At 57.9% G+C, this 122807-nt stretch overlaps 3 protein-coding genes across 7 annotated transcripts; 1 reads left to right on the top strand and 2 right to left on the bottom strand.

Annotated features, from left to right (window-relative positions):
- The first annotated feature begins 21278 nt into the window (after positions 1 to 21278).
- On the top strand, positions 21279 to 39401 carry LOC127030381 (sterol 26-hydroxylase, mitochondrial). Its single transcript, XM_050916735.1, has 9 exons — positions 21279 to 21524; positions 31797 to 31987; positions 33430 to 33629; positions 33828 to 34025; positions 35736 to 35896; positions 36623 to 36789; positions 37201 to 37282; positions 37911 to 38111; positions 38452 to 39401. The coding sequence occupies exons 1-9, from the start codon at positions 21279 to 21281 to the stop codon at positions 38575 to 38577; spliced, it is 1572 nt and encodes a 523-aa protein (XP_050772692.1). The 3' UTR covers positions 38578 to 39401.
- A 5191-nt stretch (positions 39402 to 44592) lies between these two features.
- On the bottom strand, positions 44593 to 61483 carry PRKAG3 (protein kinase AMP-activated non-catalytic subunit gamma 3). Of its 3 annotated transcripts, none has more exons than XM_050917105.1 (13): positions 61432 to 61463; positions 57102 to 57141; positions 55814 to 56343; positions 55526 to 55607; positions 54851 to 54909; positions 54215 to 54260; positions 52337 to 52391; positions 51638 to 51764; positions 49887 to 50052; positions 49503 to 49540; positions 49122 to 49268; positions 46474 to 46659; positions 44593 to 44661 (listed from the first exon to the last, which is right to left on the bottom strand). In XM_050917105.1, the coding sequence occupies exons 3-12, from the start codon at positions 56312 to 56314 to the stop codon at positions 46543 to 46545; spliced, it is 1338 nt and encodes a 445-aa protein (XP_050773062.1). In that variant the 5' UTR covers positions 56315 to 56343; positions 57102 to 57141; positions 61432 to 61463; the 3' UTR covers positions 44593 to 44661; positions 46474 to 46542. The 3 variants fall into 3 exon arrangements, with proteins under 3 accessions (XP_050773062.1, XP_050773064.1, XP_050773063.1); XM_050917106.1 differs by having other exon boundaries at positions 44645 to 44716; XM_050917107.1 differs by lacking the exon at positions 55814 to 56343 and having other exon boundaries at positions 61432 to 61483.
- Positions 61484 to 73923: 12440 nt separating this feature from the next.
- TTLL4 (tubulin tyrosine ligase like 4) lies at positions 73924 to 112551 on the bottom strand. Of its 3 annotated transcripts, XM_050916999.1 has the most exons (19): positions 112491 to 112547; positions 104721 to 106170; positions 103311 to 103423; positions 100944 to 101007; positions 99793 to 99917; positions 98301 to 98411; positions 97039 to 97115; positions 95920 to 96114; positions 95753 to 95835; positions 91012 to 91140; positions 86487 to 86609; positions 84467 to 84565; positions 83561 to 83695; positions 82382 to 82519; positions 80296 to 80398; positions 78952 to 79162; positions 76625 to 76695; positions 75678 to 75760; positions 73924 to 75169 (listed from the first exon to the last, which is right to left on the bottom strand). In XM_050916999.1, exons 2-19 carry the CDS (start codon positions 106082 to 106084, stop codon positions 75007 to 75009), a joined length of 3387 nt encoding a protein of 1128 aa, XP_050772956.1. In that variant the 5' UTR covers positions 106085 to 106170; positions 112491 to 112547; the 3' UTR covers positions 73924 to 75006. The 3 variants fall into 3 exon arrangements, 2 of the variants coding, with proteins under 2 accessions (XP_050772956.1, XP_050772957.1); XM_050917000.1 differs by lacking the exon at positions 75678 to 75760 and having other exon boundaries at positions 112491 to 112548; XR_007768387.1 differs by lacking the exons at positions 73924 to 75169; positions 75678 to 75760; positions 76625 to 76695; positions 78952 to 79162 and having other exon boundaries at positions 80327 to 80398; positions 81469 to 82519; positions 112491 to 112551.
- Positions 112552 to 122807: the final 10256 nt, after the last annotated feature.

The raw sequence follows: 122807 nt of genomic DNA, 5'->3' as shown, positions 1-122807 counted from the left end.
CGACGGAAAGGGGCGGAGGCAGGGGACTACGAACTGTTCAAACAGGCCCTGCTCCGCGAGTTTGGGCTGACTCCTGAGATGTACCGGAAAAAGTTCCAGAGCCAGCGTAAAACCCGTGAGGTCACATACCTACAACTGGTCAACCGGGCGCAGGGGTATGCCCGCAAGTGGACAGCTGGGGCCCAAACTAAAGAGGACCTGCTTGACCTATTCATACTGGAGCACCTGTACGAGCAGTGCCCGTCCGACCTGAGGCTGTGGTTGATGGACCAGAAGCCGGAGAACCCACAGCACGCAGGCCAGCTGGCTGACCAATTTGTGAACAGTCGGGCAGGGGATGGCAGGGAGGAGTCTCGAAGGAGCAGGCCTGCCTCAACGCAGAGAGAGAGTCATCATGGGACCTCCCAGCGGGGTCCTATGGAGAACCCCCCTGTCATAAACAGATAAGAAAAGTTAATAGCACAGAAGTACTTTATATCTCTTTGACTGTAAAGAGCTAACAAGTTCAGTGAGCCTGGCTGTCACCTGACCAGAGGATCGATCAGGGGACAGGATACTTTCAAATCTTGAGGGAGGGAAGTTTGTGTGTGTGCTGTTAGTGTTTGGTTGTTGTTCACTCTGGGGGCTCAGAGGGATCAGACGTGCAACCAGGTTTCTCTCCAATCTCCCTGATACAGGCTCTTATCAGTTCAGACTAGTGAGTACTAGGTAGATAAGGCGAGTTAGGCTTATGTTTGTTTTCTTTATTTGCAAATGTGTATTTGGTTGGAAGGAGTTCAAATTGGTATTTTGCTGAAAGGATTTTAATTTGTATTTGTATACTTAGGCTGGGAGGGTATTCCCAGTGTCTATAGCTGAAAGACCCTGTACCTATTCCATTTTAAATTTACAAAGATAATTTTTTACTGTTTTTCTCTCTTTAATTAAAAGTTCTCCTTGTTTAAGAACCTGATTGTTTTTTTATTCTGGTGAGACTCCAGGGGACTGGGTCTGGATCCACCAGGGAATTGGTGGGGAGAAAGGAGGGAAGAAGGAGAGAGAGGCTGATTTCTCTCTGTGTTAGGATTACTGTCTCTCTCAGGAAGAGTCTGGGAGGGGGAAAGAGAAGGAGGGAGGAAGGTGAATTGTCCTCTCTGTTTTGTGATTCAAGGAGTTTGAATCACAGTGATCTTCCGGGGTAACCCAGGGAGGGGAAGCCTGGGAGAGGCAACGGTGAGGGAAAGGGTTTACTTTCCTTGTGTTAAGATCCAGAGGGTCTGGGTCCTGGGGGTCCCCGGGCAAGGTTTTGGGGGGACCAGAGTGTACCAGGCACTGGAATTCCTGGTTGGTGGCAGCGCTACAGGTTCTAAGCCGGTAATTAAGCTTAGAGGAATTCATGCTGGTACCCCATCTTTTGGACGCTAAGGTTCAGAGTGGGGAATTGTACCATGACACCCACCAAAAGGGGAACATCCAGCGTCAGATCCCTCCGACCCACTCAAGGGGACCCACGAGACATGGGCTGCTATCGCTGTGGCCAACAAGGCCACATACAGGCCCAGTGCCCCAAGCTCAGGGACAGACCAAGCAGACCCAACCCGCAGAGGGTGGACTGGGTAAAAACCCAATCGGAGGAGGGGCTACATTCCCAGGAAAGGGGGGCTGGCAACATACCACCTGTGAAGGAGGGAGGAGGTACCCAGGTCAGCTCCTCTGAGGGGCTGGATGCTCCAGGCTCCGGGTTTTTTGTTTACCGGGTGGGCGCGGGGCTGCCCCTCTGGAAAGAGTGCATTGTTTCCCTGGAGAAAGATGGGAGGGAGGTCACTGGGTACTGGGACACGGGCGCACAGGAGACACTTGCCCGGCCCGAGGTGGTGGCCTCAGATCGGATGGTGCCCGACACCTATCTGACCCTGATGGGCATGGGCGGGACCCCATTCAAGGTGCCCGTGGCGAGAGTACATCTGAAGTGGGAGGCCAAGGAGGGCCCCAAGGATGTGGGGGTACACCCGCATTTGCCAACGGACGTGTTAATGGGAGGGGACCTCAAGGACTGGCCTAGTAACACCCAGAGTGCCCTGGTCGTAACTCAAGGTCAGAGTTGGCAAAGGGCACTGCACCCCGACAACGGGGAAGGTACTCGACCCGAGGTGCAGGACCCTATCCTGGGGGGCGGGGAACGGCCAGGGGCACGGCTCAGAGAGGCTGTGGCCTCAGACCCAGCCAGCGAGAGAGAGCAGGTCCCCATCCCTGTCCCAGCTGCTGAGTTCCAGGCCGAGTTGCAGAAAGATCCCTCCTTGCGGAAGCCCAGGGACCGGGCTGACCTTAGAGCAGTACAGACCATGAGGAGAGGTTGCAAGGAGAGGTTCCTGTGGGAGAAGGGGTTTCTGTACCGAGAATGGGCTCCCCCAGGGGAAGTAGAGGCATGGGGGATCAGGAGGCAGCTGGTGGTTCCCCAGAAGTTTCGCCACAAGCTGCCATACCTGCCTGGCCCATGACTTCCTTCTCGCAGGGCACCAGGGAAACCGGCGCACCAGGCAGAGGCTGCTACAGAACTTTTACTGGCCTGGGGTCTTTACCCATGTCCGACAGTGTTGCCAATCCTGTGACCCCTGCCAGAGGGTGGGGAAGGCCCGGGACAAGGGGAAAGCGGCTTTGAGGCCTTTACCCATCATAGAAGAACCTTTCCAGAAGGTGGCCATGGACATAGTGGGACCCCTCAGCAAGACGACCCGGTCAGGGAAGAAATACATCCTCGTGGTGGTGGATTTTGCCACTCACTACCCCGAGGCGGTAGCCTTGTCCTCTATCGAAGCAGACACAGTGGCAGATGCACTGCTGACAATTTTCAGTAGGGGGGGGTTCCCCAAGGAGGTCTTAACGGAGTCCAACTTCATGTCGGCCCTGCTCCAGTCCTTATGGCAGAAATGTGGGGTCCAGCACAACTGGGCCTCAGCGTATCACCCCCAGTCCAACGGGCTGGTAGAAAGGTTCAACGGGACACTGAAGATGATGCTAAAAACATTTATGACCCAGCACCTGCAGGACTGGGACAAGTACTTACCTCACTTGCTGTTCGCGTACAGGGAGGTACCCCAGGAATCTACCGGGTTTTCACCTTTCGAACTGTTGTATGGAAGGCGGGTAAGGGGGCCTCTAGACCTGATGAGGGATGAATGGGAGGGGAAGGCCACTCCCGAGGGAGAATCAGTGGTGGAGTATGTCCTGACCTTCCGGGAAAGACTGGCCGAGCTCATGGGCCTGGCCAGGGAGAATCTGGCATGAGCCCAGAGGAGGCAGAAGGTCTGGTATGACCGCACAGCACGGGCCCGTGCCTTCGCCACCGGGGATCAGGTGATGGTTCTCCTCCCTGTGAGGAGAAACAAACTCCAGGCCGCCTGGGAAGGGCCCTTCAAGGTTATCAAGCAACTGAATGAGGTAAACTATGTGGTGGAGCTGTCAAACCGGGCACATCACTGTCGGGTGTACAATGTGAACATGATGAAACCATACTATGACAGGGAGAATGTGGTGTTGGCCGTGTGTGGACATTGGGAGGGGCAGGGAGATGACCCCTTAGTGGATCTATTCCCTGGGACAAAAGCTGGTTCCCCCCTGGAGGCGATTCCCCTCTCTGAGCAACTGACCCCGGGCCAGCACGCTGAGATCAGGGGGGTGCTGCATCTATACCGACAGCTGTTTTCCAACCAGCCTGGACGCACTAATTTGACTGTCCTCCGGGTGGAGACCGGGTCACATGCCCCTATAAGATGCTCCCCTTTTCGGGTCACTGGTAAAACTGCCCAGGATCTTGAAAGAGAGGTCAGGGACATGCTGGCTTTGGGGGTGATCCAGCCGTCTTCCAGCCCTTGGGCCTCGCCAGTGGTGCTAGTCCCCAAGAAGGATGGGTCAATCCGGTTCTGTGTGGACTATCGAAAGCTCAATGCCATCACCGTATCTGATGCCTACCCTATGCCCAGGCCTGACGAGCTCCTAGACAAGCTAGGAGGTGCTCGGTACCTCACCACTATGGATCTTACCAAAGGCTACTGGCAAGTGCCACTGGATGCAGATGCCAGGCTGAAATCGGCCTTTATCACCCCTCTGGGGCTCTATGAGTTTCTGACCCTGCCCTTCGGCCTCAAGGGAGCACCGGACACCTTCCAGCGCCTGGTGGATCAGCTACTGAGGGGGATGGAGAGTTTTGCCGTGGCGTATATTGACGACATCTGCGTCTTCAGCCGGACCTGGGAGGACCGCATGTCCCAGGTTAAACAAGTCCTGGACCGACTCCGAAAGGCTGGGTTAACAGTAAAGGCTGAGAAGTGCAAGGTGGGGATGGCTGAAGTATCTTACCTGGGCCATCGGGTGGGGAGCGGCTGCCTGAAGCCGGAACCAGCCAAGGTGGAGGTGATCAGAGACTGGCCTGCTCCCCAAACCAAAAAGCAGGTCCAGGCCTTTATTGGGATGGCGGGGTACTATCGAAGGTTCGTGCCCCACTTTAGTGCCATAGCCGGCCCCATCACTGAACTGTGCAAAAAGGGGAAGCCAGACAAGGTGATCTGGACTGAGCAGGGCCAGGAGGCTTTCCGGGCGCTGAAGGAGGCTCTGGTTAGTGGCCCAGTTCTGGCAAACCCAGATTTTGACAAACCCTTTATGGTGTTCACTGATGCCTCAGACACGGGACTAGGGGCAGTGTTAATGCAGGAGGATGAAAAGGGGGAGAGACACCCCATCGTGTACCTGAGTAAGAAGCTGCTACCCCGGGAACAAAGCTACGCGGCCATCGAGAAGGAATGCCTGGCCATGGTGTGGGCCCTTAAGAAACTAAAGCCATATCTCTTTGGGCGACACTTCACCGTGTACACCGACCACTCTCCCCTGACCTGGCTGCTCCAGATGAAAGGAGCCAACGCCAAGCTCCTGAGGTGGAGCCTGCTCCTGCAGGACTATGACATGGACGTGGTCCATGTGAAGGGAAGTGCCAACCTGACAGCGGATGCGTTGTCCCGGAGAGGGGGCCCTGAACTTCCCCAGGTCACTGGGCAGAGTGACCCCGCTCAGTTCAGTCTCGAAGGGGGGAGAGATGTGATGCAGTAGGGACTGTCTGTGTGGGGAGCGGGAGAGCAGGGGAGGACTTTAGGGGATGGAGGATGCCAGGGCCTGTAACCTGAGCTAGGTAAGGGAGGGAAAAGGTCAACACCTTTGCCCGGGAAGGGGACAAAGGAAGGGAGTGGCAGGAGGGAAGCAGTTTGAGTTTGGGCTTGGGGCTGGATGGGCGGAATTCAGGGTATCCTAGCTAGGATCCAAGCACCCTGAAAGCCCAGAAGGACTCGTTGGAGGGGTCCTGACTGTGCCTGCAAGCCCTGCTGTAACCTGTGTTCCTGTTGTCCAATAAACCTTCTGTTTTACTGGCTGGCTAAGAGTCACTGTGGGTCCCAGGAAGAGTGGCGCAGGGCTGGACTCCCCCACACTCCGTGACAGGAGGTCACCTGATCTCTTTGTCTCCAACACCTTCAGTTGGCACCTTTGCAGGGGAGGGGCCCAGGCCATCAGTTGCTAGGAGACAGAGTGTCAGGCATTTAGGTGCACTGGCCCTTTGCTCTGCCAGATACTTAAGAACTGCCATGGGGACACTGAGGCAGCAACACAGTATTCAGAGAAAACATTAAGAACATTCCCAGTTCGTCACATCTCTCCCCCCTTCGAGACCGAACTGAGCGAGGTCATTTCAGCCAGTGACCTGGGGAAGTTCGAACCCACCAAGGTTCCCATGGATGCCCCAGTGTGATGCAGTAGGGACTGTGTGTGGGGAGTGGGAGAGCAGGGGAGGACTTTAGGGGATGGACGATGCCAGGGCCTGTAACCTGAGCTAGGTAAGGGAGGGGAAAGGTCAACACCTTTGCCCGGGAAGGGGAACAAAGGAAGGGAGCTGCAGGAGGGAAGCAGTTGGAGTTTGGGCTTGGGGCTGTGTGGGTGGAATTCAGGGTATCCTAGCTAGGATCCAAGCACCCTGAAAGCCCAGAAGGACTCGGTGGAGGGGTCCTGACTGTGCCTGCAAGCTCTGCTGTAACCTGTGTTCCTGTTGTCCAATAAACCTTCTCTTTTACTGGCTGGCTAAGAGTCACTGTGGGTCCCAGGGAGAGGGGTGCAGGGCCGGACTCCCCCACATTCCGTGACAACTGGTGGCAGCGGTGGGATATACTGCACCCCGTGGACGGCGCTTCCTGCAGTAAGTGACTGGGGAGCAGTAAAACGAAGGGGTGGTTAACCCCTGGGAGTGTGTGCCCAGTGAGAAGGACTTTGCAGTAACAGGGTCCCCCGGGGGATTGCAGTGAGCGGTCCCAGGGGCGGAGGAGTCTGCAGCTCGACCCTGGCAGAGAGGTGGTGACCTCACGAAGGGCTGGTGCACTAGGGGTCCCCCTGGAAACCGTGGGGAGCGGCGAGCACCCCGGCCTGTGAGTGGCCAGCAGGAAGATGTATGCCAAGCGGCGCAAGTGTGACCTGGTGGAGCTGTGTAAGCAGAGGGGGCTGCACCCAGGGAGGCTCAGCAAGGACCAGCTGATTGCCCAGCTGGAGCAGGGAGACCGCATGAATGAACGGAGCCCTGTCTCTGAGGGAAGCAGCCGAGCAGATGCAGTGCAGGCACCAGTGACTGTCCCTGCTGGGAGTGGTCAGCCGGCAGACGAGGGCTTCCCGAGACCCCCCCTTCCTAGGCGTAGAGGAAGGGCTGGGAGGAGCCCAGTGTATACCGAGGACACCGTGACGCCCCCGGCCAGCAGGGGAGCCTCACAGCGAAGCTCACCCCCCAGCAGGGGATCCTCCCGGCAACGCTCGGCATCCGTGGAGCGGATGCGGCTGGAATATGAAAGGGAGCTGAGACGGGAAGAGCTCGAGTTAAAGAGGCGAGAGCTGGAGGAGAAGGCAAAACAGCGTGAACATGAGGAGAACCAGCGCCAGCGTCAGTGGGAGGAGAAGGAGAAACAGCATAAACATGAGCTGGACCTGGCCTGGCTGAGGAGAAGGGAGGCCCCGGCTGCGGTGAGTGAGGGGGGACCCAAGCCTACAAAGAGCTTTGATAAGCACTTGCTGCCCCCGCGTAAGGAGGGGGAGGACATAGATACCTTCCTGACGGCCTTTGAGAATGCCTGCGAGCTGCACAGGGTTGACCCTGCAGACAGGATCACAGTTCTCACCCCCTTACTGGACTCCACAGCCGTGGAGGTGTACAGCCGACTGAAAGGGGCGAAGGCAGGGGACTACGAACTGTTCAAACAGGCCCTGCTCCGCGAGTTTGGGCTGACTCCTGAGATGTACCGGAAAAAGTTCCAGAGCCAGCGTAAAACCCGTGAGGTCACATACCTACAACTGGTCAACCGGGCGCAGGGGTATGCTCGCAAGTGGACAGCTGGGGCCCAAACTAAAGAGGACCTGCTTGACCTATTCATACTGGAGCACCTGTACGAGCAGTGCCCGTCCGACCTGAGGCTGTGGTTGATGGACCAGAAGCCGGAGAACCTGCAGCATGCAGGCCAGCTGGCCGACCAATTTGTGGACAGTCGGGCAGGGGATGGCAGGGAGGAGTCTCGAAGGAGCAGGCCTGCCTCAACGCAGAGAGAGAGTCATCATGGGACCTCCCAAAGGGGGCCTATGGAGAACCCCCCCCAAAAGGGGAACATCCAGCGGCAGGTCCCTCCGACCCACTCAAGGGGACCCACGAGATATGGGCTGCTATCGCTGTGGCCAACGAGGTCACATACGGGCCCAGTGCCCCAAGCTCAGGGACAGACCAAGCAGACCCAACCCGCAGAGGGTGGACTGGGTAAAAACCCAATCGGAGGAGGGGCTACATTCCCAGGAAAGGGGGGTTGGCAACATACCACCTGTGGATGCTCCCGGTTCCGGGTTTTTGGTTTACCGGGTGGGCGCGGGGCTGCCCCTCCGGAAAGAGTGCATTGTTTCCCTGGAAGTGGATGGGAGGAAGGTCACTGGGTACTGGGACACGGGCGCAGAGGTGACGCTGGCCCGGCCCGAGGTGGTGGCCTCAGATCGGATGGTGCCCGACACCTACCTGACCCTGATGGGCGTGGGCGGGACCCCGTTCAAGGTACCCGTGGCAAGGGTACACCTGAAATGGGGGGCCAAGGAGGGCCCCAAGGATGTGGGGGTACACCAATATTTGCCCACTGATGTGTTAATGGGAGGGGACCTTGAGGACTGGCCTAGTAACACCCAGAGTGCCCTGGTCGTGACTCGTAGTCAGAGTCGGCAAAGGGCACTGCTCCCCGACAACGGGGAAGGTACTCGACCTGAGGTGCAGGACCCTAACTCAGGGAGCGGGGAACGCCCAGGGGCACGGTGCAGAGAGGCTGCGGCCTCAGACCCAGCCAGCAAGAGAGAGCCGGTCCCCATTCCTGTCCCAGCTGCTGAGTTCCAGGCCGAGTTGCAGAAAGATCCCTCCTTGCGGAAGCACAGGGACCAGGCTGACCTTAGTGCGGTACAGACCATGAGGAGAGGTTGCAAGGAGAGGTTCTTGTGGGAGAAGGGGTTCCTGTACCGAGAATGGGCTCCCCCAGGGGAAGTAGAGTCATGGGGGATCAGGAGGCAGCTGGTGGTTCCCCAGAAGTTCCGTCACAAGCTGTTGTACCTGGCCCATGATATCCCTCTCGCAGGGCACCAGGGAATCCGGCGCACCAGGCAGAGGCTGCTACAGAACTTTTACTGGCCTGGGGTCTTTACCCATGTCCGACAGTACTGCCAATCCTGTGACCCCTGCCAGAGGGTGGGGAAGGCCCGGGACAAGGGGAAAGCGGCTTTGAGGCCTTTACCCATCATAGAAGAACCTTTCCAGAAGGTGGCCATGGACATAGTGGGACCTCTCAGCAAGACGACCCGGTCAGGGAAGAAATACATCCTGGTGGTGGTGGATTTTGCCACTCGCTACCCCGAGGCGGTGGCCTTGTCCTCTATCGAAGCAGACACAGTGGCAGATGCGCTGCTGACAATTTTCAGCCGGGTGGGGTTCCCCAAGGAGGTCTTAACGGACCAGGGGTCCAACTTCATGTCGGCCCTGCTCCGGTCCTTATGGCAGAAATGTGGGGTCCAGCACAACTGGGCCTCAGCGTATCACCCCCAGTCCAACGGGCTGGTAGAAAGGTTCAACGGGACGCTGAAGATGATGCTAAAAACATTTATGAACCAGCATCCGCAAGATTGGGACAAGTACTTACCTCACCTGCTGTTTGCGTACAGGGAGGTACTCCAGGAATCTACCGGGTTTTCACCTTTCGAACTGTTGTATGGAAGGCGGGTGAGGGGGCCCCTAGACCTGATGAGGGACGAATGGGAGGGGAAGGCCGCTCCCGAGGGAGAGTCAGTGGTGGAGTATGTCCTGACCTTCCGGGAAAGACTGGCCGAGCTCATGGGCCTGGCCAGGGAGAATCTGGCCCGAGCCCAGAGGAGGCAGAAGGTCTGGTATGACCGCACAGCACGAGCCCGTACCTTCGCCACCGGGGATCAGGTGATGGTTCTTATCCCCGTGAGGAGAAACAAACTCCAGGCCGCCTGGGAAGGGCCCTTCAAGGTTATCAAGCAACTGAATGAGGTAAACTATGTGGTGGAGCTGTCAAACCGGGCACATCACCGTCAGGTGTACCATGTGAACATGATGAAACCATACTATGACAGGGGGAATGTGGTGTTGGCCGTGTGTGGACATTGGGAGGGGCAGGGAGATGACCCCTTAGTGGATCTATTCCCTGGGACAAAAGCTGGTTCCCTCCTGGAGGCGATTCCCCTCTCTGATCAACTGACCCCGGGCCAGCACGCTGAGATCGGGGGGGTGCTGCATCTGTACCGACAGCTGTTTTCCAACCAGCCTGGACGCACTAATTTGACTGTCCACCGGGTGGAGACTGGGTCACATCCCCCTATAAGATGCTCCCCTTTTCGGGTCACTGGTAAAACTGCCCAGGATCTTGAAAGAGAGGTCAGGGACATGCTGGCTTTGGGGGTGATCCAGCCGTCTTCCAGCCCTTGGGCCTCGCCAGTGGTGCTGGTCCCCAAGAAGGATGGGTCAATCCGGTTCTGTGTGGACTATCGAAAGCTCAGTGCCATCACCGTATCTGATGCCTACCCTATGCCCAGGCCTGACGAGCTCCTAGACAAGCTAGGAGGTGCTCGGTACCTCACCACTATGGATCTTACCAAAGGCTACTGGCAAGTGCCGCTGGACGCAGATGCCAGGCTGAAATCGGCCTTTATCACCCCTCTGGGGCTCTATGAGTTTCTGACCCTGCCCTTCGGCCTCAAGGGAGCGCCAGCCACCTTCCAGCGCCTGGTGGATCAGCTACTGAGGGGGATGGAGAGTTTTGCCGTGGCGTATATTGACGACATCTGCGTCTTCAGCCAGACCTGGGAGGACCACATGTCCCAGGTTAAACAAGTCCTGGACCGACTCCGAAAGGCTGGGTTAACAGTAAAGGCTGAGAAGTGCAAGGTGGGGATGGCTGAAGTATCTTACCTGGGCCATCGGGTGGGGAGCGGCTGCCTGAAGCCGGAACCAGCCAAGGTGGAGGTGATCAGAGACTGGCCTGCTCCCCAAACCAAAAAGCAGGTCCAGGCCTTTATTGGGATGGCGGGGTACTATCGAAGGTTCGTGCCCCACTTTAGTGCCATAGCCGGCCCCATCACTGAACTATGCAAAAAGGGGAAGCCAGACAAGGTGATCTGGACTGAGCAGTGCCAGGAGGCTTTCCGGGCGCTGAAGGAGGCTCTGGTTAGTGGCCCAGTTCTGGCAAACCCAAATTTTGACAAACCCTTTATGGTGTTCACTGATGCCTCAGACACGGGACTGGGGGCAGTGTTAATGCAGGAGGATGAAAAGGGGGAGAGACACCCCATCGTGTACCTGAGTAAGAAGCTGCTACCCCGGGAACAAAGCTACGCAGCCATCGAGAAGGAATGCCTGGCCATGGTGTGGGCCCTTAAGAAGCTAGAGCCATATCTCTTTGGGCGACACTTCACCGTGTACACCGACCACTCTCCCCTGACCTGGCTGCTCCAGATGAAAGGAGCCAACGCCAAGCTCCTGAGGTGGAGCCTGCTCCTGCAGGACTATGACATGGACGTGGTCCATGTGAAGGGAAGTGCCAACCTGACAGCGGATGCGTTGTCCCGGAGAGGGGGCCCTGAACTTCCCCAGGTCACTGGGCAGAGTGACCCCGCTCAGTTCAGTCTCGAAGGGGGGAGAGATGTGATGCAGTAGGGACTGTGTGTGGGGAGTGGGAGAGCAGGGGAGGACTTTAGGGGATGGACGATGCCAGGGCCTGTAACCTGAGCTAGGTAAGGGAGGGGAAAGGTCAACACCTTTGCCTGGGAAGGGGAACAAAGGAAGGGAGACGCAGGAGGGAAGCAGTTGGAGTTTGGGCTTGGGGCTGGGTGGGTGGAATTCAGGGTATCCTAGCTAGGATCCAAGCACCCTGAAAGCCCAGAAGGACTCGGTGGAGGGGTCCTGACTGTGCCTGCAAGCTCTGCTGTAACCTGTGTTCCTGTTGTCCAATAAACCTTCTCTTTTACTGGCTGGCTAAGAGTCACTGTGGGTCCCAGGGAGAGGGGTGCAGGGCCGGACTCCCCCACATTCCGTGACACCCAGCATCTCTCCCATTCCTTGGTGTGAGTTACACCAGGACAGTCCAGTCTCACGCCCTCCCTTAGGTCGGGTGTGCTTGATGGCACTTGCAGGCCGCATGTGGGAAGGTTTATGTGGCTTGAACCCTTTTGCCACCCCCAGTACCCCTGGGGTTCAAACTGAGACGGGGTCTTCTCCCAGCACTCTGGGCTGTGATTCGGGCTCTCTTGGTTAAGAGCCCCCATTTTGGCCTTTGCCAGCTCTGGGCTTGGGCAGCCGCTTCCCACTTTGTGGCCCAGACACAACACCTCTGCTGTCACCCCTTGCACTTACCAGCTTTTAATGTCAGTCCCACCTCCTTGAGGCAGCCCAGCCCCCTCTTCACCTGGGACACCTGTTCCTCCCAGGTCTGGCTAAAGATGCACATGTTATCAGTGTCGGCCAGGGCCAAGTTCTCCATCCCCCTCAGCTTGTCTGGAATCTCCCCAGGCCTAGACCTGGGGTCAGCATCGGACACTGTCATGGCTTTAAGCTTCTGATAGCCCCCACAAAACCAGATCATCCTGTCTCCCTTGGGGATCAGCCCCACGGGTGAGGCCCATGGGCTGTAAAATGGCTGGATCACATCTAAAACCAGCATATCCTTGACTTCTCTCTCCAGGTTCTGGGCTGCTTTCCCAGTGACTCTGAACAGGGAACACCTGATAGGGAGATTGGCTTCCACCTCAGGGAAGAGATCCCCCAAGGGGTCTTCCCCCTTCTTCTCCCAATCCTCCCCTTTCAGGTCCAGGGGTCCCCTCACTCTCCTCCCATCCAGCAGCTCGAATGGGAAGAACCTTGTGGATTCCTGGGGCACCACCAGCTGCCTCCCGATCCCCCCAGTTCTACTTCCCCTTGGGGAGCCCATTCCCAGTACAGGAATCCCTTCTCCTGCAGGACTCTGTCCCTGCAGCCTTCCCCAAGGGGGTTTGCAGTGCTGTGGCCAGCAAGTTCCCTCAGCTTCTCCATGGAGGGATCCCTCTGGAGCTCGGTCTGGGATTCAGCAGCTGGGGCAGGGAGTGGGACCTGCTCCCTCTCGCTGGCTAGGCCTGGGGTCACAGCCCCCATGAGCCTTGTTCCTGGTAGCTCCCTCCCTGCTGTGTAATCACTTCCTAGCAGCACGTCTGGACCAGGCAAACCGGGTTGGCAGCCGACCTGCCCTGCCTGGGTGTCCCCCCACTCAGCTGGGATCTCAGCTGCCCCCGTGCTCAGCACTGCCCTTGCTGTCCCAGTGGGGGCAGGCAGCGAGCTCTCTGCTCTGGTCACAGCATCAGAGCCAGCGTGAGCCCCCTCTCCGGTGTACAGGGGGGTGGGGAGCATCTCTCCCTCCCACTCAGTCCCAGGGGGCTGGTTACAGGTAGGCAGGTATCCTGAGCCCAGCAGCCCCTCCCCCCTGCCAACCAGGTCATTTGCATTTTCACTGACCATTTCCATCCCAGCCAATTGGTTCCCTGGATTTGAATTCAAACCCTCGGCCCTTACAGGAGCAGGGCCTGGATCCTGTCCCAAGGGGAGACAGTCACCCCTCAACAGGGCCTCCCAGCCAATATCCTGGAGAACCCCAACGACCAGCCAGCCCAACCCCTCCTGGGACTGCACAGGGATCCGGGCCATAGGCAGGGCAAGGGGCTTCACCCCAGGGACCTTCACCCAGGTCCCACAGTCCCTCAGCATCTGGGGCTGCACCACCACAGTTCTCTCTGTCCCAGGGCCTCGCCCCCGCAGGCGTGCTTTCCCACTGACCCCTGGGCAGCCCCCTATGTCTGTCTGCTCCACCATCGCCAGTCCATGCTGCTGCTGCTTCTCCTGCAGCTTTTCCTCAGCCTCTTGCTCTCTCTCACGGTCCTCTCGCTCTCTTGGGCTCTGCTCCAATCCCATCCGTCTCCAAACCCCTAATGGGGAACCCGATCATGAAGACCCTCGTCTGGTTGGGGACCAGACTCCCGGGGATGCCTGGCTGCTGCTCCAGCTGCTCCCAGATCCTCTTGTAGCCCCATCTGGGCCAGGAATCTGCTCCTCAGAGCGGTCCTCCTCCTCCAGCTGCACAATTAACTGTGCCTTGGTGAACGTCCCCATGCGTAACCCTCTCTTTGTGCACAGGATCACAATGTCCTTCTCAAGGAGATGGTGATAGGCCATCACTTCACCGTTCCCAAGTGGCTCTGGACTCACAGGCCTGTGTGCCCTTGGCTCCCCCATGGTTTCCAGGAAGAACCCCTGGTGTGCCAGCCCTTCTCGTGATCACCACCTCTTTGCCAGGGTCGAGCTGCAGACTCCTCTGCCCCTGGGACTGCTCCTGCAATCCCCCGGGGAACCCAGCTACTGCAAAATCCTTCTCTCTCCCAGGGTCGAGCGGCAAGCTCCTCCGCCCCCGAGACTGCTCGCTGCAGTCCTCAGGGGGACCCTGTTATTCCAACAGTCCTTCTCGCTGGTCACACACTCCCAGAGGTTAACCGCCCCCTGAAACCGTCCCTCTCTGAGCCTTCAGCATGCCTGGCCCTCATTATCCCTCCTTTGTTTTACTGCTCCCCAGTCACTTACTGCAAGCAGCGCCATTCACGGGGTGCAGTACATCCCGCCGCTGCCACCAGTTGTCACGGAGTCACCGGGCGATGCTCTGGAACTGCTCCCCACAAAGCCAGGCAGGACTTTGGGGAGCCTCCTCTTCCTTGCAGCAGACTTGTTCAGGGCAAGACGCTCACACGGCTTCACCTCCTGGGTCTCTCCTTGGCGCATTCAGCATCCTCTGCCCCTCAGTGCACTTCCCACAGCGAGTCCACCCCAGCGGGGTCCTGGGGAAGCCACCGGGTTCTGCACCCCCACTTTGCAGTCAGACGTGACTCTCAGCCAGCCAGTAACACAGAGGTTTATTCGATGACAGGAACAGGGTCTAAAACAGAGCTTGTAGATACAGCGAACCGGACCCCTCGGCCGGATCCATTCTGGGGGACAGTGAGCCAGACCCCCCATGTCTGTCCCCAGCCAGCTCCAGACTAACAACCCCTCCCAGCCCCTCCTCTCTGCTCAGCCCCTTTCCCGGGCCAGGAGGTCACCTGATCCCTTTGTCTCCAACACCTTCAGTTGGCACCTTTGCAGAGGAGGGGCCCAGGCCATCAGTTGCTAGGAGACAGAGTGCCAGGCATTTAGGTGCACTGGCCCTTTGCTCTGCCAGATACTTAAGAACTGCCATGGGGACACTGAGGCACCAACACAGTATTCAGAGAAAACATTAAGAACATTCCTAGTTCATCACAGGCCCGTTGCGAGTTTGCTGCACATCCTGGCCCTGTGCGTTCCTGCCTTTCCCCCTCCTTGGAGCTGACTTTGGAGCCTGATTTCTCGGTCCGCAGTCAGTGTCAGGAAAGCGGATCCCCTCTCCTTTGAGGTCCAGGCAGGCTGTGTGAAATCAGTGAGCCCAGGAAGAAATTGGGGCAGCCTGTCTGTTTAGCCAGTTGGCCCCCAGCTGCCTGCAAAAACCCAGGTAATGCCCGTCATCTACTGCACATCAGGCTCCTGCATGCGCACCTCGGAAGGGCCTTGATGGGTCCCCACGGGTCACTCCGGTTCCAGGGGCGCAGTGCGAGAGGCGGGGACAAAGGTCTGCGGCAAGCCCTTGAACTGAACTGCCTGATAAGAGGAGTTAATGATCAGCCCTTGCAGGGAGCTGGATGGCCCACACCTCAGTGTACAGCTGTCTGATTAGTGCAGGGAGCGGGGCTGGGTGCACCGGGAAAGCTGCCCAGAGAGAGACGCAAGCTGTGGGGCCCGGGCACTGTCCTCTGCCCTGGAGGGAGGGAGGGAGGCTGGGCTGTTGAGTAGGAGCAGTAGAGTCTTGCTATGGATTTGGCATAGTCTTGCAGCAAGACGCTAGCCAGGCCCTTGGGCAGCAGCCGTACCAGAGGGGACCCAGGCTGAGTGGAGGCACCTGGAAAGTCCCACGTGCTGTGAACACTCCAGCAGGGCTCCCTGCTCCTCTCTCCCATCCAGCCACGGCTCACGGCCAGCAGCATCCAGGGAACAAGCAGGGTCAGGGTGTGCTCCCAGCTTCAGTTATTGCCAAGACAAATATCTCCAGGGCGGCGCTAGCCAGCTCTGTCATCCTCTGGTCCTGGCTCCTCACCTCTTCCTCCTCCGTGGAGAAGGTTCCTTGAGGATCCTGCATCCTTTCCCAGTCACCCCTTGAACTCTCCCGGAAGGTGAGCGCTGCTCGGGGCTTAATGAGAGTCGAGGGAAGTGTCTTCCCCTGCCCGAGAGAGAGGCTTTGTCAGCAAGTTGCCTCTTCAACCACCCGTTCATCAGAAGTGCGGTCAGCGCATTCTGCAGCCCCAGTAGCCTTACGCAAGCCGGGGAAGGCAGCAGCCATGGTGTGACGAAGTGGGACTGTTCTTAATGTTTCCTCTGAATACTGTGTGGGTGCCTCAGTTTCCCCTATGCATTCCTTAAGTCTCCAGTGTGCATAAATGGGCGACACTCTGTCTCCTGGCAACAAATGACTGCCCCGCCCCCCTTGCAAGGGAATAGATAAAGATGAACAAAGAGATCAGGTGACCTCCTGGCCAGGGAAAGAGACAAAGGCCAGAGAGGAGGGGCTGGAGGGGGTTTCAGTTTGGAGCTGGCTGGGGATGGGGAGTGAGGGCAGACGGGGTTGTCTGGCTCTCTGGGCCCCAGAATGGACCCAGCTCAGGGGTCCCATTCTCTGTACCTACAAGCTCTGTTTCAGACTGTGCTCCTGTCGTCTAATAAACCTCTGTTTTACTGGCTGGCTGAGAGTCACGTCTGACTGCGAAGTGGGGGTGCAGGACCCTGTGGCTTCCCCAGGACCCCACTGAGGCGGGCTCGCTGTGGGAAGCGCCCGGAGGGGCAGAGGATGCTGAATGCTCCAAGGAGAGACCCAGGAGGTGAAGCCGTGTGAGCTTCTTTCCCTGCAGACAGTCTGCTCCAAGGGAGAGGAGGCTCCCCAAAGTCCTGCCTGGCTTTGTGGGGAGCTGTTCCAGAGCATCTCCCAGGGACTCTGTGACAACAGGAGAACAGGTTCCCTGTGCCTGACACCTTGCCAATAACAGGCTCCTGGAAGCAGGAATAACAGCAGACGATATCGCTGCAATCTGCAGATCCATTGAGAATACAGTTTGGCATGGTGTGTTTCACTGGTGTGTGCGCCAGCCCCAGCTGTGACCCCCCCAGTGCCAGGCAGTGCACACACACAGCGAGACAGTCCCACCGGCTAACCAAAGGGTGGGAGACAGGGTACAACACAGAAGCAGAAGCTTGGGAATGGAGAGATTAGGTGACTAGCCCATGGGCACACCGGGACTCAGTGGCAGAGCAGGGACTGGGCCCAGGTCTCTCAGCTCTGTTTTAACCATCCCAGTAGCCTTGCAAGACCATCTAGGCCATCAAGGGAGCAGAGATATTCCCCAGGGAGCACTGTGACGTAGCAGGCATTCCTACAGCGTGGGCAGCCCAGATACCCCACTGCGCTCTGCCACCCACCGCCTGGGAATTCGATCCCCGGGGTCACGCAGCAGGACGGTGACAGAGACAGAGACTCTACTGGTGGGACCCCAAGGCCTCCACTGAGCTAGAATAAACCATTGCCCTGCCTGCCAGGCCCTGAGCCCAGCACCCTCTGCCAGGCACCTGGTAAAGTGGGTGTTAACCCCCCACCCCGAGCGAGACCTCAGATCTGCAGGGCTACATTTGTCCCAGCCATGCGCTGGGGAGAGCTGCCCCCGCAGCACAGGGCAGGGGGCAGAGGCCCCAGTTGGGGACACCATCACAGCTCGCCCCTGGGTTAGTCAGCAGGTGATGGGTACCCTGGGCAGCAGGGCAGGCTCAGGGAGAGAGGAGGTGCTCGGTACCAGCGACCGGAGCACATTCTCAGCAGGGGGGGTCTCGTCTTGGCAGCCTGAGACCCCCATGGCCAGCATCCTCTGCCCAGGAAGGCTGGATGCCCCCCTCCAAACCCTACCAGCACCCTCCTGCTCCCTCCACTTTCTCCCAACTTCTCCCAACCCCCTCCTCCTGCCCTCTCCAAATCCCCTCCTGTCTCACCCCTTCCTCCCCCACCTACTCCCTCCATCTGCCCCTATCAACCCCCACCCTGCTGCCCCCTCCAAATCCCCTCCTGTTTCATCCCTTCCTCCCCACTTACTCCCTCCATCTGCCTCTACTCCCACCAACCCCCTCCTCCTGCCCCCCTCCTGAACAACATAAGAACGGCCAGACTGGGTCAGACGAAAGGTCCATCTAGCCCAGTGTCCGGTCTGCCGACAGTGGCCAATGCCAGGTGCCCCAGAGGGAATGAACAGAACAGGGAATCATCAAGTGATCCACTCCGTCGTCCATTCCCAGTTCTGGTAAACAGAGGCTGGAGACACCATCCCTGCCCAGCCTGGCTAATTGCCTTTGATGGACCTGTCCTCCATGAACTTATCTAGTTCTTTGTTGAACCCTGTTCTAGTCTTGGCCTTCATAACATCCTCTGGCAAGGAGTTCCACAGGTTGACTGTGCGTTGTCTGAAAAAATACTTCCTTGTCTTTGTTCCAATCCTGCTGCCTATTAATTTCATTTGGTGACCCCCCAGATCATTTGGTGACCCCCCAGTGTTATGAGAGGGAGTAAATAACACTGCCTTATTTACTTTCACCACACCTGTCATGATTTTATAGACCTCTATCATATCCCCGCCCACCCTTAGTCGTCTCTTTTCCAAGATGAAAAGTTCCAGTTTTATTAATCTCTCCTCATACGGAAGCTGTTCCATATCCCTAATAATTTTTGTTGCCCTTTTCTGAACCTTTTCCAATTCTAATATAATTTTTTTGAGATGGGGTGACCACATCTGCATGCAGGATTCAAGATGTGGATGTACCATTGAGTTATATAGAGACAATATGATATTTTCTGTCTTATTATCTATCCCTTTCCTAATCCTAGAATCAGATTAGGGTTGGAAGGGACCTCAAGAGGGATCTAGTCCCACCCCCTGCTCAAAGCAGGACCAACCCCCAACTAAATCATCCCAGCCAGGGCTTTGTCAAGCTGGGCCCTAAAAACCTCTAAGGAAGGAGATTCCACCACCTCCCTAGGGAACCCATTCCAGTGCTTCACCACCCTCCTAGGGAAATAGTGTTTCCTAATATCCAATCTAGACCTCCCCCACTGCAACTTGAGACCATTACTCCTTGTTCTGTCACCTGGTACCACTGAGAACAGTCTAGATCCATCCTCTTTGGAACCCCCTTTCAGGTAGTTGAAAGCAGCTATCAAATCCCCCCTCTCTCTTCTCTTCTACAGACTAAACAAGCCCAGTTCCCTCAGCCTCTCCTCATAAGTCATGTGCTCCAGCCCCCTAATCATTTTTGTTATTCTCCGCTGAACTCTCTCCAATTTGTCCACATCCTTTCTGTAGTGGGGGGCCCCAAACTGGACACAATACTCCAGATGTGGCCTCACCAATGCCGAATAGAGGGGAATAATCACTTCCCTCAATCTGCTGAAAACGCTCCTACTAATACGGCCCAATATGCCATTAGCCTGCTTGGCAACTGCCAACTCATATCCAGCTTCTCGTCCACTGTAACCCCTAGGTCCTTTTCTGCAGAACTGCTGCCCAGCCACTTGGTCCCTAGTCTGTAGCAGTGAATGGGATTCTTCCATCCTAAGTGCAGGGCTCTGCACTTGTCCTTGTTGAACCTCATCAGGTTTCTTTTGGCCCAAGCCTCTAATTTGTCTAGGTCCCTCTGTATCCTATCCCTGCCCTCCAGTGTATCTACCACTCCTCCCACCTTAGTGTCATCTGCAAACTTGCTGAGGGTGCAGTCCACGCCGTCCTCCAGATCATTAATGACGATACTGAACAAAAGCGGCCCCAGGACCGACCCTTGGGACACTCCGCTTGAAACCGGCTGCCAACTAGACATGGAGCCGTTGGTCACTAGCCATTGAGCCGGATGATCTAGCCAGCTTTCTATCCACCTTATAGTCCATTCACCCAATCCACCTTCTGCTGCCCACTCCAGATCCCCTCCTGCCCACCCCCCCACTACCCACTCCCCTCCTGCCCCTGTCCCCCACTGCCTGCTCCAGATCCCCTCCTGCCCGCCCCCGCCTGCTCCAGATCCCCTTCTGCCCCTGCCCCCCCCGCCTGCTCCAGATCCCCTCCTCCCGCCCCCCCGCCTGCTCCAGATCCCCTTCTGCCCCTGACCCCCCGCCTGCTACAGATCCCCTCCTGCCTGCCCCCCCACTACCCGCTCCCCTCCTGCTCCTGTCCCCCACTGCCTGCTCCAGATCCCCTTCTGCCCCTGCCCCCCCGCCTGCTCCAGATCCCCTTCTGCCCCTGCCCCCCACTGTCTGCTCCAGATCCCTCCTCCCGCCCCCCTGCCTGCTCCAGATCCCCTTCTGCCCCTGTTCCCCCCTGCCTGCTCCAGATCCCCTCCTGCCCGCCCCCCCACTACCCGCTCCCCTCCTGCTCCTGTCCCCCACTGCCTGCTCCAGATCCCCTTCTGCCCCTGCCCCTCTGCCTGCTCCAGATCCCCTTCTGCCCCTGTTCCCCCCTGCCTGCTCCAGATCTCCTCCTCCCGCCCCCCCGCCTGCTCCAGATCCCCTTCTGCCCCTGTTCCCCCCTGCCTGCTCCAGATCCCCTCCTGCCCACCCCCCCGCTACCCACTCCCCTCCTGCCCCTGTCCCCCACTGCCTGCTCCAGATCCCCTTCTGCCCCTGCCCCCCCGCCTGCTCCAGATCCCCTCCTGCCCGCCCCCCCACTACCCGCTCCCCTCCTGCTCCTGTCCCCCACTGCCTGCTCCAGATCCCCTTCTGCCCCTGCCCCCCCGCCTGCTCCAGATCCCCTCCTGCCCGCCCCCCCACTACCCGCTCCCCTCCTGCTCCTGTCCCCCACTGCCTGCTCCAGATCCCCTTCTGCCCCTGTTCCCCCCTGCCTGCTCCAGATCCCCTTCTGCCCCTGCCCCCCCGCCTGCTCCAGATCCCCTTCTGCCCCTGCCCCCCACTGCCTGCTCCAGATCCCTCCTCCCGCCCCCCTGCCTGCTCCAGATCCCCTTCTGCCCCTGTTCCCCCCTGCCTGCTCCAGATCCCCTCCTCCCGCCCCCCCGCCTGCTCCAGATCCCCTTCTGCCCCTGTTCCCCCCTGCCTGCTCCAGATCCCCTCCTCCCGCCCCCCCGCCTGCTCCAGATCCCCTTCTGCCCCTGTTCCCCCCTGCCTGCTCCAGATCCCCTCCTGCCCGCCCCCCGCTACCCGCTCCCCTCCTGCCCCTGTCCCCCACTGCCTGCTCCAGATCCCCTCCTCCCGCTCCCCTGCCTGCTCCAGATCCCCTCCTCCCGCCCCCCCCGCCTGCTCCAGATCCCCTTCTGCCCCTGTTCCCCCCCGCCTGCTCCAGATCCCCTCCTCCCGCCCCCCCAGCCTGCTCCAGATCCCCTCCTGCCCCCACCCCCCGCCTGCTCCAGATCCCCTTCTGCCCCTGTTCCCCCCAGCCTGCTCCAGATCCCCTCCTGCCCCCACCCCCAGCCTGCTCCAGATTCGCTTCTGCCCCCGCCCCCGGGGTGGGACTCGCGCCTGGGTCCCGCCCCGGGTGCCGGCTCCGGCCCGGGCCGCCGCGGTGCAGACAGTGGGGCCATGGCGGGGCCGGGTGGAGGGCGCAGCGCTGCGGGTCTCGCTCTGCGCCGCTGGCTGCAGCCGCTGGCCGGGGCGTCGCGCCCGGAGCCGGCCCGGCAGGGTCGAGCCAGCGCGGCCGGAGCAGCCGCTGCGGTGCCGGGCGAGCAGCAGCTGAAGGGCCCCGAGGAGCTACCGGGACCGGGGCTGCTCCGCTCCCTCTATTGGGGATTCGTGCGCGGCTACCTGCTGCACACGCACCAGCTGCAGGTGCGGGCCGGGCCGGGGGGAAGGCGGGGGCCGGGCACTGGGCAGGCGGGGACCGGGCCGGGCAGGCCGGGGCTGGGCACTAAGCACTTGGGCTGGGCATTGGGCACCGCCTAGGGGGGCTGGACACCGGGCAGGCCGAGAACTGGGCACCGGGCAGACAGGGGCCGAGCACTGGGCACCGGGCACTGGGCAGGCGGGGGCTGGGTACCGAGCACTTGAGGGTCTGGGCACTGGGCACTGCCTGTGGGGGCTGGACACCGGGTAGTTGGGGGTTGGGCACTGGGCACTGGCTGGGGGGGGTTGGACACCGAGCAGTTGAGGGGCTGAGAATTGGGCACCTGGCAGTCGGGGGACTGGGCACTGATCACCAGCTGGGGGGCTGGGTGCAGGAGGTGGGCACCCACAGGGGGGCGCTGGGCACTAGGAGTGGGGCAGCAGGGTGCACACTGTTAGAGGGCTGAGCATTGTGCCCTGTGGGTCTAGGCACTTGGCATTGGGGTTCTAGCGATGGACGGGGACCATGGGTGGCAGTGCCACACCACGTTCTGCCTTCAGGGTGAGGTTTGTCTGGGCAGGAGACACGGGGTCCTCACGGGCTGGATCCAGACTGTCGGATTAACTCCTACAGGCACTTAGGACCCTCCCAAACCTCTCCAGCCCCACTCCCCGTGCCCAGTGCCTTCTCCAACCAGCCTCCTGTGTGCACAGATGATCCACAGGTGCACACTGAGCAGCGAGTGTTTAGAGACCAAACCATTCCCTCCGTGCAGATGATCCACAGGTGCCAGTTGTTGTCAGTGGTGTTGTCAGATGCTACCAGTGTGGTGCTCTGCTCTCTCCTTGTTGGTATCACTCGGCTGAGTGTGTTCCCTCTTGTGCTGCCCCAGCTCTGCGCAGATCGCTGACACAGCAAACCCGAAGAGAACCCCCAATGACCACAGAGTCTAGTAAGGTACGAAGGCACGTCGCCAGGTTTATTGCTGTATTGGATACAGTAGTAGTTCTCCGCAGATTACTTAGTCTACTGAGCATACTACAAATATGTACCCACGGTCAATGGACTCCGCTCAGTCAGTGGTGGGACTTTCCACTGCCCCCTCAGCCGGACAAAGACATCGCCCCAGGGATACATTCTTATACACAGGTGCAAACAAGTTACACATCACTCCTGACGTATTGAGGTACAACCCCTCTACGTAGCAAGGTACAACCCCTCTACTAGTAAGGTGCCGCCTCTCACCTTGTACATGTTGGTTTGAACAAAACAACTCTCTCCATCATATTACCCTTTTGCCCCCGTCATTGGGATGGGTCAACCTGTTCCTTGTTATCTGTGTGGAATGTGCCAGTATGTGAATGTTCTGATCTCTAGTGTTCAGTACCTTTTAGGTACCTATCTTCCTGCAGCATGAGCCCTTTCCTTGCCAGCTTCTGCGAGCAGGGCCTGCCTCTGACTCACAGCTTCACTTTGCTTTATGTTAGCAAAGTCTTGGCCATTATTTTAGTTCAGGCCTCAGGCCTCATAGTGGGCCTTTATCAGGGCCTTCACTTACTCCACCAGTCATTCTCGGGATGTAGGTTAGAAGAGGCCCAGATATTGCAGTGATGGGTTTGGGTAAGAATCAAGTAGCAGTGAGTGCTTGGCCGTAGCAGCGGGGGGTGGCAGAGCACGTGCTATGGGAGTCAGAGGCAGGGTCTAGGAGGTTAGACTTGGTACGCTGGGCACAAGCAAACACACAGTACAGCCAAGCGGAAGTTCATACGTCTGGGGACACGCAGGCCAGGCCAGACAGACAGACAGACTGGGGGAGTCTGTCCCGGGAAAAAGATTTGGATTGGAGGTTGTGGTGAACCTGAGCCCCCCAGGGGGACACTGCGGCCACAAGGGCTGATGTGATCCAGGGCTGCATAAACGGGGGAACCCGAGGAGGAGGAGCAGGGAGGTTATTTTATCTCTGAGTTTGGCACTGGTGCGACGCTGCTGGAATCCTGTGCCTGGTTCTGGTGCTCACCGTTCGGGAAGGCTGGTGATAAATTGGAGAGGGGCAAAGAAGAGCCAGGAGAAGCGTTAGGGCTTGTCTAGACTGGCAGCGCTAAAGCACTTTAGGTGCCTTGTGTGGTCATGGCGCACGAGCGCCACGAGGGGCATGGCTCCCAGCGCTGGGGCATGCGGCGCACGAGCGCCACGAGGGGCCTGGCTCCCAGCGCAGGGGCACGCAGCGTACGAGTGCCATGAGGGGCGTGGCTCCCAGCGCTGGGGCACGCGGCGCACGAGCGCCACGAGGGGCGTGGCTCCCAGCGCTGGGCCACGCGGCGCTCGAAGCCTCCCCCAATCGCCACAAGGGGTGCGGTCCCAGTGCTGGGGCACGCGGCGCTTGAACCCCCACCACGAGGGGCGCAGCTTCCAGCGCTGGGGCACGCAGCGCTCGAACTCTCCTCCCCCAACCGCCACGAGGGGCGCGGCTCCCAGCGCTGGGGCACACGGTGCTCAAACCCCCCCCCCTCCGCCACAAGGGGCGCAGTCCCAGCGCTGGGGCACGCGGCGCTCGAACCCCCACCACCACCACAAGGGGCGCGGTCCCAGCGCTGGGGCGCATGGCGCTCTAACTCCACACCCCCCAGCTGAGTTTTGTACAGGTGGCAGCTCCCCGGCAGAGCTCTGACTGCCAGAGAGGTGCCGCTGCCAGCTGGTGCCTCTGTGGCAGGGAGTCACATTTTGTTTATAAACTGAGGCAGGGTGACTCGATAGAAAAGGCTGATGATTAAATTAAGGATGGGGAAACCATGAGATGAGCCTGTGAAACAGGAATCCCTCTGCTGGGGGTGGGGGATGTTGAGGAGAGCATACAGGAGACGCAGAAGAAATACAGCTGAGCCCTTGGAGCCAAGGTTACATTCAGGAAAGGGAGGTGTAGGTGAAAAGAAGGGGGCAAACCCCAGGGAAAGGCTAGCAGAGGTTCCCACTCTCCCTGTGGTAATTATGTGGCCTCATGACCACAGTATCCACGCATCTCACAAGGGCTAACCGATTTCTCCTCCCAGCCCCTCGATGAGGCAGAGCAGGGCTGGTGTGCCCATTGTACAGATGGGGCACTGAGGCACACATAGACTAAAGGGCAGATTCTCAGAGATATTTAGGCACCTAGTGAGACGGTTTGGTGCTTTGTAACCCCCACTAGATGCCCAGCTGCATCTTTGGGTGCCTAAAAATCGTTGAAACTCTGTCCCTAAGACCCTGGCCTGAGGTCAGACATTCCATGGGGCCAGTAGAACCCACGTCTCTAAGGGCAGCTCCCAATCCACTGCACCAGCCTCTCTCTCTGCTGCATGCTGCAAAAAGAGACCTCTGATAGATGGGAGCATAACCAAGGCGGCCAGTTCTCTGAGACTCCAGCCAACGGTCCCAGGCAGTTGACAAGGACACCCTGGTTGACAGCATGAAAAGCATCAGAGGGGTAGCCATGTTAGTCTGGGTCTGTAAAAGCAGCAAAGAATCCTGTGGCACCTTATAGACTAACAGACGTTTTGGTGCATGAGCTTTCGTGGGTGAATACCCACTTCGTCAGATGCATGTAGTGGAAATTTCCAGGGGCAGGTATATATATGCAAGCAAGTTAGAGATAATGAGGTAGTTCAGTCAGGGAGGATGAGGCCCTGTTCTAGAAGTTGAGGTGTGAAAACCAAGGGAGGAGAAACTGGTTCTGTAATTGGCAAGCCATTTCCAGTCTTTGTTTAATCCTGAGCTGATGGTGTCAAATTTGCAGATGAACTGAAGCTCGGCAGTTTCTCTTTGAAGTCTGGTCCTGAAGTTTTTTTGCTGCAGGATGGCCACCTTAAGATCTGCTATAGTGTGACCAGGGAGGTTGAAGTGCTCTCCTACAGGTTTTTGTATATTGCCATTCCTAATATCTGATTTGTGTCCGTTTATCCTTTTCCGTAGCGACTGTCCAGTTTGGCCGATGTACATAGCAGAGGGGCATTGCTGGCATATCATTGCCCACATATCTACACCAGCGACACCATCACAGGACCTAACCAGATCAGCCACACCATCACCGGTTCATTCACCTGCATGTCCACCAATGTAATGTACGCCATCGTATGCCAGCAATGCCCCTCTGCTATGTACATCGGCCAAACTGGACAGTCGCTACGGAAAAGGATAAACGGACACAAATCAGATATTAGGAGTGGCAATATACAAAAACCTGTAGGAGAACACTTGTTTCTTGGTGTTTGCTTGTAAATGTTCTCCTGTGAGAACTGCAGCTCAGTCGCTGTGGTGGTGTGTTTAGGAAGCCTTCGGGAAAGCAACTAGCTTTTAAACAGAAGTGAAAGCAGGGTTGCCAACGCTCATGATTTTGTCAGGAGTCTCATGAAAATTGTTGTTTTCCTTAAAGTCCCAGCTCATACGTGATGATTTCAGCTTTCGTTTGCAAAGAAAAATGAAGTGTCCAGCCCTCATGGCTGTGGAGAAAGCTTCAAAATATGCACCCTCAAGGCTCCAAAAGCAGAAGGCAAAGAAAAAGAACCCCAAATCTATTATTTTATGTAAGCTCACGATTTTCAAGCAAATATCATAATTTTTGGTGTGCCTGGTTCATGATTTTTTGAACATTTGGGGTTGACAGTTCTGTGACAGTGACTTGAAAGTGTCAGTTTCACTCCTGTTTCAAGTCAGTTTCTATCTAGTCTATAATTTGTAGTGGGGTAACACCCCGCGAACCCCAGGCAGGCGCAGTACAAACTCACGGGGCCTTCCCCTAGGAGGATGTTTCCAAAAGTTAAATGATCGATTCCAAGCTTGGTGAACTGCAAGAAAGTGATAGAAAGTCGGCTTGATTTTTCTACAAGTATTTCAATTGTTGTACTCAAGGATAGGAAGATACATTAACATTTTAAATCTAACCACTGTCTCTTAAGTGACTTGACACAAAGTGTGAGAAGGTGTTAGTAGTATTAGAGCTGAGTGAGTCTTTGTATAGGAATTAGATACAGGACTCCTGTCAGCTCATTTCTAAGTTATCTGCAAAAAAACCCTGGAGTCTTCAGATGCCCAAGTAGCCCCTGGAATCAGGATTGAAGTTGCCCCCTCCCCCCCACCTGGAATGGTGCCCCTGTCCTCAGTCTAGCAGCCGAAGGTCTAACGAGACCCTGTGACTGGAAGATGAAGCTAGACAAATTCAGACTGAAAATAATGAGTAACTTTTTGACAGTGACAGTAACGTACCCAGGGATGTGGTGGGGTCTTCATCACAGGCAATTTTAAAATCAGGACTGGATGTTTCTAAGACATCTGCTGTAATTCAACCAGGAATTAATTCCGAGACGTTCTGCGGCTCAGACTAGCTGATCACAACGATCCCTTCTGCCCTTGGGATCCATGAAGTGTGTCCAGGATCTCCTGGTCTCAGTTCAAAGAGGAATCGGGTTCGGGTTCTGCTCTGTGTCCAATCATCAAATAACCAGCTGGAGAGAAAGAGTCACCTCTCCTTCTCAGGGCACCCTTTAATATTTAGCAGCTGCTAAAGTCCCCCTCACTTAAATGCACACCCGGGCAGGGGGCTGTTTCTCACAGAGAGGAACTGGGGGGAAGGGGATGAAGGAGGAATGCCTTATGTCTCTTTAGCCAGTCATGGCCGTGCTCTGTGCCTCAGTTTCCCTATCTGCAGTGTGGCACAGTATGTATGGCTATTGACTGACTTCTCTTCAAAATGGAATGGCCGAGCCTGTGCTGTTATGAACTCCCGTGCTCTGCTGAATGCCAAAGCACTGACAGGCGGCCCCGCGTCTCTGCCTGGGTAATTGCAACCTATGAGCATGTGGACGAGAGCAGCTCCAGGGACACTCGCCCACAAACACAGTCTGTGACAATCCTGTGCTTCCCCAGGGGCATGTGATGCCGGGGCCAGTAGGGAGATGCCAGGGAATCCAGATGTTTGTTTGAAACAAAAAGGCCTCCTCATAAATCCAACAAAGGAAGCAGTCAGACTCCTTTGGCAGATCCAGGCAACGCTGAAAGCTAGCAGCTGGCAATGCCCTTGAAAACCGGACTGGTGTGATGAAATTGTTGGTTATCTGAGGAGCTGATTGTCTCCTGGATTGCAGCTGGCCACTCTGTGGGTAGAGACCAGGCGGCTGGGACCACCTTCACTTTGCATTTCCAGGTGTCCCCATGGGTGCTGCTTTTTTAAAGTGAAATGCTCACTTTGCATTTTGTAGCGTCCTAGACCCATAGGGTTGTCAGCTACTCCAGCGGTTTTCCAGACGATTTTCCCCCTTTCAGGGGGCTGATTTGTCTTGTGCATCCCCAATTTCACCTCACTTAAAAATTACCTGCTTCCTTTGGTATTTTTATGTCTGATTTTATATCACAGCACACACTGTTCCTGAGAAATGGCCGCCTTGCTCATTTTTATTCGTAGAATTATAAATCAATTGGAATATAAATACTGTCCTTACATTTCAGTGTATAGTATACAGAGCAGTATAAACAGGCCATTGTATGAAATGTTAGTTTGTACTGACTCAGCTAGTGTTTTTTATGTAGCCTGTCGTAAAACCAAGCAGATCTCTAGATGAGTTGATGTACTTCCTGGAAGACCTCTATGTACCCCCAGTTGAGAACCCTGCCCTAGTCTAACCCCCTGCCAAGATGCAGGATTTGGTGGTCTCTTTCCAGGCTTTACAAAAGGGAGGGGGTCTGAGTGAGTGAGAGAGAGAGAGAGAGAGAGAACTTGAAAAGGGAATGTTCTTTCCAAACACTTTCAAAACTTATTAGTGGTGGATGTGGTCAAAACTTTAACTGCAGCTTAACAAAGTTTTTTGCCTGGGAATTTCCTTGGTTGTATTTTTTTAATAAGATGGTAACAACAGCCATAGTGGGTCAGACCAATGGTCTGCCTAGCCCATTATCCTGTCTTCTGACAGTGGTTGATACCAGATGCTCCAGAGGGAATGATCAGAACAGGGTGATTGAGTGATCCTTCCGCTGTCGTCCAGTCCAAGCATCTGCCAGTCAGAGGTTTAAGGGCGCCCAGAGCGTGGGGTTGCCTCCCCAGCCACCATAGCCAGTGGTGGACCTTTCCTCTATGAACTTATCTAACTCTTGGGGGCGGGGGTTAACCCAGTTATAGTTTTGGCCTTCGCAACATCCCCTGGCAAAGCCAGGAGCCTGTAAGAGGCTGGGTGCATTTCTATGTGAGATACAGATGGAGGTGTAACTAGAGAGCAATTAGTTACTAAGTTATAAGAATCTGGCCCGAGGCCTTGACATTTCTGGCCATCCCAGTTGCTTTGTTGAGAGCACACAACATAATGAGACCATGCAAACTGTAACAAGCAGAGTCAGGCTTTATGCTGTCCGCCTCCGGTGCGGCGTTCAGCCAAGCAGCTATTCTACCCGTTCATTGTCAAAGTGAAATAATCGCTCTTCCCAGCAGGTTCCCAGCCTTTCCTCTGAATTCACTGACGTTGCTAGGTTGCTTTTCAAGTTGGAGCTTAATGGTGAAATGCCTTTGACCAGGGCTTAGCGCAGAGGGTGATTCTGCAGGTTAAACAGACTCTACTCAGTAAGCATCTGGTTCCGCAAGTCTTTGCTCAGCCAGGGAGTCATCCCTCAGGCATGAACTCCAAGAGCCCACTTGTGAGTAAGGATGGCTCCCCGCTGGAAATGCAGATGTGCCTCAGGGGCCTCGGCGTGTTTGCTGCCAGTCCTGGGACAGGGGAACGTAGTTACTAAAGCCAGCAAGCGAAAGCCCATCTGAACGCTCTCGAGGTGGGGAAGCGTAACTGATGGAGAATGGCAAACACCTACGCCTGTGTCTAGGCTGATGACCTTCTTCCTTTTGCTCCTGTGACGTAGCTCCAGGATTATTGTTCTGTGCATTTGCAAGGTGCCCATCCTGGCTTCTCCCTAGAAAAAGGAACCAGGGCTAGTATAGCCAGAGAGGGGGGAAACTTTCTGCACATGAGCCCTGAAGAGAGAGGCTGGTTTTTGGAATATGTTGCAACTTTGCTTTGTTCTGAGGAAGCAGCAATAACAGACGGTGGTGCCATAACTGCCCTTATCTGTGCCAGTGGGATCTAGGTCACAGCCTGCCGGTCACTTCACTCTCCTGCAAACTAACCAGCCGAGAGGGGAAATACCCAACACTGCAAAGCAAAGATAAAGGGCATTTTCATGCTTTTACTCAGCGTAGCCTTGATCCTGTAGTGGGCTCAGGGGGCCACATGCATAGGATTGGGGCCCTAGATAGAGAGAGCATCAGGGACTGTGGCCCAGATCCTCAAAGGTATTTAGGAACCTGACTCCCACTGAACCCATCTTTCCCTGCTTCAGTCCAACCACAATGACCTGTAGTGTGAACACGGCCGCTGCCACATTGGCTCAGACCCCAGATCCACCTAGTTACGGGCCCCATCTCCGACAGTGTTCAGAGCGAGGTGCCAGAACCCCCTAGTGACAAGTCTGGAATAACTGGCCTCAGTCAGAGGTTGGCTCAGGGCTCGATGCAGGAGAATCTCTGTCGAATCCCGCCAGGCGTCATTGGGAACGTGCTTATTGCCCGGATTGGTTCAGAAGTCCTGCAAGGCTCTCCACCTCTGTGGTGGCTAGCGGCAGTGAGTGTGCAGCCCTGATCCACCTGGTGTGGCGAGAGCTTTCCTGACTGCTCTGAGGTGGCGAATGTTCCTCGTTCTTCCGTTCGGAAGGAGTGTCTGCAGCAGCACCTGATCTGCCGCCTCTCTGCCCTTCATTATTTCATACACCTCTGTCCCCATCTCTGCTTGCTTCCCCTCCAGGTGAACTCTCCTAACTGGTCAAGTCACTCTCCGTGTGGAAATCTCTTCTTCCACTAATGGCTTTGGCTCTTTCTCTCTGTTCTCTGGGGTGGTTTTCTCTGCGATGCGATGCACGTGGTGTCTGGGTGCGGCTGCCCCACTGGCTTAGACAATGGTGCAAGAGAATTCTCCGTAATTATTCCCCTCCCGTTCCTTATGCAGCTGAACGGCTTGGTTGCTTTTTTAACCGCAGTTGTGCAGTGAGCAGAGGTCTCCAGGGCACAGTCTGCAGTGCTGCCCGGGTCCCTTTCGTGAGTCGATACAGTCCGTTTCGGCCCCGCGCAGCGTGTGAGTAGTGTGCATTTCCCCTGCAGGTGCAGGGCTTTGCATTCATTTCAGCTGCTGGCGTCTTTCCCGTTCACCCAATTTAATCTGCTCTCTCTGTCCCTGACTCACCTAAATACCTAAATGTCATCTGCAAATTGTGCTCCCTCCCTCCCCACCTCCCAGTGCAGTTTGTTAATAAATATATTAGCACGGGACATGGATAGAGCCTGATGGGTCCCTCCGGGACCCTGGCGCTGGGACGGGAATGGACCATTTCATGCTGTTCTTTGCTCTCTGACTCCTGGCCTGGTTTTGTGCCACGACAATACTTTGCCACTCGCTCCAGGACATTTTTGCTTCTCTTGTAGCTACTTGTATGAGACCTTGTCAGAGGCCTTTTGGGATCTAGATACATTGTGTCACCTGATCTCCTTTTTCTGTTCCTTATTCATCATGGCCAAAACTGTAAGAGATCAGCAAGGCGCGGTTTGGCTTTGCAGATCTGGGCCGGGCTGAGCCGCTCCAAGCAGGATCTTTCGGTGATTTGTTGAGTTGTTTTTAATTCCCCTTTCAGCCAACATGCCGGATATAAACTGGAATCCCCCAGTCGCCCCGAGAGCCTTTTTACACGGTAGCGACGGCGTTTGTAGCTTTCCAGGGCTCTGGGACCAGGGCCGTTGTTAGGGAGAGACTATGGGGTTTTGGCCCCTTGTCCTAGAGCTCCTTTAAATCTCTTGGGTGGCCCACTTGGACGTGCTGCCAGGTGACTCATGCCCGCTGCCTTCTCCTGTCACCTCCATCTCAGAGAGCGCCTAGGCGTTGTTACCAGCAAAAGGCAGACTCTGGGTAGGACCCTCTGGAATTGGAGGTTCTCGGTGGTAACATTCAGTTATGCTGCCCCACTCCCAGAACAAAATGCAGCCTCTCAGGAATGGGAGTAGCCCGGTGCCCAGGGACATTGAATTTTACCATGGGCTGCAGGGAGGTTTCTGGCTGGCGTGCTGGAGCATGGCGAGGTAAAGCCTCTTCTCCCCGACCATCACTGTGGTGTCTGGTTACTCCCGCCCTGGGGCTGGATTGGAAGGGGCAGCCCAGCAGTGCAGACTACGTGCTCCGGGGGGGCTGGCGGGCCGGTCGGGGCCAACCTGCTGTCATGAATTGCAGGTGATGTTCCGGAAGGATTACGGCCCCATGTGGAAATCCACCTTTGGGAAGTACAAGAACGTGAACATTGGGAGCCCGGAGCTCCTGGAGCAGCTGCTGAGGCAGGAGGGGAAATACCCCATGAGGAGTGACATGGCCCTGTGGAAGGAGCATCGGGATACCAGGCAGCTGCCCTACGGCCCGTTCACCGAGTGAGTCCAATGAACAAGGCTTTAGCTGTCCTGGCGGCATCCCTGAGCGGTGCTGCAGTGCAAACATCGGGTGGGCTCCCAGATCAATACTGGGCCGGAGTCCTGAGCAGCTGTGTATGATATAATGGCCTGCAGTAGGCAGGAGGTGAGACTAATTGAGCTAATGGTCCCTTCGGATCCTCTAGGCCGGCCTGTGGGCCGATGCCAGGCCCTGAGATCTCTCTGATGCAGTTGAGGAGGGCAGCAAACCTGGTATCAGACAGATTGAGAAACGCGGCTCCAGGAAGCCGAGCGATTCCCTTGTGGGGTAGCAAGAGCAGTGCCATTTGCACACCTGCCTTTGCTCCGTCGCGACGCTCACCACAGCCTGCCAAAGCCGTACAGAGAATCAAGGCCCAGTGTGCAAGGGACGGGCAGGATTAACGGGTCGAGGCTGACCTGCTTTTCCCCACGTGTGTCATTTCCCTTGTGGGGAACTCCCGCTGGGCTGGCTACAAGGCCTCTCCATCAAAAGGCAGGTGATGATTGTGATTAGAGAATCCAGATCCACTGCAAAAAACCCACACGATGGGAGCGTTTTACTGTGTCGGCCCAGATTTTCCTCCATTTTCTTTTGGAATGAAATGCTTGGAGCCAGCGTGTTAATTTGGGGGGGGTACGCGGCCCATTCTCCCACACCTCGGCCTTGCAGAGTGACAGAACGCTTTCCCTTCCAGCGGAAAGGCAGGTTTCCGAAAAACATTTTGCTTCTAAATTGTTGGTCGGCGAGCAGGAAATTGAGGCGAAGTTGAGGGTTGGGCCGAAAGGTTTTGGTGCTGGGGCAACATGGGAGTTTCTGTTGAAATTCTCATCACAGATCATTTCCGGTAATGGTGGCTGGGTCCCGCTAGTGACCGCGGCTCTGTGGCCTTGAGCTGCTGTTGGGCCCAGGGGCTGTAGCTGGGGAGGGTCAGAACCCCAGATGGGGTCAGACCGGTGTTACGGCAGCAGGGAAGTGGAGGGACAGAGGCACTGGGGTTTGCCCAGGACACCTCCCCCCCGGGGGGGCCCTTCTGGAATAACCGGTCCGCAGGATGTTTCCCTCCGTTCCCAAGAGTCTGTGGTTGGGTCATGCCCTGGAGCAGGGGGTTTAGCGCCTCCCCTGGCACTGTGGGGGCACGTGGCAGGGTCTGTCCAGGTGAGGCTAGGTGGGCCCGGTGTCACATTTGGCTGCTGCTTGAGGCAGCCGGATGAGGAGCAGGGGCCACGCAGCTGGAATTGGGGGGAGGCTCTGCCTTGGGAAGGAAAGCGACCCCCAGTGTCACAGGGGAGTTCCTGGCCTTCCCTTCATCTCTTGGCTCTTCCCTGCCAGCCCAGCATGTCCCGGGGGGCGGCTCGGTGTCCTGCTCCCAGCTGCCCCTCGGCGTGGGCGGGCGCTGAGCCATCTCCTGCCTTTCCTCCAGGGAAGGGGAACGCTGGTACCGCCTGCGCCAGGTCCTCAACCAGCGCATGCTGAAGCCGTCGGAGGCCATGCTGTACGCGGGGGCCATCAACGAGGTGGTGTCGGACCTGATGGCCCGGCTGCAGGCGGAGAGGGTGGGGAGCCCCTCGGGGGTCCTGGTAGAGGACGTGGCCAACCTGCTGTACAGATTCGCCCTGGAAGGTAGGTGGGGAGGGAGCGGCTCGGGGGGAGGGGGTGGGGGCTCGGGTCCCCATGGGCCATTGCACACTGCCCCCTAGTGCATCCAGACAGACATGCTGCTTCCCTGGAGCCCCCTTCCCCAGGGCCCCCCGGGCTTGTGCCCCTCGCCCTGTCCATGTTCGGGGCCCGCAGCAGCCGCTCTCCTCTCCATCCCACCAGGCATCTCCTACATCCTCTTTGAGACCCGCATCGGGTGCCTGGAGCGGGAGATCCCTGCAGAGACGCGGCGCTTCATCGACGCCATCGGCCTCATGCTGAAGAATTCCGTCTACGCCACCGTCATGCCGCAGTGGAGCCGGAAGCTGCTGCCCTTCTGGAGGCGCTACCTGGAGAACTGGGACACCATCTTTGCCTTCGGTCTGTGCCCAGGGCGGGGAGCCGGGGTCAGACACGTGAGCCGGGCCAGGCACCACCCTAGCATCGCTGGGACGGTACCCAGGACTGGGAGCCACATCCCCACCCTCTGCCACTCAGCTCCCTGAAACCAGGTCCTGGCTACCAGATCTCCCAGCCCCCAGCCTCTGTATGCAGGCTAGTGACAGACCCCCCCCAAGTCCGCCCCTGGCACTGGGGCAAGCTGTGTGCAGGGACAGGGTCCACACAGCTTGGTGGGCACCAGCCAGGATCGAGTCCTTGTACCCACACAGGCAGTGAAGCATATTTATAGTGGAACAACTGGACGCTGATTAGCAAAGGCTACACTGAGTGCAGATAAGAAATGGAAACAGAACCGGTTCTGGGTGTAAATCGCAGGCCTGGGTCGACACTGCTGCTTCGGGGTCTCTGCTCACCCCTCTCCCTGGGACCAAGGGGTGCAGGGATGCCGGCTGCAGCTCAGAGGTGCAGCAGAACAATTCGCACAGGGAGACCAATCTGTTCTGGGGTGCACGGGCCAGGGCCCCTGCCCCCTCACTGTCAGTCCTGGGGGGCAACAAGGATCCACTCGATCTCATCATAAGAGCGGCCAGACTGGGTCAGACCAAGGTCCATCCAGCCCAGTATCTGTCTGCCGACAGTGGCCAATGCCAGGTGCCCCAGAGGGATTGAACAGAACAGGCAATGATCAAGTGATCTCTCTCCTGCCATCCATCTCCACGCTCTGACACACAGAGGCTAGGGACACCATTCCTTACCCATCCTGGCTAATAGCCATTAATGGACTTAGCCACCATGAATTTATCCAGTTCTCTTTTAAACCCTGTTATAGTCCAGCCTTCACAACCTCCTCAGGCAAGGAGTTCCACAGGTTGACTGTGTGCTGTGTGAAGAAGAACTTCCTTTTATTTGTTTTAAACCTGCTGCCCATTAATTTCATCTGGTGGCCCCTAGTTCCTATATTATGGGAACAAGTAAATAACTTTTCCTTATTCACTTTCTCCACATCACTCATGATTTTAGAGACCTCTGTCATATCCCCCCTTAGTCTCCTCTTTTCCATCGAGTTACTGCAATCCTGCCCTGGGCTTGGTGCCGTCTCCGCCTGGCTCCACTGCACTCAGGGAGCCCCTCAAGTACCCACTGGCAGAGGTGGCAGCACGGAGCTGGGGGGAGAGTGAAATCGCCCGGCCAGCCCCTGCAGTGGATTCCTGGCCCATCCCTTTGGGGGAGGGACTCCATGATCCCCCCATGCCCCGGTCTCTGGTGCTATAGCCCTGGCCTGGCTGGCAGTTCCACTGACCCACCCTTGACAGTGGATCACCTGGCAGGGAGATGCTCTGCCCGCGAGTGCACGTCTCTTGGCACACGCGGGAGGGGCTCTCTGGGGAGCCCTGTTCCTTTGGGGGAGTGGTGGGCCCTTCCGAGTTGTGGGTCGCTGTGGGATCCAGCCAGAGACTGTGAAGGGTCTGGGGAGAGCCCAGGCAGTGAGCTCGTAGCTGGGCATCACCTGGGCTTGTGACCTCATCACTTTGTGAGCAGCCCTTGACGGTCCCAGGGCCCCTTCCCCCACCTCCATCTCTGCACAGGATCCAGCTTATCTGGACCCACAGTGATCCCCTTCCCCATGTGACGGTCCAGCACCCCCCCGCCAGGCCAGGTCTGACCCATCTCGACTCTCTGGCCCTGCAGGCAAGAAGCTGATTGACAGGAAGATGGAGGAGCTGGAGGGGCATCTGGAGCGAGGCGAGCAGGTGTCGGGCTACCTGAGTTACCTGCTGGCCAGCGGCAGGCTGACGCCAGAGGAGGTGTACGGCAGCGTGGCAGAGCTGCTGCTGGCCGGCGTGGACACGGTAAGACGGCACGGCTGTGACACCTGGATCCGTCAGGCCCAGGGGCTGTTTGAATGGGGGGATCTGAGGGGACGGACAGGGCAGGCCCCCCAAGGGCAAATGTGGTGGGTCCAAAGGGAGCACACTGGGTAACTGTGGACTCTGTGGCCGTAGAGCTAGTGGGTAGAGCAGCAGACTGGCCTTGGTTCCATTCCTAGCTTGCTACGGCCTTGCTGGGTGAGTCACAGCCCCTCTGGGCCTCAGTTTCCCCCTCTGCCTTTTTCTGGTCTATTTAGATGGTGAGCTGTTTAGGGCAGGAGCTGTTTCTGGGTGGCGCCCGACACGACGGGGCCCCCATCTCCGTAGGGGTCTGAGCAGCAGCTGGCACGACGGGGCCCCCGTCTCCGTAGGGGTCCGGGTGGCACCCAGTGCGACGGGGCCCCCATCTGTGTCCTGGTCTGGGCAACGCCTGGCAGAGTTGGCACTAACATAGCATAACCAACTGGGGGGTTTCTGGGCTCGCAGTCCCTGCCATGCAGAGCCGGATTACGCTGAGCTCAGTGCTACCGAAGGCTTTGCTTGGGGGGAGTCCTGCTGCTACTGGCTCTGAGAGGAGCAGGGCAGGGGGCTGGATCAGGCAGCGTGGGGCACTCCTGGGAAGCCGTGCAGGGCCGCCCTGTACGTCACAGCCTGCTCCTGCTTCTCCTCCCTGTGACCTCACCCCGGCTCTGCTCTCGCCCCTCCCAGACTTCCAACACCTTGTCCTGGGCCCTCTACCACCTGGCCAGGGCCCCAGAGATCCAGATCTCCCTGTACCAGGAGGTGAACAGTGTCGTGCCCAGGGAGCAAATCCCCAGCGCCGAGGACCTGGCCAAGATGCCGCTGCTTCGGGCCATTATCAAGGAAACACTCAGGTACGTCCCCGGCTCTCTGCAGGGCCTGGCCCGAGAGGGTCCCCCCTTGGCAGAACCCCCAGCCCCCACACGTTGGCATCTCTGGGTGGGTGGGGCAGTATGCATGAAGGGAGGGTGACATGGGGGCACCTCACTAACCGCACTTAGCACCCACGTCCCAGGGAGATGGCCCTGTGCTGGTGTGACTCAGAGCCCGGAACTGGCCCAAACATCCCATCAGGGCATTCGCCAGCACAGAAGGATGGGCCAGCAGCCAGGGCACCGGCTCCAACTCAGCTCTCACAGACGCCCTGTGTCCCTCGGACTCTGTGCCTCAGTTTTCATCTGTGCAATGGGATAATGGCTCTGCGTGGGGGGGTGCCATGTGCCCCATCCCACGCCATAGCCCTGTCTCTTCTCCCTGCCCGGCAGGCTGTACCCCGTGGTCCCCACCAATGCCAGGGTCATTGTGGAGAACGATGTGGTCATTGGAGGCTATCACTTCCCGAAGAACGTGAGTGGGTGTCTCTGCTCCGCTCCCCGGCCCCCGGGGCTCAGGCTGTCGCTGCGGGGCCCAGAGGAGGAGCTGGAGGAGCTAGATGTACCATGTGAAGGCAGCACAAAACCAACTACCCCTTGGGCACAGCAAATCAGCTCTGCTTGGAAGGGAACCAGCCTAAAGTAGGGGGTGGTGGAGCCCAAGGCTGGGCTAGCAGGGGCTGCAGGTTGGGAGTGAGGGGCACCGGCAGAGCTGAGGGGGGAGGGGAGCCCAGAGCTGGGCTACCAGGGGGCTGCGGGTTGGGATTGAGGGGCGCTGGCAGAGCTGAGGTGGTGGAGCCCAGGGCTCGGCTAGCAGGGGCTGCGGGTCGGGAGTGAGGGGTACCAGCAGAGCTGTGGGGGGGAGCCCAGAGCAGGGCTACCAGGGGGCTGTGGGTTGGGAGTGAGGAGCAGTGGCAGGGCTGTGGGGCAGAGCCCAGGGCCTAGAGGTCCCGAACAAGGGGTGCTGGTAACTAAGCACCCTCCAGGCCCAGATCTAGCCAGCGCCCCCAGGACTCTGGTCCCTCACTTGCCTGTGGCCGCCAAGGGGAGCGGCATGTTGCCAGGGCCACAGGTCTCACCTCCTTTGTGTTCGGCTCCATCAGACTCTCTTCGTCCTGGCTCACTACGCGATGGCGCACGACCAGAGCAGCTTCCCGGAGCCCGAGCGCTTCCTGCCCCAGCGCTGGCTCCGGGGCCACGGCTCGGCCCACCACCCCTTCAGCTCCATCCCCTTCGGCTACGGGGTCCGCGGCTGCCTGGGCCGGCGCATCGCCGAGCTGGAGATGCACCTGGCTCTGGCCAGGGTGAGTGGGGACCCCCGCGGGGCCAGCGGTTGGACAGGGGGAATTGGCCACGGCCCGCGGGACAGGGAGCTCCGAGGGCCGGAGCTGCAGACACTCCCCCATCGGAGAGATGTGCCGCCCCCAGGTCTCAGGGATGCTACATGACTCTACGCCCCAAGAGGGGGAGCTCAGTGTCCCCCCACCCTGCAGGAGCCCCCTGCCCCAGTCACGGCACGAGCCCCTCCCCCACAGGGCCCGTGTGCACAACCACCAGGGGCGAATACACCCGGGGGGGCAGAAGGGGACTGGGACTCTGTGCTCTGGGGCACTGGAGAGACAAGCCGTCTCCGTCTCCTTGCAGATCGCCCGGACGTTCGAGCTGCGGCCAGACCCCCAGGGCACGGAGGTGACGTCTGTCTCTCGCATTGTCCTGGTGCCCAACAAGCCCATCAACCTGCAGTTCATTGCCCGGCAGCCGGGCCCCTGAGCGCGCCCCCCCCGCATTGCACCTCCCACGCTCTGGCCAGGGCACCGTGTGAGTCCTCCCCTTGCCTGGGCCTTCCGGGCAGGACAGGTCTGCCCTGGGCCCAGCTTGCTCCCCGTCAGGCCCGGGTGATGGCAGGTGCCCACAGGTCAGGCTGGCGGAGGTGGGGCAGCCGTGGGGTCTCAGTGTTGCTGGAATCAGGGGGTGTTCCTGGGCCCGTTGCTCTCCAGTGTTACGGGGTGTTGAACAGGGTCTGGGGTTTGCCTGCGTGGCACCGGGCACCCTGGCCAACACCCCGGTCGCCTCTCACTGACGAGCCAGGAGCAGCGGCGCCAGGCCCGGCATGGGCAGGGTTAAGTCAGGCATGACTGGGACCAGGAAGGAAAAGGCACCGGGGGTGACTCTCGGCTGACCCCGAGGAGTGGTCAGTGGAGAGCGGCTGTCAGCCCGGGGGGGCTGGAATACGCCTGGCGCTGGCAGAGGCAGCCATGGCCACTGGGTCCCTCTGCTCAGCGTGACGAAGGCCGGGGGCCTCCAGTCTCCTTTGGAGGACTCAGCTGGCAGCGATGGGGGGCCTACCCCCCCTCAATGCTCTGTCTGCCCATTAGGCCTAACTGCCCCACACCAAATATCTGGCCCCCTCAGGGTGTGTTCACCAGGCCTGAGCTCCCCCGGCCCAGCGGTCCCAGCAGGAGGCAGTTTGCAGGGACTAGTCTGGCCCGTCTTCCTGTGCCCAGCAAGGGCTGAGCTTGCACTGGGGGTATGTCGGTGGGCCTGGTCAGCACCCCAGCTCCCAGGGATGGGTCAGGGCCTCCTGCTTCGGGATGGGGGGGCTCCCTAGGGGGGGGCTCCCCTTTAACCATGAAAGCACCGAGCCAGAGGTGCCACTGCTCCACTCCAAAGAGCAAACCCAGTATCTCCTCCTCGGTGTCATTTGACCTCCCCGCAGCAGCAGCGACCCTCACACCGCCCCGAAGAGCAGCTTGCCCCCCTCTCCCTCGTCCTGATCTCCCCCTGCCCTGGGCGGGGGGGAGGGGAGTGCAGGGCTGGGCGGAGGGTGGGGTTGGGGGTTTGCCCCAGGCAGAAGTCCCAATGTGTCCCTGCTGCTCTAGCACCACCTAGGCCCTCCCCGACTGTCATAAACATACAGCTCCAGGGAGCATAAAATCCCCCGTTTGCCTGTAAGGGGTTCAGAAGCTCAAATAACCTGGTTGGCCCCTGACCGAAAGGACCAATAAGGGGAGAAGATACTTTCAAAGCTGGGGGGGGGGGGGTGTTGTTTGTGCCTCTTTGTTGTTCTCTCTCAGCCAGAGAGGGACCAGGGCAGGAAAAATCCTCCTAAAACCCTGCCTGAAATAAGATCACAGACATTGAAGTAAGGCAAGGAAATGTGTTACATTATCTTCTGCTTTAGCTTGTGAATTTTCCCTGTGCTCAGAGGAAGGTTTATTCCTGGTTTGTGTAACTTTAACATTTTGCCTAGAGAGGAACCTTCTGTGTTTTCAGTCTTATCACCCTGTCAAATTACCTTCCAGCCTGATTTCACAGAGGTGCTGCTTTTACTTTTCTCTTTATTTTAAAGTTCTGCTTTTACAAACCTGAGTGGTTTTCAGTGTCCTACAAACCAGGCTCTGCTCTGTGCTCACCTTGGTTACCTAGTGGTTGGTATATTATTCTCAAGCCTCCCCAGGAAAGGGGGTGAAGGGGTTTGGGGGGATATTTGGGGAGGGATAGGGCTCCAAGTGGCCTCTCCCTGGATGTTTGTTTAAATCCCTTGGTGGTGGCACCAGTACCATCCGAGAACCAGGGAAGTATTTGTACCTTGGGGAGTTTTTAACCTAAGCTGGTCAAAATAAGCATAGGGGGTCTTTAATGCGGGCCCCCACATCTGTACCCCACAGTTCAGAGTGGGGAGGGAACCCTGACACCCACACACATCTGTTCCCCCCCTCCCAGGGCAGAGGAACCTCTGCACAGGGACAATTTCTGTCGTGGGCACCGCCAGGGGGGACCCATCCAGCTGTGCCAGCCTGTGGAACGGACAGGCCTGGCCAGAGCGGGCGTGCAGCTCCATTAACCTCTGCCACCGGCCTGCTGCCTGCATCTGGGACTAATGCACAGGCTGGGCGCCAGGACTCCTGGGTTCGAACCCCAAGGCTGACCCTGACTCATCCCCTCCCTGGCCCTGGGGCGAGCAGCAGAGCAGGGACAGCCCTGGTGAGCAACCTGCCATGTGTTTGCAAACTTCTAGCTCCCCGGGTGGCAGGGGCTCGGGACAGGGGCCTGCGGGAGGTCGGGGGAGCGAGAGGTTGGTGTGATGGGGGCAGCTTGGCATGTGGCCTGCAGTTCCTGAGCTATGCTGGGCGCCCAGCCCCTGGGGAAAGATTTTGTCTTAGCCCCTGGCTCCCCACTGCAAAGCAACCAGCCCCTCGGCTCGGCCTTCTGGCAGCCTGGGCTTTGCTGCCACGCTGGCACCTCACCAGGCGGTGGCAGCCCTGAATCCGCCGGGCGCCCGTGGGCAGTGGAGCCCCGCGTTCGCCAGGCTGCGGCTCGCTCCTGAGCAGCGTTTCTGTGGCAGGAGAACGAAAGCAGCCTGGGGAGAAGGAAAGGCCAGAGGCGCATGGGGGAGCACGGCCAGGCCCAGCCTGGAGTGGGGGCCCGACCCCAGGCCAGCCGCAGCTGGGGATTTGCCTCAGCTCTGCCGTGAGTCTGAGCCTCTGGGTTGTTCTCCCAGGAGCCAGATTCACTCTGCTGCCAGCTTGACCCCATGTGTGCCAGTCCTGGTGCCAGCCAGGCCCCTGGCGCTCCTGGACAGAGTCGCCCCCAGGGACGCCCAGCTCCCACTGAGCCTGGGACCTGCCCTACTGCCCTGCCTCCCCCCACCCACCTCTGCCCCACCAGCAGAACAGGGCGTCTCACTCATGGGTGCTCCAGCCCATATCCCCCTTGGCCATCCCAGGCTGGGGAGGGGGATAAAGGCCCCCACCTCCGCAGGGTGAGATCTCCCTCTCCAGAAACCATCCTATGCCCTTGCCCGCCTCCACCCTGGTGCTACCCTCTGCCTGCCGGAGAGGGTGGCCCAGAGTCCCTCCCCCATCCCCCTGCTGAAAGGTGCCAGCCACCAACACAGCGAGCTGCCCCCAATGGCGTACTAGGGAAAAGTTTTCCCTTGGCAAGACACGGCGCTGCCCCCAGGGCCCTCACACCTCCGCCAGCCCCCTGGCCATGCCCTCACCCCACGGCTGCCCCGGGATTCCCCAGGATTCTCGCTATGCACCACGGCTGGCTGCTGGGAACGCCCAGGGAGCCCTGGGGTGGCACCACCCACTGATGGGCCCATGGGATGCTGCGTCCCAGGCACCGGGCTGGGATCCTGGCAGAACGGTTTCGGCTCAGTTCATCTTAGCAGGTGCTGCTGGGGGCATCCCCCCTTTGGCTAGTGACTCCCAGTTCTGGACTCTCTTGGATGAGCTCGGGGTCGGGGGGGGGGCCTAGTGCCCTCCAGCTCAGCTGCCCTAAATAACTACCCAAGGCCCGGTGCCAGCCTGTTCCCAGGGTGGAGAGCAGCGGGCATGACCCTCCAGCCACAATGCTGCCCATTCCCCTTGACCTATGTTATGCCATCTCCACCTGGTGCCTCGGGACTGCCGGAGGGCTCTGTGGGGCTGCTCACAGCCCACTGCCAAGGGCCAATCTCGAGCATGGGGGCACCCAGAGAGGAGCCCATAACCTCTGGCATTTGCTCCAGGGTTGGCTCTGGGTCAGGATGGCGGAAGGGGTCTTTGCCACCCATGGGGCATGATACAGGGTGCCACGGGTGGGTGCCGCGGGCAGAGGGGCAGCAATGAGGAACATCAGCCTGGTGCCCGGTGAGGGACGATGTTACATACCCAGCCTTCCGCAGGAGGAGCGCAGCCAGCCACGAATAAATACACGTCCCCCCCACGCGTGGCCCCTGGCGCTCACCAGCTACCCTACAATAACACGCACTGCCCAGTGCCACAGTACCCAGCCAGCGGGAGCTGCCTGCCAATAACAACCCAGCGTGCCGCCCACAAAGCAGGGGGAGCAATAACAAGAGGGGCCACAACCGAGTGCCCCTACAATAACACCCCACCCCTGCACTAAGCCAACACAGTGCAGGGGTCGAAGCCAGCGGGTAAAGGGGCTGTTTAGTCTCATTCCTCGGGGGCGTTATGGACACCAGCTCCAGTGCTGGCGGGAGCAGCCGGGCGGCCCCGGAGCAGAGGCAACAGAAGCGCTTCGCCTGGCCAGGAGGCTGGGGGTCTGGGTGGTCTGTGCTGGGGCTGGACTTTGCAGGCATCTCCCACGTCACTTGAGCTTTGCTTTACACGTGACGCCTACCCCCGGCCCGGTGGGGCCTGGCTGCTCTTCCTCGGGCCAGGCCCGGCCAAGTGCCAAGCCAAGCGGCCGCCTCGGTGAATGCTAGGGGGCAGCTCCGTGTCTATGGCCGCTGGGCTTCCCTGTGTCCTGCCGCTCATCAGCTCCCAGAGAGAGCAGCCCCGAGGCACCGACAGTCCCAGAAGCGGCATCACCAGCCAGGATCCGCCATGGCCTTCCGCATGGCAGGCCTCCCCTGGCCAGCGCCAAGGAGCCTCCAGACAGACGTGCAGCAGCCCCCCCCGGCACCTTCAGCATGAATGCCGGCTGATGCCTGCAGGAAACCAGGGATGGGGGTTACCAGGATGCAGCAGCTGCCTCTCCTCCCCACCCCCGTGAGCTGCCAGGGGACCCGGCCCTGCCCAGCACAGCGCCTGCTGCAGGCCTGGTCAGACTACAGGTCCCAGCACACAATACGCTGGTAGGATTTTGCACTCTGGGACTTGTAGCTGCCATGGGCTGCCCCCCAGGTCCCCCAGTGTGACCTCGAGCCACTGCCGGCCCGTGGCCAACAGTGCAAAGACGCCATGGCTCAGGGATACACACGGACACAGCAGCTCGCACCCGCGGGCACAGACCCATCCTCCCTGGGGTGCTCCCTAGAAACACCAGCTGGCTGGGCAAACGCCTCAGCGGGCAGACAGCAGAGCTCAGCCCAGCCCCACTTTGCTGCAGAGAGCAGGAGTCACGGGCCTAAAGACGCCTGCCAGGGAAGCCAGGAACCAGCCTGTCCCCTTGGCTACAGCTCCAAACCCAGCAGTGGGAGCCCACCACTTACCCAAGCCCAGGGTGTGACGTTATGAGTCTGATCTAATATCTCCTTGCAAGGTGACAGGGCCAGAAAGAGCTAATTACCCCCCAGGCTGACCTGACCCGGGGGTGAACCTTAAGGACTGGCTAGGAAGATCTGTAAATGAACAGAGCTGGGAAATGCAGCCACATTGTTAAGAGGTAGAAGGGTAGATGTTTGCTCAGATCTTGGGATGGTCGCAAACAAGTCTTGTCTATCACCAGAGTTTTGAGTCAAAGATCAAAAAGGGAATATTAACATTTAGGAAGATGTTTGAGGGAAATAGTATTATTGTCTCTGTGTCTCTTTGAAGGTTGTGGTGACCTGAATCTGAACTGTTTAATGGATAAATTACTCAGTGCTAATTGCCAGGATGGTTGGGAGAAGGAGAGTTAAGCCTATTATTTTCTCAGGCCAAAAGGCTGCTGAAAATGTATAAAAACCCTGGGACACGATCCTGCTTCATCTCAGATCTGCTTTGGGTTTCCAGAGGGGGAAACCTTAAGCCACAAGAATTGAGATCCCCAGTCACTGACTGGAGCCACCCTGAATATGGACATTGGACTGTAACCTCTGAACTATTTCTAAAAGGACTTTTGGCAACTACAAGATCATCTCTGCTATGTATCTGAACCTCAGGAATTGAATTCACGTCTGTCTGCATATTGATCTTTTAACCAACACTCTTTTCTTTTTAAATAAATTTTAGTTTAGTTAATAAGAATTGACTATAGCGTGTATTTTGGGTAAGATCTAAGTTATCATTGGACCTGGGTATGTGGTTGATCCTTTGGGATTGGAAGAACCTTTTCTTTTATATGATGAAGTAAGATTTTCAGGAATCATCATCACATCTGCCGTGTGTGTCTGGCCGGAGGTCGGGCACTGGAAGGGAACTGCGGTGTTCGAACTTCTGAGTAACCAGTGAGGTGCTAGAGAAGCTGTTCTGTGCTGGTTGGTAAATCGAAGTATTGGAAGATCCACCAGCGTTTGGGGTTTGTTTGCCCCGTTTGGTTTGCAGTTCACCCTGACTGAGTGACCTCAGCTGGCTCCCACGGGAAGCACCGTCACACAGGGCCAGCAAAGAGCCAGCAGCTGGGACCAACTCCCAGCTGGATACAGGCCACCCACAGCCAGGTTAGGACCGGGGCCTTCCGGGGGGGCAGGCCCCACACCCAGTGCCCCCAAGCCATCCCTCCCCCACCTGCCTGGGCCAGTACCCTGCCCATTTTTCCATCCACAGCCCCTGATCCCCGGTCTGGCCCCAGAACTGAGGTGCCTGGCTGAAGGGGGAGGTGGCAAACAGCAAGGTGGGAGCGTGCTGGAGGAAAGGCCCCGCCATGCCCAGGGGCACGGGGGGGGAGGGGGGCTTGGGCCCCAGGCCTCGTGGAAGCTGTCCCAAGCAGCCTTCTGCAAAGCCGCCGGCAAACACGTTCCGCCCCCGGGGCACTACCCCTACCTGTGCCCAGCCAGGTGTGAAACCAAGGCAGCTACCCAACGGGGGAAGGGGCCAACCCACCCCGGGAGGGGCCATCGGCCCTGTGGCCTGGGACCCAACCATGCCAGCCTCATGGCACACACCACCTTGCAGGACACAGATGTCATCACACGCCAGCCGAGTGCTGCAGCAGCCCAGGCCAAATGTCCCACCCTGCCTTCAAACCCTCCCATCTTTTGGGGGGGGCCCCAGGATGCCAGCGGGAAGCCCCATTGATGCCCCCAACAGCCGGGCATCCTGCCTGCTCCCCTTCCCCAGCTCTCTGCACCCACTCTGCCCTGGGGGTCCACGGGTTGTGGGCCAGCCATGCCAGGAGGGAGAGATGCAGTGGTTGGGGGGTGCTGCTGGCACTGGGAGCTGTGGCCGTCCAGAGGGGACCATGGGAGGGAGGGGAGATCCCCACCTCTGTGCCATCTGGGGTTACAGGATCGCAGGGCTGCCCAGCTCCCCTGCCCTGAGATCCCATCACCCCCAGCCCATTAGGGCCGAATGGGGTCCCAGCACCACACACAGCCGCCGTCCCACGGGCAGCCGGCACACTCCCTGGCCGAGGGATCTGTCATCAGGACCCATCCCTGCCTGGGAGGGACCAGGGACCAGGCATCGAGTCCTGCAGAGGGAAGCTCCAGCCCATCCATGGGTCCCCCTAGGAGACCTGCGTGGGGCGTGGTACGGCGAGCACCCCATGGGGTCCAAGGAGCCGGATCATGGGGGGGCTCCAGGAATCAGTGAGTTGCTGTGCCAGAGGGTCCCTGAGTTGCGCCCGCTGGGAGAACGGGAGCCGTGCCACCCAGCTGGTTCTGGATCTAGCCCTCCGTTAGCTGCCGCCTGCGCCCCCTGATCCCCCATCTCACCCCAGCGGGCTCTTTGCAGGGACGCAGGCGAGAAAGTCACGGATGAAAGGGAGGTGGGGGGAGCTGATTTTGGCATTCCTCCCAGCAACGGCGGCTGTGATTTGCACTTAGCTCATGCGGCCGGAGCGGGGGCCAGCCCCCCACTTGGCACAGGGGCTCCGAGTCCAGGGGAGGCAGGACGGAGCCCTCGCCGGTGACTGGACGTGGCACCGTGTGAGGCCAGGCCCTGCTGCTGCAGAGCAATACAGACCTGCAGCGCAGGCTGAGCGGGGGTCCCAGGAGTGTGCCCCCGACCCGCGGGGGTGGCGAGGCGGCAGCGAGCGGCAGGGAGTGGGCAGGCCAAGGACTGAGCCTACCTGAGCCGGCGAGAAGCGAAGCGGAGGAAATGGCGGGTACGGATGGAGAAAGGATGGAGCGTCACGGGCTTAAGAGTTAAGAGCATCGATACCTGCGGGCGAGAGGACCAGGGCCTGCAGGATGTCGGAGAGGGAGACGATCCCTCGCAGCAAGTTCTTCTCGTCCACCAGAACCAGGCGATGGACCTGCCGCCCAAGCGAGACCCGCTGTCAGCCTCACCCGCGGGGCCAAGGTGGGCACGGAGCGGGCATCGTGGGCGGATGGGGGTCAGCCAGTGGGGGCTGGGTCAGAGGGGGTATGTGGGGGGATTGGAGTCAGTCAGTGGGGGGGCCAAGGTCAGAGGGATGCATGGGGGAATCGGGGTCAGTCAGTGGGAGCTGGGTCAGAGGGGGTGCATGGGGGGGATCGGAGTCAGTCAGTGGGTAGCTGGGTCAGAGGGGGTATGTGGGGGAATCGGGGTCCGTCAGTGGGGACTGGGTCAGAGGGGGTGCTTGGGGGAATGAGGGTCAGTCAGTGGGGGCTGGGTCAGAGAGGATACGTGGGGGAATTGGGGTCTGTCAGTGGGGGCTGGGTCAGAGGGGGTGCATGGGGGATCGGAATCAGTCAGTGGGGGGGCGAGGTCAGAGGGATGCATAGGGGAATCGGGGTCAGTCAGTGGGAGCTGGGTCAGAGGGGGTGCGTGGGGGGGATCGGAGTCAGTCAGTGTGGAGCTGGGTCAGAGGGGGTATGTGGGGTAATCGGGGTCTGTCAGTGGGGACTGGGTCAGAGGGGGTGTGGGGGGGGATCGGAGTCAGTCAGTGAGGGAGCGAGGTCAGAGGGATACATGGGGGAATCGGGGTCCATCAGTGGGGGCTGGGTCAGAGGGGATACGTGGGGGGATGGGAATCAGTCAGTGGGGGCTGGGTCAGAGTGGGTGCATGGGGGGGATCAGAGTCTGTCAGTGGGGAGCTGGGTCAGAGGGGGTATGTGGGGGAATCGGGGTCCGTCAGTGGAGGCTGGGTCAGAGGGGGTGCATGGAGGAATGGGGGTCAGTCAGTGGGGGCTGGGTCAGAGAGGATACGTGGGGGAATTGGGGTCCGTCAGTGGGGGCTGGGTCAGAAGGGATATGTAGGGGGTTCGAGGTCTGTCAGTGGGGGGCAAAGTCAGAGGGATACATGGGGGAATTGGGGTCAGTCAGTGGGGGCTGGGTCAGAGGGGGTGCATGGGGGAATGGGAGTCAGTCAGTGGGGGCTGGGTCAGAGAGGATACGTGGGGGGATTGGGGTCAGTCAGTGGGGGCTGGGTCAGAAGGGATATGTAGGGGGATTGGGGTCAGTCAGTGGGGGCTGAGTCAGAGGGATACATGAGGGGATCGGAGTCAGTCCGTGGGGGGGGTGAGGTCAGAGGGATACATAGGGGAATAGGGGTCAGTCAGTGGGAGCTGGGTCAAAGGGGGTATGTGGGGGGATTGGAGTCAGTCAGTGGGGGCTGGGTCAGAGAGGATACGTGGGGGAATCGGGATCCGCCAGTGGGGGCTGGGTCAGAAGGGATATGTAGGGGGATTGGGGTCAGTCAGTGGGGAGCTGGGTCAGAGGGGGTGTATGGGGGGATCGGAGTCAGTCAGTGGAGGTTAGGTCAGAGGGGATACATGGGGGAATCGGGGTCCATCAGTGGGGGCTGGGTCAGAGGGGATACGTGGGGGGATGGGAATCAGTCAGTGGGGGCTCGGTCAGAGGGGGTATGTGGGGGGATTGGGGTCAGTGGGGGCTGGGTCAGACAGGATACGTGGGGGGATGGGAGTGAGTTAGTGGGGAGCTGGGTCAGAAGGGGTGTGTGAGGGGATGGGGGTCAGTCAGTGGGGTGGCGAGGTCAGAGGGATACATGGGGGAATTGGGGTCCATCAGTAGAGGCTGGGTCAGAGGGGATATGTGGGCGGATGGGGGTCAGTCAGTGGGGGCTGGGTCAGAGGGGGTGTGTGAGGGGATTGGGGTCAGTCAGTGGGGTGGCGAGGTCAGAGGGATACATGGGGGAATTGGGGTCCATTAGTAGAGGCTGGGTCAGAGGGGATATGTGGGCGGATGGGGGTCAGTCAGTGGGGGCTTGGTCAAAGGGGGTACATGGGGGGATCAGAGTCAGTCAGTGGGGGCTGGGTCAGAAGGGTTATGCAGGGGGATCGGGGTCAGTCAGTGGGGAACTGGGTCAGAGGGAGTATATGGGGGGATTGGGGTCAGTCAGTGGGGACTCGATCAGAGGGGGTGTGAGGGGATTGGGGTCAGTCAGTGGGGGCTGGGTCACTGGGGCTATATGGCAGTGGGTTGGGGTCAGCGAGATCCCGTGGGAGGGGACAGACCACTGCCAGGGGTCACAAAGGGGGTGAGCCCCCCAAGGAGCTGCCAGGGGGCCAGGGGCAGTGCTGGAGTCTGTGGGAAGGGACACATGAAGCTGAGCAGGGGGACAGGTGGACACTCAGCTGGGACCTGGGTCCAGGGGGCCCCCCCAGCCCTGGCCCCAGAGGCCGGGAGCAGGATCCAAGGCAGGGGGCAGGGCCCCCCCTGCCCTGGCCCCAGAGGCCGGTAGCAGGATCCGAGGTGGGGAGCAGGGCCCCCCCAGCCCTGGCCCCGGAGCCGGGAGCAGGATCCGAGGTGGGGAGCAGGGCCCCCCAGCCCTACCTGCTCCTGTACGATGCGGTCGATGACGTCACTCATGGTCTCGTGGGGGTGGCAGGTGAGCACCCCCTCCAGGCAGAGCGTTCGCCGCCTCAGTGCCTCCCCCACACTCAAGTCCAGGTTGTTGTAGGTTTTCTGGGCAGCCAGGTGCTGGGGGCAGGGGACAGACGGGTGCGGTCAGGGCCCGGGCACAGCTCCGGAGATGCCAGCCCCCTTGTGTGAGATGGGGGATCAGCCCCACTGTCCCTGCCACCCCACAGCCCGAGCTTTCACTGCCCCCCTAAGCAGGGGGCTGCACTGTGGTGGTGGGGAAAGGATCCCTGCCCGGCACTCGGGGGGCGGGGGGTTACGACCCAGCGATCCGGCCCCAGTGCTGATACTCACGATCACGTCGAACCTGGAGTACAGGCCCACGACCTCCCCTGGAAGGAGAGAGCGAGAGAGCCGGGGTCACTGGCGGGGCGGAGCAGGGCGGTGGGGGGCACGGGGGTCAGATGGGCAGCCAAGGCGTGGTGGGGACAGTGGGGTGTGAAGGGGGATCCGAGGAGTGAGCCGTGGGTCAGGGGAAGACAAGGGCGGTGCCGGTGCGGGGTGGGCACGGCCCAGCGGGAGGTGGGGACGGGATAGCGGGTGCTCAGGATGGCTGTGAGTTGGGGGACCCAAGGAGGACAGCATGAGGAGCCCCGAGGGGCGACCCTGGGGGCGGCCCGGGACCAGAGAGGTCAGGGAGACGGGCTGCCTGGCGTGCCCTGGAGTCTCTGCCCGTACCAGCTTCGTTTGTGACGGGCAGCGCCGACACCCGGCGGTCGACGAAGGTCTCCAGGGCCATGTAGAGGGGCGCCGTCTCCAGCACCTTGGCCACGTCCCGGAAGGTGCCCACGCCCAGCTCCTGGATGGTTCTCTGCAGGAACCGCGGCCTGGGCAGCATGGCCCCCTGCGGCGGGAGACAGGCAGCGATTGGGGGCAGCTCCGGGCACACGCCGAGGGCTCGGCTGCCGGAGGGGGCTAGGCCGGCAGGGACGGGGCTCCCACTGGGCAGTGTGACGCCCCCCAGCCCCCACTGCTGGGCCCAGGCTCCCTCGCGGCAGGCCAAGGCAGAGCCCCCCAGCCATGGCACATTGCAGCGAGCAAACGCATCAGCATGTGCTAGGTACACACGCCCCACAGACACACTGTGTGCACGCACATCCCGCACATACACCCCCCCCACCCACACACACTGTGTGCACGCATATACACCACACACGCACACACTGCGTGCACACACAACCTGCACGTACACACACACTACATGCACGCACATCCCGCACATACACCTCACACACACACAGTGTACATGCACATACACAGCACACACACACACGCTGCATGCATGCACAACCTGCATATACACCCAGACACACACACACACACACCCAGACACACTGTGTACACGCACATACACCACACACACACTGCATGCACGCACATCCCGCACATACACCTCACACACACACACTGTGTACATGCACATACACAGCACACACACACACTGCATGCACGCACAACTTGCACATACACCCCAGACACGCACACACACACACACACTGTGTGCACACACATACACCACACAGACACACACTGCATGCACATACATCCTGCACATGCACCCCAGACACACACACTGTGTGCACACACGTACACCACACACGCACACACTGCATGCATGCACAACCTGCACATACACACACATATACACACACTGCATGCACGCACATCTCGCACATACATTCCAGACACACACACACACACAGTGTACATGCACATACGCCACACACACTGCATGCACACACATCCATCCACCCACCCCCCACCCCCCCACACACACTGTGTAAAAGCAGCAAAGAATCCTGTGGCACCTTATAGACTAACAGACGTTTTGGAGCATGAGCTTTCACGGGTGAATACCCACTTTTCTGGACACACTGTGTACACGCACATATGCCACCCCCCCACACATACACTGCACGCACAGCCCGCACGTGCACCCCCCCACACACACACTGCACGCACAGCTCATACACACACACACACACACACACACACCTCGCATGCACAAACCCCATGCACTCATGCTGCACGCGTGCAACTCTTCACACGCACAACAAAAGCCTGCGTGTAGCACGTGGGGGGCTGCAGAGATGTGCCCGTTTGCACCTACTGCACGAGTACCCTCCCCCACCTGTACACCTCCAGCCACCCCCTCCCCAAATGCAGACACCTCTCGACACTGCACTGCGCCCAGACCGACCCACGGCCCTGTCTGCCTGCACACAGCAACTCTCCCCTTGGGGAGACCCCAAGGCCACCCCTCCGTCTCCCGCACGGACAGGCCTCACCCCCCCCCCGCACCAGCCCCTGGGCACTGCAGGCCCTGCAAGGTCGCTGCCCACACAGGGGTGCCACCCCCCCTCACGGGTGGGGCTGGCTCAGCAATGCCTGGGGGGCACTGATGCCCCCCAGCTGCCCCCCCCACTCACGAAGAGGTGGAGGAACTTGAGGATGCGCTTATGTGTCAGGATGTGCAGGACGTTCCCGGATACGGGCTCGATCACCGGCAGCCGGTGGATCCGGTTCTTGATCAGCTGGTAGACGGCATCGAAGAGGCTGGGGGAGACCGAGGCAGCGACTGGGGGGGACTGGAGAGCCTTGGGCAGGAAGTTCAGGGGCCTCTGGAGTAATATCAGGGAAGGGGGGCTCCAGGGGTCCGCTGCCCCCCCCAGCCCCCTCGCCCCAGTCTCTTGCTCACCCCCTGAGCTAGCCCGGTGCTATGTTCTGCCAATTGGGGTGTTCTGGGCCTGTCCCTGCCCCCCATCATGCCTGGGCTCGGCTGCCCGGCTCAGCCCTTGCAGACCAAGGTGAGCGCAGCGGCCTGGGGGCCCGGACGCCTGGGTTGTTTCTTGGCCTCATTCCCTCATCTCCCATCCGCCCCCCGCAGCTCTCCTCACTGCCCCCCCACAGCCCCACCCCTTGGCTCCCCTGTGGGGCAGACTCCATGTCGGTCCTGCCCCAGCCCCCCACCCGGCTCCCACACAGACTAGCCTGGATCTAGGGTTTGCAGCAGCCAGGCCCTCGCAGGCTCCACTTGGGGTGGCCAGTGGGGCTGCAGTGGGGGCAGCCGGCTCAGAGACTGGCACTCCCCATCGGTGCTCCCCCCATGTGGCTGGGGGTGGATTTACCTGTCATCGGGGGAGATGGAGACCAGCGGCTTCAGGGAGCCTTGTAGATAAACCTCTGGAAAGGGAGCAGAGGGGATAATCTGGGGGGTCAAAGGGGGAGGGAAGAGGGGATGAGCTGGGGGGCAGAGGGGGTGGGGGAAGAGGAGGTGAGCTGGGGAGGTTGAGGGGGCAGGGGGAAGAGGGGGTGATCTGGATGGTCAAGAGGGGAGGGAAGAAGGAGTGAGCTGGGGGAGGGAAGAGGGGGTGATCTGCGGGGCTTAGGAGGTGGGGGAAGAGGGGGTGATCTGGGGGGCTGAGGGGCAGGGAGAAGAGGGGGTGAGATGGGGGTGTCGAGGGGCAGGGGGAAGAGGGGGTGATCTGGGGGATCAAGGAGGTGGGGAAGAGGGGGTTAGCTGGGGGATCAAGGGGGGAGGGAAGAGGGGGTGAGCTGGGGGACAGAGGGGGCGGGGGTAGAGGGGGTGATCTGGAGAGTCAAGAGGGGAGGGAAGAGGGGGTGAGCTGGGGGAGGGAAGAGGGGGTGATCTGGAGGGCTGAGGGGGTGGGGGAAGAGGGGATGATCTGGGAGGGTCGAGGGGGGAGGGGAGAGGGGATGATCTGGGGGGCTGAGGAGGCAGGGAGAAGAGGGAGTGAGCTGGGGGTGTTCAGGGGGCAGGAGAAACAGGGGATAAGCTGGGGGTGTTGAGGGGGCAGGGGAAGAGGGGGATGATCTGGGGGGCTGACGAGGCAAGGGAAGAGGGGGGTGATCTGGGGGACTGAGAGGGTAGGGGAAGAGGGGGTGATCTGGGTGGCTGAGGGGGCGGAGAAGAGGGGGTGATCTGGGGGTGTCGAAGGGCAGGGGAAGAAGGGATCTGGGGGGCTGAGGGTGCAGGGGAAACGGGATAAGCTGGGGGTGTTGAGGGGGCAGGGGAAGAGGGGATGATCTGGGGGGCTGAGGAGGCAAGGGAAGAGGGGGTGATCTGGGGGCTGAGGGGGCAGGGGAAGAGGGGGTGATCTGGGGGGCTGAGGGTGCAGGGGATGAGGGGGTGATCTGGGGGGCTGAGGGGGAGCGGGAAGAGGGGGTGATCGGGGGGGCTGAGGGTGCAGGGGTGCAGCCCTAGACTTCAAGAACTTAGGCTGGGGCGGCCAACCTGAGCCAGAAAAGGAGCCAGAATTTCCCAATGAACGTTGCCAAAGAGTCACACTAACATGTCAGCCCCCCCATCCGCTCCCTGCCCCCCGGCTCCCAGCGTCTCCCTCCCACCGGCAGCCCCATCAGCGCCTCCCCCTTGCTCCCCGCCCCTCCCGATCAGCTGTTTCGTGCCCAGAGCAGCCCCCCGCGAGGGATCAGGGCCCGGGGCGGAAATCAGACATGGGGAGGGTCAGTAACTCCTGCCAGCCCAGCGCCCCCTCCACCCCCCCATACACCCCTGTCACAGAGTGGGGGGGAGTCAGGGCCCTGCACCCCTCTTCCTGGGATTCCCCGGGACTCTCAGCCAGCCAGTCACACAGAAGGTTTATTAGCCGACAGGAACAGTCCCAAGCCGAGCGTGTAGGTACAACCAGAACCCCTCAATCAAGTCCTTCTGGGGGTTCAGGGAGCTTAGACCCCAGCCTGGAGTTCCCTGCTTTGCACCCCCCAGCCCCAAACTGAACCTAAAAATTCCTCCTGCCGCTTTCTCCCCCCTCCCTCTGCTCCTCCTCTCCTGTGTTCAGTCTCCCGGGCAGAAGGTGTCACTTTCCCCCCCGCCCCGGCTCAGTTTACAGCTCGTAGCTTCCTTCTCATCCCCAGTGTAACTCCCCTGCAACATTCCCAGGTCAAATCCGCCCTGCTCCCTCCTCCGGCACCCACCCCCAGACCCCTGCACCTTCTCCCACCTTCCCTGCCCCCCCACAACCTACCTCGCCAGGTCTCGATCTTATGCTCCTCCAGCTCGTAGATCTGCACCTGCAGGGCAGGGAAAGGAGGTGAGGCAGGGTGCCCGGGACAGGTGGCAAAGGGGGACCTGTTGGGGGGCTGCTGGGGAGCTGCCTCTGGTCAGGGGCTGCCATTGGCTGCGCAGATCCCAAGGGGGACTTCAGCAGGGAGGCAACGCAGCCCCCCTTCGTGTCAGATGGCCCTTCGGGCCCCATCGGCTCTGCCGGCGCCACACACCACGCCAGGGAGGCAGATCCCAGAGGCAGGACGTACCCAGGGGCTGCCAGAGCGGTTCTGCCCACGGGCCCATCTAGCCCAGCGTCCTGTCTTCTCCTGTGGCTGGCACCAGGACGGACATGGCCCCAGCCGACCGGCTCTGCCCAGGGGCCACGCTCTGCCTCTCGCACTAACACGGGGCCAGCTGCTGACGGGGTCTCCTCCCGGCTGCCCCCTGCTCCCCACACCAGGAGCTCAATGGCCCCAGCACGTGCCCAGCGGTGTAGCGTCCTGCCTGTCCCTCTTCCCGCCCCACAAGCGGCTCCTGAGCCCCCTCCCTGCCTGCTGGGGGAGTCTGATCTGGGGGGGAGCCGCCCCCGGAGGGCAGGGCCTGGCCAGCTCACCAGCGGGGACCGGTAGTAGCGGTGCAGGATGTTGATGAAGTCCGTGATGGTCAGCATCCCTGGCGGGAGAGACAGGCAGGATCAGTGCGGGCAGCTGGCTGGGGGCACCAGGGCCATTCCCCAGCTGCTGGCTTCACAGCCCTGCTGGGCAAAGCCATCTGCCCCCAGGGCGCGCTCCGGCTGGGCAATGGCACCCTCAGCTCCCCACGCAGCGCCCCATGGCACGGCGCCCCCAACCACTCCCACAGGAAGAGGCAGCTGGGCCCCATGGCCCATTCACGGCTTGGCCTCTCCACTGAGCCAGAAACAGGGGCCACCTGGGTGCCAGCCTACAAGGCGTGAACAAACTCAGCGGGTCACTTGCCGGCGGTCACAGCGCTGCTGGCTCCATGGGCGCCAGGCCAAGCAGAGAGGGGTGGTGGAACTGGGCCAGGAGTAAACCCAGGCTGGTGCTAACAGTGTCCTGGAGCAGGATGGGTTCTGTGCCATGCTGGGCACTGGGGGGGCATCTGCATCATGCTGGGCATCGTGTGGGTGGGTGTCGCTGAGATCCCTGCGGATCCAGCAGGGCTTGGGCATCCCAGCGCACGGCCCATGATTCAGCCCCCCCGTTCTGTGCCATCGCGACTAGCTGAGGCTGCCTGGCACGGCCTCGCTGCCCCCCGCGACACTCACCCACAAAGCACTGCTGCTTGCTGTCCCAGAGGGGGGCAGCCCGCACCCCATTGGCCACCAGCGCCAGGAAGGCCTTCTTCATCTGCAAGCCAAGCAGAGGGGCTGTGAGACCACCGGGGGGAACGACGGGGCAGTTCTCATTCGCCCCCCACCCTGCCTCACGGGGCTCCAGGGCTGCTTGGGATGGAGGGAGGGATCGGCCCAGCTGCAGCCCAGGGCCCCTCACCCCGCCTGCCCCCAGCCCCCAACACCCAGGCCAGCCCCATGACCCAGCCCCTCGGGGCTCACCTGCAGCGTGGTGTCGAACACCAGCAGCTTGGAGCTGGTGGGGACAGCGGCGTAGCAGGGGTGATTCCTCAGGAAAAGCATGTAGGGCTCAGCCTCGGGGCCCTGGAACGCGGCTTCTGGGCACAGCGCCAAGATCGCGGCGGGCAAAAGGAGGCTCCTGGTGTCTGACCTCATGGCCTCCGCATCAGTGCCAGTGTCGCAGCCAGCCTGCCTGGCCTTGGTGCTCACGCTGGAGCCCATCACCCGGGCATCAGAGCCTGCAGCCTTGGTACCGGAGCCATCACTGGAGCCCATCACCCTGGCATCGGAGCCTGCAGCCTTGGTACCAGGGCCATCACTGGAGCCCATCACCCTGGCATCGGAGCCTGAAGCCTTGGTACCAGAGCCATCACTGGAGCCCATCACCCCGGCATCAGTGCCTGCAGCCTTGGTACCGGAGCCATCGCTGGAGCCCATCACCCTGGCGTTGGAACCTGCATCCTTGGTACTGGAGCCCATCATCCTGGCATCAGCGCCTGCTCCCCTGAGATCTGGATTTAGGCAGGAACCTAGTGGGGCGAGGTCACACGCTGGGACTCCATCCCCCCAGGCCTGGGGCGGGGTGATAGGCAGACATGGCACCAGGGGCCCCCACGGCCCTTCCCCCATTGAGAAGCTGGCACCTCGCTTTGCCCCAGCCATTCCTGCCCCAAACGCCCACAGCCGGCCGGGCCATGGGCTGTACGTGCCAGGCCCCAGCCCCGAGTTCGGGGCACGGCCCAGTTTCAGGTGCGTATCAGCCCTGTTTGCAACCAAGACACCCCAGGGATGTATCTGGGGCCCAGGGTGGACACTGACTCTCCAGCTGAGTCAGGAAGGGTCGGGCCCCCCCGGAAAGGAAGGGGTGAGGTGAGGGTCACACCGTCCTTGCAGGCATAAGGGAATCGGTGGGAGATGCACCTGGGCTCGGGGCAGCGTCAGGCCGAGCGGGTGCAGCCGCCCTGGTGCCTTTAATTAGCTGTCTAACCAGTACTGGGGGGAGGGGCTGCAGGTCAGGAGGGAGGGGCATCAGCAGAGCAGTACTGGGGTGTGGGGGGACCCCAGGGCTGGGCTAGCAGGGGCTGCGGGTTGGGAGTGAGGGGCACCGGCAGAGCTGGAGGGGGGACCCGAGGGCTGGGCTAGCAGGGGCTGCATGTCGGGAGTGAGGGGCAGCAGCAGAGCTTGTGGGGCTGAGGAGCGATGCATTCGCTGCACAGATGAGTGAAGCTGCTCAGCCGGGCAGTGCCCCCCCCGCCGGCCCCCTACCCACCTGTCTCCTCTGAGCAGAGACGTGTGGCCGGTGGCCGTACCTGGGGGGAGAGAGAGAAACCGGTGGGACGGGAGCAGGAAGAAGAGCCAGCCCATGTGTCTCCAGGAGCCAGGTGCCCACGGGCCCTGCCGGCGCAGCCCTGCCATCAGGCTCTCATGCCCATCACCAGGGCATCGGGGCATGGCATGTGCCAAGCCCACAGGGCAGCAGGCCAAGCAGAGTGGCCCCCCCACCCCACCACAGGCCCCGTTTGCTGAGGGGGGCAGCACTGGGGCAGTGGAGGATGGGAACTGGTGGAGTTGGGGTCTGAGCAGCTCAGTGGCCGGACCAGCGGTTCCCAGAGGGGCCGAGCCCCCCACCAGGAGCCCCCCATTGGGAGGGATGGGGGCCTGGCCCCTGGCACTGCCCAAGGGGCCACGTCCAGCCCCAAACCTGCAGTCGCCTCATCTGACCCCAAATGGGCCTGGCCCCGGGGAGCCGCTGTAGAGACACTGGAGGGCACAAGGGGGCCCCCCAGGGCAGGTGTGAACAGCACTGGGGCAGGTTCATGGCACCTTCCCCAGCCCCTGGAAACTGAGCCCCGGAGTGGGGGGGAATCACAGACACCCCCCAGGAGACACCCCCAGGCATAGACATCCCCCCCCACATACACACCCAGAGACACTCACATCCCCACAGACACCCCCCAGGAGACACCCCCCAGGCATAGACATCCCCAGGCGCACACACACAGACACACACACAGACACGCCACAGACACACCCCCAGAGACACCCCACAGAGACACTCACACCCCCATAGACACCCCCCAGACACATCACAGAGACACCCCCACACAAAGACACCCCCCTAGCGACACCCCCCAAAACATGTCACAGAGATACCCACACACACACACACACACACAGACACGCCACAGACACACCCCCAGAGACACCCCACAGACATCCCCCCAGAGACACTCACACCCCCATAGACACCCCCCAGACACATCACAGAGACACCCCCACACAAAGACACCTCCCTAGCGACACCCCCGAAGACATGTCACAGAGATACACACACACACAGGCACTCCCAGGTATCCCCCCATAGACAGACACCCCCCCAGACATAGACACCCCCTTGAGACACACACACACACACACACACCCCTAGAGACACACACACACACACAGACACCCCCCAGACACACACACCCCCAGACACACACACCCCCAGGCACACACACTAACCCAAACACACGCACGCTGGAGAGGCCTGGGGGCTGAGCTGCCCCCCAGGGCAGAGGGAGGCTGCTGGCTGGGCTCCGGGCACAGCGAGGTCTCTTGGCTGCTCCTGCCCAGCACGGGAGGCAGAGGCAGCCCATCCTCCCCGTTCTGAGAGCACCATGGCTGGGGCACCCGCTGGCCGATTGCCCCAGGAGGCCCCCCGGCCCCCCATTGCCACCCAAACGGGTGCTCGGGGCTCCAGGCAGAAGACACTTGAGCCACCTTGAGGTCAGGGCTCCGCGGTGCCCCAGAGCAAGTCCCTCAAGGCTGGGCTTGTGGCTAGGGCACCGGGCTGGGAGCCAGGACGCCCGGGTTCCCTTCCCAGCTGGGAGTGGGGGGCTGGGAGCCAGGACGCCCGGGTTCCCTTCCCAGCTGGGAGTGGGGGGCTGGGAGCCAGGACGCCCGGGTTCCCTTCCCAGCTGGGAGTGGGGGGCTGGGAGCCAGGACGCCCGGGTTCCCTTCCCAGCTGGGAGTGGGGGCTGGGAGCCAGGACGCCCGGGTTCCCTTCCCAGCTGGGAGTGGGGGGCTGGGAGCCAGGACGCCCGGGTTCCCTTCCCAGCTGGGAGTGGGGGGCTGGGAGCCTGGACGCCCGGGTTCCCTTCCCAGCTGGGAGTGGGGGGCTGGGAGCCAGGACGCCCGGGTTCCCTTCCCAGCTGGGAGTGGGGGGCTGGGAGCCAGGACGCCCGGGTTCCCTTCCCAGCTGGGAGTGGGGGGCTGGGAGCCTGGACGCCCGGGTTCCCTTCCCAGCTGGGAGTGGGGGGCTGGGAGCCAGGACGCCCGGGTTCCCTTCCCAGCTGGGAGTGGGGGGCTGGGAGCCAGGACGCCCGGGTTCCCTTCCCAGCTGGGAGTGGGGGGCTGGGAGCCAGGACGCCCGGGTTCCCTTCCCAGCTGGGAGTGGGGGGCTGGGAGCCTGGACGCCCGGGTTCCCTTCCCAGCTGGGAGTGGGAGGCTGGGAGCCTGGACGCCCGGGTTCCCTTCCCAGCTGGGAGTGGGGGGCTGGGAGCCTGGACGCCCGGGTTCCCTTCCCAGCTGGGAGTGGGGGGCTGGGAGCCAGGACGCCCGGGTTCCCTTCCCAGCTGGGAGTGGGGGGCTGGGAGCCAGGACGCCCGGGTTCCCTTCCCAGCTGGGAGTGGGGGGCTGGGAGCCAGGACGCCCGGGTTCCCTTCCCAGCTTGGAGAGTGCGGGGCTGGGAGCCAGGACGCCCGGGTTCCCTTCCCAGCTTGGAGAGTGCGGGGCTGGGAGCCAGGACGCCCGGGTTCCCTTCCCAGCTTGGAGAGTGCGGGGCTGGGAGCCAGGACGCCCGGGTTCCCTTCCCAGCTTGGAGAGTGCGGGGCTGGGAGCCAGGACGCCCGGGTTCCCTTCCCAGCTTGGAGAGTGCGGGGCTGGGAGCCAGGACGCCCGGGTTCCCTTCCCAGCTTGGAGAGTGCGGGGCTGGGAGCCAGGACGCCCGGGTTCCCTTCCCAGCTTGGAGAGTGCGGGGCTGGGAGCCAGGACGCCCGGGTTCCCTTCCCAGCTTGGAGAGTGCGGGGCTGGGAGCCAGGACACCTGGATTTCCTTTCCAGCTGGGAGTGGGGGGCTGGGAGCCAGGACACCTGGGTTCCCTTCCCAGCTCAGAGAGTGGGGGGCTGGGAACCAGGACACCTAGGTTCCCTTCCCAGCTGGGAGTGGGGGGCTGGGAGCCAGGACACCTGGGTTCCCTTCCCAGCTGGGAGTGGGGGGCTGGGAGCCAGGATACCTGGGTTCCCTTCCCAGCTTGAGGTGAGGGAGGGTGGGAGCCAGGACACCTGGGTTCCCTTTCGAGCTAGGGAGGGAATGCACCAGCTCCCGTCTTGTGTCCTCCCGATGAAATGGGGCCAGGGTGAGCCCAGGCTAGACCCCTGCCTCCCGCTGCCTTCCCCATTGTGCTGAGTAGCTGGGACTGGACCATGCACCTGGCTCCAGCTGGTAGCTGGTTCAGGGATGGGCAGTGGTGCCCAACGCCCACGTTCCCCCAGCTCAGACTGGAGAATCCAGAACCAACCCTTGGGGAAACCAGCACGTGGACTTCTCCGTGCCCCCAGGCAGGGCCAGGCTGCCCCACGGTGCTTAGCGCCGGGCACCGAACCACCATCCCTTCCCCCAGAACCACTGCCCCCCAGCAGGACCCCAAGAACCCAGCTGGTTCTCCCCAAATCGAAGGCTTTAACCCTCTGATTTTCTCCATTTCAAAAAAAAAAAAAAAAGGAAAAGCAATGGCCAGGAACCAGACACTCCTGAGCAACCCTACAATAACAACCCCCAAGCACGAGTGGCCCTGCAAAGATCCCCACCCTAATAACGCGGGTGCACAGCCCAGCAGCAACAGCAACCCCAGACTGACAGTGTGTAAAGACCAGTGCTTACAAGTAACCCTACAATAACAGACATGGCTCAGTATCCAACCCAAATCCAGCTCCTGCCAGCAAGCAACCCTACGATAACAAACCAGCGTGCGCCACCCAGCTCTTTCTAGCCACCTGCGATAACAAACCACCATGCGCCCCTCACTCTCAGCAGTGATCCAGGCTGCCCCAGGCAACCCAAGCCCAGTGCTCACAATCAGCCCGACAACCAAACCCAGCATGCTCAGCCTGGCGCTGCGGGGCACCCTACCATGCCAGAGCCGCCGGGCACCACCGGGGGTCAGGTTCCCGCTGGCTGCGCTTTTGTGCCAAACCAGTGCCAAAGGCAGAGTAAACTCAGCCGAGACGGGAATCGCAGCTGGCAGCCTGGAGCGCCTGCCCCGGGGAACCGGCTGGGCACCGCCGCAGGGCAGGGCCGGCAGGGGGCAGCAGCTGGGGGTGACGGGTAGGGAAGGGGGGTGGGGAGGATCAGGGGGTGGCTGCAAGGGCTCGAGGGGGCTCGGGGGTGGAGGTGAACGCTGGTTTGCAGGGCTGAAAGGAAGCCAGAAGTCAGTGGGGACAGTTTGGGACAGGAAGTCCCCCCGGCTCGCTCTGCGGGCTGGCACGGCTGCAGAAGGGGCCCAAGGCAATCCCCTCTCCAAGGCCCCTCCGCGGCCACCCCCTGGTTTCCTCCCCTACCTGCTGCACAGCCGGGGCCGTGAGCTGCTCCATGCCAGTCCCCGCGCCAGCGCTGCTATTCTGGGCCTGCCGCTCGCTCCCCAGCCCCGGCAGATTGAGTGTCAGCCCTGGCACCCGCACAGCTGGGACGGGGAGGCCTGCCAGGCACTCAGCGGAGACGCGCTGGAGCCGGTTGGAAGGGCCTGCAGGGCGACGACCAGGGTACCGACACCTGTCGGGGCAGCGCTGCTCAACAGACGGCCCCACGGACACTGCCCGGGCTGTGGGGAGCCCAACGAAACAGACCCCTGAGCTAGAGACCTGCCCCCCCCATCCCCCCAGGATGGGGCCTAGCCCGGGAACTGCAGGCAGACAGACAGACAGGGGCAAAGGGCAGAATTTGAGCTTGCCAGGGGCCGGGCTCCGGGGTCCAGATGGGCTCTCCCAGGGGCCCAGCAGCACAGCTGGTCCTGCACGGGCACCGCAGCCTGTCGACTCTCCGCTTCCCCTGGGACGGGCACTGGTAATGTGTGTGAACTCCTCGTGCATCGCACACTCTGCCCTCGTGTTGAGGGCCTTCCCCCAGCAGATTCGGGGGGAGGATGGAGGGAGGGGGTTGTTTGGGGACAGACAGACAGACACAGATTGGGGAGGGGCAGATGGAGAGAGGGTGTTGGAGACGGACTGACACACACAGGTTGGGGAGGGGCGGATGGATATGGGAGTGTTTGAGGACAGACAGATGGGAGGGCGGATGGAGGGGGGGTGTTTGGGGACAGACACATAGATGTGGGGTGGATGGATGGGGTGCTTGAGGACGGACACAGACAGATGGGGGGGTGGATGGATGGGGGGTGTTTGGGGATGGATGGACACACACAGATAGGAGGGCGGATGGATAGGGGAGTGGAGGGGGGTATTTGGGGACAGACACAGTTGGGGGAGTGGATGAAGGGGAGTGTTTGGGGACAGACACATAGATGTGCGGTGGATGAATGGGGTGTTTGAGGACGGACACAGACAGATGGGGGGGTGGATGGACACACAGATAGGACGGCGGATGGATAGGGGGTGGAGGGGGGTGTTTGGGGACAGACACACAGATGGGGGGTAGATGGAGGGGGGTGTCTGAGGATGGAGAAGGGAGGCCGGGGTGGGGAAGGAGGCAGGATTTGTGCCTGATTCACCCCCAGGGCCATGCTTAGGGTGTCTAATCAGTGACTCAGCCGGGCCAGCTGGCCGAGGGAGCCAGTGAGGGGAAGTCGGCAGGGGGCTGCCGGGGAGATGAAATGCAGCGGGCGGCCTCCGGGCAGAGGGAGGTGGGCAGGGCAGCACCGGGGCTGCGCTGGAGAAGGCTCTTGCGCTGGTCAGCGAGGGGCAGTGAGCTCAGCCAGGGCACAGACACAGGCGGGCGATTTGGAGCTGGACATTGTGAGAGGCCGGGCAGAGCCCCAGCCTGCAGGGAGCCCGGTGAGCACTGAGGGGGCAGAGCCAGCCCCGGCAGTCCCTGGAGGGAGCCCCTCACTTAGACTCATAGAATATCAGGGTTGGAAGGTGTCACGGAGTCCCTGGGCAATGCTCTGGAACTGCTCCCCACCAAGCCAGTCAGGACTTTGGGGAGCCTCCTCTCCCTTGGAGCAGACTTGTTCAGGGCAAGAAGCTCACACAGCTTCACCTCCTGGGTCTCTCCTTGGAGCATTCAGCACCTCTGCCCCTCCGTGGGCTTCCCACAGCGAGTCCACCCCAGCGGGGTCCTGGGGAAGCCACAGGGTCCTGCACCCCCACTTTGCAGTCAGACGTGACTCTCAGCCAGCCAGTAACACAGAGGTTTATTCGATGACAGGAACAGGGTCTAAAACAGAGCTTGTAGATACAGTGAACCGGACCCCTCGGCTGGGTCCATTCTGGGGGGCAGTGAGCCAGACCCCCAGGTCTGCCCTCCACCCTTGACCCCAGCCAGCTCCAGACTAACAACCCCTCCCAGCCCCTCCTCTCTGCTCAGCCCCTTTCCCGGGCCAGGAGGTCACCTGATCCCTTTGTCTCCAACACTTTCAGCTGGCACCTTTGCAGAGGAGGGGCCCAGGCCATCAGTTGCTAGGAGACAGAGGGTCAGGCATTTAGGTGCACTGGCCCTTTGCTCTGCCAGATACTTAAGAACTGCCATGGGGACACTGAGGCACCAACACAGTATTCAGAGAAACATTAAGAACATTCCCAGTTCGTCACATCTCTCCCCCCTTCGAGACCGAACTGAGCGAGGTCACTTCAGCCAGTGACCTGGGGAAGTTCGAACCCACCAACGTTCCCATGGATGCCCCAGCATCTCTCCCATTCCTTGATGTGAGTTACACCAGGACAGTCCAGTCTCACGCCCTCCCTTAGGTCGGGTGTGCTTGATGGCACTTGCAAGCCGCATGTGGGAAGGTTTATGCAGCTTGAACCCTTTTGCTATCCCCAATACCCCTGGGGTTCAAACTGGGACGGGGTCTTCTCCCAGCACTCTGGGCTGCAATTCGGGCTGTCTTGGTTAAGAGCCCCCATCTTGGCCTTTGCCAGCTCTGGGCTTGGGCAGCCGCTTCCCACTTTGTGGCCCAGACACAACACCTCTGCCGTCCCACCTTGCACTTTCCAGCTTTTAACGTCAGTCCCACCTTCTTGAGGCAGCCCAGCCCCCTCTTCACCTGGGACACCTGTTCCTCCCAGGTCTGGCTAAGGATGCACATGTTATCAGTGTCTGCCAGGCCCAAGTTCTCCATCACCCTCTGCTTGTTTAGAATCTCCCCAGGCCTAGGCATGGGGTCGGCACCAGACACTGTGATGGCTTTAAGCTTTTGATAGCCCCCGTAAAACCAGATCATCCTGTCTCCCTTGGGGATCAGCCCCACGGGTGAGGCCCATGGGCTGTAAAACGGCTGGATCCCATCTAAAGCCAGCAGGTCCTTGACCTCTCTCTCCAGGTTCTGGGCTGCTTTCCCAGTGACTCTGAATGGGGAACACCTGATGGGGAGATTGTCTCCCACCTCAGGGAAGAGATCCCCCCGGGGGTCTTCCCCCTTCTCCATCCAATCCTCCCTCTTCAGGTCCAGGGGTCCCCTCACTCTCCTCCCATCCAGCAGCTCGAAAGGGAAGAACCCTGTGGATTCCTGGGGCACCACCAGCTGCCTTCCGATTTCCCCCAGTTCTACTTCCCCTTGGGGAGCCCATTTCCGGTACAGGAATCCCTTCTCCAACAGGACTCTGTCCCTGCAGCCTTCCCCAAGGGGGTTTGCAGCGCTGTGGCCAGCAAGTTCCCTCAGCTTCTCCAAGGAGGGATCCCTCTGCAGCTCGGTCTGGGATTCAGCAGCTGGGGCAGGGAGTGGGACCTGCTCCCTCTCACTGGCTGGGCCTGGGGTCACAGCCCCCCTGAGCCCTGTCCCTGGTAGCTCCGTCCCTGCTGTGTAATTACTTCCCAGCAGCACGTCTGGACCAGGCAAACCTGTTTGGCAGCTGACCTGCCCTGCCTGGGTGTCCCCCCACTCAGCTGGGGTCTCAGCTCCCCCCATGCTCAGCGCTGCCCTTGCTGTCCCAGTGGGGGCAGGCAGCGGGCTCTCTGCTCTGGTCACAGCATCAGAGCCAGCGTGAGCCCCCTCTCCGGTGTGCAGGGGGGCGGGGAGCATCTCTCCCTCCCACTCAGCCCCAGGGGGCTGGTTACAGGTAGGCAGGTATCCTGAGCCCTGCAGCCCCTCCCCCCTGCCAGCCAGGTCATTTGCATTTTCACTGACCATTTCAATCCTAGCCAATTGGTTCCCTGGATTTGAATTCAAACCCTCGGCCGTTACAGGAGCAGGGCCTGGATCCTGTCCCAGGGGGAGACAGTCACCCCCCAACAGGGCCTCCCAGCCGATATCCTGGAGTACCCCAACGACAAGCCAGCCCGACCCCTCCTGGATCTGCACAGGGATCTGGGCCATAGGCAGGGCGAGGGGCTTCACCCCAGGGAACTTTACCCAGGTTCCACAGTCCCTCAGCATCTGGGGCTGCACCACCACAGTTCTCTCTGTCCCAGGGTCTCGCCCCTGCAGGCTTGTTTCCCCACTGACCCCTGGGCAGCCCCCTATGTCTCTCTGCTCCACCATCACCAGTCCACGCTGGTGCTGCTTCTCATGCAGCTTTTCCTCGGGCTCTTGCTCTCTCTCATGGTCCTCTCGCTCTCTCGGGCTCTGCTCCCATCCCATCCATCTCCAATCTCCTGATGGGGAACCCAATCGTGAAGACTCTTGTCTGATTGGGGACCAGACTCCCGGGGATGCCTGGCTGATGCTCCAGCTGCTCTCAGATCCTCTTGTAGCCCCATCTGGGCCAGGAATCTGCTCCTCAGAGCGGTCCTTCTCCTCCAACTGCACGATTAACTGTGCCTTGGTGAATTTCCCCATGCGTAACCCTCTCTTTGTGCACAGGATCACAATGTCCTTCTCAAGGAGATGGTGATAGACCATCACTTCACCGTTCCCAAGTGGCTCTGGACTCACAGGCCTGTGTGCTCTTGGCTCCCCCATGGTTTCCAGGAAGAACCCCTGGTGTGCCAGCCCTTCTCGTGATCACCACCTCTTTGCCAGGGTCGAGCTGCAGACTCCTCCGCCCCTGGGACTGCTCCTGCAATCCCCCGGGGAACCCTGCTACTGCAAAAATCCTTCTCTCTCCCAGGGTCGAGCGGCAAGCTCCTCCGCCCCTGAGACTGCTCGCTGCAGTCCTCAGGGGGACCCCGTTACTCCAACAGTCCTTCTCGCTGGTCACACACTCCCAGAGGTTAACCGCCCCCTGAAACCGTCCCACTCTGAGCCTTCAGCATGCCTGGTCCTCATTATCCCTCCTTTGTTTTACTGCTCCCCAGTCACTTACTGCAAGCAGCGCCATTCACGGGGTGCAGTACGTCCCACCGCTGCCACCAGTTGTCACGGAGTCCCTGGGCAATGCTCTGGAACTGCTCCCCAACAAGCCAGTCAGGACTTTGGGGAGCCTCCTCTCCCTTGGAGCAGACTTGTTCAGGGCAAGAAGCTCACATGGCTTCACCTCCTGGGTCTCTCCTTGGAGCATTTAGCATCCTCTGCCCCTCCGTGGGCTTCCCACAGCGAGTCCACCCCAGCGGGGTCCTGGGGAAGCCACCGGGTTCTGCACCCCCACTTTGCAGTCAGACGTGACTCTCAGCCAGCCAGTAACACAGAGGTTTATTCGATGACAGGAACAGGGTCTAAAACAGAGCTTGTAGATACAGCGAACCGGACCCCTCGGCTGGGTCCATTCTGGGGGGCAGTGAGCCAGACCCCCAGGTCTGCCCTCCACCCTTGACCCCAGCCAGCTCCAGACTAACAACCCCTCCCAGCCCCTCCTCTCTGCTCAGCCCCTTTCCCGGGCCAGGAGGTCACCTGATCCCTTTGTCTCCAACACTTTCAGCTGGCACCTTTGCAGAGGAGGGGCCCAGGCCATCAGTTGCTAGGAGACAGAGGGCCAGGCATTTAGGTGCACTGTCCCTTTGCTCTGCCAGATACTTAAGAACTGCCATGGGGACACTGAGGCACCAACACAGTATTCAGAGAAACATTAAGAACATTCCCAGTTCGTCACAGAAGGGACCTCAGGAGGTATCTAGTCCAATCCCCTGCTCAAAGCAGGACCAACCCCCAACTAAATCATCCCAGCCAGGGCTGTGTCCAGCAGGGCCCTAAAAACCTTTGTTTTGTCCCAGATTCACTTCTCCAGGCTGGGGGCCTCTGGTGCTTTCAGTATTGCAGGGTTGCAGGGGGCCATGTGCCCTGGTTTGTTGTCATGGGGTCACCAGGGATGCTGGCTTGTTATTATAGGGTTGCCAGGAGCCGGGGGCACTGGCTTGTCGCAGGGTCGCTGGGGACCGTGTGCCCTGTTTGTTGTCGCAGGGTCGCTGGGGGGAGATCCGCTCACTGCAGGTGGAAGGGCCAGGGTCTCCCTGCAGTCTGCTCTGGTGCTGACCCACAGGACGTTGCGCCTTGGCACCCAGCCCCACGCTCCCTGCCACGCTGCGCCCACGGGGCCCTGCCAGCTGCCCTCCCCCTCCTCCCGCTCTGCTGCCGCAGGGAATTCCTCAGGGGTGACTCACACTCCAAATAGGGTATCCAGCCACCTCCCGCCGGCCCCCAGACGCCTTGTGCCTGGCACCTGCTAGTGCTTCCCCACACCGAGCAGCTGGGGAGGCTGCAGGATTCCTGGGCCCAGGGACCACTGGGATTATTCCCTCCCGGCTCTGGCACATCCCTGACCGCAGAGCCCTGCCCCGCTCCATGGCTGTCTCCGTGGCTGTGCCCAGCTCTGCAGGCCGGACGCCTGCCCCCAGCACGGACCCATCAGTGTCCCGAAGCAGCCGGCGCACAGAGCTCCTGGCACAACCACCACCCCCTCCCGCCGCCCTGGAGTCAGGGGGGTTCTTCTACCCCATGACTTCAGCCAAACTTCCAGACCCACAGGGCAGAGGTTTGGTCCTTCCCTGCCTGGGTCACCGCAGCCCTGCTCCCCCCAGGCCTGGCCAGGCAGGTCCAAGTCCTGCACAGCCGCTGGCCTGGCTGGGACTCCGACCAGTCAGCCCCAGGCCACGAGCCTCGGTGGGGGAAGTTCCTTTGCACTGACTGGGGCCTTGCAGCGTCTCCCCATCGCTCAGCGCAGCACAGGGGGGCCCGGACGGGCTGGCAAAACCCCCAGCTCCTGCTACGGGAGGGGAGACGGGCGCTCGCACCCAACCCCTCTCCCGGACGCTGGCAGCAGAAAGGAAGGGGGAGAAGGGTTGTGGGATGCATTGGTGTGACCAAGTGGGGCTGTTCTTAATGTTTCCTCTGGATGCCGTGTGGGGGCCTCAGTTCCTGGCCGACACTCCGTCTGCCGGGGCCCTTCCCCCTGCAAGGGGATGGCTAAAGGTGACCAAAGAGATCAGGTGACCTCCTGACCTGGGAAAGGAACTCAGCAGAGAGGAGGGGCTGGACGGGGTGTCAGTCTGGAGCTGGCTGGGGACGAGGAGTGAGTGCAGACGTTGGGGTCTGGCTCACTGGGCCCCACAAATGGACCCGGCTGAGGGGTCCGGTTCGCTGTACCTACAAGCTCTGTTTTAGACCCTGTTCCTGTCATTGAATAAACCTGTGTTACTGGCTGGCTGAGAGTCACGTCTGACTGCGACGTGGGGGTGCAGGACCCTCTGGCTCCCCCAGGACCCCGCTGGGGTGGACTCGCTGTGGGAAGCGCACGGAGGGGCAGAGGATGCTGAATGCTCCAAGGAGAGACCCAGGAGGTGAAGACGTGTGAGCTTCTTGCCCTGAACAAGTCTGCTCCAAGGGAGAGGAGGCTCCCCAAAGTCCTGCCTGGCTTTGTGGGGAGCAGTTCCAGAGCATTGCCTGGGGACTCTGTGACAATTGGGAGCAGGATCTGGGGACGCTCTGGAGGCAGTGGGGGCCGGCGGACACTGCAGTCAGTCTATTACCACCACAGCTCCTATCTGCCCGAAAGAAACGACGCCTTCCTTGCTCCTGCGAGCCCGCACTGGGCCAGGCTCCCGGCTTCTGCCCCAGGGGAAAGCTCCCTCCCTAGGGGCCTGGGCCAGGTGCTCGTTACTTTCCCTGCCCTAGTTTGCGGCTTGCTGGCAGCCGGGTAAGGGATTCAGGTCTATTTATGGAAGGAGCCTCTCTGGTTCCAGTAACCCCTGAATGCCCAGCGAGGCAGCCGTGATAGCTGGAGCTGACAGGGGAGGAGGCTCAGAGGAGGACGGCAGCCGTATTCCTGCCTTGGTCCTGTATGGACGTGGGTGAGGCCTCATTAATGGAGCCCACAAAAGCCACAACAAGCTCATGTGTAACAGAGCAGGTGGGCTGAGCATCTCGAAGGACGTGGGTGTCTCTAAATCCTGCTCAGAGCCTCGCGCCATGCCGAAATGACAGGCAGTGCGGCGGGGGGGCTGCGGCCCAGAGGTCCCAGGAGATGATTTCTAACACTTCCCTTCTAGCCTTATGATCTCTGAAGCAGGAGGTCGTGAGGACTAGTGAGTAGGAAGCCAGCATCAGGTAACTGCTCTGTGCCTCAGTTTCCCCAGGAGGTGGCATGCTGGTACCAGCTTCATACAGCGCATGCAGAGCGGGGTAAAGGGCCCAGGGGAAGTTCTGTTTTCAGGAGAAGTGGCGGGAGCGCGGATGCAGAACAGCGCCAGCCCGAGGGAGAAGGAAGCACATGGCAAATGGCCCAAGCACCCGCTCAGGCAGGCTTTGCAGGGAGAATGCAGAGGGCTGTGGGGAAGGACCCCCAACATCCAGATGCAGCAGCTGTTGGCCCAGCGGGTGCGGGCTGGAGCCCAGGCTGATGCTCAGAGCCACGCCGTGCTGACAAACGTTATTAGAACTACCTCCAGCAAGGCAGCAACCACCACAGAGGAAGTCAGTGAGACTCCCGGCCCCTCCGGGGAGCTGCCCACGCAGCCGGGAATACAGAACACGTAACACGCCGGCAGGAACCTAGGGCAGCCTCCTGCGGACACTCAGCGCCAGCCACGCTTCGCAGATCCCATTCTGGGGGCGCAGCATGGCCGGGATTAGGGCCAGGATGTGGAGGAATAACTGGGAATGTCCAGCCCCCATCCAGGTACCAGAAGGATCCAGGCCCCCTTGCCTCCTCGAGGATTTCTCCTAAGGGGGTCCCATAACCTTCCCTCCGCAGGCAGGGGTGTAAGAAGCTGGGGGCTAGCAGCCGCCTGGCTGGGACCCAACTATTTTAGCAGAGAAGGGTTTTTCCATTGGCCAAGGAAGGCCACAATGGGGGCCTGGACCAGGCTGGCCTGGACCAGGGGCTGCCAGGTGGGCTTTGGCTGACCCTCTTCTACACCATGCCAGGATTGCCAGAGGGCCTGTGAAGCTAGCAGGATGGTGTCCCTCCACCCCTGCCTGGCGCTGGGGAATCCAGTGGCGGGGAGGGAGGACGCCCCACCAGGCCGCTCTGCTTTCCCTGGCCACTCTGTTAGGTCGTTGGGTAGAACCCGAGGCAGGGCTGGCGCTAAGGAGACCCGAGGCCCCTGTGCCATGCCCAGGGCCAACCCCCTGCTGGGAGAGCGACGGGCACAGTGGGGGGGGGGTGAACCCCCTCGGGCAGGCTGGGCCCCAGGTGGGAGGTTTCCAACCCAGCAGCAGGCGGCCCCAGAGCTGGCTCATTCCAAGGGGAATTCACGTCCACAGCGGCAGGGAACAACCCCACTGCCCTTGCCCAGCACCAGCCACGCAGCGCAGGAAGCGTATGTGAGCAATCACTCGAAGAAGAATCACAGAATCTCAGGGTTGGAAGGGACCTCAGGAGGGATCTAGTCCAACCCCCTGCTCAAAGCAGGACCAACCCCAACTAAATCATCCCAGCCAGGGCTTTGTCAAGCCTGACCTTAAAAACCTCTAAGGAAGGAGATTCCACCACCTCCCTAGGGAACCCATTCCAGTGCTTCACCACCCTCCTAGGGAAATAGTGTTTCCTAATATCCAACCTAAACCTCCCCCACTGCAACCTGAGACCATTGCTTCTTGTTCTGTCATCTGCCACCACTGAGAACAGTCTAGATCCAGCCTCTCTGGAACCCCCTTTCAGGTAGTTGAAAGCAGCTATCAAATCCCCCCTCACTCTTCTCTTCTGCAGACTAAACAATCCCAGTTCCCTCAGCCTCCGCTGAGGTGATGTCCAATACCTGCGGCAATTCCCTTGACTTCCGCCTTTACCTGGTAAGATTGCTGGAGCAGGAAGTGTCCGTAACTGGTTGGAACGTGCTCAGTACACAGGTGGGGTTGCTCTAAACAAATAACAATGTGAGGCGGGGGGGGGGGACTGACCTGGGAATGTCGTTTAGTTTTACCGGGGCTGGGGCTGTCTGCATGGGGAATGGGAGAGCAGGGGGTGACTTTAGGGGAGGGCCAGGACGGGGGGTGGGGTGAGCCCGGGAAGCTGGACAAAGGGAGAGAAGGAGGGGGCAGTGCCTGCTGGAGGGGTTTTTAGTTTCAGTTCTGGGCTGGCTGGGAAGAGGCAGGGAACCCCAAGTCTGGGGTCTAAGCTCCTTGCCCCAGAGGGACCTGGCTGAGGGGTCCTGGCTGTACCTACAAGCCCTGCTTGGGACTGTTCCTGCCGGCTAATAAACCTTCTGTGTCACTGGCTGAGTGACGGGCAATCGCAGGAGGTGGGGGGTGCAGGGCCTGACCCCCCCCCCCACTCTGTGACATCTGCTCCCACTGACATTAAGGGGCATTTTGCCCAAGATTTTGGCATCAGGCCCCTAATTTCCATGGGGCCTAAGAGTGGCCAGACTGGGTGAGGGAAGTGGCCAGGTAGCCCATTGTCCTGTCGTCCCGCAGGGCAATTCGAATGATCCAGCCCGATGTCCTGCCACTCTGAGCTTTAGAGGCACCCGCCACGGAGGTTACGGCCCTGACCAGTTTGCACCTCTCCTCCGGGAACTTACCAAACCCTCTTTTGCCCCCACTCACACGCCCGGCCTTCACCCCACAGCAAGTCCCCGGGCTGATCACCACGGAAGGGGCTGGATTGTAACGGGTGCAGCACGTGCCCCACACCCTGCATCAGGCCGAGGGTGAGTGTTCCCTGACAGCCGAGCTTGCCCCTGACAAAGTCCCCTGAGAGAGGGGTGGCCCCGCTTAGCCGGGCGGGTGACTCCAATGAGTGGCCCAGCGAGCACCAAGCGGGTTGTGGGCACCAGGGACACCCCAGTGAGCCCGGGTGCATGGGCGAGGGGCAGCCCTCTCCTCTCCTGTCCATGGCAGGGCAGGCTGAGGAACTAGCAGGGTGGGGTCAGTTAGTGGGGGGAGGGAGAGGCTGAAGCAGGGGTGCCCTGCCAGCCAGATGGGGCCTCTCCTGCTAGGGAGATGGGGGAGGGAGACAGTCCCCCTGCAGGTGGCCCATCCAATTCCCCTCTAGTGCTGGGGGGGTGGGGAGGGCGCTGCCAGGACCTCTGCAGAGCTGGGTCCGTCCCCCCCTTCCCATAGGCCCAGGGGCTGGGCAAACTGGGCTTGGAACATGCAGGATGCAGCGACGGAGCTACAGCAGGGCTCTGGAGCTCGAACCCGGCTCCTTGGCTGGTCTCCAGCGAGCCTGGGCCAGCGGCTCTGTGTTGCTAGCAGCCCTCGGGCAGGCATGGCGCAAAGGGACAAGAGTCTCTTGAATGTGCACCTCTCGTACAGGCCCCCTTATGGCATTTACTTCAGCCAGGTGGTCTTGCGATCAGCCAGCTCCCCTGCCCCCCCCAGAGCCCTCGCGAGCAGGGCCAGGGGCCAGGCAGCAAGACACCTTCGAAGTACAGCAGCCCACTCCCCAGCTCCCCAGCTGAGACACCCCTGTCCCTCACTGGTTTTCCCCAAGCTGCTCCCCCGGGGCCAGAGCAGCTGTGTCAGATCTGGAAAAGCCCAACCTTTACCCAGCAGATCAGAGACGTGGGAGGTGCCGGGGGCACACAGCTCTGCTCCGAGTAAGAGCAGCCAGCCCTCGGCTTTAATACGACCGGGGGGTGAAGATGGACCATCACACGCTGGGACGTGGCCACAGCTCTGCTCCGTGTGACAGAGCGGCCATCCCTCGGCTTTAATACGACCCGGGGGTCAAGATGGACCATCGCACGCTGGGATGTGGCCACAGCTCTGCTCCGTGTAAGAGCGGCCAGCCCTCGGCTTTAATACGACCGGGGGGTGAAGATGGACCATCGCACGCTGGGACGTGGCCACAGCTCTGCTCCGTGTAAGAGCGGCCAGCCCTCGGCTTTAATAGAATTGGGGGGTGAAGATGGACCCTCGCACGCTGGGATGTGGCCACAGCTCTGCTCCGTGTAAGAGCGGCCAGCCCTCGGCTTTAATAGAATTGGGGGGTGAAGATGGACCATCGCACGCTGGGACGTGGCTCTGGGCTCCAGCAGCAGATGGGAACTGATAAGGAGTTGAGTCTCAGGGTGGGGGTGGCGGAAAGGGGTTAAGTCTTTTCCTCCATTAAGGAGAAGGCCTCGGGGTCACCGCCCCACAGACTGTACCTCCCTACGCCCACGAACATTAAACAGGCTCCCGGGGCCCAGGGCTGGGGCGAGTTCTTGGCGCCAGGCTCACAGGAAGGCAGCCGAGCCATCCATCAGCGCCGAGCACAAAAGTAGCACGTGTCTGTCATGGTGCCTGGAAGGTGCGAATGTACCTACATGGCCAAGAAATGCAGCCCCCACCCCCGGGCACCCTCCTGGCACGTGGCTGGAACAGCACAGGCTGTGGCTGGCGGCCCCATGCCCGTGTCCCCCCAGCTAACAGGGCTGCACCCTGAGGCAGCTCAGAGAGGAGGCGCCTCTCAGAAAGGGAGCAGGTCAGTGAGCAGGGCGAAGGGTGGGAGAAAACGGGGGGCTCTGAGGCCCTGACCAGCACTGTGCTCCCCTGGGCTAGGAGGGACCCTGCGACTGGCTGATGGAAGATCAGTCACTGGCTGGAGAGCGCCCCAGTGACACAAACCAGCCAGCGCAGCTCGGGCGTTAAACTTTAATAGAGCTCCTTGGGAAAAGGCAGGATAAAAGGCTCTGGCCGAGGAGAGGGAGCCTCCCGGAACCGCACTGGCCTCAGAGCAGCAGGCAGCTTGTACGGGTAAGGTCCCTTCTCCACGCGAATGCAGCCCAGGGCCACCAGCTCATGGCGACAGGCTGGCCCTCGGGTTCTCTCGCCAGACAAACGCCCAGGCATTAGCCTGGGGAGGGAACAGCGACGAGCCTGGCTACACGACTAACTGCAACAGTGTTTGTAAGCAGGGCAGGAGAGGAGGCTGCTGGGCCGGGACCCTCTGCCTGCCTTGCAGGGCTAGCGTAATGGGGCCCGGGACCCCCTGCCTGCCTTGCAGGGCTAGCGTAACGAGGCCGGGTGGGGTGTCTGCAGAGCAGCAGCTGCTGCCAGCAGCCAGGCCAGTGCCACCTCCCTGATTTCTAAGCCGCCGTGGTCTCCCCGCGGGATCAGGGGCACACCGGGGAGCAGAGGTTTGCTAAGAGCTCAGAGGCTGCTCACGTAGGGCCGACCCCCATGGACTGAAAAGACCCAAAATCTGCTCCTTCTGGAGGAGAAAAATAGCAACAGAGCCTGAGGGGCCAGCCTCAGCTCCTGGCAAGGCTGTGTCAGGTCACATCCCAGGATTGCTGGCTACCAGGGATTCAGTCCTGCTGGGCTACCAGGGCTGGGAAGACACTAGCCCGCGCTGAACCACATGTGCAAGAGCTCAGCTTGGTTAAGCCACACACAAGCCCACCCCTTCGCTAGGTAGCCCCCTCCGGCCCCTCCCCGCGAGGGCACTTGGCAGGGGAGAGGTACTTGCAGAGCTGAAACTCCTCTGCGCTAAGGAACAGACCTGCCTTCCCAAGGCTTCGGTGTCTAGATATTTCTTTTGTTTTTAAAAACTAGACGTTGAGCATCTAACCCTTTGGCCAAGTAATAGTCTCCAAAAATGCCCCTTTGGCCAGTGCGCGGCCCACGAGTCTCCGCCGACTCGCCGGCCTCCAGCACCAGCGTCTTCCTGTGAGGTAGGTTCGTGCGTCCCCCCGCAGGGCGAGGGGCCGGTGGCGCTCGGTCACATGACCAAGGCAGAGTCAGACAGGCGGCTGCACGTCTGCGGGATGACGGGTTTCTTGATGGCTCCACCGCTGTATCTGATCAGAGGGAAACTCTGCGGGCAAGTGCTGGGCTCCAGGAGCGTGGGAACTTCCTCGGCATCTCTCGGCAGAGGAGGTTTGCTGCAAGAAAAGGGAACAGCAGACCGCTTAGTGCCTGGGGACACGGAACTAGGGAAAGGGATGCTTCCAACGCTCTGATCCGCCTGTGCCCCCTAACGTCCAGCCACGCCCCATGGGGGCAGCTGCAACAGGCAGCGCCGGGTAGGAGTCTGGCGTCAGTCCCGGGCTCGCTGCAGCGGGTAAGAGGCAGACGCCGGAGCACCCTCTGGTACTCAGGTCTGGGGCAGTTCTGGTAGTTACGAAGCAGCTGTGGGAATTTCTGGTGCACCCGACCCACCTGACCTGCTCACTGCCATGCCCAGAACCCAGCAGAGGTCACACGCGGGCGCATCAGCCTAGCCTGACTGCTCCTTGGAAGCCAAGGCAGTGTGGGCAGTTCCTCCTCGCCCCCCCAGCGCAGCTCTGCCATCAGTCCCAGCTCCTTCCCGATACGGCAGCCCCAAGGCTGGGGACGCCCGCCCCTCCCCACAGGCCCTGGCCACGCCCGGGACAGACAGCAGGGACTCACCCGAATCGGCCCAATTCCAGTTTGCAGAAGCCGTTCAGGTGGCCGTCACTCTTGGGGAAGAGGTGGGGCCTTGGCAGTGACCACTGGGAGGGGAGAAGAATGGTAATGGCAGAGCCCCCCCACCCCCTCCAGTGCAGAGACCCTGGGCTGGCTCTGTGGCTGCCCCCTCCACTGGCAGGCGCCTTTCGCACCAGCAACCGCCGCTCCATCAGCCTCAGAGCGAGAACTGACCCGGAGGTGGGCGGCGTTTGGTGGAACGTTGTACGGGGCCTGAAGGTGAGGGCCATGGCTCTGCGCGACAGGCAGGAGGATGTGCTCTGTGTGACCAGTGGAAACTGCTGCCAGGAGATGCCGGCTGGTACCCGCGGGAGGGAGACGCTGGGTTCAGCCCCAGGGAGCGAGCTGAGCAGCAGCATCCCTGGGGCCACGGCTGTTCCCCGAGCGCTCTCCCAGGGCCTATTAAACAAGAGAACTTGGCCTCTGCGCTTGGCTGACTAAATCCCGCTCCCGGCCGGGGGAGCAGAACGAGGCCTCTCTTCCCAAGGCGGATCAGGGGCAGGTTTGCAGAGGACTGGGCAGCGGAGTGTCTGGCCAGTGCCCTGAACCCTAAAGCCAGTCTCAGCACTAGCCTTCCATCTACTGAGCGGCCTTGGCTGGCACTGACAGGCCTGGTGCCCCCAGAACCCCTGAAAGCCTGGAAGGGAAGGAAGCACTGGACAGGCAGAGATATGGGTGGGGAGAGCCGGCGCTACAGGAGGGAGAGGAAGCTAGGGGGCACTCTGTGGGTGATGAAAACCCAGAGCCAAGGGGCTTCCTCCCAGCCTCCCCCAAAGGCAGGGCACACCCTTGGACTCAGGAGCGTTGGCCAGGATGAGCTCATGGCCCCGAAAAGAGGGAAGGAGCGAAGAGACACGGTGAGGGGCAGCTGGATCGAGGAAGACACTCACCGTCTGGGCCAAGTCCGGAACGGCACCGCTGAGGAACCCTTTGTGACACCAGTTTCTTAACAGATCCAAACCTAGAAAAGGACCGTGAGAGGCAGGCAGTGAGAGGCAGGCGAGGCAGAGAGGAGGCTGGGATCCTGGCACGGGGAGTCCCCGGCCACGCCCAGAAACAGAAGCATTAGCCAGAGTCCGGTCTCCTGTGTGCGGCAGGCACCCACACGGGATGCTTCAGGGGAAGGGGACGGCCCCAGATTGCACCAGCTCACGGATTGACTTCCTCTTCTCCTAGCATGGCAGCTCCAAGTGGCCACACAACTACTGTTTCTTTCCAACCCCAGCTGATCTGCTCCCACGGGCTCCAAGTCCCTCCTACACGAAGATAAGCTGGGATCTGCCCAACAACCCGGCAGCGGTACAGCGCTCTCAGGCTGGCAAACCGAGCCTGTTATGACTGTTCCTGGTGGTGTTTGAGTTCAACTCGGCCCAGGACACGTCCCAGGAGCGGAATCCCCCCAGGTCATCTCAAAGGAGAAGGGATGTTGCACTTATCTCATCCCAGGGCCCATTTCAGCTGCCTGGTAACATCCAAACGACAGCCCAGCTCGGTGATCCTACACGCCCCAAAGCCCCCACCAGGCTCCCTGCCAGTCGCATTCTACCCGGAGCCCAGCAGGGAAAGGGGCCTGCAAGAAAGCAGAACAGAGCCAGCGTCGTCCCCTTCTTGGCAGCTGGGAACCGCAGTACGTTCAGCTGCCAAGTACGAAGCCAGGGGGTACGGGCCAGGCAGCGTGAGGCCTTCCCGCTGGAGTCACCATAGCTCTGCTCTGCGGCAAGGGTACATCTAACGGAGGGGGCCCTGCTGGCCTGCAGGGACCTTGCTCAGTGGCCTGAAGAGGAAAACACACACTGCCACTTGTGGGAGGAGAGACCATTCAGCCAAGAAACCAAGGGGGCTGCTTTGCATTCAGCTGCCTCCCCTTGCAGAAGGCGGCTGGTTTGTAAGGGGGACCATACGGGATAGCCAGGAATGAAGGGGGAACAAAGGCCAGGGCTGGGCCCTTTTCGGCTGCAGGGGAAATGCCTGGGCTGGCTTCCCTGCTCATGTGGAAGGATCTCTGGTGTGGCTGGAGAACTCGAGGTCTGCCATGGACACAGCTCTTCAGTGGAAGGGACGGAGAGGCTGGCTCAAAGATCCGACAGACTGAGCAGTCTCGAGAGAACTCACTTCCCCTCTCACCTAAGGGCTTGTCTATGTGGGGAAGGAGCTTGGGTGTGGCTTTAAAGCAGCAACGTAGGGGCTCTTATTCCACATTGAACTCTCTTGTGCAGTTTAGATTAATCCACAGGCTTTCCCCCAGGGGGACAACCCCTGTCCTGGATACCCTCTGCCCGTCCTGATCATCCAAGAGTCTCCCAGGGGAGACAAGACCTGAATTTCGAGTGTAACAGGCAGAATTGTCCCCTCGATTCAGAGGCCTCCTTCATACATCACATGGCAGCAAAAGAAGGGGGCACAGACCTGATCCCCCCCCACTTCCCAGGTGGGAACAAACCCGAACGGACTGAGACGTTTCCCAAGGGGCTGTTGAACAATCTGAACATTCCCCGGCAGTGCTGGGATCTCAGACCGTAGGAGAGGGCCTGGGCATGGGAAACAGCAAGTGAAACCGAGCAGTCCAATGCCACTCCCCATGGTTACTCCCCCAGGACGGCAGAAACGGAGAGAAGTGTTCACACTCTCTGGCCCGGGGTGCGTGTTACGAATCTGGAGGCAGCACTCAGCCCTTTCGGGTGGGTGGGGGGCAGGGAGGACGAGCACCCCGCTGTATCAGGAACAATGGTGAACTCTACAGGGGTGCTCTGAGCACCAACCAGTCCCTTTGCCAAAAGGGGTGTGCCAGCTTCGCAGGAGCTACGGGCAGCCTGACCTAATGCCCAGGGAAGGACAAGCTACAACACCCCAAAGGGGAACGGCCCCTAAGCCAGCTGGGTTCAGCCCACAACACAGCGAACAGAACACACTGACCCTGGGGCCGCTGTGTGCTCAGAACCAGCTACTACAAACCAATGACCCGGCGGAGGAGACGCTGCAGCCAATGGAGACGCACACCGGGCTGGAAGGGGGAGAAGCTGCTGCGTGTAGCAAGCACAAATCTCTTAGGGAAGTGATGGCCACAGGGCAGCCAGCTGGCCCCAAAACCTCACGCAGAAGGGCAGATGGTCCCAGCTGGCCCGGGGCCTGGTGTGTTTGTTTCTGATGATGGCACCGGAAGACCCATCCCTGCCCAGCCCCAAGCAGGTGGCACACGCCTCTGGGGGCAGCTGGTTACCTCTGGGTTTGTTCAAGTAATATTTCAGCTCCCACTGGGCTGTGAGGATGTTGAAGTAGCGTGGCTGCTCGAAGAAACGCAGGTACCGCATGGAGATCCGGGTCGGGAACACCCGCTCAAACTGCCCGCGCCGAGCAAACTCGTCCTCAGTCTCCACCAGCACCCGCACGTCGTCCGGGGTCAGGATGTCCAGCACGGAGGAGTAGAAATCCTGCAGCCGAGAGTGTCCCAGGGTCACGCCCCTCCCCACGCTCAGCCCCACAGTGCTTTTCACCCCGGGATCACAGTGCACTTGACTGCGGGCGTCCCTTGAGCAACAGGCAGGTATTAAGGAGGGGGAAACTGAGGCACAGAGGTTAACTGCAGAATCCCAAAGGAGGCGTGGCAGAGCTGGGGACAGAGTCCCAATCCCTAAGTCCCCTGGTTAAACCTTCCCAACGGACAGGAGACCCCAAGTACCACAGCCCACAGGAGACCAGCCCATGACGTGCCACGGGCAAAGAAGAGGAGGGAGCAAGGAGCACCAGTGCCCGAGGCCCCCGTCATGGCAATGCTGATGTGAGACACACCCAGATGAACCTGGCAAGTGACTCACAAGCTGCAGAGGAAGGAGACAAACCCCCAAGGTCCCTACGAGTCTGAGCTGGGAGGAAATTCCCTCCCCACCCCACATACTGCGATCAGCTAGACCCTGGGCGTGTGAGCCAGAGCCAGCCACCCACCGGAGACAGAGAATGCTCGGTGCCACCGCAGAGCCCTGCCCCTCCCCGCCCGATGGCCTAGCTCCAGCCGTGGCTATCCCAATGCTTCAGAGGCAGAAGATTTAAAAAGCTCCCAGAATACATTGTGGGGAAACATCCCTTCCTGACCCCTGCTGCTGGCTGACTCAACTCCTGAAGCATGAGCATTAGGAACACTGGATACAAAGCAGATCAACCTCCAGGGCTGTTGAGCCCTGCCCCCACCATCACAAGCCACTCCTTCACACAATCACCCTCGTAGATTTGTCCTGCTCTCTCCTAACATTGGCGGTCAGGGCGCCTGTCAGACAGCTCTCCCCCAGCGAGACGTCAGGCTGTCACCACTGCAAACGTACCGCAAATGGCACAAAAACAACTGCGGAGGAAACTGGGCTGGTCAAGTTTTAGGCAAATGGAGGGTGAAAACCCGAAGTTCCCAAGAGGAAGCACCATTTGACACACTAGACTGACACCTGCTTGCCCCAGTCAGAGGGATTCAATGGGAAAAGGAGAAACAGCCGGGGACTAAAATACGGGAACACGCCACAGGGCCAGCTCATCGGGGGCAAGACAGAAGCAGCTGGGGAAGAGACGCGCCTCCCACCTGATCAGGTAGCTTCTGTGTCAAGTAATAAGCTCGCTTCATCTTCTCTGCTGTGAACTGCTCCGGGGCCGACTTCGGCTTCTCCTTTGTGGTGCTGGTTAGACTAAACAAAGGACATGTGCCATCAGTATTCCCCCCCCCAAGGGCGAGCTCGGCCAAGTCGGCACTTCGACCAGCAAGGAGACGCCCTGGGTAAGATGCTGCCCTTCCACAGCCTCTCCAGGCGAGTTACGGACACTGGGGAGCACTGAACCACGGCGACAGCTTAAGGGCACCCAGCGACCAATCTCAGGAAGTAAAAACCACCTCCTGGCCAGCTGAAAGGGCAGAGAGGAGAGGGAACTGCTGGCCACAGAAAGCAGCCAGACCCGGGTTAACATCTGATCTGTAGTGATCACTTTGGGGCCTCCTCCGAGAGGGGGCGGGTCCAGCAGTGCAGCTCGCCTAGCTCTGGGCGGAGGGCCAGCGACTGTGACTAACCTCACTACCGAGGGACTCCCTGCCCCCCGGCTCAGGAGTTCCAACAGAGCACCCGGCCAGGAGGGGTCTGAACAGCGAAGGAGGAGAAACACTGAGTATGAACTGAGCAGGATTCAGCCTGAACGGAAATGCCCGGAACCTGCCACGTAACTCTTATAATTAGTTGTTAACAGCAATGACATGAAACATTGACAGAGGCTTTTTGCTACCCATGTCGGGAGATGAGCTGCTGCTCCTGCTCTAGGCAAATGCTGCATTTAGCGATGTACAGAATGTATCCTGAACAGCCACCAGTACGCAAGAAATTGGCCCCGTTTTCTCTCTGGCCAGCCCGTGGCAGTGGAAGTGTGGGGGCACTGCGGGTACATGAACACTCCTCACACAGCAGCTGGCAGAAAGAAGAGCTGGAACGGAATTTGATCCCGCTCCTTGGCTGTTCACCCCGGATCGAAGAGCGGGCAGCACTCTCCTCCCACCTCCTTTCCCTTTAATAAAAGCCAAAGGGGAATGGCTGCAGATCAGCACAGAGCCATAAGAAACACACAAGCAGCCGGTGACTGGGCGACAGTCCCTGAACACACACTGGAGGAGGCAGATTCGGAGGGGCAGGGAAAGAGGCTCCTGCAAACTGAACAGCCACAACTGCTCGTGTGAACTTGCAGTTACAGCCACAACTGCCAGTTCTGTACAGACCCTTAAACACCTGGACCCGTGCCCACTGGTAGCCACTGCCAGGGACAACAGGCTCCAGACTGGCCAGAGGTACAGCCAGTGCCCCGGATCATCTCCCCTCCTCGATGTCCTTCTGCGGTCGCCAGAGCGCTCAGACACAGCAGGAACCTCCCCGCCCCGCCAGGAAGAGGAGCCGTTGAATGTGGTGACAGCACCGAGAACGGCCCATCCTCTCCGACGGACAGATCTACAGCTCAGGCCCCGGATGCACTGAACCTGGTCGCACTGCAGCTAGCAGGAACACAGGCCAACTGCGAAGGGTTGATTCAAATCTAAGGCCTTTGAGTGGAAATGCCTGCCGGGAAATGTAGTGGGTGGCTCTGGCGATAGGAGGAGCTCACAGCTAATGGAGAGTGCTGGAGCCGGGGCTCTGCAGCTACCCCCACGGGTTAAGATCAGGGCAGCTGCAGGTCACATTCCCATGGGCCAGCCTAGGATCGCCAACTTTGTAACATTTAAAAAGCGGACACTCCAGTAGGTGTGTCAGACCCTCCTCTGCCCCCTCCCCCAAGGCCCCACCCCCATTCACTCCTCTTCATCCCTCTGCCCGGGTCGGATCAGGAGGGACTGGCCTGCGGAGCTGGGCTGGGAGCTGAGAATGGGCTGGTGCAGCTGAGGAGCTGGTGCCTCCCCCAACCACAGGAACCAGACTTTGGGTGTCCGGGCCCTAGATCTGATGGGACACTGTCAGATCCCCTTTTCCATCAGACTTTATGGTCACAACCTGGGCACCTGGCAACCCTAGGTCAGCATTGCTTGGAGCCTCTGGGGAGGGAGGGAAGGGGGCGATGCCACGGAGCGTCTGCAGCTGGGCATGTCCGTCCCAGGAAGGAAGAGGCCACACAGCCGGGCCCTGCTCAAGCCTCGCCCTGACCTGATGGTGGAGCTGCTGGCACTCCCTGAGCCCGACGCCACGTCATCCACGTTGGGAAGAACAAAGCCAGCCAGGTTGAGGAGATCCCGGATCATCTGGCCCTTGATGCTCACGTCCAGTGGCGAACTGGAATGGAGGCTGTGAGGAAATCAAATGGATCTGTCTGAGCTCCAGGCTGGAGGCTCCAGCAGCCCAGCCTGCCTCCCCCAGCTGGAGAGCCATTCATGGGGCCTGTCTGGGTTCAGTTTGATTTAATGCTGGGGTCTAGCGACCCCTCTCCACAGAGCAAGGGACAGCACAGGCAGCCTCACTGCCTTGAATTAATGTGCCTCAACTTCCCCCATACAAAGCCCTGCCTGGTCAGCCTGGGCATTTCTCTGCTAAAGACGTTGACTAAGGGGGAGGACTTGTGCCCAGGCATCCATTAAAAACTAGAACCACCAATTCCTTTCCCTGGTGTCAGCAGGCAGCTGCGAGACAGTTGTAACTTTCGCTTCTGCCGTCTGGAACATAGGAACTGCCGAGCCACCTCTGACCCATCGCTTCATCTAGCCCTGGCTCCTACTTCAGGATGCATCAGCAAAAGCCATGCCAGCCATGCTGTGTGCGGGGAATTCCTTCGGGACCCAAGGGCCAGACGCTCAGCTCACAGAGCGGGAGGGCTTCTCTCTTCCCTGGCCGCACGCAGCGGAGGCATGCTGCTCACCATGACCTACAGACATCTATGCTCGCCAGGTCTAACTAGGCCGCAGCCTTGTTGCCCTGCCCCTGGGGGTATGAGATGCAACCCTGCTCCGGTCCCTCGCAGCGTCTCAAACAATGCGGTGCCTTCCTTTGAGAGGTGGATTAGGTAAGGGGAGGGCAGGGTGCTCACACTTAAAGAACGGATGGGTCAGCATCATGACCAGGACACATCTCCAATTGCAGAGGTTTAGTACCCCAGAGTCAGGAGTGAGCACTCCAGTTCTTATGCGGGGACTGGCTCACCCAATCCCAGCACTGGGGCACCAGAGAAAGCTGCCAGGACCGAGAACACACAGGAAGTCCGTTCTCAGGAACGAGTCGCGCTCCCACAACACGAAGCAGGGTTCGGCGAGCGGCAGCGTGCGTCTTTGATGGCAGACAGGGGCACGGGGCTAGCCAGGGACAGAGCGAGGCAGGGGAATGCCAGCCGCCTACCTGGGGGAGATGTTCACTTCCAAGATCCACGGCTTGAGGTTCTCGTCCAGCATGACATCGAAGCCGAAGAGCTCGTGGCAGCAGGATGGACGCCGCACATACATTTTCACCAGGCTGTTCACGTAGGGCTCAGACCTGATGGCAGGAGAGCAGACGCTGGGTTTTGGACGGGTAGGTCACCGAGCCACTCGCATGTTCCCAGCTGTCTCGCTGCTGCTGGGGCTATGCCCCAGGCATTTCAACGCACTCTCGGGGAGCGGAATGAATGCCAGGCCAGCCCCGTGTGGAGCAGCAGCGCAGCACACCACCATGCCTGGGGCTGAAGTCAGGTCCTGAGTGACTCCCCCAGAGCAGACTGCAAGAAGCCACTTCCAGGCCCAGGCTGGGAGGATCTGCTTTAAGAATAAGATCCCGCCCCCTGCACAAGAGAACCTTTCTCCCTCCCTCCTTCCCCATCCAGAGAGGGGTCAGCGAACAAAGCACTCAAAGGCCTCGTCCCCTGCTGTGCACACAAGGTCACTACTCTCACTGGCTTCTTTCCACTGGCACGAAGGGCCCTGTGCCTTCCAGCAGGTGTCATGGAGAGGAGAACACACACCCACCCCCGGGGTTGTCCTGAGAACCAGTCCTGACAGATTTGCTGCAGGAAGCAGAGAGAGGCAGGATCTAAACTTGCCAACGGGCAGCCCGGATCTAATCGGCGGGTCCGGCCCCGTGGCTAGATGGCCATTGATCTCTGGCTGCTATTGTGGCTTGGAGGACAGGGCTGGACGAAGGGAGGGTTCTGGCGAGACAGCCAGGAGACGGGGGCTTCCGAGCACAGCGAGATCAGAGATTGGCTGCCAACAGCCCCAACTGCTGTGGCCTCTCCTGCAGAGAGAGGCTGGGAGGGGCCCCAGAACTCACGCTATGATTGTTTTGATAACGATGTCCTTGATCTTCTCCCAGATGGCCTCGCTGTTCACCCCCTTTTGGCTCAGGTAGCCCCAGAGTGCTTTCAGTGCCCTGCAGAGACAGAGCAAGGGGAGGTCACCCCAGCTGCCCTGCCTCCCAACAGCCCGAGGCTATAGGGAGCTGCTTCCCCGCTCTGCCGTTAGCTACGTCCCATTGACCCCACCCCTGGGAAAGGGAGCCATGGCGCGGCACCTTACCAGGAAATGATCAATGCGGGGCAGCCAGAGGGAAGGGCCAGTGCCCCCTTCCCAGAACAAGAGCCCCACCCCGTCCCCTTCCCACAAGCAGCTGCCCTCCGACACTGGGCACGACCAAAGAACTGACGAGAGCTACGTCGGGCAACAGACTTAGATGTGTACCACGCTCTGAGCGGGACGCCCCAAAGCAGCCACTTGACAAGGTGTCTCCTGCTGGACGAGGTCCCTCCAGTATTCCTTCGCGAGGCAGCTTCTGGGCTCCAGCTCAATTCCAAGAACAGACCTTTCCGAGCTGCAGCAGCGTCTGCAAGGCCGTATGCGTGAGGGAAACAGGAGCCCCCGGGGGCGGAGAGTCCCACACCGCACCCAGCAGGCCAGGAAGCAGATCAGGCCACCGGACGCTCAGCCAGGGCCCCTCAAGCTCTGTTCAATGATGGCCCCATTGGCAAGGGACCAGGAGCCCAAAGGTTACGTCATGGGGAGGAGATGCCTTCATCTTGAACATGGGGACGGCAGGTCTCAGGGCGCAACGCTGCAGGCAAGTGGCATCATGCACCGTGTGTAACACTCCGAAGGGTCTCAGAGCCCAGTGCCTGTACCCGACAGGTGCAGCATGGCACCCTGGGAACTGGCGGAGGAGAGCAGCCAACGGACACATCAGAGGACACCCCCCGGCAGAACAACCCTCCCCCAACTTTGGGGTGCAGCCTGCTCGGAAGGGATTAGAAAGAGCTCCCCAGTGCTTCTCCCTGTGCCGTCAGGCAGCGGTGGCAACATAACAGACAAACGTGTCACCACTGCTCCTCTGAGCCCGGCAGAGCAATGTGTGTGTGTGGGGGGCTGAGTTCCCATGAGCCCTGCAGAGCGACTAGTGAGGGGAGGGCTGGGTCCCCCCTGAGCCTGGCAGAGCCAGCAGGATGATGGGGGGTGGGGAAGGGGAGGAAACCGGGTCCCCATGAGCCTGGCAGAGCAACGGGAAGGGGGGCCGGGACCCCATGAGCCTGGCAGAGCCGCAGAGTGACGGGGGGGGGGGCCCCCATGAGCCCGGCAGAGCCGCAGAGCGATGGGGGGGGGGGGGCCGTTGGAACCTCATCCATCAGAATTGTTAAGCAAGTTCCAAGGGCACAGCCCAGTTCTGCCCCCAGAAATACACCCACTCCCCAAAACGCTCTGTCCTACCTCTGTACCCCAAGGTGTGGGAGCTGGGAGTGGAGAGGGTACTGAGGACAGAGTCTGAAGACAGCAGGGTTGCACAGAGGTTGATCAGGCAGAAAACGACTGGCAGAATCGTTTCTATAGGGGATGATTCACGAGCCGGACAGAACCCAGCACGAGTCTGACTCCAGGGAGAGTTAGTCGGGGTGGCAGCGAGAAAGTTGTTTTTATACGTAAACTGAAACTGCAGCCTGGCGTCAATGGCGCCGTTCTGAGAGAGGCTTCGCAGAGCAGATCGGAAAGGGAAGCGCTCCAGAGCAGAGCAGAGCAGAGCGGCGCTCGGTGGGGCAGTCATCTTTTAGCGAGTTGTGTGGCACATGTGATCCGAGCCGGACTCAGGAGACCCAGGTTCTATTCCCAGCTCCACCGGTGACCTCCCTCTTGGCCAACCCGCTTGCCCGCTCCCTGCCTCAGTTTCCCCCCTAAAACAGGGACGCTGCTGCTGCACTCTGGCAATGTGCTCTGAGCTCCGTGCACAGAACTACAATTTCAATGCTACTAGCAGCACAATACCGTCCAGTGGAGCTGCCCTTGCCCAGCGCTGCCCCGCCAGCCCCTACCATTTGTGCCCCAGACAAGCAGTCTCGTCCGAGTTGGATTTGTACTCCGCGTTCTTCTTGTTCACGCTGTAGTTGGTCAGGTGCATGAACTTGTTGCTGAGGCTCTTCATGGAGGAGGAATATCTGGGCCGGGGAGAAGGACAAGGAACAGTCAGTCGGATACTGAGCCTGGGCCTGCCAAGCGGCGCGGGGCTGGGAGCTGCATTCCAATGCCAGCTCCAACACAACCTCGCTGCCCCGTTTCCCAGCCTCCCTCCCACGAGAGCACGCTGTCACGGAGTCACCAGGCGATGCTCTGGAACTGCTCCCCACCAAGCCAGTCAGGACTTTGGGGAGCCTCCTCCCTTGGAGCAGACTTGTTCAGGGCAAGAAGCTCACACAGCTTCACCTCCTGGGTCTCTCCTTGGAGCATTCAGCATCCTCTGCCCCTCCGTGCGCTTCCCACAGCGAGTCCACCCCAGCGGGGTCCTGGGGAAGCCACCGGGTTCTGCACCCCCACTTTGCAGTCAGACGTGACTCTCAGCCAGCCAGTAAAACAGAGGTTTATTCGATGACAGGAACAGGGTCTAAAACAGAGCTTGTAGGTACAGCGAACCGGACCCCTCGGCTGGGTCCATTCTGGGGGGCAGTGAGCCAGACCCCCAGGTCTGCCCTCCACCCTTGACCCCCGCCAGCTCCAGACTAACAACCCCTCCCAGCCCCTCCTCTCTCCTCAGCCCCTTTCCCGGGCCAGGAGGTCACCTGATCCCTTTGTCTCCAACACCTTCAGCTGGCACCTTTGCAGAGGAGGGGCCCAGGCCATCAGTTGCTAGGAGACAGAGTGTCAGGCATTTAGATGCACTGGCCCTTTGCTCTGCCAGATACTTACGAACTGCCATGGGGACACTGAGGCACCAACACAGTATTCAGAGAAAACATTAAGAACTTTCCCAGTTCGTCACATCTCTCCCCCCTTCGAGACCGAACTGAGCGAGGTCACTCCAGCCAGTGACCTGGGGAAGTTCGAACCCACCAACGTTCCCATGGATGCCCCAGCATCTCTCCCATTCCTTGGTGTGAGTTACACCAGGACAGTCCAGTCTCACGCCCTCCCTTAGGTCGGGTGTGCTTGATGGCACTTGCAGGCCGCATGTAGGAAGGTTTATGCGGCTTGAACCCTTTTGCTACCCCAATACCTCTGGGGTTCAAACTGGGACGGGGTCTTCTCCCAGCACTTAAGAGCCCCCCTCTTGGCCTTGGCCAGCTCTGGGCTTGGGCAGCTGCTTCCCACTTTGTGGCCCAGACACAACACCTTTGCCGTCCCCCCTTACACTTTCCAGCTTTTAAGGTCAGTCCCACCTCCTTGAGGCAGCCCAGCCCCCTCTTCACCTGGGACACCTGTTCCTCCCAGGTCTGGCTAAAGGTGCACGTTATCAGTGTCTGCCAGGGCCAAGTTCTCCATTGCCCTCTGCTTGTCTAGAATTTCCCCAGGCCTAGGCATGGGGTCGGCATCGGACACTGTGATGGCTTTAAGCTTCTGATAGCCCCCATAAAACCAGATCATCCTGTCTCGCTTGGGGATCAGCCCCACGGGTGAGGCCCATGGGCTGTAAAACGGCTGGATCCCATCTAAAGCCAGCATGTCCCTGACCTCTCTCTCCAGGTTCTGGGCTGCTTTCCCAGTGACTCTGAGTGGGAAACACCTGATGGGGAGATTGTCTCCCACCTTAGGGAAGAGATCCCCCCGGGGGTCTTCCCCCTTCTTCATCCAATCCTCCCTCTTCAGGTCCAGGGGTCCCCTCACTCTCCTCCCATCCAGCAGCTTGAACGGGAAGAACCCTGTGGATTCCTGGGGCACCACCAGCTGCCTCCCGATTCCCCCCAGTTCTACTTCCCCTTGGGGAGCCCATTCCCGGTACAGGAATCCCTCCTCCTGCAGGACTCTGTCCCTGCAGCCTTCCCCAAGGGGGTTTGCAGTGCTGTGGCCAGCAAGTTCCCTCAGCTTCTCCAAGGAGGGATCCCTCTGCAGCTCAGTCTGGGATTCAGCGGCTGGGGCAGGGAGTGGGACCTGCTCCCTCTCGCTGGCTGGACCTGGGGTCACAGCCCCCCTGAGCCCTGTCCCTGGTAGCTCCCTCCCTGCTGTGTAATCACTTCCCAGCAGCATGTCTGGACCAGGCAAACCTGTTTGGCAGCTGACCTGCCCTGCCTGGGTGTCCCCCCACTCAGCTGGGATCTCAGCTCCTCCTGTGCTCAGCGCTGCCCTTGCAGTCCCAGTGGGGGCAGGCAGCGAGCTCTTTGCTCTGGTCACAGCATCAGAGCCAGCGTGAGCCCCCTCTCCGGTGTGCAGGGGGGCGGGGAGCATCTCTCCCTCCCACTCAGCCCCAGGGGGCTGGTTACAGGTAGGCAGGTATCCTGAGCCCTGCAGCCCCTCCCCTCTGCCAGCTAGGTCATTTGCATTTTCACTGACCATTTCCATCCTAGCCAATTGGTTCCCTGGATTTGAATTCAAACCCTCAGCCGTTACAGGAGCGGGGCCTGGATCCTGTCCCATGGGGAGACAGTCACCCCCCAACAGGGCCTCCCAGCCGATATCCTGGAGAACCCCAACGACCAGCCAGCCCGACCCCTTCTGGGTCTGCACAGGGATCTGGGCCATAGGCAGGCCGAGGGGCCTCACCCCAGGGAACTTCACCCAGGTCCCACAGTCCCTCAGCATCTGGGGCTGCACCACCACAGTTCTCTCTGTCCCAGGGTCTCGCCCCTGCAGGCGTGTTTCCCCACTGACCCCTGGGCAGCCCCCTATGTCTCTCTGATCCACCATCACCAGTCCACGCTGCTGCTGCTTCTCCTGCAGCTTTTCCTCGGGCTCTTGCTCTCTCTCACGGTCCTCTTGCTCTCTCGGGCTCTGCTCCCATCCCATCCGTCTCCAATCTCCTGATAGGGAACCCAATCGTGAAGACCCTCGTCTGATTGGGGACCAGACTCCCGGGGATGCCTGGCTGATGCTCCAGCTGCTCTCAGATCCTCTTGTAGCCCCATCTGGGCCAGGAATCTGCTCCTCAGAGCGGTCCTTTTCCTCCAACTGCACGATTAACTGTGCCTTGGTGAATTTCCCCATGCGTAACCCTCTCTTTGTGCACAGGATCACAATGTCCTTCTCAAGGAGATGGTGATAGGCCATCACTTCACCGTTCCCAAGTGGCTCTGGACTCACAGGCCTGTGTGCTCTTGGCTCCCCCATGGTTTCCAGGAAGAACCCCTGGTGTGCCAGCCCTTCTCGTGATCACCACCTCTTTGCCAGGGTCGAGCTGCAGACTCCTCCGCCCCTGGGACTGCTCCTGCAATCCCCCGGGGAACCCTGCTACTGCAAAAATCCTTCTCTCTCCCAGGGTCGAGCGGCAAGCTCCTCCGCCCCTGAGACTGCTCGCTGCAATCCTCAGGGGGACCCTGTTACTCCAACAGTCCTTCTCGCTGGTCACACACTCCCAGAGGTTAACTGCCCCCTGAAACCGTCCCTATCTGAGCCTTCCGCACGCCTGGTCCTCATTATCCCTCCTTTGTTTTACTGCTCCCCAGTCACTTACTGCAAGCAGCGCCATTCACGGGGTGCAGTACGTCCCGCCGCTGCCACCAGTTGTCACGGAGTCACCGGGCGATGCTCTGGAACTGCTCCCCACCAAGCCAGTCAGGACTTTGGGGAGCCTCCTCCCTTGGAGCAGACTTGTTCAGGGCAAGAAGCTCACACAGCTTCACCTCCTGGGTCTCTCCTTGGAGCATTCAGCATCCTCTGCCCCTCCGTGCGCTTCCCACAGCGAGTCCACCCCAGCGGGGTCCTGGGGAAGCCACCGGGTTCTGCACCCCCACTTTGCAGTCAGACGTGACTCTCAGCCAGCCAGTAAAACAGAGGTTTATTCGATGACAGGAACAGGGTCTAAAACAGAGCTTGTAGGTACAGCGAACCGGACCCCTCGGCTGGGTCCATTCTGGGGGGCAGTGAGCCAGACCCCCAGGTCTGCCCTCCACCCTTGACCCCCGCCAGCTCCAGACTAACAACCCCTCCCAGCCCCTCCTCTCTCCTCAGCCCCTTTCCCGGGCCAGGAGGTCACCTGATCCCTTTGTCTCCAACACCTTCAGCTGGCACCTTTGCAGAGGAGGGGCCCAGGCCATCAGTTGCTAGGAGACAGAGTGTCAGGCATTTAGATGCACTGGCCCTTTGCTCTGCCAGATACTTACGAACTGCCATGGGGACACTGAGGCACCAACACAGTATTCAGAGAAAACATTAAGAACTTTCCCAGTTCGTCACACACGCACACGGCCCTTATGCCCACCGCCCCGTGGCACAGGAGAACGCTGTTTCCGATGGCCCCAAGCACCCGCCGTTGTGATCTCTCTGCTGCACGTGAGGCAGCCAGCATCCCCCTCCCAGAATCGAACCCATCAACACAAGCTGCGTCCCGCTGGGGAGCACTGTGCAGAGAGGCTCCCGCCTGCTGAGCCCACCAGCGCCACCCCTGGGCAGACAACGCTCCCCCAGGGGACCTACTTGCAGCTGGCAAAGCGCACTAATCCGTCCCGGAACAAGTAGATCCTGAGGGGATCGTAGCAAGTGACGTAAACATAAATCCTCAGGTCAAACTTGCACCCGCCAATGAGGTAGGGCTTGTGCAAGTATCTGCAAAGAACAAGAGAGCCAAGTGAGCGGATCAACTCTGCATGGCACGGGGGGGCCCTCCCTGGACACGGCTACAGGAGACACAGCATCTCTGTGCTGGGAGAAGCACAGAGCAGCAGCAGCTGGTGGGCGCAGCACTAAGGATCACTGCCGGAATAATGCAATTTGAGGGCTGAGCTTTCCATGATGGAGACCCTGCAGCAGTCCCACGGATTCCCTTCTTCTGAGCCGTGTTTTGAACCAACCTGCCTTAAAATAAATCCATTCTACCCGAGCTTTCTTCCTACCGGAGGAGGCAGCAGCGAGGTTCATTGCACAAGGCAGTTAGGAGATATGCGAGGTTTTTCACACTTGTAGGTCAGGGAATGTTGCAAAAAGAGCTACCTATGACACAGAGCAGCTGCAAACTCCCGGCTCAGTGTGGGGAGGAACACTGGTGGGGGATTTTCCATCAGAAATGCCCTTTTTGCAAAAATCAGTTTTCCAAGGGGAAAACTTCAAATTTTGCTGTACAGTTTTGATCTTCCTTTGGAAAAAATTGAAACCATGGCTCTCCAGCTGGAAGGGTCTTGTCAATTTCAATTCCTGCCAGGGGCGACAGTGAAATTGACCAGGCTCGTCTGGCCAGGCAGCCAGCTGAAGGATTCGATTTTGGTTCTCCTGGATTTTTCTGGCAATCCCTTCCTGTGAAAAATTTCACATTTTTGAATTTTCATCCCAATTTGGGATGGAAATTTTTTTACGCTTTTGCTGGAACAATTTTCCATTTTCCAGCCAGTTCCATTTCAGCCTCGCGGGGAAGTTTGTGAGTGATTTGCCTGCAGAATTCACAGCTTTGCTGGCTGGAGCAGAAAGCCACCAGGACTACACGACAACCGACCTGCATTTCACAGGGGGAGAGCTGACGTTGGAGCTTCTGCCCCACAGATCATCTGAGGCTGGTGCTGGAAGAAAGGATTTCAGTGTATGTCACAGACTGTTTCACACAGAGGAAGGTTTCCTCCAAGTGTGTTTCTGGAAGAAGCTCTGCACCCTGCGGCCCTGTTCTCTAACTACAGAACAGAGCCACTGAATGACGGGCAGGAGGACACAGCTTCCAACGGTGCTGTTAATTCTTCAATAGGAATAAAGGTTTCCTGAGCTATGTAGGAAAGACAGGAAGTCCGGCAAGAGATCACCCTGGCTTAACCAGGAGATGTTCAATGATCTGAAACTCAAAAAAGAGTCCTACAAAAAGTGGAAACTTGGTCAAATGACAAAGGATGAATATAAACAAACATCACAAGTCTGCAGGGACAAAATTAGAAAGGTCAAGGCACAAAACGAGATCAAACTAGCTAGGGATGTAAAGGGTAACAAGAAAACATCCTACAAATACATAAGAAGCAAGAGGAAGACCAAGGACAGGGTAGGCCCATTACTCAATGAGGGGGGAAAGACAATAACAGGAAATGTGGAAATGGCAGAGGTGCTTCATGACGTCTTCTGTTTCAGTTTTCACCAAGCAGGTTGGTGGTGACTGGACATGTAACACAGCGAATGCCAGTGAACATGAGGTAGGATCAGAGTCTAAAATAGGGAAAGAACAAGTTAAAAATTACTTGACAAGTTAGCTGTCTTCAAATCACCAGGGCCTGATGAACTGCCTCCTACAACACTCAAGGGGCTGACTGAGGAGATATCTGAGCCACTAGCGATTATCTTTGAGAAGTCATGGAAGACAGGAGAGATTCCAGAGGACAGGAAAAGGGCAAATCGAGTGCCAATCTATAAAAAGGGAAATAAGGACAAACGGGGGAATTACAGACCAGTCAGCGTAACTTCTGTACCCGGAAAGATAATAGAGCAAATAATTAAGCAAACGATTTGCAAACACCTAGAAGATAATGAGGTGATAAGTGACAGTCAGCAGGGATCTGTCAAGAACAAATTGTGTCAGACCAACCCAGTAGCTTTCTTTGCCAGGGTAACAAGCCTTGTGGATCGGGGGAAAGACGTGGTATATCTTGACTTTAGTAAGGCTTTTGATAGTGTCTCACCTGACCTTCTCATAAACAAACTAGGGAAATGCTACCTACGTGGAGCTACTATAAGGTGGGTGCAAAACTGGTTGGAAAACTGTTCCCAGAGAGTAGTTATCAGTGGTTCACAGTCAGGCTGGAAGGACATAACAAGTGGGGTCCCGCAGGGATCGGTTCTGGGTCTGGTTCTGTTCAATATCTTCATCAGTGATTTAGATAATGGCACAGAGAGGACACTTATGAAGTTTGTGGACAATACCAAGCTGGGAAGGGTTGCAAGTGCTCTGGAGGACAGGATAAAAATTCCAAATGCTCTGGACAAACTGGAGAAATGGTCTGAAGTAAATAGGATGAAATTCAGTAAGGACAAATGCAAAGTACTCCACGTAGGAAGGAACAATCAGTTGCACACACGCAAAATGGGCAATGACTGTCTAGGAAGGTTTCAGAGTAGCAGCCGTGTTAATCTGTATCTGCAAAAAGAACAGGAGGACTTGTGGCACCTTAGAGACTAACAAATTTATTTCAGCATAAGCTTTCGTGGGCTACAGCCCACTTCTTCGGACGTCTAGGAAGGAGAACTGCAGAAAGGGACCTGGGGGTCATAGTGGACCATGAGCTAAATATGAGTCAACAGTGTAACACTGTTCCAAAACAAGCTAATATTCTGGGCTGTACTAGAAGGAGCGTTGCAAGACATGAGAAGACTGGCCGACCGGCAGTAACAGCCAGCCGCTGGCCGAGTTCCTCACAGCACCCTGCCTACACAGCCAGGTTAGGAGGCACAGGACGGTGGGGGATTGAGGCACATGAGGCTGCTAGAGGGTCACAGACTGGGGTTCAGAAGGGCTAGTCGGGGCAGGGGGGCAGACTGGGCTGCAGGCTCAGGAGTTAGTGGGGTGCCAGCATTGAGCCAAGGCCACATGAGGACAGGGGGCTGCAGGGCCATATGGGGACAGGGGCAGATGTGCCTGACTGAGGGGAGAGCCTAGGGTCAGCCAGGGTCTGCATGGGGGTGTAATGTTATGAGTATAATATAATATCTCACTGAAAGGTGACAGGGCCAGAAAGAGTTAATTAACTCACCTCACTGACTGACCTGACCCATGGGTGAACCTTAAGAACTGGTTAGCAAGATATGTAAATGAACAGAGCTTTGAAACGCAAGTCTGCATTGGTAGAGGTAGAAGGGGAGATGTTTGCTCAGGTCTTGGGATGTCAGCAAACAAGTCTTGTCTATTGCTATAGTTTTAATTCAAAGATCAAAAAAGAGAATATTAGCATTTAAGATGATACTTGAGTGAAATAGTATTATTGTCTATGTGTCTCTTTGAAGGTTGTGGTAACCTGTATTTGAACTGTTTAATGGGTAAATTACTCTGTGCTAATTGCCAGGATGTTTGGGAGAAGGAGTTAAGCCTATTGTTTTCTCAGGCCGGAAGGCTGCTAGAAATGTATAAGAAGCCTGGGACACGATCCTTCTTCATCTCAGATCTGCTTTGGATTTCAAGAGGGGGAAATCTTAAGCCACAAGGATTGAGATCCCCAGTCATTGACTGGAGCCACCCTGAATATGGAAATTGGACTATAACTTATGGACTATTTCTAAAAGGACCTTTGGCAACTACAAGCTCACCTCTGCTATGTATCTGAACCTCAAGAATTGAATTCAAGTCTATATGTATATTAATCTTTTAACCAACACACTCTCTCTTTTCTTTTCTAATAAATTTTAGCTTAGTTAATAAGAATTGGCTATAGAGTGTATTTTGGGTAAGATCTAAGTTATAATTGAACCTGGGTAAGTGGCTGATCCTTTGGGATTGGAAGAACCTTTTCTTTTATACGATGAGGTAAGATTTTCAGGCATCATCATTATATCTGACAGGTGTGTCTGGATGGAGGCCTGAGGCTGGGCACTTTAAGGGAACTGTGTGGTTTAAACTTCTATGTAACCAGTGAGGTACTATAGAAGCTGTTTTGTGCTGGCTTGGTAAATCTAAGCATTGGAATAACCACCAGCGTTTGGGGTTTGTCTGCCCCATTTTGTTTGCAGTTCACCCTGACTGAGTGACCTCAGCTGGCTCCCACGGGAAGCACCATCACAGGGGGAGGCTCCCCAACTCTCTAAAAATCCCCTTCTCCTAAAAAAACCTGCTCCATACTCCTCCCACCCACCCCCAAAAGTCCTTCAGGTTCACTCCCAGGCTCCTTCTCTCTCCCTCAGCTTCTCCATTTCCCCTGCTCCCCCAAGTCTTTGCATTGCTTCGGAGGGGAGGGGGGGCGGGAAATACGGTTATGTATGTAGTTTTAATGAATTACTCACAGTTCTGTATTAACAAGCCTAGTAAGGAATCTATTTGTTAAAAAAGTTTCCGGAATCCTTTTCCTGTCGTCTGTCTTGTGCGGACAGGTTTGGAATTACCCAAATAACTAAAACTGGCGGGACTATGGTGTTATTCTGACAAACAAAACATGCAGTATTTGAAAATCTTGTGTGCAGAACTGTTCGTGTTTTGGTGCAGAATTCCCTCGGGAGTGTCTGTTTGCAGCCTGCTACTAGCACAGGACACCCGGAAAGCCCGACTCACCTCTGCACCAGCAGCGGCCTCCTCTTGGGCAGCTGGCTCCATTTGTGGATGACCTGGATGCCAATGCCTCTGGCCGATGCTGGCTGGAAAAACACACACCAGAAGGCATCAGTTTCCCTGGCTGTAGTGGCAGCAGGGTAAGTCACTCAGCCCCACTTGGTTCTTACTGGTTTCACGATCCACTTCTGGCGGCTACCGCTCTCCTCCCAGGCCTTCCTCAGCAGCTTGATGTCCTGGGGCAGGATGAAGGACTGGGGGAAGAAATTAAACTCCTTCTTGCCAAAACGAGCCTGCATCTTTGACAGGTTGCGCCACAGACGATCCTTCCTCCCAATTTGAAATGAGCCAGGGAAGTGGTTTAACTGGGAGAGAACCGAACACACAGCAGTAAGGAGGTGACCTTCTGCGGCCATGTCCCAGCCTTCCCCACACACTGCCCCTAGACATGGGGTACCCTCCCTCCCTCTCCTCCAAGCCCACCCCCTGAGCGAGGCCAGCAGGAACTAACATCTCATGCCGCTCTTCGGCTGCCACTTCACGGGCTAGAAATTCTGTATCTACTTGGAGCAGGTCTCTCCTGGTGATTTGCATGTCTATCGTGCAAAGCATTATGGCAACTGAGCTGGCAGCAGCCCAGAGCCTGACCAGACACTGATCCACGTTTGTAGCTTCCCATATTTCTCGGTATTGGTCCAGTCCGCACCAGGGTGGTATCTGGATCCAACTCAGGCTCATCACACAGAAGCTAGAACCCCACCAGCCTCATTGCAAACACGGTGCTGAGCCAATGTGAAAGAGGGGCTTAGGGTCAAAGGGGGCGGGGGTCAGCGCAGGAGACTGGCACCTCTGCAGCCCTGGGTTCAAATCCCAGATTCAGCCACAAGACCAAGGTGAGTTTGGAGATTTCACCCAACAAGGATCAGACTAGATGCGCATGGTACATAGAAAAACGGGTCCCCTTTGCTCTACAGGTACCTTCCCTCAAACACACCCCCCACCCGCATCTTCCTCCACTACCCTTCGCCTGGCATCAGTGGCAAGGATCTCGGAGCACAGCTGTTACAGAGGGAGCCTCTGGCTGCCTTAGGTCTGTCGGGGATCACGTCTCCTCTCCCAGGAAGAGAAGCACATGTTACTGCAGGAGATTTGGGGGAACGGTCTCGATACTGCACAACGTAAGGGTACCATCATGGCCAAGCTCCTTGGCCCGCAGTGATGGTTATCCAAGGAAGCAGTGCAGCTCAGCCAGATGGCACCGCGTGTGCTGAACCCCAACGCTTTCATACCTTCTGATGTTCCTTGATGGCTCTGAAGCCAGGCGACTTCATGTGATGGCCCCAGCAGCCCAACCAGTCGCTGTTTTCTGGAGGAGAGGAGACAAAATTGGGGACAAGTTCACCATCAGCCCAGATTTCATCTTACAGAAGAATGCGCGATTACCCTCCCCAACTCATCCCAAGAGGCCCAGCCAGTGCCAGCAGGAAGCAGGCATGCATGCTACTGACACCCCTCTGGCTTCGTCAAGCCAACCCTGCGGGCTAGGCTCCAGCTTTTCTAGGTGGCTACTTTCCCTGTGAAACATCCTGCACTGACCACACAGACTGCACCTCTCATCTTCAAAGCACCATTCACACATTAGTGAATTCATTCCCACAGCAACCCGGGGAGGCAGACACTTAACCAGACCCCTTTTTACTGATGGGGAAACCGAGGCAGAGAGGTGTGTATCCTGCCCAAAGCTAACGGGAGGCAGTGGGAGAATACAGCACTTCTTGGTTCCCTCTCCACTATACTACAGCGATTCTTTGCCGGTATCTTCTTATACTCCCTATGCATGGGGCTGAGGACAGGTGTCCTGACACAAGTAGGAGCCCCATGGCTAGACTGGTCAAAGCCTGGCAGGACACACTCTAGGGGAAAAGATGGGCTGAATGATATACGGCAGCTTCTCCTTGCCCCCTTGTTTCAGACTTGCATGCCAGCAGAAGCACCGTGTTCATGTGTTACACCCAAATCACCAGGCACGACTGCTTCCCCTTCCCCAGCGCACAGAGGGAACAAACCGCTGAGCGAGAAGATGCAGCAGCACTGCTGGGTTTGAAATTTCGGGAGCCATTTCAAAGTTTTCACGAATGCAACAGCAGCAGCTAGAGGCAGGCTCTGTGCAAGCTCCCTGTGGCTATGCTGATGCACACCGGCTAGTCCTGCTCTGCTCCCCACACAGAGCTCTACTCACGTCCCTCGGCCCCGAGCGTAACCTGCCCTGTGCATGTCAAGCAGAAACAGCTGGCGAAAGCATCCTCTGCAAAGACCTTTGCAGCGCGGGCCACGTGCCTGAGGGACGAGGCCGAGACCACGACGTGTATTCTACAGTCACTTAACCGAATTCTAGTCTCCAGCAGCAAAAAGGCCAGCACAGGACCAGAGCAGAACTGCCCTCAGTTTCCCCCTTTGTGGGCAGCAGGATGAGACGCCTTCCCCTCCAGGCTGGGAGAGGGAGCCCACCACGGCCCCACAGCCCCAGCACCTGCCAACTCAGCCGACGTACTCTTGCTGACTTTGAAGTGGGACCTGCCGATGGTTTGCTTCACAATGTTGGGGGTGACAGTGCTCATCTTCCATCGCAGCAGCTTCCTCTGCTCCCAGGGGAGCTTCTCCACTGGCAGGGAAGGAAGTGATTGCAAACGTCAGGGCCGAGGGAAAACACGAGAGCTAACTTTTCTGTAGCCCCGTCTGTCCTGAAGGAATTTACAAGCTTATACTGACGGGTGAATCGGGGCCAGCTGATTGCCGGTCTGGGGGAAAGGTAAAGGCGAGCTATGTGCAAAGCTCAGACCACTTAAAGCTCAAGCAGGTAAAGTTACAGGAGGGCACGGCATGGAGGGAGGTAACCGAAGGGAATCGAGTGGGTGGAGCACCACCCAGCGGGGCTCGGTCCCTTACGTCAAACGGACCAATCCATCTAGTGTCGCAGACCCTCGTAGCAAGGTGCCCCTTGTCCTCCCACGCCGGGAAGGCTGCAGACAGCTGCTCCGTGCTCTTAAGCCCACTACTGCACTTGGAACCTTCCGAGCAGGGGATGGGCTGCCAGTTACCCCAGAGCTCTGCCCACCAATGTGTGTAACACCTGCTCTCTTCCCGTTGGCTAACGCGCTAGGGCAGGGGCGGCCAACCTGAGCCCCAGAAGGAGACAGAATTTACCAGTGTACATCGCCAAAGAGTCCCCCATTCACTCCCCACCCTCTCTCCCCCATGCCTCCGGCCTGCCATGATCAGCTCTTGTGCGTGTGCAGGAGGCTCTGGGGGGTAGGGGGAGGAAGGAGGGCACAGTACGTTCGGCGGAAGGGGCAGGGGCTTTGGGGGAAGGGGTGGAGTGGGGGCAGAGCAGACGGTTGAGCAGTGAGCACCCCCGGCACATTGGAAAGTTGGCACCTGTAGCTCCAGCCCCCGAGTCAGCACCTATGCAAGGAGCCGAATATTAACCTCTGAAGAGCCGCACGTGGCTCCAGAGCCCCAGGCTGGCCACCCCTGCTCTAGGGACTGCGATCTCAGCCGCTATCCTGCATCAGCAGCCTCAGGAAGCTAAAAACGTCAGATCTTCAGAGAAAGGAGCAAGACCCCCTTGAATGACATTTACTCTGCAAAAGGGGAGAGCTGGATTTTTGGCACCACCTTGTGATCAGCTGCTGCCCTGAGGGCTCCCCCTCTCCAGCCTCACTGCAGAATATCTTAGCCACAGCCATTTCCAACCCCTTTGGGTATTTTAACCCTGCGCACCTGTTTCCCTCAATAACATGGGGCAGGGAGTTCCACAGATTAATTCTTACAGGCGGTGGGAGTGGCCATTTTACTTTGTTCCTTTAATTTCACAGAGGGGGTTACTTGTTCTTTTACCCAGGCTGAGAAGGGAGCACCCAGCCAGCATTACCGCTCCCCACAATCATTCCAGCACACGGCAACTTCCTGTTCCCTCCACCCCCCGCCCGGGCTCCCGGCTCCTCCTTGCCCCTTTCTGCTCCCGGCACTCAGAGCCAGCTCACCTTTCTCGTCCCGAGTACTGAAGTAGATGGTTGGAGGCACGGTGGGGAATAAACTGCATATGAGAGCTGGTTTGAGGATCCGCTCTCGGGCCTCCAGCGGCTGGGTCAAACACTCAAGATAATTCCTGGAAAACAAAGGGAGGGAGGGAGGGCAGGCGAGGAGGGTGGGCTGTTCTGAGACAAGAGACGTGGCCCTGGCAACAGGTCCAGAGAAACGGGCAGCCTGCCAGGAAGCCAGACCCCAGGACAGCTCCCCGGCAGCCTCTCTCAATATCAGCTCCCTGCAATTCACCCCCTGGGCTCAGAAACTCGGTGACGCAACAGGCATCAGGAAGGGATCTAAGGCCCTGAAGCCGGTCAGGGTCAGGCTGAGCAGATCGGTTTCTGCTCCAGGGCAGCAAGGGAGCCTGGCTGCTAGAAAAGGAGGAGTCGGGTGGAACTCCATTGTCCTGACCGGAGGGGGAAGCTACCCAAAGTGACCTGCAGTGCCTAGATCTGCCCTTTTCCAGCTGCCAGCAGGGGACAAAGCCAGCCCTCCCAATCAGCCAGCCGCAGGGAAGTTACAGTCACGCGGGGCAGGACTGTCCCTCCCATCAGGAGTTTTCACCCCTCACTGGGGACACCTGCTACAACAGCTTCAGCAGCTTTTCCGTGCTCCATTTCCTGAGGGGTTTAGTGATGGCGGAAGGCAGCCCACTGACAGCCTGGAGGCGGAGGCCCAGTTTAGCCGCAAATGCCCCTCTTCCTGCCAGGAGGCCACTTCCGAGGGCTCAGAGGAACGTGCCGGCTCCACGACGTAGTCACTCCCTACTGCAGGAGCCCAGAGGCCAGGCAGGGCCAGGCACGTGGGCCATTCGTGACATTCGCAAGCAAAGCTCCTTGGCCAGTGGCCAGGCAGCTGTCAGGCAAATCTCAACCTGTGCCCAGGAGTAACGAAGGGACGGGAGTGAACTGAAGACAGGTGCGTTACCCTGCGGCTAGTGAACAGGTGTCTCTCATTGAAGGTATCTGCAGACTGGTCCATACGGGGGAGAGAATGCCCTAGTCTCCAATCAGCTGACTTTGATCTGAAAGCCAGTCACTACACGTACTCTGTATCCTAAACCAAAATGGCTCCCCTCTGCTGTAGGGCACCATTTGGAGCAACTAACCTGGAAATTAGAGCCACAGAGCCGTTGGGCGATAAGCCTGTGACGGAGGAGCTGTCCGACTCGCCTGCAGGAGGAGGAGAGACTCCATTAGACAAGGACTGGTGTAGAACTGATAAATGAAATTGTTTTCAATTGTTCACTTTATTAATGTAACTTCTGTTCACCATTCACTACACTTGCCTATACTGTAACTTCTGTTCCATATTGTAATTCAAACCCCATTTTAAAACACTCACTTCATTTTGTAAAAGCTTCCTCCAACCTTCATTTTTGCAAACCCTGCTGCAATCTTATTAGTTTAGTTTAGATGTGTGAATGAGGTATGTATGAATGATGGAATCAACCTCCAGCCCCAGCCTGTCCTGATGAGATAAAGTTCAAATACCAATGGCTGAAGACCTAGACAACAGCCCTAAACAAAGTAAGAAGCATCCACCCTAAAAAGAAAAGGACAACAGAACAACAGAAGGAAGATCAAAGCCAGGTCCAAGGCTCAAAGTCACGCCTACAATTGATGGGTGATCAATCTAAACCCAGAGGCAGCGTGACATAGCAAGACCTATAGACTTTGAATCCAAAACTAAAAGCCTATAAAAAAGAAGGGTGAGATGAGAAACTCTGGGTAACATTCTGCTGCCAACATGGAAGAACATCGGTGCCTGCCCAACAGAGATCCAGCTTGTCCTTGTGCCCGACTTTCCTGGCCAGTTACCGCCACAAGCTACGAACCCAAGCTGCAAAATCAAGCCATGAACTTAAGCTATCTTCAGGACTGGTAACTATGCAGCAGCTGCAGAACACCTGATGAATGTGGGTGTGTGTGTGTGAATGTGTGTATGTGTGTGTGTATAGGTATTAGGTATTATAATGTGAATGTGTGTGTGTGTGTGTATATAGGTAATAGGTATAATGTGTGTGTATAAGAATTAAGATATTAGTTATTAGTCATAAATTGTTATCATAATAAATGTGGCATCTTTGCCTTGTCCCCTTTAATAAGATCCTGCTCGTTTTTACTGGTCTAATATAATTGGTACAACACTGGGGGCTCCTGGGGAGGTTGGAGATGAGGGAAAGAGTCTGAAAACCCAGGGCCACCGATGCTCTCACAGCCTCCCTGCCACCCCCAAGTGATCGCAGGAAACTGGCCAGGTGGATACGCACAAGAGGTTCAAACAATCCCTGTTCAATGCCCCACAAGGCCCTGCATCTACACTCAGCCACAAACCAGCTCTAATTCTGGGGCAGAGCATCCGAAATACCGGTGTGACACTCTGCACCCACATACAGCAGAGTGATAGGATCAGACTATATCTTGTACACTGGATGTCACGTGAGGTGTCGATGGAAAAGTTACGGTTTGCTGAATAGGATTATCCCATTTGTAGGTATAAAGTATCATTTTTGCATCTGAAGTCATGGACACTGACTGCGTGCATGTATCCAGGTGTTTGCTCCTGGGGGCTGCATTCAGCCGAGGCAGCACACTGTGACCGGACTAGCCAAAGGAAACAGCTCATCAGCAACGACAAGGGGCCAGGGAAAGGCTTAGCTACACCTAGTAACTCCATTCTGGTACCTGTATTTTCGCACAAAATGGGCTGGCAGCTTAGCTTTAACCAAAGGGGTTCCTGCCACATGGAATAAGCTATAAAAGGGGGAAATGACATCACCAGGGGGCCTCACGTCCCACACCACACCCGGAAACACCTGAGGACCAAAGACGGAACGGGAGGAAGTGCTGGTCCCAGACAGGAAAGAAGGAGGCCTGCCTACGTATGAAACCTTGGGGACTTTTATACTATCTGACAGAGTGAGACACTGCTTCATTCAAGGCTGGGTAATAACTCAGACACTGGTCAGGCTTTTGACCAGGGCAGAATGATACAGCTCCGGGGTCCAAGGCTGGGGGTATTCTGGCTGGAGCCTCATTCACTCTGGGGCTGGGGACTGGTCCTGCTTTGAGCAGGGCGTGGGACTAGCTACCTCCGGAGGTCCCTTCCAACTCTGGTATTCTGTGATTCTATGATTGTCAGTTCTTGAGTGGCTGAGAAGCCTTCATGTGCCTGCAGCTGGTTTGTCCTGCCTGTGTGAGTACAACTCCTGGAGGGGACTGCAGCTTTCACGGCATCACGGGGTGAGAGGGGGCCCGGGCTGGTGAAACAGAGGGCTCAGTGGTACCCCGGTTCCACTGGGGGGGAACTGGGTCAGACATTCCTGAGGAGCCATGGCCTCACTCACACCCAGCTCTTCACAGCCCAGATGAGCGTCCTCAGCCAGCTCATTTGGCAAAGGAGGAGAACACCACTCACCGATCCCCAGTCATGCCCCATCCCCCCCAGCTCTCCTCAGCACAGTCGCACTAACCCTCCTCTTCCTCCTCATCCTGACTGCAGCCGTCTTCCAGGCCATCAGGAAGCTCTTCTTCTGCATCGGCTTCGGGCTCCCCGGGGTTGAGCAGGGGCAGGTTGACGGTCGCCCTGGAACACAACAAAGAGTAAAGTCCATCCATGCAGCAGCACACGCGGCTTGTCTCCATCACAGCACCACAGAGGCATCTTCGCAGCCCTCGAGAAGGATCTCCACCACGTGCCTGGGCTGATGTATATGACACCAAGGTGGGGTGGCTAGAGCGTGACACCTGGGGTTGTATGGCTGCCCCTCTCTATCTTTGCTACACAGATCCCCAGGGCACCTCCAAGACTCAGACGAGGGGAGAGGACGCAGGGGCAGCACTTCAAGGGAGCCAAGGTACTTGTTGTCACATTACATCCCATATTCATCAAAGAAATATGGCTCTGATATGAATATGGCATAATATGTACTTTATGCTGGCGCCGAGACACACGTGCTCGGTTTTCAGACACGCTTCGGCACCAGTGTCCTGAGAACTGAGCAAACAGCTACAGGAACCGCCTTTACTGGAGCAAAGACAAGCAAAGGGCCCTGACTGCAAAGGCTGAACATCCTCCACACATGGGAAGCAGAGTGAGCCTGGCAGATCACTGGGGAAGCTGCAAAGGGAGCGAGGTCTCTTTGATCTGGGATTTAGTCCTGAAGCTTTACCCATCACCTGACAGTTCACCTGCCATTCGTCCCTGCAGAGAGACAGGTTCTCCGAAGCTCAGGGCACTTCCCTTTCATCGTTAGCAGGTCCAATTAAACAGTTGCCTCTGTCTAAATGTTTGTTATTAGCACAGGAGACCAACCTGAGCAACCCGATCTGCACCACAGGGCTACTGGTTCTTAGCACAGGTCAGGAAACTGCCACCGCACACGGGCATTCGTGCTTGAAAATAACCGCTGAGCCAGCTGACAGCTGCCTAATGCCATGCTACAGCAGTGATACTTACTTAGTACGCAGACAGCTCTTCCCAAAGGGGAGGCCATATAACTGACAGAGGGGGAAACCGAGGCACGGACGGGCAGTGAAGAGACTGGCTCAAGGTCACACAGGGAGTTAGGGGCAGAACCAGGGACAGAAGCCAGGCAAGCTGGCCGATTCCCGGTCCGGGGCACATGGCTTCTCTCAGTTCGACAGCTATAACAGATCGTGGCACATGGCAACAGTGCTCCGCGGTAACCTGCTGCATTCTCAAGCAACCAGCTGCCCAGAAGAGTCCACACCCGAGTGGGGATCTGGAACGGCTCTCAGGACACAGAGAAATGCAGGCTATGCCTGCTGAGACATGCAGAGGGACCAAGGCTGCGGCAGCTCAGCTGACCCCCCAGCCCCACAAAGGAGAGATCACAGAGAACTTTTACCAGGGTACTCACTCTGGCTCTCTCAGGGGAGTGGCCTGTTCCCACTTCGCATCCTTGCTCAGCTGGATGGTGGACATCTGAGCTGCTACCGCGGAGATGTCAGCATGGTGGGCTGGCTCGGTTTTCCCCACCGGGTCCCCACTGCTCATGCCCAGGAAGTTCACAGTCCGACAGGGCGCGCTGGGGTCCCAAGAGTCAGAATTGGAGGCTAAGAGGCGAACACTTATTCGTTTAGTGCAGATGGCGGCACTGTTGGGGCCAGCCAGGCTCAGGTTACTGCTTAGGCACTGGTTACCCAGCTCCAAGTTCAAGGGGGCGGCCGTTTCTCTTGGGCTCAGCTGGGCGAGGAGATGCTGTTTCCAGTGGCTGTTCCTATTGAATAGGTTGTACTGGAAGCCCGTGTTCATGAGGCAGGAGGTCTCAATCCTGCGGCCGAATTCATTGTAGGTAACCTTCCCGCTCAGTTTCCTCACGGCCTCTGTGAGCCGGATCTCTCGTTCCTTGGCTTTTAAAGTCTGCACCCGGCTCTCACTGTCCTCCAAGTGCCAAGAGCTTTGCTCGGCTCGGAAGGCCGCGTTGGGCTGAACTGGAGACAGGCGGGACACGGGGGTGGTTTGCTCCAGCACAAGGCCGTTGCCTTTCCCAGATCTGTTCTCCAGACTCATGGAGGAGTCGTCCCCGGTCCCCCCACAATGGGACCAAGATATCGCCGGAGACTTGGGGGCGTTCTTCAGTTTCTTGTTCTCTGGCGACTGCAGTGAAGGCACTTTAGCACTGTTTGGCCGTAGGAAGGAGTTATTGTTTAGCACTGGTTTGTACTGGCCGGACGTTTGTTTACCTGAGCCTAGAGGAGTGCATTTCCCCCCTGCGCCGGCCTGCTCCCCAGCTGCACTCGGCCGGGGGAATGGTTCTACCGCCGAGGATGCCATGCCGTGGTCAGCCTGGAGCCCTCTGGGTGGGAAAGGAAGCTGTCGGCTCTCCAAAGCACTGGACCGTAAGCAGATGGACTCGAGCCGCTGGTAGGGCTTGTGTCTGAAGTACGAGCGCCGATACAGCAACGTGCTCCCAGCGAGGTCTGGGAAGGGAGGGGGCGGGGACCGGGAGAGGGGCAGGCTTCGGTCACTCAGGCGACTGCTGCATAACGAGACTGGGTACAAGAAGCAGGCGCGCTGGGGAGGGATCCCTGAGTGGAGTGGCCTGTGGTCTTGGAAAGTACTCACATGCTTTCTTCCCAGCTTCCAGATGGGCTTCACCTGCTGCTGAGCGAGGACCCAGGCCTGGCTCTTGAGGGGTCTCTCCGCAGCTGGAACGGGGAGTTGGAAGTTGCTTCCCTTTTTGAGGCCTATGCTATAGTGTTCCGGTCCTGCAGAGGCCATGTAGAGCCATAGCACACCAGGCAAGGGCTGACTCAGAACAGGGACTCAGGTGGTCTCACCGTCATCTTCTCCAAGGTCCTGTCAGCCTGCAGCAAGGACACAGGAAGCAAAAGCCTTCAGCTGCAGCCTGCACCATTGGCAATGCACTCCCCGCCCAGCACCCAGGCAGGGTAAGCTTTGTGCACGCTCAATGGACGGTACTACAGTATTAGAGGGGCCGGGTAGGTGGGACTCCAGCTACCCCTGCCTATAACGGCTGCGCCCCTCCCCACACTGCAGAGCGAGCCCATGGTGCCTCCGGAGCCTCTGCCCGGGCATCCGAGAAGTGAATTGTGCTTCCTGGGGCAGGGGACACTCGGGTGAAAGGCAGCATCTGACGTTCAGGGGGAAAATGGGGTCATTCCTCAAATGCCCAAGAGGCAGTGACCACCCACAGCAACATCTCGGCCACCCCACCAGGTGTAGGACTGACAAGGAGACTAGCTTAAACCCACCTGTGGGGCCTTGATCTTCATCCTTAATGCCCAAACAGTCTAGCTAAAACCTCAGCTGATGGCACCTTCATCCCCTCCCCGCCCCCTGGCACTCTCCTGGAACACAGGCTGCAGAAGAGATCCAAAGAAATCCAACCAGAAAGAGAGGAACTCTGTCTATTCTGGGCGTTCTGGCACACAAGGCTGGTTACAAAATATTAACAGGCTCTTCGAATTCAGGTGATGGGGATGGGGGTAGAAGAATCTCAGGAAACAAGCTGGGAAATTCCGGGGTCACCCTCAGCATGGTATGAGTGACACACACTCCAGAGCTCATGGGGAGAGAGACTGCGGATGCCAGACGGATTATACCATCCCCATCCACAGAAGCCCGTGTACAACTTACAGTGCTACCCCCCAAACAGAAAAGCAAGTTTGCCACCCATCCTTTTGGTGAGAACGGCAATTTTAGAAGAAACACTGTTGCTGAAGTGAAAACTACACCTAGATCTGAGTGGGGCTTGACCGCTCCCCTGCGTCTGCACACAGGCCGATTCAGCGTGTTACCCCTGGGACACAGCACACTGCTCAAGGACTGCCTGTTGAAGCTCTCCCAGGAGCTAGCTCAGATGAGAGCCACACAAAGTCACTCACAATCCAATGCTTCCCAGGACAGATGGGAAGATCCAGGGCAGCAGGAAGCAGGCAGAGCTTCTCTGGTCTTAGTTCTGAACTCTCAGAGATGGAAGTTCTCTCCAGACTGGACACAAAGTCAAAGGAAAAGCTGGTCTCTTGCACAAAAGTGGATGCAGCAAAGACCAGCTCTTTGAAAGAGCTCTGCCCACACAAAAGCCTTTACTTTCCTAGCCAAGTCCAGGGGGGAAGCCCCATTTCACTGCTGCTTTGCAGTTTCGCTAGCAGGCACAAAAGAACAGATCCAATTGCCAAAAAATACAGCCACAGCGAAATGAGTCAGCAGATGAGACATTCGCACACAAGCCTGATTCAAGACTGGGACAATACAGCCAAACCCCTTCGAACATTGTCCGGTTTACACAGGGTCGATTGATTTAAATCACAAGTCAGGAAGACTCAATTTAATCATTGTTTTCTACATAAAAGTGCATTCTTGATGGTTGTTATAACCTCAATACATATTCTTCACAGCTCAGAGATAGAGGTAGGTTCATTTGCAGAAGGTACACACTATACATTTTTAAACAGTGATTTATTTTGAAAACTTTTCGGATTAGTTTTACAGCTATAGCAGAAAATGAGTGATGGTTTGGTTATTTCATTTATCAAAGGTAATTGAAGCGGATATTTATGAAGTCACTGGGAGGTGAACTGTCTCCAGTTCAACAGGTTAATCATTAATATTTAGAGCATTTTCTTGCCATGCTGTATCAAGAGAAGATCATCACCAGACATTTACATTGTTTTATTTAACTAAAACATTAAATATTCTGGATTTTTTTCTTCAAAGCAAACATATAATATTTTAACAAAGCAAGCACATATGTGCCTCGCTTCTCACATTCAGCTCCAAAATTATTCTCTTCCTCCAGATCTCTTCCACCCCCAACAATCTTCTATTCATTGAACTTTCTGAAACTCTGCACTTGTAGAGAGAGGTAAGGGATTGACTCTGTGAACACAAATTTGCAGAGGGACAATAGGGTTGAGGTCTGTTATTTCTCACCTCTATATATTATTTATTTATTTAAAAACATTTTTGCTGTTAACAAGCTTGTTATCTCTGGGAGACAAATCCACAGTTTGAGAACTGCAAAACTAAGCGTCTCTGATGGTATCTTCTAGACTGAGCACTGAGTCCCACTGGGTAGATAGAAAGATTAACCAAAATAATCAATACAGAAGCCCCTAGAACCCCATAAAATTGGGTCCCTAATCCATGAACTATTGGAACTCATCTACAAAACTTTTCTTAAACATGACATGAATATATTGTCTCATATTATAGAATTAGAATTTATAACTCTATTCCATGATGAGAGATCTGAGCTATAATGCATCTTAATTAAAACTATCTTTAGATAAAATGCTTTTTGAATAAAAAACACCTATCAAAAAAATCAGATTTAAAATAAAAAATCCATTTTTTTTATTTTTTTTAAATAATTGATTTTATCCACCCTGGGTTTACAGCATTCAACAGTTGCAGCATTCCTGACTCCTGCGTGCAGGTCTTGAGATCACGGTGCTTCTCTTAAAGACCCAGCTCCTGGAGTCATGATTATGTAAAAGCAGCAAAGAATCCTGTGGCACCTTATAGACTAACAGACATTTTGGAGCATCAGCTTTCATGGGTGAATACCCACTTCGTCAGATTCATGAGGTGGAAATTTCCAGGGGCAGGTATATATATGCAAGCAAGCTAGAGATAATGAGGTAGTTCAATCAGGGAGGATGAGGCCCTGTTCTAGCAGTTGAGGTGTGAAAACCAAGGGAGGAGAAACTGGTTCTGTAGTTGGCAAGCCATTCCCAGTCTTTGTTTAATCCTGAGCTGATGGTGTCAAATTTGCAGATGAACTGAAGCTCAGCAGTTTCGCTCTCAAGTTTCTCACCCTCCTGGTTGCAGAGAAAGGCGTGAACATGTCACCTGCGTGTGCTCTAAAGTCTCAAGCCTGCTCTACATTCGAAAATAAGGTCTGTTTACCAATGATCGCTGACCTAGCGCTGTCTACGTGAGGACTTAGGTCAGCTTAACTATGTGGCTCAGGGGGTGGATTTTTCCCTGCTCGGGGAGGTGGATTACCCATGCCGATGGCAGTGTCTATGCTGAAGTCCTACAGAGAGCAGCGGTGCCGCGACAGCGTTTTCAGTGTAGACAAGGCCCCAGACACCAGAAGACGAAATAAGACCCCAATATATAGTCTTGCAACATTTCATGATTTTTAAGCCAATCTCACCATTTTGGGGGCCTACCTCCACCTGTAACCACTTATACTGTACCTGGCCATTCCTTGGGGGGCTGGGGGGCAGCCATACTGAAAGGAGATTCCACTAAGATAAACAGAGCAGTGTCTACATTAAACGCACACACAAAACCAAAACCCTACCAAACCAACACACTCCCCTGTGCACACCTGGGGAGAGGGGGAGCACGTGGGATAGATGTTAGTCACATGGTTTAACGCACGACTGGAAAGTGCCCGGATACTGCGGTGATGCAAACAAAAGAAGAACTCGGACAGAACAGAATTAGCAGGTTGGATTAAATCCCAAGTGTCTGTTTACCTTTCACCACTCAGGAGCCTTGCTCTTTTTAACTGTGCTACGCCGTTAGCGGGAATTCCTGTACAAAGACACTCAAACATGGGGAACGTGGCAGGCAGAAAGCATGTTAAGTTTAGCACAAGCTCCCTTTGGAGCAGGAGGAACAGAATTTTCCTTGTGAAGAGCCCTGACAGCTCAGAATATTGGCAATGGGAAAGGAGCCCCATGCAAACTCAAGGCCAGTTGAGGAGATAGCTCTTCAGAGAGAGTGGGCTTGGCCGGATGAGCAGAGCACCAAGCATGGATCATCTGCAGACTTGAACTCTCCCAGGAGTTAATGGATTTCACAGCCCTAGTACCAGCACCTCCAGCCTGAGTGCAGCAGCCACTGAACTAGGGGAGACGTGGTCTCCCTGGAGTCTTTTTTCACGTCAGACGACTTACTGCAGTGGCAGGCTCTGCAGAGAGGTACGGAATGGCACAGGCCACAGGGACTGAACCGAAGCGCTCTCTCTGAGTCAGGCCTAAGACAGAGGCTGTGCGACTGTCTTTAGCTGGGAGTGCACGATGGTTTCAGTCTCCGTGGATGCCAAGGTGGCACCCTTCCCCTGCAGTACTCACTAAGGGGGTGTCTACATGGCAGCCGGGAGCATGCTGCTCAGTGGGGATTCACGGAGGCACTAGCTCTGCTCGAGCCAGCAGGCTGAAAGCAGCAGCGTAGCCAGGGCAGCAGCCGGGCTAGTCGCCTGAGCACAAACCCATCCGGCCCCCCTGGGTACATACGCGAGTTGTAGCTTGAGCTGCCACCCCGGCTCCATGGCCACTTCCAGCACAGTGCCTCGAGCAAAGCGAACGCGTTTGTCTGCCTGTGCTGTGACACGCTCCAGGCTGCAGTGTAGCCATACCCAAGGAAAGCATCCAGAGAATCCACCGATGGCTCATTATCTGGACTCTGCTTAGCTCCCACTAACCTGAGGAGTTAGAAGCACGACACCTTCGGAGTCTCCCTTTCAGATCTTTCTGTGCTGCTCTCCCCAGCCTGTGCGCTGGCGAGGAAAGGAAGCCGCTCAGAGCAGGACTGCAGTGCACCGCTCTTTCTGCGCACCATGTGCACAGCTGCGAAGAGCTACAAGTGAGAGCGTGTGAAATAGCTGCAGGTCCCCACAGATGAACAAGGTCCATGCGCCTATGGACTCCCATCCTGCTCGCTAGTATTTGCAGCATCACAATAAATGCTCCCACACAAACCTCACCATCCACAGGCTCACCAGTGCACCAGCACAGTGGATAGCGCAGACCCGCCCTCCTACAGACGGCGGCCCGGAGGTCCTTACAGTTCTATACTGATCCGTCAACAATGCAAACAAGTAGCACAGTGGAGGTCTGCTCCCGGCAGAGAGAATCAAGCCTGTTCCACAGAACAAAGTTGCATGGTATTGTGTTACCTAGTCTGCACCCAACAACACGTTCCTCCTTGTTGTGACATTCACACCGATTAGCACAGGACAAAGAGACTGAAGCCAAGACACCATGAGCGGCTGGGATTGAGTTACTCCTGGTAAACAGATCACTGAATATTTGCGTCCAGGTCTCATTCCCCAGGCGCACACAGACTGCAAAGGCACTGGAGTTCTGAAGCTATTCCAGGGGACAAACCAGGTTAATCTGAGAAGAAACAGTGTGAAAAGGAGGGAGGAAAGAAACCTGCCACTCAGGTTATGGCTGACTAAGGGTACGTCTCCACTTAAACCTCACCAGCAGCACAGCTGCAGCACCTCCGTGTAGACACTACCCTGGTAAGAGGTGCTCCCCGCCGGTGTCAGTCATCCACCTACCCGCGAGGCAGTCGTGAGGCTGATGAAAGCACTCTTTCGTCTCGCTCTCACCACCGCAAGTTGGGCCAATAAAAGACATTCCCTCCCCCGCCCTGTCTCGCTAACACTCCCCACAAGCAGTTGTACGGCATAGTTAGCAGTATAAATTATACCACTAGAGTTCTAGCAGTTAGCTTCCCTGTGTAGACAAACTCACACAGAACGCGCGTGGTCAGAGATGGGGAGGAAGGAGAAGTGAACCATGCAGAGATAAGAGTGAGATAACTCCGAGAACGGGAAATAAACAATTCACGGGGCCACTGGCAAAGCACAGGACAGACAGGGCCAACTCTCCGAGGAGAATTCTTCAGTAGCTGGAGATTTTAGGTACCTGCTTCCTCATTCAAAGGTACACTGTTCTCGAGCCAACTAACCGCCAAGCACTCACTAAAACTGTGGCAAAGCAAGTTCGACTGGACAAAGCTTTGCACCACCTCTGGGAACAACCCCTGCCTGGCCCCAGGGAACGGGCTGGCTTATCTGAGAATTTTCCATCTCTAACATCTAGGATTTCACTGCTATCCTCAGTGTGAAGGGAAATGCCATCGCCCCCCAGAGGAGAGAGAAAGCCTCTCCGGAAGGCACCCCAGGTGCATGGCATAACACAGGTCGTGCTAATCGACACCGGGGAGGTAAGAACTGGGGAGCAGCATGACAAAAGCAGCATCTGCCAACGAAGTCAAGCCACAGGTTCGAAAGCACTGAAACCGACTAGCCACAATCCATGTCCTGGGCTCTTCCTGCAGGGGACACGGCAGCTGCCAGGAACAGGCCACCCTGCTCTGGAGATTTCTCCCTCCCCCCCCCATTAGCACTTACTCTGCATCTGAAACAGAGCCAGATATTGCTACCACCACGTCCTCTAAAATCTCTCGGGCAGTCTCATTTTCCACCGCTCTGTTCCGTGGGCTGTCTCGGCCACCAGCCCTGCCAAGCCACCACCGCCAGGTGCAGGAGCTGGGCTCCACTCGGGCTCACAAATCAGCTGCAGAGCTGGAATCTTTATTGCTGAACAGACCAGCTTGCCTCTCAGCTCCCAGGAAAGCTGGCAGGGCTAAGAGTCAGAAAGAAACACTCCTAAACTAAGGAAGTTGGATCTGGATTCATGGGGACACATACAGGGCCCCTGAAGACCATCCTTAGAGAGCTCCCGAGTAGAACTGCTCTTTGATATAGTTACTGGCGTTACAAAGCACCTTTAATGTTGGTCCAAGCCCTAGTGGATTCAGCAGGAGTTTGCCATTGCTTTATAAGCACCATGCAGTGTGCGCACGGGGACAGTGCACCGTCTCCAGCGATTCTCCCCAGCTCTGCCTCTACAGCCGCACGACAGGGAAAGACAGAGAAGGGAGGTTTTCCGTTTGGTACTTCCCATGTGCTGCCAGGGCAGTGCTTTACAAACTACTCCCTCGGACGCACTGCCCCCTTTCCCACCCATGGCGGGGCCCGGCGCCTGTATAGCTCACAGCTGTTCTCCAAGCGAGCGTAATGCCGGCACCTGGGACAGGGTTCTGGTCTGCACACGGGAGTGAGCACCAGTGTAACCAAACATGGGATTTTAAACCCACGCGAGGGGACGCCCAAATCGCCTGCAGCACTTGGGATGCAAATCCTGCAAAGGGCGTTTGCATAAGACTTCCTGCTGGATTTGAAAAGGATCCCAGAATAACTGGTGAGGGTCCGAGCTTCAATAGTACTTAGCATTCAGGCAGCGCTTCCCCTCCGGAGATCTCCAAGCACTTTGCAGAGCCGGATTTTAACAATATCAACGTGGGGCTGAATTGACTTGAGGGGGTCATTTTAAGCAAGTCTAATCGGAGGGAGTTGAGAGAGCAGCCCACGGGACAGGCTGTTAATGTTACTACAAAGAGAACAGGCCAGCCACCAACAGGAAGGCAGCAGCAGACACTGCCCATGCTGGAACCAGTCACTGCATGCAGTTCACCCATCTGGCTTCGCTGTCTGCTTACTGCTGAATGAAGACTCTGGGGGAGGTGCATCAGTTCACAAAGCAATTCGTCAATTAGACAGCTGGACGCTAAACGAGATACCCGGCCGGACAAGCCCAACCATGCTCAGGCTTGTTTTCCCATTCACAGTGAGATACGGTGGGGGCGTTGAGTGGGAGGTCACCACACAGACTTGAGAGATCTGGATTCTAGGCACAACTCTGCCACAGACTGTCCCTGCAGCCTCCGGCAGGTGTGTTCATCTCCCCCAGCCATATTCGCATCAGTGCGGGCACACTGGGGCTTCAAGGACACCGAGGTCTTCGGCTGGAAATGGCTGCAGAGTTCTGTTACCGGGTGCTCCCAGCATGGCCTCAGGCACGGCTCAGGAATACTGTCATGCTCAGCCTGAAATCCCACCACAGCAGTTTTCTGCAAAGGACACGCATCAAGGAAGTGCAGAGCAGAAACGTGACTCAGCAAGTCATCCGCTATCAGTGCGCACAAGGGACAGCGAGAGAGCAAGGCCACAGGGGACACGTCCAGCTGCTGTACTGACTGCAGAACCAGCAGCAGGGGTGTCATAAACAGATAGCTAAGGGTTAATGTCTCTTTCACCTGAAGCACCTGACCAGAGGACCAATCAGGAAACCGGATTTTTTCAACTTTGGGTGGAGGGAATTGAGTGTCTAAGTCTTTTGTGAGTCTGCCTGCTTTCTCTGAGCTTTGGAGAAGTACTTTCTACTTTCTAGTCTTCTGTTTCTAAGTGTAAGGACAAAGAGATCAGATAGTAAGTTCTATGGTTTCTTTTCTTTGGTATTTGCATGAATATAAGTGCTGGAGTGCTTTGATTTGTATTCTTTTTGAATAAGGCTGTTTATTCAATATTCTTTTAAGCAATTGACCCTGTGTTGTGTCATCTTAATACAGAGAGACCATTTGTACTTATTTTTCTTTCTTTTATATAAAGCTTTCTTTTAAGACCTGTTGGAGTTTTTCTTTACTTCAGGGAAATTGAGTCTGTACTCACCAGGGAATTGGTGGGAGGAAGAAATCGGGGAGATCTGTGTGTTGGATTGCTAGCCTGATTTTGCATTCCCTCTGGGGAATAGGAAAGTACTTTTTGTTTCCAGGATTGGGAACAGAGAGGGGGAGTCTCTCTGTGTAGTTTCACAGAGCTTGTGTCTGTGTATCTCTCCAGGAGCACCTGGAGGGGGGAAGGGAAAAAGGATTATTTCCCTTTGTTGTGAGACTCAAGGGATTTGGGTCTTGGGGTCCCCAGGGAAGGTTTTTCAGAGGGACCAGAGTGCCCCAAAACACTCTAATTTTTTGGGTGGTGGCAGCAGGTACCAGGTCCAAGCTGGTAACTAAGCTTGGAGGTTTTCATGCTAACCCCCATATTTTGGACGCTAAGGTCCAAATCTGGGATTAAGGTTATAACATGGTGGCAGTAGGTGGGATATAGACAGAATCCAGAAGCCAGTAGGAATATTATATTTTTCTTTTCTCTGCTAAGGGCTTTTTAGCAGAGAGAAACAGTTGGTTTTAAAAGGGAACCAGAGAGAATTTTTTTTTCTGCTCTCTCTGGCAGTTTGTGGCTTGCATGTTAAGCGAGAAGCCATTAAGAGACTGTTGAGGGTCTTTTGTCATGCAATAGCCCTCCCATTAGGAGGCAAGTACCAGCACTTATATGCATGCAAATAAAGTGGTTTTTCTGGTTTCCCTTCATTGAACATTAGCTAGAGAGAGAAAGGGAAAAAAGCACTGTTGCTAGGCAGACTTCAGGAGGCAACAGAGAACCTGCAGTTCAGAAGATAAACACCGGAGGGCACCCCAACACAAGAAAACAGGAACCATGACTTCTAAGGCAAAAATTGGCGCCGAAGAACAAATCAAAGAAGCTGAACACAGGCGACAGATGGAGATGAAAGAAAAGGAAGAAAGCATGAAACTGGCAGCCTTCCAAAGAGAACAGGCAGCCCAAGAGGCAGCACACAAAAGAAAACTAGAAGAAGAAGAGGTGGCCCACCGCCGAGAAATGGAAAAACAACAAAAAGAAATGGAAAAACAACAAAAAGAGAATGAAGAGAAGGAAAAACAGAGAAAACATGAACTGGAGTTGGCAAAAGCTGGGCTGCATGTGCCAGCCAACCCTAACAACCCGGCACCCATTATTGCTCCACAGCACAGGAAATTTCCCACCTACAAGGCAGGTGATGACACCGAGGCCTTCTTGGAAAATTTTGAAAGAGCCTGTCTTGGGTACAACATCCCCGAAGACCAGTACATGGTAGAATTGAGGTCACAGCTCAGTGGACCTTTAGCAGAGGTGGCAGCTGAAATGCCTAAGCTGCAAATGAATGACTATAAACTTTTTCAAACCAAGGCCAGATACCGAATGGGGATAACCCCAGATCATGCCCGTCGGCGCTTCAGAACCCAAAAGTGGAAACCCGAGGTGTCATTTCCCAAACACGCCTACTACATTGCAAAAAACTATGAGGCCTGGATAACAGGAAACAACATTCAAACCTTGGAAGAACTAAACCTCCTCATACAAATGGAGCAGTTCTTGGATGGTGTTCCTGAAGACATCACACGGTACATACAAGATGGAAATCCCAAGATATCGCTGAGGCGGGGGAGATTGGAGCCAAATGGATGGAACTGGCAGAAAGCAAGAAAGCTACTGTCAAGGGGAACGATTACCCCAGGGGGCACACAGACCATAAACCCTACAACCGAGGACAGCCAAAGACCCCACATACCACCCAAGTAAAGCCACAGATACCCTACCCTTCAACCTCACCAGTCTCCAGTAACTCACCTCGGCCCAGTGACCCATCAGATGGAAGATGCTTTAAGTGTAATGAACTGGGACATATCAAGGCCAAGTGTCCCAAGAACACCATGCGAGTGCAATTCATTACACCACCATCACACCAAAGATCCCCAGGCCCGGATGCCTCTCAAATACCCTTGGAGCGAAGGGAAAATTTGAGAGTGGGCGGAAAGAAGGTTACTGCGTGGAGAGACACGGGGGCACAAGTGTCAGCTATCCACCAATCCTTCGTTGACCCCAAATTCATCAACCCAAAGGCCAAAGTTACAATTTACCCCTTCATGTCACAAGCTGTAGACTTGCCTACAGCTCAACTGCCTGTCCAGTACAAAGGCTGGTCAGGAATGTGGACTTTTGCAGTCTATGACAATTATCCTATCCCCATGCTACTGGGGGAAGACTTGGCCAACCAGGTGAGGCGGGCCAAGAGAGTGGGAATGGTTACACGTAGCCAAACCAGGCAAGCTTCCAGACCCATTCCTGTTCCTGAGCCGTCCACAGAGGCCCCGTCTGTGTTACCAGAGACCCAGACAGAGGTAGTGGACCCGGATTCCATGCCAACCACTGAAACAGCCACAGCACCTCCAGTCCCAGGCCCGGAACTGGAACAGCAACCAGCACCAGCAAGTGCAACCACATCTTCAAACTCAACGCCAGAGGGCGCCAGCGAGCCAGAACTGGCAGAAGCAAAAGACAGCCATACCCAAAAGGCTCAGCCAGAGCCTGAAATACCCTCAGGTGCACCAGCGGAGAGCAGTTCACCAGCAACGGAAACAACCCCATCACCTACATCGCTTCCAGAGGGACCAAGCCCAAGTCCACAGTCTGAGGAAGAACTGGTGACCCCAGCCTCAAGGGAACAGTTCCAGACTGAGCAGGAAGCGGATGACAGCCTTCAGAAAGCTTGGGCGGCGGCACGGAGCACCCCACCGCCTCTCAGCTCTTCTAATCGATCCCGGTTTGTTATAGACCAAGGACTTTTATACAAGGAAATTCTTTCTGGTGGACACCGGGAAGAATGGCAGCCGCAAAAACAGTTGGTGGTTCCAACTAAGTACCGGGAGAAGCTCTTAAGCTTAGCCCATGATCATCCCAGTGGCCATGCTGGGGTAAACAGAACCAAGGACCGGTTGGGGAAGTCCTTCCACTGGGAGGGGATGGGCAAGGACGTTGCCAAGTATGTCCGGTCTTGTGAGGTATGCCAAAGAGTGGGAAAGCCCCAAGACCAGGTCAAGGCCCCTCTCCAGCCACTCCCCATAATTGAGGTCCCATTTCAGCGTGTAGCTGTGGATATTCTGGGCCCTTTCCAAAAAAGGACGCCCAGAAGAAAGCAATACGTACTGACTTTAGTGGACTTTGCTACCCGATGGCCAGAAGCAGTAGCTCTAGGCAACACCAGGGCTAACACTGTGTGCCTGGCCTTAACAAACATCTTTGCCAGGGTAGGTTGGCCCTGCGACATCCTTACAGATTCAGGGTCTAATTTCCTGGCAGGAACCATGGAAAAACTGTGGAAAACTCATGGGGTGAATCACTTGGTTGCCACCCCGTACCAGCATCAAACCAATGGCCTGGTGAAAAGGTTCAATGAAACTTTGGGGGCCATAATACAAAAATTCATCAACAAATTCTCCAATAATTAAAACCTAGTGTTGCAGCAGTTGCTGTTTGCCTACAGGGCTGTACCACATCCCAGTTTAGGGTTTTCACCATTTGAACTTGTGTATGGTCACGAGGTTAAGGGGCCATTACAGTTGGTAAAGCAGCAATGGGAGGGGTTTACGCCTTCTCCAGGAACTAACATTCTGGACTTTGTAAGCAACCTACAAAGCACCCTCCAACACTCTTTAGCCCTTGCTAAAGTAAAATGTACAAGTCTGTTAGTTATATACTTAGTAGTATATGTAAAGGTGCATGTGTTGTAGTAATCTGTTTATTTTAAAGTTCTAGAAGGAAATTGCCGCCAGTGAGCTTCCCCACTGTCTGCAATTTGGGGGGCGTGTCATAAACAGATAGCTAAGGGTTAATGTCTCTTTCACCTGAAGCACCTGACCAGAGGACCAATCAGGAAACCGGATTTTTTCAACTTTGGGTGGAGGGAATTGAGTGTCTAAGTCTTTTGTGAGTCTGCCTGCTTTCTCTGAGCTTTGGAGAAGTACTTTCTACTTTCTAGTCTTCTGTTTCTAAGTGTAAGGACAAAGAGATCAGATAGTAAGTTCTATGGTTTCTTTTCTTTGGTATTTGCATGAATATAAGTGCTGGAGTGCTTTGATTTGTATTCTTTTTGAATAAGGCTGTTTATTCAATATTCTTTTAAGCAATTGACCCTGTGTTGTGTCATCTTAATACAGAGAGACCATTTGTACTTATTTTTCTTTCTTTTTATATAAAGCTTTCTTTTAAGACCTGTTGGAGTTTTTCTTTACTTCAGGGAAATTGAGTCTGTACTCACCAGGGAATTGGTGGGAGGAAGAAATCGGGGAGATCTGTGTGTTGGATTGCTAGCCTGATTTTGCATTCCCTCTGGGGGAATAGGAAAGTACTTTTTGTTTCCAGGATTGGGAACAGAGAGGGGGAGTCTCTCTGTGTAGTTTCACAGAGCTTGTGTCTGTGTATCTCTCCAGGAGCACCTGGAGGGGGGAAGGGAAAAAGGATTATTTCCCTTTGTTGTGAGACTCAAGGGATTTGGGTCTTGGGGTCCCCAGGGAAGGTTTTTCAGAGGGACCAGAGTGCCCCAAAACACTCTAATTTTTTGGGTGGTGGCAGCAGGTACCAGGTCCAAGCTGGTAACTAAGCTTGGAGGTTTTCATGCTAACCCCCATATTTTGGACGCTAAGGTCCAAATCTGGGACTAAGGTTATAACAAGGGGGCAGTCCATGCCGCTCCGGCAGCTGCAACATTAGGGCTTGGGCCTCTGTGCAGTTACTATCCCACCCCACGTGCTGGGCAGCAGAGACCCCTCTACAAACCCCCGGGCAGAGGCCAACAGCAGCAATGACGGATGCTCAAGTTTTGCTTCACCAGAGGTCACATCTAATGCATCTCTGTGCTGATTCCGGCATGCAGCCACCGACAAAAACCTGGCGGGGCCCCAGCACTCAGCTGTATCCTCAGCTGAGCAGTAACACAAGTCATGAGAATCACCAGAACGGAGCCACATCTCCACTGCACACACCACACGTCAAACACAAGGCTGGGGAAGCTATTCGCCTGCTCCATAAACAGGCCTGATCTGACACCCACGGCAGGACGTCAGAGGTGCCCAGCTCAGAGGAAAAAAGACTTGGAATTTGCCTCTGTGCTTCTTTAAGGCATATAAAGCCAACTTGACCATCCCCCCCACACCATCGCCACCCACACCCACACCCACAGTGTTTATTTTAACTTAAGCGAAACCTGATTAATTGAGGGGAGGGGTTGTCAGTCCCACTGTTGTGAACTCTTCTGGTTTTGTTCACACCTATGCCAGCCACTTGGGGGGAAGAAAAGCTCTTCTGCTTTAAGATACAGCAGCCTCCAGGCCTTCTCAGCCTCATTTCTGGATCGGACTCACCCAGGAACCCCTCCACCCAAATCAAGAGAGGCCAAGACTTGACTTTCCTGATATTTCTAAGATAAAAATCTAACTTCTTAACAATCTTTTGCTGCGTCAGGAAGTGTCAAGGGGACTTGACTCCGTTCCCCCCTCCCTGCAGATCGCCATTACTGCCCAGCTAAGCAGACTACAGAGGACGTTCAAACACAAACACACCTTTACGTGAAATAAGAAAACGGGGCAGTTAACACCTGTTTCTGGTTGAATGACCCCACACAGGTTTGGACAGAAAAAACCACTGAACATTTTAGGGGTGACGGCAGCCCAGGCGATAGGCGGAGCTGTGGGGGAGGGGGGACAGGTGGGACTGCAGAAAAGCTCTTGGGTTGGTCGGCACAATAGTGCATAAAGTGGTCGATGTGACTTGCCAGGATTTCAAGTATCAGAGGGGGAGCTGTGTTAGTCTGGATCTGTAAAAGCAGCAAAGAATCCTGTGGCACCTTATAGACTAACCGACATTTTGGAGCATGAGCTTTCGTGGGTGAATACCCACTTCATCGCATGCATCTGAAGAAGTGGGTATTCATCCACGAAAGCTCATGCTCCAAAACGTCTGTTAGTCTATAAGGTGCCACGGGATTCTTTGCTGCCAGGATTTCAGTACACCTGAGAGTGTGCAACAAAACCTTGTAGAGAAACTTCATTCCAACCAGGGTGGGGGCCAACTTCGGTGATGGGGCTACGACTGCTGAGCGTGCACGCGGAGGAGAGGTGGCTGAAGGTGCATAAACAAGGGCTCAGGACAGTGGTCACCAACCTGGCTCACCATCTCCAGTGGGGCTGCCGCTAAGACCGGCTCCCTACCTGCCGCAGCCCCACGCCGCTCCCAGAAGTGGCCAGAGTGGCCCTGTGGCGGGGGACAGAGTTCTCCACGCGCTGCTCCTGCCTGCAGGCACCACCCCCGCCGCTCCCACTGGCCGGGAATGGGGAACTGTGGCCAGTGGGAGCTTTGGAGGCGGTGCCTGCAGAAAGGGGCAGCGCACAGAGCCACATGCACCCCATCCCTGTCCCAGGGGCCGCAGAGGCGCATTGGCCCCTTCCGGGAGTGGCGTGGGGTCGGGGCAGGCAGGGACCCTGCCTTAGCCTCGCTTCGCTGCCGACCGGGACCTGCCCACGGTAAGGGCCGCCTGGCAGACAGCCACATCCGAATCCCCAGCCCTGAGCTCCGTCCCAGAGCCTGCACCCCAACCCGGAGCCCCCTCCTGCACCCAAACACCCTCCCAGAGCTTCCAAGCAGTTCTCCAGCACAAGCCCCTAATGCAACTGTCCCTGTAGGTCATATCTGTGACCTCTGCTGCCCAAGGATTACAGTGCCTAGAAGCCCACCTCCCATTTAAGAGCCCCAGCACACATGGAAAATGCCTCTTTCCTGGCCACCTCCACAAGCCTGACTCCAGCTCTCCCGGGTGCTGCAGCTTGGGCCAGGAAGGAGACCCTAGCTCTCCGGAAGAGGGGAACTGGTGCAGGAACAAGGCAATGGAGAACCGGGGGTACAGCAAAGACGAAGGCCAATGCCAGGCAAAGGAAAGGCTTAGCAGCAGACAAAGGAGCACAACCTGAAGTTTGAGGGGTGCCCCCAAGACATGCCAGTTATGACCAGGTCGACGCTGGACTACGCCGAGAAGCCGCCGTCACCGTGGAAAGCAGCTGGAAAGCGCTCTCAAACCCACACTCCCCATGCTGTGTGCTGGGAATCAGGAGCGAAGCAGCGAGGACCGTGAGCCTGTTCACACAGCCCAAGGTGGGGAAAAGCACGACACCGTAGTGCTTATCGTCCGCTGCCCCCGCCCCAACACCGAACAGCAGCTCCCTCTCCGTCTGCTTTACCCTGCCCTCGGCTGCCACAGCCCTGAGATTAGACAGGTGGGTAGAAACTGCGCCAGGGCATCACACAGAGCGATCACACACAGAGGGAGGCAGTCAGCCCTGCCCCGCCCCCTCCCACAAGGCCTGGAGCTGCAGCTACCCCACAAGCGCAGCATCTCGTTCCAGGCGCCGCATGTCACCAGACATTGCCAAGCTGGAAGGAGTTCAGGGACGAGCCACAAGAATAATTAGGTGGCTCCGGGGACCAACTTGTGAGGAACAAAATCTGTTTTATCTTGGCTAAGCAACAAGCAGGAGCCAGAAGAGTCTTGCTGATGCCTGCAGGGTCTAAACCAGGGGTCGGCAGCCTTTCCGAAGTGCTGTGCCGAGTCTTCATTTACTCACCCTAACGTAAGGTTTCCTGTGCCGGTCATACATGTTAACGTTTTTAGAAGCTCTCTTTCTATAAGTCTATAATATATAACCAAACTATTGCTGCATGTAAAGTAAATAAGATTTCTTAAATGTTTAAGAAGCTTCATTTAAAATTACATTAAAATGCAGAGCCCCCTGGACCGGTGGCCAGGACCCGGGCAGTGTGAGTGCCACTGAAAACCAGCTCGCGGGCTGCCTTCGGCCCCTGTGCCATAGGTTGCCTCCCCCTGGTATAAACACTAAGAAGGGGAGGAATTATTGAACAGAACTGGCATCTGACAATGGCGAGAAAGGGGACAAACAGACAGCTGCTTCTCAGGCACAACCAGGCTCATTGGACAGTTACCTTCCCTACCTGTTGCATCTTGTCCAACTCAGACTGTAAACTCCCTGGGGCAGGGACTGTCCGTACACGTTTCCGCCGCCCCTAGCAGATTAGGGCCCTGATCAGGATCCCAGGGCCTCGCAATACAAACAATTCAATCTGGAACAGAGGGGTGTAACTGGG

The sequence above is a fragment of the Gopherus flavomarginatus genome, chromosome 10 (assembly GCF_025201925.1).
Source record: "Gopherus flavomarginatus isolate rGopFla2 chromosome 10, rGopFla2.mat.asm, whole genome shotgun sequence".
Taxonomy (NCBI): domain Eukaryota; kingdom Metazoa; phylum Chordata; order Testudines; family Testudinidae; genus Gopherus; species Gopherus flavomarginatus.
Note: the sequence above shows the minus strand (reverse complement) of the source record. Positions and strands in the feature narration are given on the sequence as shown.

Excerpts from the sequence above, each read along its gene's own strand:
- LOC127030381 (XM_050916735.1), top strand. The coding sequence starts at position 21,279 with ATGGCGGGGCCGGGTGGAGGGCGCAGCGCTGCGGGTCTCGCTCTGCGC. Across the intron at positions 34,026-35,735 it reads GGACACCATCTTTGCCTTCG|GCAAGAAGCTGATTGACAGG; the intron begins GTCTGTGCCCAG and ends CTGGCCCTGCAG. Across the intron at positions 35,897-36,622 it reads TGCTGGCCGGCGTGGACACG|ACTTCCAACACCTTGTCCTG; the intron begins GTAAGACGGCAC and ends CGCCCCTCCCAG.
- PRKAG3 (XM_050917105.1), bottom strand. The coding sequence starts at position 56,314 with ATGATGGGCTCCAGTACCAAGGATGCAGGTTCCAACGCCAGGGTGATG. Across the intron at positions 54,261-54,850 it reads GCTACTACCGGTCCCCGCTG|GTGCAGATCTACGAGCTGGA; the intron begins GTGAGCTGGCCA and ends CCTGCCCTGCAG. Across the intron at positions 50,053-51,637 it reads TCAAGTTCCTCCACCTCTTC|GGGGCCATGCTGCCCAGGCC; the intron begins GTGAGTGGGGGG and ends CTCCCGCCGCAG.
- TTLL4 (XM_050916999.1), bottom strand. The coding sequence starts at position 106,084 with ATGGCCTCTGCAGGACCGGAACACTATAGCATAGGCCTCAAAAAGGGA. Across the intron at positions 103,424-104,720 it reads ACTCCCCTGAGAGAGCCAGA|GGCGACCGTCAACCTGCCCC; the intron begins GTGAGTACCCTG and ends GTTGTGTTCCAG. Across the intron at positions 76,696-78,951 it reads TTACTTGAACAAACCCAGAG|GTTTGGATCTGTTAAGAAAC; the intron begins GTAACCAGCTGC and ends GTCCTTTTCTAG.